At 40.7% G+C, this 144,179-nt stretch overlaps 2 protein-coding genes, 1 long non-coding RNA gene and 1 other non-coding gene across 6 annotated transcripts; 2 read left to right on the forward strand and 2 right to left on the reverse strand.

The window, feature by feature from the left end:
* Positions 1-1,679: 1,679 nt before the first annotated feature.
* On the reverse strand, positions 1,680-1,751 carry TRNAE-UUC (transfer RNA glutamic acid (anticodon UUC)). Its single transcript has one exon. It is a non-coding gene; the product is annotated as a tRNA-Glu (tRNA).
* Positions 1,752-24,305: 22,554 nt separating this feature from the next.
* Positions 24,306-73,448, reverse strand: NUFIP1 (nuclear FMR1 interacting protein 1). Its single transcript, XM_032150809.2, has 10 exons — positions 73,001-73,448; positions 66,061-66,131; positions 64,365-64,463; positions 63,531-63,593; positions 62,827-62,903; positions 49,558-49,650; positions 43,073-43,266; positions 33,687-33,803; positions 27,722-27,954; positions 24,306-25,594 (listed from the first exon to the last, which is right to left on the reverse strand). Exons 1-10 carry the CDS (start codon positions 73,410-73,412, stop codon positions 25,478-25,480), a joined length of 1,476 nt encoding a protein of 491 aa, XP_032006700.1. The 5' UTR covers positions 73,413-73,448; the 3' UTR covers positions 24,306-25,477.
* A 79-nt stretch (positions 73,449-73,527) lies between these two features.
* Positions 73,528-118,998, forward strand: GPALPP1 (GPALPP motifs containing 1). 3 transcript variants are annotated; one of them, XR_009213248.1, is made up of 9 exons: positions 73,528-73,719; positions 89,348-89,480; positions 91,239-91,343; positions 93,831-93,915; positions 100,013-100,144; positions 100,493-100,657; positions 105,179-105,277; positions 112,230-112,332; positions 112,558-112,647. XR_009213248.1 is itself a non-coding variant. In XM_058437854.1 (9 exons), the coding sequence occupies exons 1-8, from the start codon at positions 73,632-73,634 to the stop codon at positions 112,774-112,776; spliced, it is 1,026 nt and encodes a 341-aa protein (XP_058293837.1). In that variant the 5' UTR covers positions 73,528-73,631; the 3' UTR covers positions 118,611-118,998. The 3 variants fall into 3 exon arrangements, 2 of the variants coding, with proteins under 2 accessions (XP_058293837.1, XP_032006702.1); XM_058437854.1 differs by lacking the exon at positions 112,230-112,332 and adding an exon at positions 118,611-118,998 and having other exon boundaries at positions 112,558-112,776; XM_032150811.2 differs by lacking the exon at positions 112,230-112,332 and adding an exon at positions 114,031-117,867 and having other exon boundaries at positions 112,558-112,776.
* An 8,870-nt stretch (positions 118,999-127,868) lies between these two features.
* Positions 127,869-134,548, forward strand: LOC131383304 (uncharacterized). Its single transcript, XR_009213249.1, has 3 exons — positions 127,869-127,954; positions 132,712-132,883; positions 134,006-134,548. It is a non-coding gene; the product is annotated as an uncharacterized LOC131383304 (long non-coding RNA).
* The last annotated feature ends 9,631 nt before the right edge of the window (positions 134,549-144,179 follow it).

The following is a 144,179-nucleotide window of genomic DNA, read 5'->3' on the forward strand; positions in this document are numbered from 1 at the left end:
CGGCATCAGCTACCCTCCCTGGCCTTGCCCCTTAGGCTCAGGAGCTGTGAGAGCTGCATTACCCCTTCTTGTTTCCCTAAACCCTAAGAAAAACTTAAATAATCCTTGATTAAGCACTCTGCTAAGAATATATCATGAGTTTCCTACAGGGCCCCTGACTGATACAGGGATAATAATATCATCTGAGAGTAAAATAATCTAAAATAATAATCAAAAAATAAAAATAGGCCCGGTGCGGTGGCTCACACCTGTAATCCCAGCACTTTGGGAAGCCGAGGTGTGTGGACCACCTGAGGTCAGGAGTTCTAGACCAGCCTCACCAACATGGGGAAACCCCATCTCTATTAAAAATACAAAATTAGTTGGGCATGGTGGTGGGCCCCTGTAACCACAGCTACTTGGGAGGCTGAGGCAGCAGAATCGCTGGAATCCGGGAGGCAGAGGTTGCAGTGAGCCGAGATCGTGCCATTGCACTCCAGCCTGGGGGACAAGAGCGAGATCATGCCTGTAATCCCAGCACTTTGGGAGGCCGAGGTGGGTGGATCATGAGGTCAGGAGATCGAGACCATCCTGGCTAACACGGTGAAACCCCGTCTCTACTAAAAAATACAAGAAATTAGCCGGGCGCGGTGGCGGGCGTCTGTAGTCCCAGCTACTCGGGAGGCTGAGGCAGGAGAATGGCGTGAACCCTGGAGGGGGAGCTTGCAGTGAACCGAGATCGCACCACTGCACTGCAACCTGTGCGACAGAGTGAGACTCCGTCTCAAAAAAAAAAAAATACATATCTATATAGTCTTTATTTTAGTCTTTAAATATAGTCTTCATTTTAGATAATCTCATCTAATAACAAAGGGATGCATTTATTTGCATAACAATTGGAAATTGTCACACGTCAATACTAAGACTTCTAATCTAGCGTATCACAAATTCTTAAAGTTTTTTTAAAACACAATGTGTCAAATAAATATATCAAGAGGAAAATGTGTTGGTTTTGTTTTGTTTTGTTTTATTCTGTTTTGTTTTGTTTTATTTTGCCATCGGCTGGAGCCTCAGTATTTGTTATAACCTAATTTTCTTCCCCACCTTCCAAACTGGTTTAGTTAGCTTTCTGCGTCACAAACACAACAGATTGTACATTGAACTATCCTGCCTTTAATAATATGTATTTTCGAGAAATCTTGTTGTCCTAGAATGACTTTAGGTAACTTAAAAGCCCTGCAATGCCTCCCTCCCTCTCCCAGCATCCTCCTCTGTAACAACAAAAAACCGTATAATGTTCTAAAATTGCATCTTTCCTTTTTCTTTCAAAAAAGAGCACTCTTTTGGTCATTTGCTCACCTTCACAGTACAAGGAGAAAATACTGGAGAAAAACCAGCGAGTGTATTTCGGCACGCGACCGCTTGGTTCCCCGCTTTCCTTCACCTCAGACCTAACCTCTCATTTCAAAAGCTGACTTCACTCTGTTGCCAGATACGTCCCTTCCGCCGCCTGCCGCAGGTGGCTGGGGTCTAAGTACGCCTGACCCTCACAAACCCGCTCCAGGGGTAGCTCCTTGGTTCCCTTCAGCCCCTATGGGTCCCGCATGCTTTGAAATGGAATTACAGTTTTGGCTAAAAACATGCCTTTTCCGAGTTAGGAAGAATCTAAATTGACTAAATGCCAGTCTAAAATCTTGGCGTTCCCACACCGGGAGTCGAACCCGGGCCGCCTGGGTGAAAACCAGGAATCCTAACCGCTAGACCATGTGGGAGACGACGAAAGTAAAGCCAAGCCTAGACAAATTGAGTCTTCTCGGTCGGCTTCCGCCCGCTCCATCGCGTTCATCTGCAGACGTCAAACCTGCTCCTGCGCCTGCGCGGAGTCTGCAGCCCTTTAAATTATTCAGGTTCGCATTCTACTGTTTCTCTCCTTGCAGGCGCCCTTGAATCTTTCTTCAATCTACACTCGCGTCTTTCGTGAGCTCATCCAGTCTCCTGGTGCTAGGTACCATGTCGACACCAATGTAGACACTAGACTGGATGAGTCATTGTTCACAATTCCTCACAAAAGCTCCTGCAAAGTCCAAAAGAACTGGGGTTTGAATGTTAGAGGCTGGTGAAGAAGCGAGGACCGCGGGGCGTCGTAACACCGCGCAGTGGAGGCCACGCTGCACTGGCCGGTGTCCGCCGACAGGGTGTGTGCCACAGACACGCAGTGCCTTGCCCGAATTCTGCTCCCCTCAGCGCTGGTCCAGGCTGGCCACAGGCACCACCCCGTCCCTGAAAGTGGATCTTTTCCTCTGAAAAAACAGGAATGAGGACTGCCCGGAAGCCTGGAACATTCCAGGTTCTGATGACCCAGCGGCTAAAGGCAGGATTTGTGTCACCGAAAGCAGCCAGTGGCGGTCTGTAAATGTAGCTTAGAAAAGTGGAGAAAGTCTCTTACTGCAGGCGTTCATGATAGATGGAAACTCCGTGTAGTTTCCAAGGCCCTTCTCGATTTGAAGCATTTCAAGGGAGCGGTTGATGCCTTAGCAGTCTACTGTTTGAATTAGGGAAATGCAAAGAGTCCGCCATTGGGGATAGCCGGCAGAGGGGAGCTGTGGCTCTGGTGTCCTCAGTCGCTTAAGCTACACATAAGTTGTGTTTACTAGCAGAAACTGTGTTAATGGAAGTCTGGGGACAAATTGTGGAAGTTTCAAAGAGTTCAACTAGCAGAGGACACTTTGAAGCCCATTTAAAAGCTAAGATCACTCCTCACTCCCCTAACTGCCGCAGGGACTTAGAAGGTCCTCCTTCTCCCTCTGAGGCTAAGGTTCATCTGTGACATTCATCTTCAACAGAGGAGGGGCGAGAATAGACTGGAAATAGAAATTGTTCTGCCTTGCACTCATTACCACGATGAAGCTCTCCAACAGGGAATGAATGTAACCCAACATAATTAAAAGTGAATATGGGCCGGCCGCGGTGGCTCACGCCTGTAATCCCAACACTTTGAGAGGCTGAGGAGAGTGGCTCACATCTGAGGTCAGGAGTTCGAGACCAGCCTGGCCAATATGGTGAAGCCCCCATCTCTATTAAAAATGCAAAAATTAGCTGGGTGTGATGGTGCACGCCTGTAATCTCAGCTACTTGGGAGTCCGAGGCAGGGAGAATCGCTTGAACTGGGGAGGTGGAGGTTGTAGTGAGCTGAGATCATACCACTGTACTCCAGCCTGGGCGACAGAGTAAGACTCTGTCTAAAAAAAAGAAAAAAGAAAAAAAGAATGGGAATGTGGCTCTGAAAAAAAACAGAAGCATTGACAGCAAACCTACTCTGTGTATCAGACACATTCAAATGTGTTTATTTAATCCTCATAGTGTACCTATGAGGTAGGTCTTACCCACATTTTAGTTGGTTCTTCCTGTGCTATCTTTGAACAGAGTACGGAGTTTCTTAATCAGACAGCTGCTTTCCTTTTGAGGATATTTGCTTTGGAACACCAAAGAAAACTCTCCAAAACAAACGCCCTCAACTACAGAATACCTGACATCTGTGGTTCTCAATTTGAGGGCTCAGATTTCATAAATACTTTTCAGTTTTATATTTCCCTTTGATGATAATTCTTTTTAAAAAAGACATCTTACCGGTTTTCAAGATCTAATTTCTCACAGTAACCCATCCATTGGACGGGCACCATCCTTAGGATGTAACCAAAATGTGAATTTACTTTTGCTTTCTCACGATCCCTAAACTGAAATTTGTTCCATTTTTCTCTTTACCAGTGGATGAAAACTCAAGCAGTAGCAGAAAGCCCTATGGTCACTTTATTTTTATTGTTTATTTTGAGACAGGGTCTCACTCAGTGACCCAGGCTGGAGTGCAGTGGCTTGATCTCATCTTACTGCATGCAGCCTTGACTTCCCAAGCTCAAGTGATCCTCCCATCTCAGCCTCCCAAGTAGCTGGGACTGCTGGTGGCACTCACCACCAAGCCCAGCTAATTCTTGTCTTTTTTGTAGAGACAGGGCTCCACCACGTTGTCAAGGCTGGTATCGAACTCCTGGGCTCAGAAGGCCCACTTTAGCCTCCCAAAGTGCTGGGAGCCTGTGGCCACTTTAAGTAATAAAACACAATCCAGCACAATACACTGTTTAACAGCTCAGTCCTCATTCTCAAATAGTTCACCCCAGCCCAACTTGGGCATGATTTCCAGCTCGAAGTGGTGGTTTGCTGGAGCAGGCTCCTACTGCCTCACAGGAGCCCATGGTGGGCTTCTCTTCCTAACTCTGTGTTCCGTGACATCGCATTGGTAGCCTGAGATGGCCACACTGGGAGTATTTACCCCATGGAAACAGGTAAATGCTACAAGGCAGGGCTTTTTCCTTGAAAAGCCAGTGTGCTGGTCAAAAAATAGCGATGTGCTGGTTAAATGTCACACCAGGTGTGATCCACTGCTTTCTTTCTTTGGCCTTCTGCCTTTCGAGGCTCTGGGGTCCTCCAAGATAGGAGTGTGGGGTAGGGAAGGAAAAGGGGCACAGGGCCGGGTGTGGTGGCTCACGCCTGTAATCCAAGCACTTTGGGAGGCCGAGGCGGGTGGATCACCCGAGATCAGCAGTTCAAGACCAGCCTGGCCAACATGGTGAAACGCTGTCTCTACTAAAAATACAAAATTTATCCGGGCACAGTGGCAGGTGCCTGTAATCCCAGCTACTTGGGAGGCTGAGGCAGGATAATTGAACTGGGGAGGCGGAGGTTGCAGTGAGCCGAGATCGTGCCACTGCACTCCAGCCTGGGCAACAGAGTAAGACCTTGTCTAAAAAAAAAAGTGGGGGTGGGGCACAGAAGTTCCTATTCAACTGACATTGTCCAATGTCAGCTTCCAGCTCTCTGGGCCTAAACTTGTTTTAGGGCTGACTCCTTTTCTCAGTGGTACTCCATGGGTTTTCTCAAAGGCTTCCCTGGGCCTCTTGGACAGGGCCTCACAGAAGGGGATAGCAGTGTTTGCCCAGTGTAGGCCTCAGATCACTGGTATTAGGATCGTCAGTGGCTTTGTTCACCTGCAGATTCCCAGCCCCACCCACCCAGGACTTACAAATGAGAATCTGAATTTTCACAAGGACTTCCCCTCCAAATGATTCTGATGCCAGTAGAGTTTGAGAAACACTGAACCACACGACAATAAATCCCCTTCAGTCGCTAAAAGCCCATGATCCCTGAAGCACAGTTTCTGTCATTTCCTGTTCCTGCTCAAAAGCGTGGAAAAATGGCATCTCGTTGCTTGTTGAGTAAAATCTAAATTCTCTGGGCAAGCTTTCCAGGGTCTCCATAATCCAGCCCTGACATAGCCTGCTAATACTATCCCGCCGCGGCCCTCTTCAGAGGGGCCACATTCCAGATCACTCCACCTGCTCTGTCCTTCCCGTTCCTTTGTTCCACCTTGCTCCACACCACCCTCCCACTCTTCTTTCCAAGCCTGACCTCAATCCCAAGGCCAGCTCAGCCTTTGAAGTCACCTCAGGTCCTCTTGTTCACAAGGCACTGCCTCCCGCTTCCTCTGAATCCCAAAGCACAGACCTTTAAAAAATGGTGATATAATCTTACGTCTTGCCACCCTTATTATTTCAGTTATTTAATGGGAAAGTCCATGAATAAAAATCAGATTTTGTAATCCCCCTGGGAACTCAGTCCTGCACTCAATCATTCTGTCACATAGTCCTTCCTTTTATCTAACTTAAATACTTCCTGCTGTACTTCTATATGAAAGCTGCCACCTTTTAACCACCAGCGGGAACAAAATGTTTCTGGGAGGAGGAAAAAAAAAAACATGAATTTTTGAAGTTTGGCCAGACCAGTAAGTGAGCTGCATTTCTTTAGTTCCACACACACACAAAAAAGCCTTCTTGTTGACACAAGAAACAGTTATTCCTGTTCCCATGCATCTAGGTCTGATTTTCACTGGGCAACTGTCCCATTTTATCCACCATTTGATACTGGAAAAAAGCCCCAAACACAATGTACTTGCCAGGCATCTCCATTAGCCAAAGCAATCTGGGGTGTGATTCAGGCTTGTGTTTGCCAGTCATTTAGGAGTTAGAATGGTTTCCACTTTAGTAGGCCCAGGAGTCATCCTTTATAAGGCCATCACAAATAAGCGCCAATTAAATTCCACTCTCCCAAGAACAGCTCTGGCCAGCACAAACTCATCCTATGGCATAAGGTTAACCTCAAAGCTCTCTTGAGTAACAGCACCTGCCCCTGCTGACCAGTGTGAATTAATCTTCATGGCCTAACACTAGGTTCAGTTTCTAAAATAGGGTTTGATCTCAGGAGGCCACTGGAATGACAGAGCTTCCTCGAGGGCTTGTTTAGATCATAGAATTCTGCCCCTTCCCTCTGTGCCAAATCTAGCAACTCCTACTTGTTCTATGACTCAGGACAAACATCCTTGAACTCTCAGTGCTGGGTGAGGTGCTCATTCTGGATTATCATTAGGCTGGATGGAGTTCCCTGTTTCCCTCCCTGTGGTAGACAGTAAGCTCCCTCATGGCGGAGTCTAGGTCTTACTCTGTTGTATTCCCAGCTTCCAGCACAGTGCTTGGCACACATAATGACTTAATGAATCAGCATTTTAATATAGTAACAATTCTCACAGTGGCGCAATGAGATAGGTACCAATAGTCTTCCCATTTTACAAATTAGAAAACAGAAACATAGGAGATTAAGTAAGTTACAGAAGCAGGATTCAAATTCAGGCATTTCATCTGGGCACAATTAATTAATCTTTTTTTAATATATATTTTGTTTAATGTGAGACTTCCTGCACCAACTTAATGAGTCTCTTAAAATATCTTGGTTTCTTTGGGGATCCTCCTATAAAAGTAACTTTTTCCCTTAAATCAGCGTATAACAAGAGAGGACTATTCCTCAGCTAGGTGAAAGTATCTCCACAGCATCTTTCTTTACACATCATCAGCACTCATGCATGTTTGCATGATTGATCGCTTGCTTCATTCATTCATCCAATAATGAATCAATCCATCTCAGAGAAATAGTCTTGGTTTCTACCTAGCACCTAAGTGGCAAAGCAAACTAATTGAGAGTCTCAGAAGGCCATAATTTTAACATTTAAGTAACAACAACATAGAACAAGAAACTACATCCCTGTCTCCTAATATCGCTGGCACACACTCTCTTTCTTCCCCTACCTTCCCTTCACCTAATCTGATAGCACAAGACAGGAAGAGCTTTACCAGCCCATCATCATACTCACCCTCATTAGTGTGCTCCTACCAGGGCTCGACCTGGGATGACACGTGCTTTTCTTGTTTTTCTTCAAGAATGCACTTAGGAATTGTGAGTCCAAGCACTTCATGGCCTGGCATCTGGAAAACTTGCCCACCATTGTAGTTTCTTGTTTCATGTTGCAGTTGCTCAAATATTGAAATTATGGCCTGCTGAGACCCTCAGTTAATTTGCTTTGCTCCTTAGGTGCTAGGTAGAAATCAAGTTGGACCTTGTATTGGAGGTTAAAGGTATTTCTGGTTCATTTCTGGACTTCTCAGCAGTAGTTCAGAGTGGAGTGAGCTTTCTAAACTCATTTTCTTCTTTCCTCGTGAGATGATCTATCTCAATAATCTTCAACAGGTCCATGGCCAGGGATTATGCCAAGTTTAATGTTCATCATGACACCCGATATATATTTGACAGTGGTTGATATAAAAACAATAGCTATGACATATAGGATTCACTATGTGCCAGATAATTCTAAACACTTTAATAATTAACAATTTAATTCTCACACTGACCCAATGAGATAGGTACCAATATTATTCCCATTTTACAGATTAGAAAACTGAAACATAAGGAGGTTAAGTAACTTGCCCAAAGTCTGACAACTTATAAATAGTAGATGCGGGATTCAAACCCAGGCATTTCATCTCTGGAGTCTTAATGTATCTTCATATACCTTAACAAATCTACCCCTACTATTATAAGCATATTGCATAAAACAGGGCACTGTCATAAATAATCATAATGATAATGCCTTCAGCAACAATGGCAGCATACATTCTGAAGCCTGATGGCATCTTCAAAGGAGAATGAGGAAGAGGTTATGGGCTCTTCTTAAACCAATAAAAATAAACATTTTGTGATCTAAGACTTCATAGATGCTAACATTGGAATGGAGAAGATGTCTGTCCCTGGTCCCTTCTTCCCTCCTCATCTATCCATTTTCAGAAATATCACCTCATTTATGGCTGTTCAAAAATAAACTAATGTTTCTCTCTCTCAACCCAGTCTAGAGATAGAAATCTCATCATTTCCTCCTGCAACCTCTGCTCAGAAAGAGCTTCACTATTGTTCACTGATTGGTTAATTGATTGATTCATGCAATCAACAAACCAGGCTGGAAGATTCATGAGGCATAAAACATCCTATCCCTCTAAAGCTGCAACCTTCTTGGCATCTACACATGGGCAATTAATGAGGACCTCAGGATTCATATAGCTAAAGCTGAGCTCCTGAGAGTCCATCCCCAACCCCACTCCCCAACCAGCTCCCTCTGCATCTTCTCCATCCCAGTTAATAGCAGCTTTATTCTCCCTGTTGCTCCAAGCCAGAACCCTGGAATCACCCTTGATTCCACTCTCTCTCAGCCTACCTCCAACCCCTCAGAAAATCCTATTGGCTCCATCATGAAAATAGACCCAGAATTGGATCCCTTCTCCCATTCCCCGGTCTGAGCCACCATCGTCTCTCACCTGGGTTAGACTGTGCACCACCTTCCCACCTCTGCAGCCTGTTCTCAACAAGGCAAGCAGAAGGAATCTTAAATCAGCTCATGCCACTTTTCAAAATCCTCCAGTGGCTTTCCATCTCACTCAGAATAAAAACCAAAATCCTGACTATAATCTACAAGGTCCTGCGTGACAACCACCCCACCCATTCATTCTCCTCCCTCCCCATGCACCGAGGCTCCGCTTGCCATTCTTCTAATCCTCTAGATACGTCCTCACCTCAAGGCCTTTGCACCTGTGTGGGGAGGAAAGCGCTTTCCAGCCACCTGCATAGCTTGCTCCCTCACCTTCCCCAGGTCCTTTACAAATTATCTTCTCAGTGAGATCTTCTCTGTTTACCCTATCTGAAGCTTCAGCAAATGTCCTGCAGTTTTCCTGCTTTTCACTTTCTCACTAGCGTATACTGATATTTGACATATTGTGTGTGTGCTACATTTATCTTGCTTGTTGTCTGTCTTTTCTACCATGGCACAAACATTTTTGCTGTTTCATTCACTACTATATCCCCTGCCTGGAACAAAACTTGAAATTTAGTAGACATTCAATAAATATTTGTTGAACAAATGAATGAATGAGGACAGTAACACAGATGACAGCATTCAAGGTTATGCTGAGCGATAATGACCACCATGAGAATTAAGAAGCATTAATTCTTAATTCTCTCCATAAGAATTAAGATCACTTCTGGTGAGGGCAGTCACAGAAATGTCAAAAAGAAGGTAGGACTCTAGGTGGTGGACAGAACCTAGCATGCGGGATGTAACATGAGCATAACTCAGAAGCAGATTTGGAGAGGGGCCGTTCATTAGAACATGTAGTTAATTTCCGAGCAGTTGATAGACAGTTCCCTACCATGAGAAACTGTTGAACAATAATATCTTTCTTTGGAGTTCTTCTGAGGATAATAATTTTATAAAGGGGACTGGGATGTACTACTGAGTACAGATTAAGTCAGCTGCTGATTACTGGCGCAAGAGGACCTGAATCTCCTCTTAGCAATCCTTTAAAATTAAAAGGCTATTCAGACTACATCAGAACAGCACTGTCTTCCATTTCCTGTTCTGTTAAAGTTCAGGGTCTTTCTAGTCTACCTACAAGTAAACGTTTAATAAACAGCATTTCCTAGTAATCTTGCAAACACCCATCTGCATTGCTGTTCATCTTTTCCCCTATTTCCCTGGACAAAACGTTGAGCAATGAACAGTGCTTGTCAAAGTAGAAGCAGAAATGCAAGAGAGAAGCTATGCAGCAGATGAATCAGAACCACCAGCAGCAATATTCCTATGGAAATAAACAAAGACAACTAAATGAGAAAAGTTAAAAGTGGTTTATTCAGAACTTGCCATAGCAAGGGAGCCAGCCACCATCGCTTGTGTTTTGGTGAGACTCCAAGGCAGGCAGAGGAGCTGGAATGCTTTAAAGTGAGAAACAGGGAAGGTTTCAGGTGTGCCCTGATTGGAGGCTGTCTGCATGGGGGCAGGCTAACTAGAATAGGAACATCTTATGGGATTGGTTAGTGGGGGCATATCTGGCTTTCTCTGGTTGGTCCTAAATTAAAAGTAAGAACAAAAATTAGAGGCTGGGCACGGTGGCTCACGCCCTGTAATCCCAGCACTTTGGGAGGCCGAGGCGAGCAGATCATTTGAGGCCAGGAGTTCAAAACCAGCTTGGCCAACATGACGAAACCCCATCTCTACTAAAAATTTAAATAGCTGGGCGCAGTGGCGCATGCCTATACTTCCAGCTACTCAGGAGGCTGAGGCACAAGAATCGCTTGAACGTGGGAGGCGTAGGCTGCAGTGAGCCGAGATTGTGCCACTGCACTCCAGCCTGGGCGACAGAGCAAGACACTATATATCAGGCCGGGCGCGGTGGCTCACGCCTGTAATCCCAGCACTTTATGAGGCTGAGGCCGGGGGATTAACTGAGGTCGGGTGTTTGAGACCAGTCTGACCAATATGGTGAAACCCCGTCTCTACTAAAAATACAAAAATTAGCCTGGCTGTGGTGGCGCGTGCCTGTAGTCCCAGCTATTCAGGAGGCTGAGGCAGGAGAATCGCTTGAACCTGGGAGGCAGAGGTTGCAGTGAACTGAGATCGCGCCACTGCACTCCAGCCTGGGTGACGGAGGGAGACCTTGTCTCAAAAAAAAAGGACCCTATTTCAAAAAATTAAAGGAGCTGTAAGTTATTAATCAAGTCCTGGGGCTTCTTACTACAGAAGGTAGTGTTTCGCTTCCTGGATTGTTCTAGAGATAGCAGCGTGACTTCCTCCAAGTCTGACTTATAGCAGGCTGGTTTCCTGGGCTGTTTATTATGGAGACGGGGCTGTTTCCTGGGCAGGTTGCTGCAGGTTGCGGGCCAGAGCTCCATTTTTACATGTGGTCCAGCCATTGCCCATCTGTGTACACAGTCTCTCATTTCCAAGAGGGTCAGCAGTCTCCCTGCAGCTTCAAAACTCCTCTGCATGACAAGATATAATTCAGCGTCCCCTCACTTCTTCCTTCCACTTACCAGTCCGCGCCCCTCTCCTAAGGCCCAACAATGCTTAATCTTCCCTTTGTTTTTTCCTCACTGTAGCATCTCTCCTACCTCACCTATTTGAGCAAGATATCTCTTTTATATTTAAAATCCTTTTGAAAATCACCTTCAGCCGGGTGCAGTGGCTCACACCTGTAATCCCAGCACTTTGGGAGGCCAAGGTGGGCGGATCACCTGAGGTCTGCAGTTTGAGACCAGCCTGGCTAACATGGTGAAATCCCGTCTCTACCAAAAATACAAAATTGGTCGGGCGTGGTGGCGGGCGCCTGTAATCCCAGCTACAAGGGAGGCTGAGGCAGGAGAATCGCTTGAACCCTGGGAGGCGGAGGTTGCAGTAAGCCAGATCACGCCACTGCACTCCAGCCTGGGCGACAGAGCAAGACTCTATCTCAAAAAAAAGAAAGAAGGAAAGAAAATCACCTTCGTGCAGTCTCCGATACCAGCCCCCTCCCAAAAAACTCCGGTTCCCCTTTTCTTTCTAGAGTGTTTATGGGTCCATTATTTATTTACAGGTACACATACTTATCACGGGGTATTAACATAAGTAACAGTGGCTATGTTTGTTTCCCAAGACTGCTCAGAGCCTGGGATAGTACCAGAGGTGTGCTTAGTAAATGGTTCTGAAGGATAAAAGACAGAGCTATGCCTTGGAAAAACCGAGAGCAATGCCAGTCAACCAGACAGAAGAGTTTCACATCATCTGCTTGACCCTGGGTGATAGCTTTTCTCCTCAGACCTTCTTTTATTTTAAATTCAGAAACACACAAGAGGCATTTCAGAACCGTGTGCATCCTCTACATTTGGAAAAACAGTTTCCTAGCTCTGTTTGAGGAGTGGTAAAATTATATATAACACCCGATATTATATGCATATAAATATTAAATAACATTTAATGGTTATCATAGGTGAGAATTTAATTAAATCAGTATCTGGATCTGTAAATGAAATCCAGGTACTGATTTAATTAAATTTTCACCTATGATAGCTATTAAACTAAAGCCACATGGCAATAACAAGAATGAAATCAGCCTTCCACATTTACAATCGTAACTACAAAATAAATTGAGTAAGTATAATAAAGACGAACATAACAGCATCGCAATATGACAATGCCCTTTACCTAGATTCAGATTGGCTCCTGAAACACCTTGGATCATCCACCAGGAAAGCTTGATGTGGCCTGAGCTTCTGTCCAATACTCAGTACCAGCACTATAATAAGTTCTATTCAATTAAAATAAATATATGGCCGGGCATGGTGGCTCACGTCTGTAATCCCAGCACTTTGGGAGGCCAAGGCAGGCAGATAACCTGAGTTCAGGAATTCAAGACCAGCCTGGCCAACATGGCAAAACCCCACCTCTACTAAAAATACAAAAATTAGCCAGGCATGGTGGCGCATGCCTGTAATCCCAGCTACTGGGGAGGCTGAGGCAGGAGTATCACCTGAACCCAGGAAGTGGAGGTTGCAGTGAGCCGAGATGGTGCCACTGCACTCCAGCGTGGGTGACAAGAGTGAAACTCTATCTCAAAAAATAAAAAATTTTTTTAAAAAGTAAAATAAATAAATTTTTAAACCAACCATTATAAAGCTTTCAAATACATACATGGTCAAAATCAGTTCACAGGTATTTTAAAACTGCAACAATACATGCACTACTGCTCTTTTTTAAGATATTCACCCAGTTTATCTGGGTTCAAATTCCAGATTCCAAAAGAAGGGTCAGGAGGGTCATTATGTGTAAACACCGAATCTAAAGAGTGTAAAACTATCCTGTTAAACACCGAATCTAAAGAGTGTAAAACTATCCTGTTAATTTTATAAGTTCTGGCCGGGCACAGTGGCTCACACTTGTAATCCCAGCACTTTGGGAGGCCAAGGCAGGCGGATCACGAGGTCAGGAGTTCGAGACCAGCTGGCCAACACAGTGAAACCCCGTCTCTACTAAAAATACAAAAATTAGCTGGGTGTGGTGGCAGGCACCTGTAATCCCAGCTAATTGGGAGGCTCAGGCAGGAGAATCGCTTGAATCCAGGAGGTGGAGGTTGCAGTGAGCCGAGATCAGGCCACTGCACTCCAGCCTGGGTGACAGAGCTAGACTCCATCTCAAACAAATCAGAAAACAAAGCAAAACAACAACAAAAACATTTGTAAGTTCTGAGTGTTTACGCTCTGTAATCTTGATCTCCTCTGAAATTCTCTGTTGAGGACAGAAACCCATCATCTGCCTGGAACTCAGCCAATGGCCAGAAAGGATACAAATAATAAATACCACTTCTCATTTGCATCCTGCTTTATAGTTTACAAATCAGTTCATGTGAAAGTCATGTGGGCCACAAATGGTGGGTGAGGCATAATCAAACATCTGCTGAGTTCTTTCTCTTACAATATGGCAGTCATTATCAGGGTGGGGGACAGACACAGGAATTTGCGCAGTTCTCTGCAAAGCCCATAAAATTGTATGCAATCCTAAAAAGTAGCCAGTGGGGCCTTCTTCCCTGCAGCATATGAACATGTTTCTTTCTGCCTCCTTCCAGCATGCTCTACAAAATAGTCCCGGTAATCGCCCATGTTACCAAGTCAGCTGTCCATGGCTGCTCCCTTCCCCGACCTAAAGAAAGATTCAAGTTCAAGTTAATGCTGGAGACCCCTAGGCAACTGCCCAACTCCCTCCCAGGCCATTCCCTCCTCCCACTTTCTAACCTGTAGTCAAACAGCCTTTTAAAATCCTGTGCTGATTATCTTTTATCCTTTGGGGTACTGGGACTGGGACCCTGCAGCCCAGGCTTCTTTTGGCAACTGGCTGTCTCTGTTTGGCTCTGCCAGGAGGGGTACTAGAGGAAGGGAGCTGTTGGCTTCCTGTTCCTAAGAGTGACCATGATCACAACACCTCATCCCAGCAGCAGCAGTTGCTTCCAGTTTTTCCAACATTTCCAGAATCAGCCTCGCTACCTCCTCCCCATCTCTCTCTGCTCAGACACACCAGCACCTACTGGCTGGCATCCCCTCCTCAGCATGAGGCATCGGGGCCAGCCAAGCGGGACCTTCCTAGCCCAGAGGGCTGAGTCCTCACCCTGCAGGGCCCTGCTCCAAGCCCCTAAGTTTCAAAAAATCTTTTTTCTGACTTTTGTTCACCCAGCCCCCAGGGTGATTGCTGTTTCCTATTCTTCTTTTTTTTTTTTTTTTTTTTTTTGAGACAGAGTCTCACACTGTCACTCTGGCTGAAGTACAGCGGCATGATCTCAGCTCACTGTAACCTCTGCCTCCCCGGTTCTAGTGATTCTCCTGCCTCAGCCTCCCAAGTAGCTGGGATTACAGGCGTGCACCACCAGGCCCAGCTAAATTTTGTATTTCTAGTAGAGACGGGGTTTCACCTTGCTGGCCAAGCTGGTCTCGAACTCCTGGGCTCAAGTGATCTACCCGCCTCCACCCCGCAAAGTGCTGGGATTACAGGTGTGAGCCACTGCACCGCACCCAGCCTGTTTCCTATTATTCTTACCTCTGTGATACCTGAGTATCCCCACTTTGCCTTTCTCTTCCCTAATACCTGGCTAACAATCCTTTCTATAAGTTATCTGTTGAAATTCCTGTCGTGGTTTCTGTCTCCTGACTGGACTCAGACCAATACAAGTCCCTTATAGGAACTCTTTCCATCTGCCTTCTTATGAACAATTAAGAACACAGCTGTTGTTGCAATTTCCCAGGAGGTCTTTATCTTTATTAATTCTTGTTCCAGGGGCTGGTCCTCAACTTGTTAGGCTCAGAAATTGGCTGTGTCAGCAAAAAACAAAAGGAAATCTGTCCCTCATGTCACTGTCATGAGGAGAGAGGCATCTGGGCCAGCATGACCACAATTAGCCTGCCACAATTTCATGGATGCTGGAAGGCACAAAACCCCTGAGTCAGAGACAAAGGGCTTTCTATTCATGGCCTTAGCAGTAGCCAGAGTGTCAGTATTTGTACTGGTTCCTCAAGCCCCAATTGCCACATGACACCGTGAAGAGGACTAGGTGACATCTGCATATGCAGTGGATCAAGTTACATAGGGAGCCCTGCTCTTAGGAAACTCATATATTTTATAATAGGCAGTAAGCCTGCCTGTCCTGTGCTCCATAGAGAGCCATCATGTCTCTTTTCCAAGGCTGTGTGCTACACAAACATCCTTGAAAAGATAGTCCAGCACAAAGGAAGCGTGAGGGACCCTTGGAGAACTATCTCCCAACACTCATCTAGAGCTTGCAAGTAAACATGGACTTGCAGTGAGGGTAATTAGTTGGATAATTCAATTGGTTTCCATAGCAAAGATCTATCTACAGGAACTAGAGTAATTGAGTCTTTGGGTCAGGATCCCCCCGATCCTTTCTTATTTAGTGCCATTGTGACTCTATGAATCTAGATTTTTTTTTTTTATTTACAGCATATCAACTCCTCCCAATTTTTTTTTTTTTTTTTTTTTGAGACAGTCTTGCACTTTTGCCTAGGCTGGAGTGCAGTGGCGCGATCTTGGCTCACTGTAACCTCTACCTCCCAGGTTCAAGTGATTCTCCTGGCCTAGCCTCCCCAGGAGCTGAGATTACAAGTGTGCACCACCACACCTGGCTAACTTTTGTATTTTTAGTAGAGACGCGGTTTTACCACGTTGGCCAGGCTAGTCTCAAACTCCTGACCTCAGGTGATCTGCCCACCCCTCGGCTTCCCAAAGTGCTGGGATTACAGGCATGAGCCACCACGCCCTAATCCCTTTCTTATTGACATAGATATGGTTTGGATATTTAAGTATTGTTAGTCAAGCCTTGTTCTAGCCAGTAACTAAACTACCCTGTCTCTATAAAGTGTGTGCGTTTTCTGCACATTACCAATTATGAGATTTAGAGGGCAGTCCTATTTGCAATTCGTTGGAAACTACCTTACTATCTATCCTTTGGCACCACCTATCCCCAATTCCATAAAAAGACTTAGTTTAAAAATAAAATTGCTTTCTGCTGTTTTTCCTTAATATAAAACTAAAAAAATTTACTTTTATCTATAGATTATATCTTTACAACACACATTGTGGTTTTTAGAATCTCAGGGAAAAAATCCTATCTTAAATGTTAGTAGACTAAGATTCTTGACCTCCTAAATCAGTGTCAAATGTGAGATCATAGCTGATGCCTGGCCTATGTAGTCAGAACTCAATAAATAGTAGTCGTACTGTCAGGACTCTGGAAAATAAGAGAAATGAATCTGAGCAAAAAATAGGAAATTATAAGAATAGCAGTATCTTCTAGAAACACGCAGGCAGAAATGCAGCCAAGTTTGGAATACCTACCCTGCCCTTGCCACTCTGTTTGTACAGTGTGACCCCATTCATTGCTGCTTATTCAGCTACTATGTGCCAGGCACAGTGCCTGAGGCCGGAACACAATAGGAACACAAACAGATACGGTTTTTTACATTGTAAAGCACAGAGGTTACAGTCTAGTGGAGAGAGACAAATCAAATTATCACGCAAGGAAATAAAAAACTGCCACTGTGGTAACTGCTGAGATAGGCAAGTACATGGTGCTGAGTGTGTATAAAAGGAGGACCTGACCCACTGAGGGAGGTCAGCAAAGGCTTCCTGAGGAAGCGATGACCAAGCAGAGACTCAAGTTTAAGCAAGCAATAAGACAATAGGGAAACCGGAAGAGCTTTCCAGACTTAGAGAAGAGCAAACACCTCCTGGCAGGCGGAAGCACACTGAGGAAGCATGGCTGGCGCTCAGGAAGATGAGGAAACCTGCCAGATCAGAGTAAAACCAAGGTCACAGAACGAGGATTTTGCTCACAGCCGCACAACTTCTGGGATACTTTCCTTATGCTACCACCTTCCTAGTCAACAGACATCATTTTCTTTCCTCTCCAAACCTTCCCCTGGGACAGAGGTCCATCAGTTAATGCTCATTCCAGAGTAAAAAAGAAATCACTAAGTAGAACATGAAAAGGAAATGCAAAAACTTGAGCCACAAAAACTGGAGACCTCGCTATGGAATTTTTCTTTATTGAGTGTGCGCAGGAGTCTTGGGGATGGTCTATGTCAGTGATATTCAAAGTGTGGTCCCAGGACCAGCCACATCAGCATCTCCTAAACACTTATTAGAAAAGCAAATTCACAGGCCCCACTCAAAACCTGTGAATCAGAAATATGGGAGGTGGGGCTCAGCAATCTGAATTTTAACAAGCAAAAAGCCCCACAAAAAGGGCTCCTGTTGCACAGACAATAGTCTAAATCAGTGCTTCCCAAACCTGTCTGATCATCTGAAGCAACTGGGAGCTTGTTAAAATATTCCTGGGCCACACCCCAATACTTACAAAAATTGAAATCTCAGGGCAAGGCTTGGGAATCTATATTGAGATGATCATCCTGGTTTGAGAACCACTGGTCTATATCAAAGTAACACATCGTCTGACACAGTGAGAAATTAATTTCAAGTGTCATTTGTCCTTGCCAAGTAATTAAGGGTAGTAAGTACCTCAGGCTCTGCCAGTCCAACTCAGTACATTATTTGATTGATATCTTCCATCTCCTTAGCTCTTCCCAATTTTAAAACAATATAAGACACTTCCAATTTTGACATTTATTGAGAAATTTATCCTTGTCTCTCAGTCTCATATCATCACAGCCACCACAAACTGTATGAGACTTAATAAGTGCTTACCAAATTCAAGCATTATGCTTTTAGCTGCAGTCTAAAAATCTGTTCTGGAAAATGTCTGTTTCAAAATATCAAAAAGAAAATCATCCAGCCTTGTAATACAAATAGGCACCCGATTCAGAACTTTTTCTTTTCTCTGCCTCTGCGAGGAAATGGATTTTCTACTATTGTGACTCAGTATTTTTTATTTATTTATTTATGAGACAGAGTCTCACTCTGTTGCCCAGGCTGGAGTGCAGTGGTATGATCTCAGCTCACTGCAACCTCTACCTCCTAGGTTCAAGTGATTCTCATGCCTCAGCCTCCGGAGTAGCTGGAATTACAGGTGCCTGCCACCATGCCCGGCTAATTTTTGTATTTTTAGTGGAGATGGGTTTTCACCATCACTGACCTCAAGTGATCCACCCAGCTTGGCTTCCCAAAGTGCTGGGATTACAGGCGTGAGCCACCACACCCAGCCTCAGCACTGTTTTAAATAAACATACAAATAAATATGGGATGAACTAAGACAACATTATGTTTACAAACAAAAAACCTTCCAGAGCTGAAAGAACAGATAATATCACAGATTCATTTTCAAGTATCAGCATTTTCAAGAATTTTCCCATATGCTGAAATTTATGCAGCTGATCTACAAATAATATTGACTGGTCTCTTAGAGGTAATTTTACATTTCTCGAAAGCTCTTAAGCAAGACAATGATACGTGACTCACTTCCCACAAGATTTAAGAAGGCCACAGCCCTGGTAAAGAAATGAAAAAAAAAAAAAATGAGTAGTCACCTTAACATGTAAAAAGTGTCTAATTATTGGTTAGGATAGTTTCAGAAAGTTTAGTGGTTACAGGCAGCAACCTTTGAGTACATAAAATCAGAATTTATGAAGTGGCTGCCGCTATGACTCTAATAAAACAAGGAAGCAATTTAATAGTTTTAAGAAAATGGAAAAGAGCACAGGAAGGAAGAAAAGGTAGGCTTGAGTAAATTACTCTGCCCCTGAAGATAGAAAAAAAAAAAAAACCACTAACTGTAAAATTGAATAATAATAATGAACTGTTTGCTGTGGTATCTGGTATTATCATGTTCAAAGGAAAAAAACCCTACAAAACCTAGAAGGCATTATCAAGAAGATAGTCCATGTTACGTGTAAAAGTAAGGGGATTAGAGCAAAAACAAACAAAAAAAGTTGAAGGTCCTCTTCTCTACTTCTATAAAATAGAGAATTTAAAAGAAAAACCTGACAGATCCCTATCTCATACCATATGGAAAACAGATTAAAGACTGATATGTAGTTTCACAAAAGTAATAGAAAAAAATATGTATTTGGGGATGACACAAAGCCCCAAAGCCAAGGTAATAGATCCAACCTCTGCAAAAGTTAAAATACTAGCAAGAAATTGAAATATTTATCAAAAGATTGAGATCTATAATAAAGTATTTGTACAAATCAAGAATAAAAGGCAAAACAACAGGAAAATAAAGAAAGGATAAGAACAGACAAGTCACAGAATACAAGGGCCAAAAATATACATATTTGAAAAAATGCATGGCTTCACTAGTGTCAGGGAAATGCAAGAAAAAAAGGCATTCTCACCTGACAGAGTAACATTACCATATTTGCTGTTGTGGGATGTTCTTGACTCTCAGTAAGGTCATCTAAATGTAACCTGTGTTGCATTTGCAAAGTCCAACGCTGAGATCCCTGCACTACTGTTCTGGACTGGGGGCTGCTGACTGACTGGATCAGTCCTCAGGGTAGAGGGTGCTCCAGAAGGAAAGGCACAACTCCCCAACCAAAAGCCATGTGGGGTATGAAAAAGGAGGCCTGGACACTACCTGGTCCTTTTTCCAGTCTCACACTCTCCTGAAGCACCTGAATGATAAGCCCCAGCTGAACTCTGAGGAAAATTTAAATTTTTTTTTCGAAATTAGGATACATCTTACACACTGGCCCATTTCACGCATTGGCAAAACTAGTAAAAAGATTTGTAATACATTGGTAAGAACATGGGTAAAAAGAAATTCTCATGTACTAGTCAAATAATAATTTTCAGAAAGTAAAAAACATAACAAAGTAAGCACAGGTCAAAAAACTGATTAAATTTATTACCAAAGGACCCCGCAAGATGACAAAAGAGAATGTCACACAAGAATGCTGGAATAAGATCTCATAGTTAAATGCTAATGTGGTTAATGTTCTACAAGGCTAAAAAACTGTAACCTTTTTTTTTTTTTTTGGATTGCAAAAATTTATTAAAATTGGAGACATTGTTTTAATCTTCTTGTGCCATGAGACTCCATCAGGCGGTCTACAAAGACCATTGGGAGGCTGAGGATCACTTGGGCCCAGAAGTTTGAGGCTGTAGTAAGCTTCAAAGGCCACTGCACTCCAGCTTGGGTGAGGCAAGACCCTTTCAAGCAGTAAGCTGCATGCTTGCTTGTTGTGGTCAATTAAAAACCCTAGTTTAGGATAACAGGTCTGCCTGTTTGAAGATGAAAAATAATACCCATTTAAAATTTGCCCTACTAGATTTCCTTCTCAGTCACATTTTAACTTTTAAACAGCGAATCACTCCCATCTACAGATTAAGGTGTATATGCCACCAAAACCTTTTGCCACCTTAAAAATTTCCTTAAAAGTTTAAACTAACCTGCATTTCTTCAAGCATGAATTCTGAGTCCTGAAATTAAGGGACAATACACCGTAAGACAACTTGCATACAATTAGGAGTAATCCAAAATCTCCAAACATTATAGAATGGCTATATTCCCCTTTCCAGGGCATAAACTAGAATGTTAACCTCTTTTCTATCACAGAAAAATAACATACCACTCTACCAGATCATCGTTTGAGGCTTATCAAACGATGTACAAGTTAACATCTAGCTCTAGAGTCTGGGCCTTAACAACAGTAAATCATAGTCACAATATGTCAATTACCCATTAGGTGAATTTGTTTGACAATGCTCTAGTACACTGTTTCTCAAACTTTTTTGTTGTTGTTAATTTTTTTTTGAGACAGTCTCACTCTGTCACCCAGGCTAGAGTGCAGTGGCACAATCTTAGCTCATTGAAACCTCTGCCTCCTGGGTTCAAGTGGTTCTCATACCTCAGCCTCTGGCATAGCTGGGATTACAGGCATGCACCATGCCCAGCTAATTTTTATATTTTTAGTAAAGACAGGTTTCGCCATTAGATTGTACATGAATCTAAGTGCAGCATTAGATTCTCATAAGAGTGCAAACCCTACTATGAACTGTACATGTGAGAAATCTAGGTGTGCTCCTTATGAGAATCTAATGCCTGATGATCTGAGGTTAAACAGTTTCATCCCAAAACCATCCCCCTGCCATGTGCATGGAAAAATTGTCTTCTATGAAACTGGTCCCTGCTGCCAAAGAGGTTGGGGATCACTGCTCTATATCTTCAGCCAGTTAACAAGCTCCTTCTCAGTCAAGGTTAAATGCAGAAAGACAGCTTATACAAATGCAGGGAAAACATACACCAACTACCAAGAGGGAATCCCTCTTTCCTAGCTAAGAGGGAACATTTAAGGACAAAAGATAGCACACAGAGCCAATGATAATCAAAGGGGAAAACAAGGAACAGAAAATGTGAAAATTCTGATTGATCTCCTCCGAGATGTAAGGGTACTACACGTACGAAACAAGAATTAGAGGATGGGCGTGATGGCTCACGTCTGTAATCCCAGACTTTGAGAAGCCGAGGCAGGTGGATTACCTGAGGTCGGGAGTTTGAGACCAGCCTGGCCAATATGGTGAAACACCATCTCTACTAAAAATACAAAAATTAGCCAGACGTGGTGGTGTGCACTTGTAACCAGCTACTCTGGAGGCTGAGGCAGAAGAATTGCTTGAACCCGGGAGGTGGAGGTTGCAGTGAGCCAAGATACTGCCACTGCACTCCAGCCTAGGTGACAGGGCAAGACCCTGTCTCAAAAAAAAAGGGGGGAGCTGGCCATGGTGGTTCACATCTGTAATCCCAGCACCGAGGCGAGCAGATCACCTGAGGTCAGGAGTTCGAGACCAGCCTAACCAACAGGGAGAAACCCCGTCTCTACTAAATATACAAAATTAGTCAGGCATGGTGGTGCATGCCTGTAATCCCAGCTACTCAGGAGGCTGAGGCAGGAGAATCGCTTGAACCCAGGAGGCAGAGGTTGTGGTGACCCGAGATTGCACCATTGCACTCCAGCCTGGGCAACAAGAGTGCAACTCTGTCTCAAAAAAGAAAAAAAGAAAGAAAAAGAAAAGAAAAAAGAATTAGAAAGAGACAGCAATCTTTAATACGTAAATACAAATTACTAGCAAGGCGAGGTGGCTCACACCTGTAATCCCAGCACTTTGGGAGGCCAAGGCAGGAAGATCACTTGGGGCCAGGAATTCGAGACCAGCCTGGGTAACATAGTGAGACTCCATCTCTACAAAAAATTAAAATTTAAATTTAAAAAGTAGCCAGGCTAATAGTAGTGTGCATGCTTATGGTCCCAGCTAATCAGGAGGCTGAAGTGGGAGGATCACTGGAGCACCAGAGTTTGAGATTACAGTGAGCTATGGTCATGCCACTGCACTCCAGCCTGGGTAACAGAGTGAGACCCTGTCTCTAAAAAATAAAGAATTACTAAATTTAAAATGAAATAGAAGAGCTGAATAATAAGGTAATGGATATGTTCAAAGAGTGAATTAGTGGTCAGAATAAATAGATCAAGACAAAATACAGAAGTATAGTGAAGAGGGTAAGTTAATAGGTCTGACATCCACCTAAGAAAAATAATTTTAAAAATCTTATTTAAAATTGCCTTTTAGTACAAGAATGGTACAATGACTCAGATGAAAGGACTGTGGGGTAAGCAGCATGAATGACAAATGTCCCAGGGATCTAGACACAAATTGGTGAAATTTTAGGACTCCAGGCATAAAAAGAAAACCCCAAAAGTTTTTCATGAGGAAAAAATAGGTTACTTATCAATAAATAAAGAGAGGTAATCAGATTGGTGTGACTTTAATCAGCAATACTGGATAATAGTAAATGATTGTGTTATAGCTTCAAAATTCCAAAGGAAAATGATTTTGAGTCTAAACCATAACTCACTTTAAAAAATTTTAAATTGAAGATTCAACATTTAATTACTTGAAGATATGCAGCAGCACACCAGAAAACTAATCCTAGGATGCAAGTGAAAGCAATCAGAAGAAAACAGTAAAACTCATAGTGGCCTAATAACTATTTACACATACACACCAAGATCCTAGAGATTAATCTAAAACTAAAATCGTATCTGATTACATCACCAAAAGAGGCTGAGGTGGAGAAGTGAAACAATGCTAAGGTTACTGACTTAATTGGGAAATGGAAGATACGGCTACTAATTAACACTAAACTTAAAGAAAAAAGGTAATCACTAAAGAAATAGCAATAGGTTTAACTACTTCCAAACCACTGGAGGAAAAACAAGGAGAAAAAAAATAACAAGCCAGTAAGATGACAAAATAAAAACAAGAAAGCATGATATATAGAAAATACAAAGACAGCCAGGAATAGTCCAAATGTTTTAATAATCTCAATTAATATAAATGTATTAAATTTCCCAGAGCTGGTTTGATTAAGGAAAATAGAAGTCAATTATGGAGGATATGAGAAAAAGTAAAGTATTTCAGTTATAAAAGGCACAACTCACCAATAGTCATGTAATGCTTACATTTCAGAAATTGATTAAATGAACAATAAGATAGGCATGTAGAAGGCAGAAAGTCTGAACAATTAACAAGCTAAATCCAAAAAAACCTGTAACCAACACAGGCAAAGCACCCCTCTACCCACCCAAAACTCATAGAATATTTACAAATATTGACCATATAATTCCATAAAGTAGAAACCATACAGGCTATATCTCCTTAGAAATTTTAAATACACTTGGAATCTGAAATACCCATTAAAAATAAACAATAGTCACTATAGCTAAAGACTGTCAGACATACAGCCAAGGGAGTACTCAGGAGTATTTTCAGTCCTAAATACATTTATTATCAGGAAACATGAAAAATGGAAAATAAAACTGTTTATATAATACACCTTAAGGCAGTGTGGGGATCAACAACATCCCTGGAGATATGGTCATCAATGAAAGTAGTCCAGGAGTCCGTAAATTCATTTATTAACCATAAGCCTATAAAATGTGTATGCTAACTAGTAATAAAAGTACAAACTGTGTTATATTTTAGAATATCAACTCAGTTGTAACACTAGTTACTTCATCCTGATGAGTTGGTTGGGAATCACATCTTTGAATATATCAAAATTAAACTGAGTTCCTTGAAGTCAGACATGGCCTTATTTATTTGTATACCTTTAATATAGGCACAATAGAGGTACAAAGAGTAAGCACTCAACAGTGTTAATATGAATTGAATTAGTTAATGTATGAGGCAGATAATTTCCCAAAATATGGGGCTCACTGGAGGAGTAGGGTGAAACAGAATAAACAGATCTGTATGGTGGGTACAAGGCTGGAAAACACTGGCTAAACATGAATCTTCATCTCAGGTCTGTGACGTCACTAGGGTCACATGCCAGGTGTTCCAAGATTCTCGAGAGGATTTTACCAACATGGAGGAGCTATCAGCTTTCTTACCCTTCTTCCTTGACAGCAAGATTCATGAACTTCAATAATCACAATGTTAGGAAAAATTAATCTTCAACTATAACAGACTAATTTTTTTAAAATTTAGTCCCTTTTAGCTGTATGTCAAAAGGGCAGACCAATAGCTACAGCTAGTACAATGACTAGAACACAAGCTCAAATTCCCTGGTATTACAGAAGACAAAAAGATCTCAGTAGCTTTCACTTACTTTACAATTTTTAAAAAGCTTCAATTAAGTACTTCAATTGTATCTAAACATAAACAGAGGCCCCATCTGTATTAATATTTTAAACATTCAATATTTGAGCTATGTAAGTCATGCTAGTAGGTGAATTTAAACATGTCTTAAGGAATATTTACATTTCGAAACCTTCTGATTGCATTAATTTGATCTGGTTTATTTTTAAAATATTCCCCCTTGCTACAGAACATCTTCCTTTTCTGCATTAAAAACAAAATGGCTGTATTTCTCTGCCCAACTTTGCTTAGCTGAATCAATCCTTTTAAAAGCTTTCTTCTTTACTGCTAAACCTATCTTCAATTCTTAACTGACACATCAGTCATTCTTACATAAGAACAATACATTAAAATAAATACAAAGAAAAAATTCTCCCAGCAAATACTAGATTCAATCCCAACAATACAGACACAGTCTTAAAAATCAGTTATGTATTTATTTGCATAGAACCAAAGGAAAGACTTAAAATTCCAACATACATCCTATGAGGCTTACAATTTAATTACAAATCCAGTTTTGAGGGAAAAAAGGTTTTGATTTTCCTCTACTAACGAGGATGATACTGTTTCACATGCTTCAGTTATGTATGCTGAAACACCAGACACCTATACATCTTTACTTTTTGCAGAATTAGTATCCAGTCCAAAAAAGTCTTTTTTGATGATGTATCGAACACACTGCAAAATCACATTTCTTTCATGTCGAATGTCCGGAGCTAGAAGCTAAAACACAATTTAAAAGAAGATGAGCTGGTAAATAAACTATATCTGAGAAATACAATCTAAAATATTGCATGTACCCTCTCCATATAAAGAAGACAGAACAATAAGAGATATGTATTATATTCACTATTTTGCTAAAAAACAATGCAAGAACATGTCCTTTTAATTTACATCAAGACTATCTAGCTATTTATTTATTTATTTATTTATTTATTTATTTATTTATTTATTTATTTATTTTGAGACGGAGTCTTGCTCTATCGCCCAGGCTGGAGTGCAGTGGCGGGATCTCGGCTCACTGCAAGCTCCACCTCCTGGGTTCACGCCATTCTCCTGCCTCAGCCTCCCGAGTAGCTGGGACTACAGGCGCCCGCCACCACACCCGGCTAATTTTTTGTATTTTTAGTAGAGACAGGGTTTCACCATGTTAGCCAGGATGGTCTCCATCTCCTGACCTCGTGATCCACCTGCCTCAGCCTCCCAAAGTGCTGGGATTACAGGCATGAGCCACCGTGCCCGGCCAAGACTATCTAGCTTTTTAAACAGTACTAACGCTTATATTTGGAGTCCTCTCTAAGAGTATCTAGCATAGAACAGGAAAATAGGTTTAAACATCTGCAATTCTTTTTTTTTTTTTTTTTTTGGAGACGGAGTTCCACTCTTGTTGCCTAGGCTGGAGTGCAATCGTGCAATCTCAGCTCACCGCAACCTCTGCCTCCCGGGTTCAAGCAATTATCCTGCCTCAGCCTCCCGAGTAGCTGGGATTACAGGTGTGTGCCACTATGCCCGGCTAAAAAGTCTGCAATTCTTTAACCCAAATTCATAAGCAGTCTAGAAATTGATAAGTACATCTATTTACATGTAACAATGAAAATAGCAGTAAAAAATTCCAACATTCCTTGACTTTTATAACTTTCCATTTTTGTGCTTATTGTAATTAAAAGAAAGCTAAAAATCCCTGGTATTTAGAACATGCACATAATCAAGGAATCACATGTAGTTTGCCAAAAAGGAATTTATTTTATTTTCTGATGTTATTGATAGAGTTCAGACACATCATACAGAAACTTTCAGTGGAAAGCTCACTTAATTTACCAATTATAAGGTAACTTTTTAAAATGTAATTTACTATATATACAAAATGGAGCGTATTATTTCAGATCCATTTTAATAGGAAGCAACTGTGCTACATGTGGTAACTCAAGAGTGTAGCCACTGAACACTTTAGCTACAAAATAAGTACTTAACTTGTAAGTCAAAACCAAACAGACTTTTCATAGAATGTCAACAGTTTTATAACTCCACTAAAAAATGTAAAATACTTTTATCGCTTAGACATGAAAATCTTTGATCTTCGAACAGCTTCATGTCCACTACTGAGAACTCGAACATGCATTGCTTCCTCTTTATAATTTGAAGGCAGCTATTAGATTTTTGAGCACATAATGCTGAGAATAAAGCCACGAATGCACAGAATAAACACAAATAAATAAAGGTATACAAAGAAAAAAAATTAGCATGGTAGTGCATGCCCATAGTCCCAGCTACTTGGGAGGCTGGGGCAGCAGGATCACTTGAGCCCAGGAATTCGAGGTAGTAGTGAGCTATGATCACGCCACTACACTCCAGCTCGGGTGACAAAGCAAGACCTCAACTCTAAAAAAAAAAAAAAAAAAAAAAAAGTGGAGGAGGGAGGGAAGGAAGACAATCCCAGAAGATAACAAATGAGAATTGTCAGAAAACCTTAGGCCTTGCCTTTTTGTTATGGTGTGGTTCCCAATAGACATTTGTACTAAAAATCTTTTTTTCCCTTCAGCTTGCCTTTGTACTTTTAGCTGTGCTTTCACTGGAAACTTAAAAGAAAGTCAATAAACCTCAATAGATATTTCCTTACCAACTAGTGAAACCTAAATTTATTTTAAGTGGTTGTAAAAATTACATTATTCCACATTCACTGAATATACCAGCTATATGCCAAATGTAGCTGCAGAATTAAGATACAAAGTCTCCAAGGTCAATGTGTCTCTGGTAACCTTAAAACACACACACACACACACACACACCCCTGTGGCTCTATCTTTATGACGTGAGAACACAAAGATTAGAACCTAAAGAAAAATAATTTACCATTTCCAAGAGATATGGATGGTGTGTTCTTGGTTCGAATAACGTTTGATAGTTGTGATAATCTTTTTTCCTCTTAGGGTTTGTCTTTTTAAAACTTTTCTTTCGGTTCTCACTCTTGGCTTCTGAAAAATTTCTAACAGTTGCTTTAACATCTTGACTTGGACTCTTAGGAGCACTGCTATCAAGAACCTGGTTTTCTGCCAAAACGTCTGCTTCAGTCTTGATGGGAGTTTCTGAGAGTGATGAAAAACAAACACAAAAATAAACAAAACAAAACAAAACAAAACAGGTAGACCTTTCAAAAGCAACCAACAAATCCATAATAATCCTCCTAGCCATAATATTGTTCACTTAATAATTTAAAACTATGAAAGATTTTTGCAAGGCATTTATAATGTATTCTAGTATTTTTCAAATTGGAAGCTGTAACTACCAAAAATTAGGAGACTACCATGAAGAGCTACAGAAAGTGATCTCTCTGAAGGAAATAATGCCAGATGGAAACTTGGATCTATACAATGGAAGGATAAGTGCTGGAAAAAGTAAATATGTGAATAAATATAAAAGACTTTTTTTTCCTCACTGGAAAAATTTTAAAACTAAAGCAAAAATATTAAGTGTATGTGGAATTTATAACATCTATAGAAATAAAATCTATGACAACAATAGTAAAAAGGAAGGCAGAAGGAATATGTAAGTAGTGTACACTGTAAAATTCTTAAATTACATGTGAAGTAGATAATATCATTTGAAAGTACACTATGAAAAGTTAAGCTGCATACTATAAACTGCAGACCAACTCCTAAAAAGTAAAACACAGAAGTTACAAAGATGAAAGAAGATACCAAGCATATACCAATTGCATGAACGCTGGAAAGGCTGTATTAATGTCAGACAAAAAAGACTTCAGAACAGTGAGCATCACCAGGGATAAAGAGGAACAGTTCATAATGCTAAAGGGGTCAATTCGTCAACAAGACAAAGAATAACACCTAAGAACAGATTTTCAATATGCATTGCAGCAAAAACTGATGGAACTGAGAAGTAGACAAATCCATTATTATGATTGAATACTTGAACATTCCAATCTCAGTAATTAAAGAAAAATTGGACAGAAAATTCATAGGGATACAGAATACCGCTAACAATTAACTCAAATTGACAAAGAACACCTGACCTAATATATTTTCTTGACAAGTTCATATGAACATTCACCTTGTGTTGGGCCATAAAATAAGTATCAATAAATTGAAGAAATTGAAAGTATAGAGGTATGTTTTCTGACTGTAACAGAATTAAACTAAAATCATTAACAGAAAACTAGCTAGAAAATCCCCAAATATTTAGAAACTAAACAACACACTTCTAAATAAACCATGAGTTAAAGAACAAATCATAAGATTAGGAAATATTTTGAAATAAATAAAAATGAAAACATAATGTATCATATTTGTGGACTACAGCTAAAGCAGTTCATGAAGGTACATTTATGGCTTTCAATGCTTAAATTAGAAATGAGAAAAGTCTAAAATCAATTATCTAAGCTTCTACTGTAATGTGGTAGGGTCTGAGGAAAGAGGAAATACTAAAAAGTGAAAATCAGTGGATTAGAGTGAAAATCAATGACAACAGAAAAAAACCAACAAAGCCAGAAGTTGGTTCTTTGAAAAGATTAATAAAATTAATAAATGCACCAAGACTTTTTGAGAAAAAGAGAAAAAAAATCAATTAACAACTTGAGAAATAAAAGAGGACATCATTATAGATCCTACAGATATCACAGGAAATATTATGAACTATATACCAATAAATTAACAACTTAGGTGAAGCAAATTCTTTTGAAAAACACAAATCATCAAAACCCACTCAAGAAGAAATAGGAAAATATGAATAGTTCTGGACCTATTAAGGAAATTTAATTCATAATTTAAAACTTTCCCAAAAACAAAATGCCAGGTCCAGATGGCTTCACTACTGAATTTTACAAACAAGAAACAAGAAGAAAAACTGGCAGGAATCCTACACAAACCCTTAAAAAAAAGGAGGAAATAGATCCCTACTCATACCAAATCTATTACAATAAAAGAAAACCATAGACCAATATCCCTCATGAACATGTATGCAAAACTCCTTAATAAAATATTAGATCAAATCCATCAATGTATTAAAAGGGTAATAGACCATGACCAAGTAGATTTTATCCTGGGAATACAGGCTGGTTTGACATTTGAAAATCAATTGACGTTTCACCATTATTAACAGAATAAAGGAGAAAAACCATATGAACAGTTGAAAATTCACAAATTTTAAGCTCAGAATCTTCACCTCTCCCCACTCCCCAATGGTTATACTATTTACTTACTATGAATCAGTGTGATATGATATAAAGAATTCTATTCTAGAAGTTGGGAGACAGGGTTCCATTGCCTAGACAAGAGTGGCAAAACCCATAATACTCAAACATTACATAGGACTGAATGTAGAAATTATATTTGAAAAGAAGTATAGGGACAAGTGTTAAAAGCAGACTCTGGTGCCAGACTGTTAGGTTCAAATCCTGGTTCCATCATTTACTAGCTGTGTGATCTTTGGGCAAGCTACTTATCTCTACCTAAATCTCTTCATCTATAAAATAGAGATGATAAATAAGAAAAACCAGGACACTATTTTCTATTATTTCCTTCCCCTCAAGTATCGATCACTCAATTCAGGAACACAAAGTCAAATGAATCAGAACTTATAATTGTCAATTTTCTGCTAAGAAATGAGGACGGGGACTAACATTTATATTTTTCTCTTTCTTGAGATTTACAACATTTCCCAGCTAAGTATCATATATTAATGTAATGTTCACCAATTAAAATTTAAATATAGCTCATTCAGTTCTATCAAACATTTAACACCCTTTTTGGTTTGTGGCCTTCTGAAATAGTCTTTAATTTGGAAATCTCCCCATCATAGCTAAATCAGTTTGAGGAAACATAATTTTGGGGAGTTGTAAAACTGCTTAAATTCTAATAGAGTTAAAAAAAAAATGCTAAAATGCTAACATGCAGAATAGCTATTAAACCAACCCATTTGGAAGTATTTCTTATTAAATTTGTATCCTAGTGATTCTTACAGACCCTGATGTGAATATTACCTCTTCCTTTGCTTCAGTCTTACTTGAGGGACCCTTTCCTTGTTTAAATATCTTTCCAGAAAAATGCTATCCATGTTTAAGATTCCAAACACTTTCATGCAAATTCTTAAGTCAAGACAGATCTTAATTATGAAGACACAATTGTTAAACTCTGTTAGGAAGAAACAGATTGTTCCTATATGCTTAGAATCCAGGTAAATAAGCAGCCTTCTAGATACTATTTCATGGTTAAAAGACCACTTTGTTTCCTTGGTTTATTTATTTAAAACTCCCTATGTGTCAATATCCCGTCCTAGAGCCCAGAATTAATACTGAAAGCTAGAAATTTGCTAGTGACCTGGATGGCTTAATAAAGCTGAATTCAAACTATATAAAATAATTCTTAAGACAGGAATGTGAAGCAAGGGTTTTTTCCTTAAAGCAGGACATTTTAACAATTGGTCAAATATATTCATACAAAATCATATATATAGTTTAACAGATAATATCCTTTGTTATCTATAAAAGAAAAATCTAGGCATTACTGTGCAGGATGACAGTAAATGCCAAAGAGAGAAAGACTATAATGGAAGGCAATGAAAGTTGGTTTCTTTGGACTTTTAAGTCTCTAAACCTATATGTCAGGTCTGCTACATACCAGTTTGCCAACCTTATTCCTTTTTTTTTTTTTTTTGAGATGGAGTTTCACTCTGTCACTCAGGCTGGAGCGCAGTGGTGCGATCTTGGCTCACTGCAACCTCCGCCTTCTGGGTTCAAGCAATTCTCCTGCCTCAGCCTCCCGAGTAGCTGGGATTACAGGCGCACACCACCACGCCAGGCTAATTTTTGTATTTTTAGTAGAGATGGGGTTTCATCATTTGACCAGACTGATCTTGAACTCCTGACCTCAGGTGATCCACCTGCCTCGGCCTCCCAAAGTGCTGAGACTGCAGGCATAAGCCACTGTGCCCAACCAAGCTTATCCTTTCTATGCTTAAGGTTCTATAAAATAAAGAGGTGATCTCAAAGATCCCTTCCAGTTTCCTTTCTTCCAATTTAAAATGATGGCAGTCTCAAAATTAAGACATGAGTATAAAAATACTGTTCCATCTTAAGAAACACAGAAGCAAGCATTAGTCTCGCCTGTTTTTATGGGATTCTGTAATTCTGGTAATAGTTTTCTTTGCTATCACCTGTTAAGAATACAACTGATAAGTAGGAAACGTAGTATGTGTTTAAAGAATAACTCCATCTTCATACCAATGTATGAGAAACAAGAGCACAAAAAAATGCTGTTTTTCTTAAAATTAAAATGAGGCAACCATCTGTTAAGGAATACTCAGATAAAGCCAAAGTAGCTTATATTTCAAAATTCAAGTAGCTATTAAGAAGCTACCATAGTAAGCCATGGCCTACTTAAAAAAGAAAAAACTTCCCATGTTACAGATACATATAAACATCATTTTTCATATTAAAGCCTAACGGCTCCTTATTCAACATCTTCCAAATACATAAACATTGATTATCTCTAGCCTAGTCAACATTAAAAGTGCTGCCATCTCCATCAAACTACATTTCCTTTTTTTTTTTTTTTTGAGCCGGAGTCTCACTGTCACCCAGGCTGGAGTACAGTGGCACAATCTCACCTCACTGCAACCTCTGCCTCCTGGGTTCAAGCAATTCTCCTGCCTCAGCCTCCTGGGTCCTGGGACTACAGGCACGCGCTGCCATGCCCGGCTAACTTTTGTATTTTTTCTAGAGATGGGGTTTCACCATGTTGGCCAGGCTGGTCTCGAACTCCTGACCTCAGGTGATCCACCCTCCTCAGCCTCCCAAAGTGTTGGGATTACAGGCGAGAGCCACCATGCCCGGCCCATCCAATTACATTTGAATCTTCTCTTCATTCTATATGAACACTTTTAGACCTGTATTCTTATCCTCAGTACAGCTCCTACTTTGATTACACATCTTGTCCTGAGACATACACATGAATTCTCTCACGGCCGGTAAAGTCTAAATAAAATGACCACACAGAGCCAGATATCCACAATAGTGGAACATAGATTTATTCATTAAACATATGCTGGATTATTGATATAAGCCTTGGATTAAAAACTGCTACACTGCATCAGATCAAGAGCCTACTCACGGCTCCTTCAGTAGCCCTGAAAGAGATGCTGAAGGAAATTAAACTGGTTTATCACAATTAAATTTCACAATGAAGCCTCACATGTTACCATCTGTAACATCTTCTTTAAAGGTAAGACATGTATCCTGAACATTACTGACTTCTCAGAAAGACTCTTGAAAAGATTCAATTTCTTCCGACCTTTAAAATGCACAAGCTAATGAAGACACAAGTATAAGGTTGCTGTGTTTTCCAAATGAGATAATTTATGTAAATATGCTCTAGGAAGAACAATGCCCTATATGCATTAAAAAAATTGTATCACACTTTTTGTCATAAAGGATCTCTCTCCATCTACCAAAGATGCTATAAACACGTTATAACAAGGGTTCTTGAGAGCAGAGAGAAAAAAATGAATTTTCTTTTTGCCATTTCTTTTAGAATTTTCTTCAATTCTGTTAGTGGGTATTTTCTCTTTTCCTTCCTATTCTTTCATTATATTGTATTTTTTGCTTTTTTATTCCCAGAGTAGCAACACATTTCTTTATTACTCCAGAGTTCCTTTAACCCATGTTAACTTTACTTCTGATTCAAATGGAAAAGGAATTTGAAAACCAAATAAAGAATGCACATCCTGAATGTTATTAATGCGCAGCATGCACCAAAGGCAAAAAGCAACAAAACAAAACCCTTTAACAACACACACCATGACTTACCTTCTGGCTCACTCTCTGACCCTGAAAGACTGCCATAGCTACTCATTAGTGAGCATAGGGCTGGTGTCACTTCCTTGGGTATCACAGAACGTTGTGGTTTCTCCTCCTTATCAGACTCTGAAGGGAAAAGAAGTCAGATTCAAAACATCTACCACCATAAAAAAGCTGACCATCCCCCACTCCCTCATTTGTTAGTGAAAATTAAGTAATTTCTGATCATTTCCTTAATTTTTCCAAAAAACTAATTCTAGGGGGCCAGAAACACTTCCCCTTGGTTTACACATCTTCATGGGCCAAGAAACCATTTGCCCCAGAGAAGACAGTGGGGGAAAAGGAAGCTATATAGAGCTCAGTTACTTAGCATGCTTCACAGGTTATACAATCTGAGTATACTCTAAATTAACTTAATTACATAGTCTTTGCTGTTCATTTACAGGTAGTAGGAAGGCCCAAACTTTATTTAACTTCACTGGATTGGGATCACTGCCTCTGAAAATTAGATTTAGAAATAAATGAAGTATTAAAATACCTATGCTTTTAACTGTTTTTAAGATTGTTTTTTGGGATCCAAATAGTATTCAAAGCATTCTATAGGCTTAGTCAAACAGTAATGCTGAAATTAATCCACCCAAAGTTTTTTTAGAGACAGAGTCTTGCTCTGTCACACAGGCTGGAGTACAGTGGCATAATCTCGGCTCACCATAACCTCTGCCTGCCAGGCCCAAGCAATTATCTTACCTCAGCCTCCTGAGTAGCTGAGATCACAGGCGTGTGCCACTATGCCCAGCTAATTTTTTGTATTTTTAGTAGAGATGGGGTTTCACCATGTTGGCCAGGCTGGTCTCAAACTCCTGGCCTCAAGTTGATCAGCTTGCCTTGGCCTCCCAAAGTGCTGGGATTACAGGTGTGAGCCACTGTGACCAGCCCACCCAAAGTTTTTATTATTTAAAACTTCTAAGTACTTAAATAAACAAGGCAACCATGAGAATTTACCAAGCATAATACTAAAGTGCCTGCCAAATGTAAAGTGTCTGATCCAGGCCCAGCAAGCCTAGTTGTAGCCCCAGGACACCACCTATTACATTTCTTTTTGGCAGCTCTAACAATCTATTAACTCTATTCTAGACAACCAATAAAAATAAGGCCTCATTGAAGACAATAAGTAATTTGTCTATTTAATTAACCAACTCAACCCAAAACCAATATAACATGTTTCAAGACTAAGCATTTAATGTTCACCAAGCCAGTCTAGGGGAAACCAAACCATGCCAGTAGTAAATGGGAATATTTTTCTATGTGAATGTTCAACTGCCACCTTCTGCTGGATGAAGCTAAATCCTCTCTCCTCACTACACACCATCACACCTATAAAAGTACTCCTTGTCAATTTTAAGCTAAATTACCTTTTCTCCTTGATTAATAAAGGGAAAGGAAAGTATGAAGTTTATGTGAATTAGTAGTAGATTAAGCAGAAATCCACCACAGTGTTAGTATGGAGACTTTCCATTCATTGGTTGAATGATGAAAGACCAAACTGTAGCATTTATTTCCAAGACTCAAAGAGAGGTAACAAAAAGTACAGTAATAGTTGAATATTATGCTCTTCAAAAGCATGATCTGACCTAATCCTTATGAGGTATGTGATGAGTGATGAAACAAACATCCAGAGAATTTGAGTAACTTTTCCTTAAGATAACTATAAATCAGTTGGGTCAAATTTAAAGCCTGGCTATCTGACTCCAAATCCAAATTGTTATCAGTGAGATAGACAAATAAAGCCTTCTTAAAATGAAGCCATCCTATCAAAGTGTTTTTACGGTCCACAATAATGCTAATAATGTCTCCCACCTATAGCTCCATTTCTTTCCTCCCTTTTATAGTAAAACTCCAAACAGTTACTTGATATGCAATCATACCTTGGAGATATTGTGGATTTGGTTCCAGACCACTGCAATCAAGTGAATATGGCAATAAAGCAAGTCACACAAATTTTCTGGTTTCTCAGGGCATATAAAAGTTATGTTTATACTACACCGTGGCATATGAAGTGTGCAATAGCATTATGTCTTTAAAAATGTACCTTAATTTAAAAATATTTCATTGCTAAAAAATGCTAAAACTCATCTGAGACTTCAGGAGGTTGTGATATTTTTGCTGATGGAGGGTATCATTGTCTTGATGTTGCTGGCTGCTGACTGATCAGGGTTGTGGTCGCTAAAGGCTGGGGTGACTGTGGCAGTCTCTCTGCCTTGACTGCTATTCCCTTAGGTATCAGCCCCGCATTTCATTCAGATGTCTTAATGTCACCTTATCAGAGATGCCTTTACTGATCACTTCAGATAAAAGCGCATATCCCCTTTTCTGACCACCATTCTCTATTATTTTACTCAGCTTCAATCATCTTTATAATTCTGTTTTTTTGTTTTTGTTTTTGTTTGAGACAGAGTTTCACTCTGCTGCCCAGGCTGGAGTGCAGTGCATTCTACCTTCTGAGTTCAAGCGATTCTCCCCTTAGCCTCCTGAGTAGCTGGAATTATAGGCACTTGCCACCACACCAGGCTAATTTTTGTATTTTTAGTAGAGACGGAGTTTCACCATGTTGGCCAGGCTGGTCTCGAACTCCTTACCTCAAGTGATCTGCCCACCTTGGCCTCCCAAACTGCTGGGATTACAGGCGTGAGCCACTATGCCCAGCTCCCACATTTTCTGTATTACTTTTATAATCAGAAAATAACAGAAAAAAATAAAAACAAAGGGAAATTGACTCTGGAAAACTGTATTCTTCACAATCCAATTCATGAAGCAGAGCGCAAGGCTTTAATGTCCTTTCCCTCCTCCCTTCTTTTTTAAACTTTGTATTTTGAAACAATTTTGGATTTATACAAATGTTGCAAAGATAGTACAGAGTCTCCATATATCCTTCATCCAGCTTCCCTAATGTTACCATCTGACATAACCAAAGTACTTTATGATAGCTAAGAAGTTAACACTGGTACCACACTAGTATTTAAATTACAGACTGTAATGTAATTTCACCAGCTTTTCCACTAACATCCTTTTTTCTGTTCCAGGATACAATCTGCAATACTACATTGCATTCGGTTGTCATGACTCCTTAATCTTCTCTAAATCTGTGACAGTTTCTCAGTCTTTCCTTGTTTTTCATGAACTTGATACTTTGAAGATTATTGTCAGGTATTTTTAGAATGTCCCTCAGTTTGGGTCTGTCTGACATTTTTGAAGATTAGACTGAGGCTATGGATTTTGGGGAGGAATACCACAGAGATGTGCCCTTCTCATCACAACCCAGGTCCATGATATCAGTAGGACTTATTACTGGTAATGTTGACCTTGACCACTTGATGGTCTGCCTGCTTTCTCTACCACAAAGTTACTATTTTTCTCTTTCATTATTCTATTTCTTGAAATGAGTTACTAAGTTTAGCTCACACTCCAGGGAAGAAGAATTAAGCTTCAACTCAAGTAAGGAATATCAAAGAATTTTGGACATACGTTAAAACCATGGTAATTAATAATTATTGTAATTAATAAATATTTTGGGGGCAGATATTTTGAGGCTATAACAAATATTGTTTCATTTTAACAATTCACCACTAATTTTACCATTCATCAGTGGATCTTGCCCAAAACAATGATTACTGTGGTGCTCTAATGCTGACTTGCTGTTTCTCTCATTTCTTCTACGTTTAATAATTAGAATTATTTTGTAAGAAAGACCTGTCCCTCCTCCCCCACATTTATTTATTTATTTATTTAGGCACTCGTATCAGTATAGACTCATGGGTGTTTATTCTATTCTGAGGGTTATAATTTATTATTATTTATTTTGTGGCACCAATTGTTCCAACTTTGGCCCTTGGGAACTCTTTCTAGTATCCTTCTGACATACCCACATCTTCACATTTTTTGAGCATTTTCTTACTTTCTGGTGCTATGAGATGCTCTAGGTTCAGCTTATATTTTCCCTGTTCCAACCCCAGAATCAGCCATTTCTCCAACAGGCTCTAGTTCCTTTACCTGGAGAACAGTATTTGGAAACCACAATTAGAGTGCTAGGTGTACTTGCTCCTAGGAGTGTCAAAGCTCACTATACTTGACTTACCTAAAGGGTAAGTTACAAATTCACACAAATAAACAACTCTTTCCCTATTTTTTCTTCTCCACTCAGTTAAATGTTTAAGGGACAAACCACATGTAATAACACTTTGAAAAATACTGTCCTTTTGGCACTCTCAGAACATCTCCTACAGTAACTTTTCATCTGAAAGAAAGAAAGAAAGAAAGAAAGAAAGAAAGAAAGAAAGAAAGAAAGAAAGAAAGAAAGAAAGAAAAGTCCCTGGGATCTACCTAGTAGTTCTAATGCAGGCATTTTTAGCACCTATCAGTAAAGACTATGCTGAAGGCATTGTACTGGCTGACAAAATAATACTCAAGAAACTTCATTTTATAAAAACAGCTAAAACATCTTTCTAAACTGAAAATACCGGTATAGAGATAGCAGCAATTGATCCGATAAAACCAGACTTTAGCATTTTTATAAAATACGAGCTCAAACAATTTCTCTTACCATTAAAACATTAGCAACACTTTTCTTAGGGTAAATCTCACCTCTCTCTCTCGTATATACACATCTTGTTCCCACCATCCCCCCCCAAAAAAATCTAATGCAATGATCTAAAAATTATCCTTAGACTATGAGTTTCTGGAAGGCAGGGAGACTCCTTTGAAATCCTCGGCATTATAGTGAATTACAGTGCTGGGTAAGCCAAACGCAGGACCTTATAAATCCCCACTGAAAGGAAAGTAGCAAAATAACATTGCCCTTTGAATGTCTTGTCCACTCTAAACACCAGCTGTAAAAGCTTCCTATCTGGTTTCTTTCTGTAACTTGTTTCTGTACTTACTTATCCGTACCCCCCACCCACCAACCCCCATCCCACAATTTCCTATTGCCTTTATGGAGCAAAGTACAATTATATGCTCTAGCCCAAGATTTGTAATTAAGTATTCTTTAAAAAATGCAATATATTTTCAAAGTTACCCTCAAAAATAGGGACTTTGCTTTATAGTCTCCAACTCTCAAAGAAGACAGTTACCAATGGGTATCCATGACACCTGATGTGCTGGGCCAGCTTATTTTCTTATTTTAATGCCTACCTTTAAAACAACCTAGGTTAATGTGAGTGCATAGTTAGACTTACGTCCCAGTGTTCTATGACAATAGCTATATTTCAACAAATGACTAATAAATTGGGTTGCCTTTGTCTTGTGGATGCTGAGGCACTTCAGTCACAGATGCTCAATGCCACCTTACTGACCCACTTTCTTCCTAGCTGAGACAACTGACTTACTGTTTAAAACTACAAGCTAGGAAAGCCATAAACTTGTTGCATATATATTTAAACAATGGCAACAAAATGAACTGGATGCTAACTAATGAGATACCAAAATAAACAAAGAAAAAACAATCCTTAAGTTAGGCCAGTCAGCAGAATACACAAGGAAATAAAAAAATATGCTAGTAAGGAAATCTAATGACAGACAATAAGCCACACTCAAAACTGATAAATTGGGAGACTTCTTTAAATAAAAGGCTTTCCCATCAAAACAACATCAATTCTCAATTCAAAGTAGCTGCACAATTACTGAGAGTACATATGGCACCAAATACAATAAAGAAAAGGTGAACTCAGGCAATGATTTTCCAAGCATGACCTGAAAGTTATGAAGATCCTCTAGAACTTGAGTCTTGTTTAAAATGTGAGTGCTGATGTCTGGATTAAGTTCTGAGCCAGAAAAAGGCAAAAAAATGGAAGCAATAGGGAGAACTTTATTATTAAAGTGAGCTTAGTGCTGAAAAGTATCAACTGCCATATGAGAACAGTGGGTTATGTTATCACAATGCTGGCTGCTAGCCTGCCACTGACAACTTGAATAACCAGATTTTAAGGTTGGCTGGCTCTTGCCCAAGGTAAGAGAAGCTGCCTCCAAACAAGTGGAAAACATATATTGGAGAGTGGAGAATATTTAGGGCAGGGGTGTCCAATCTTTTGGCCTCCCTGGGCCACATTGGAAGAATTGTCTTGGGCCACACATAAAATACACTAAGAACAGCTAATGAGCTTAAAAAAAAAAATCACACAAAAGAATCTCATATTTTAAGAAAGTTTACAAATTTTTGTTGGGCTGCATTCAAAGCCATCCTTGGCTGCATGCGGCCCGTGGGCCATAGTTTTGGACAAGCCTGACTTAGGACATATGAAAACAGGGGGATAGATTGTCTGTAGCTATACCTGCAGTGAAAAGTTAAAGAACCTATGGCCTAAATCAACGGTCCCCAGCCTTTCTGGCACGAGGGACCAGTTTTGTGGAAGACAATTTTTCCAAGGACAGAGGGTAGGGGGTGGATTGGAGATGGTTTCGGGATGATTCAGCACATTACATTTACTGTGTACTTTATATTACTATTACATTGTAATATATAAAATAATTGTACAATGCACCATAATGTAGAATCAGTGGGAGCCCTGAGCTTGTTTTCCTGCAACTAGACAGTCCCATCTTGGGATGATGGGAGACAGTGACAGATAATCAGGCATTAGATTCTCATAACGAGCACACAACCTAAATCCCTCACGTACACAGTTCACAATAGGATTCATGCTCCTATGAGAATCTAATGCTGCTGCTGATCTGACAGGAGGCGGAGCTCACAGTTAGTAAGGCAGGCAATAGGCAATGGGTGTAAATACAGATGAAGCCATGCTTGCTCGCTGCTCCCCGCCTCCCCATCCCCGCTCCCCACTGGGGTTCCTAAGAGGCTAAGGAACTGTACCAGGTACCAGTCTGTGGCCCAGGGGTTAAGAACTCCTGGTCTAAAACAGATTTGGAAAATGTCAAAGTCCAGAGGAAATCCCAGGTAAAGGATAAGGTGAATTTAAATGACAGCTTTCCTACAAACTTAAGCTACCATAATTTGATCATTAGGCATTGTGATTTCCTTGGTTATAATACAATATTATAAAAATCAATAAATTTTTAAATATTCAAAATTATAAATTTGTAGTTTATATGGGTAATTTTTATATTCAAGATATATGTTCTCATCTTTGACACTCGAAACAGGCATGTTCCCATCCTTGACCCTCGTTATAGGTAAGGGTTTCAACATTTAAACCAAAACAAAATTATTTGAGATTTCTCTTTTTTTTTTTTTTTTTTTTTTTTTGAGACCGAGTTTTGCTCTTGTTGCCCAGGCTGGAGAGCAATGGTGCGATCTCAGCTCACTGCAACCTCCACCTCGTGAGTTCAAGCGATTCTCCTGCCTCAGCCTCCCGAGTAGCTGGGATTACAGGCATGCGCCATCACAGCCGGCTAATTTTTGTATTTTTAGTAGAGACGGGGTTTCATCATGTTGGCCAGGTTGGTCTTGAACTCCTGACTTCAGTTGATCCACCTGCCTCAGCTTCCCAAAGTGCTGCAATTACAGGCATGACCCACCGTGCCCAGCCTGAGATCTCTCTTTCAACTGCTCCTCAGAATCCAACTGAATTATTTCTACCAATAAGGATGACAGGATTTACCACTGTTTCTCATGTCTAAGGCATCTACTGAGGACTAAGACAAGCTTAAATAGAAGCAAGATACAATCATCTTTTAGTTGGTGTTTTACCAGATTAGTATATACTGAAATACTTTTTTTTTTTTAAAAAAAGGGAAAACAGAATTAACCATCTACCAAAGCTAAGTTAACAAAATGAAGAACAACAAAGACTATCCAATATCAGTCTTAGAGTCCTTCAAGTGTTCATTTAGAAAATTGCACAAAGTAAAAGAATTACATAATTTTCAAATTAGTAACTTACTGATTATAATGGTAGTCTTCACATTTGTGTTTTAAGTGTTTTAATGACATAAAAGCTTATATTTAAGTACAGATGGTCTTTTGTCATCAAGGCCACACATCGTGAGCTCTCTCTAAAATTTTTTGAAAGAAAACAAGCAAACAAAAAATCAGTGCCGAAGAGTAAACTCAGCACTGGCTCAAAACATCATCTGCCTTTTTCTTGCTCTCTCTCACGTCTCAACTATCCTAGATTCAAACAATATTTTTTTACACAAATTCAGACTTCATATTTAGAGGATGTGTAGTGTACTGGCGGAGTGAGACTCATATGTCCAAATTCTCATTCTGCCACTAATGAGCAGAATGACTAAGATAAACTATTAGGTTGATGCAAAAGTAACTGCATTTTTTACTATTACTTTCAATGGCATAAACATACTTAGTCTCTATGTTCCTCATTTCTAAAATGGAAACAGTAACGGTATATGTGTAAAAGGCTGTCATAAGAAGACTTCATCTATATAAAGCATATAGAGCTCAGTAAGTGCCTTATTCAATGTGTTGATATTAATTTATCATCATTAATGTTATTAAATTTTATCTTCTACTTAGCCTAATGTTCCCTTATGCAATGATCTTTTTCCATCCTAATTCAGTCAACGAATTAGTTATCCTCTCTTTTCTTGCCATTCATAAGTTCAAAAACTTGCCATGTGATTATTATAGAAGCCAACATCATCCAAGCTAAACAGCCTACAATCAAATCTACAATGTCACTAATGTCAGTTCATTCACTAATAATCTTTGGGTATTCCTTTGCAGTACAAAGCATATGCAATTAGATAAAGCCTCACAATGTTACTGGAGAAAAAGGTAGTAAAAATATTTACATATACATCTTATTTTTCAGGAAGAGAAATGGAGTTTCAAAGGCTAAATGATATCTGTATGTGACAGCAGCATTTTAACGCTTTTATTTTTCAACTAATAAGCAAGTTAACTTGCCCTATACGTTTTAGAGGAAATTCAAGAACAAATATATATAAATATAATCTATGCTCTGAAGAAGACAGTACTAATCAAACATAATGAATTAGTATCTTCTGCCCAGAGATCATGCTCATGCTCAGTAGCATAAAGTATACTGACTTCCATTAGAATTGCTGCTGTATAGGTAAAGGGAAAATCCACATATTTGGGCAAATTTGAATGTACAGCATTAATACATTCAAAACAATCTTAAGAAATTTCTAAGATTACATCATACTAATGAAAATTATCCAGCAAATATAGCCTTTCTCCTATAGCCTCCCTGCCCCATGTACCCACCCAAGACTCAGAAAAGATGTTCTGAAATGGCGTTTTAAACAAGATGCTCCTATTAAAAACAAACACAAAAGCATCATTCTGCATTGTTCTACATTCGATATTCAACTTTCCACAAACAAGGCTGTGAATACTCAACTTCAGCATCAGTGTCTATACACTTACAAATACGTTACTTTCCTGTTTAGCTTACCAGAATCACTGTTTATCAAAACACCAAGAGGATCTGCATTTGCCTCAGGTCGACCTTCTGGCTTCAAATCACACAAGTGATTGCCTGATCCAGTGACTGCTCTCTGTCTAGAATTGTCGTTTTTCCATTTGTGATTCTTGCCAGGACTTCTGATCTTTGCCATTTGTGAATGTCTGGACATCCCCTTCATCTTGCTGGAGTAAGAAAATTGCAATTTTTAATATAAAAGGCACGGACCTTCCAAGAAAATTTTGAAAAAGACTACTAGATACAAAAGAAACCTAGTTGTAAAATCGATCACTTGTAGCCTAGTACATTAAAGAGACCAAAATAAAAGAAATGCCAGTGACTTTCAAGGACAGGGAAGCCTATGATAGAACTTTAGAAGGACAGCACCCCACAATATACCACACCTTATTGATTCTATGCTGCAAATTTCTACCCATATTGTTATCCCTCTGAAATTGGGCTGCGTCGTATTATCATTAAAGGCCAATTTAACTGGCAGCATTATTTCATTCTTCTATTGTACATGAAAGTTTCTTTTATCTTTTCTTTTTTTTTTTTTGAGACAGAGTCTTGCTCTGTCGCCAGGCTGGAGTGCAGTGGCGTGATCTTGGCTCACTGCAACCTCCACCTCCCAGGTTCAAGTGATTTTCCTGCCTTAGCTTCCCAAGTAGCTGGGATTACAGGCACGTGCCACCACACCCAGCTAATTTTTGTATTTTTAGTAGAGACAAGATTTCACCATGTTGGCCAGGATGATCTCGATCTTCTGACCTCGTGATCTGCCCACCTTGGCCTCACAAAGTGCTGGGGTTACAGGTGTGAGCCACCGCGCCCAGCTGAAAGTGTTTCTTAGAGTTTATAAAGTATGTTCACTCTTGTCTACTCATTTTATTTTCTTTTGAGACGGAATCTCACTCTGTCGCCCAGGCTGGAGTGCAACGGCATGATCTTGGCTCACTGCAACTTCCACCTCCTGGGTTCAAGCAATTCTCCTGCCTCGGCCTCCCGAGTAGCTGGGATTACAGGCACCCACCATCAGCCTGGCTAATTTTTGTATTTTTGTAGAGACAAGGTTTCACCATGTTGGCCAGGATGGTCTCAAACTCCTGACCTCAGGTGATCCACCCACCTCAGCCTCCCACAGTGCCGGGATTACAGGCGTGAGCCACTACACCTGGCCTTGTCCACTCATTTTTGAGGAGTTAAATTTTCTGAAGCATTTACAAATATGACTTGTTGGACCTTCATGAACCCTCTGAAATAGGTAAGACAGGTACTATTTTCTCTGCTTTATAGGCCTATCACAACACATCAGCCTATTGCAATTTCAGAGCCAGCTCAAATCAAGTGCCCTCTCAACAGCTACAACCACTTTTAGAAAGAAAGCAAGTATTGGCCGGGTGCGGTGGCTCACGCCTTTAATTTCAGCACTTTGGGAGGCCAAGGTGGGTGGATCACTTGAGCTCAGGAGTTCGAAACCACCCTGGGCAACCTCGTCTCTACTAAAATACAAAAAATAAGCTGGGCGTGGTAGCAGGCGCCTGCAGTCCCACCTCCTCGGGAGGCTGAAGCACAAGAATTGCTTAAACTCGGGAGGTGGAAGTCACAGTGAGCCGAGATTGTGCCACTGTACTCCAGCCCGGGCAAAGTAAGACTCTGTCTCCAGAAAAAAAAAAAAAAAAGAAAGCACGTATTTATGTGAGCATCTTCTAATTCAAACTGTGTGTGTGTGTGTGTGTGTGTGTGTGTGTGCGGGGGCAGGGAAGACAGTTAAAAAAAAGTTCCTTCATAGTAGACAATAACACAAGGTATTCATTGGTGGGACTGAGTTTTCGCAAAGATAGGCTTTTGACAGTTTGCTATTTATTAGGCAAAATTCATTTTTCATTGATAATTGAGGATGCAGTAAATAATTAGAAATCTGCATCTAAATCTCAACTTTGTCACTTATAGGCTGTGTCTGTGGTACAAATATTTGTATGCCTAAGCCTATTTACTCCTTTAAATAGAATGGGAATTATAGGGACATAGAATTAAGATAATATAAATACAGTACTTCACAGAACAAGATAACACATTAAGCCCTTAATAAATGGTAGTTTACTATCATAACATTTTTGAAATAATTTGTTAAATCAACATGTTTAATTTATATATCTGCAATCCAGAGATTTTTAATCCCTTTAGGGTCATAACAACCCTTGGAGAATCTCATTACAAAAATTAATATATATGTATAGTCCAAATTTTGCAGAAAGCCATGGACCAATCTCCAATGTCCATCCACAGATGTTAGGCTAAGAACCTAACAGTGTCACTGCAAAGAAAACAGGTCTAGTTTCTGCCTCCGGCCCACTGGCCCCATAAGGATAATGAAGAGATGCCACTTTCTTTGAGCTCCCATTCACAGGTGCCTTCCCTGTATCTTTTCTCTTATAGCATCTGACCACAGCTAGCTTCCGAATGATCATCATTAAGGTATTCACTAATAAGTAATGAGTTAAGAAGATCCTTCACTAATGACATCCATAAGACTTAATTGAGAAAGCAGTATATCTGTTATTTGCACTCTATTTCACCTTCAAGGGAGCAGTTCTGTTATACCACGACTTGACAATCATTTGAAAAGAAAAGTTTATTTAATCAACCATCTAAAAATAGTTACAAAGGCATAATGTAAACAAAAATGTAGATATACATAAAATGGAGATTAATAAAAAAAGATTCCATCCAAAAGAAGGCAAGAAAGGAAGAACAAATTAAAAACCCAACTATATTAGGAATTACATTAAATGTAAATGAACTAAGCACTAGTTAAAAGGCAAAGATTTTCAGTTTGGATTACTAAGAAGACAAAATTACATAATATATAGGAGATACACTTTAAATATAGAGACACAAAAAGTTTAAAAGGAATAGGTTGTTGAAAACACAATCCTTTCTCCACTGCATTATATTGCCAGATTTATCATAAGTTAGGTGATTGTTTCTCAGTGGACCTGTTTGTGGGCTCTATTCTGCTCTATTTATCTATTTATCCTTGGACAACACCACACTATCTTCATTACGCTAGCTTTCTTAGTTGTTGTTCTAGGTCCTTTGTATTTTCATATGCAATCATGCGCCACATAATGACATTTTGATCAACAATGGACCACATATATGACAGTAGTCCTATAAGATTATAGCAGAGCTAAATAATTCCCAGTAATGTCATAACATCATAAAGTAAAAAATTACTTAAAACAATTTAGTGTAGCCTATGTGTACAATGTTTATAATATCTACAGTAGTGTATAGTAGCGTCCTGGGCCTTCACATTCACTCACCACTCACTCACTGACTCACCCAAGGCAACTTCCAGTCCTGCACGTTCTATTCATGGCAAGTGTCCCATTCAGGTATACCATTTTTTGCCTTTAATGGTGCATTTTAATGAAACTTTTCTATATTTAGATACACAAATACTTAGCATTGTGTTACAACTGGATACAGTAACACATAGTATGGGGATGTAGCCTAAGAGCAATAGGCTTTACTGCACAGCCTAGGTGTGTGGTAGGCTGTATTATCTAAGTTTGTTTAAGTATACTCTATGATGTTCATAACGACAAAATTGCCTAACCCGTTTCTCAGAATGTATCCCTGTCATTAAGTGATACACTGTAATTTTAAAGCTTATCAATCTCCCCATCCCTCCTCCACCGAAAACAACAACAACAACAACAAAAAAACTTCCTGGAATTTTGACTGTAATTAATTGGATTTGGGAGAGAATTAAGATAATTATATTGTTCTCCAGTCCATGAATATTATATATTGCTCCATTTATACAGGCCTTGAATTTTTCTGAGCAATGTTTTGTAGTTTTGAGCATAGAATCTTGCAAATCTTTTGTTAGGTTTATTACTAGGCATTTGATGCTATTCTAAATGGTATCTTTTAAATTTTCACTTTTTAATTGTTTGTTGCTACTTTATAGAAATAGAGTTGATTTTAAAAATATTGATCTTACATGTATTTGGCAACCTTGCTAAATTCATTTATAAAAGTGGTAACACTGGACATCCTTATCTTGCTTCTAATCTTAGGGGAGGTGAGGGAGTGATCACTACTACACCATTAAGTATGATGTGGCTACAGAGTATTGATAGATATTACTCTTTATTAGAGTAAAGAAATCATTTTCTATTACTAGTTTGCTGATACGTCTTTTTTATGAACAGGTGGTACATTTTATCAAACTGTTTTCCTTACTCATTAAGTTAATAGCATTTTCCTCCTTCACCGTGTTAATGTGATAAATAAACATGCTCCTGGAATAAATCCCATTTAGTCATGATGTTATATCCTTTTAACATATTGCCAGATTTGATTTGCTAACATTTTGTATAGGATTTTTGTCTCTCTGCTCAAGAGTTGTGTTTGTTTCAAAATTTTCACTTTACATATTTTAAAGCTATGTTCTAGACACATACAGATTTAGAATTGGTATGTCTTCTTGTTGCACTGACTCTTTTAACATTACAAAATATTCCTATTTATCCCTAATAACACATCTTGCTTTAACATCTATTTGGTCTGGCATTAATATTGTTATACCAGGTTACTTTGGTTGGGGTTTGCATGGTATAACAATTAGTGCTGGATCAACTGTAATTCATATGTGAAAAAATTTTAAAGGTCCTTAAACCCTACACTATGTACAATAATTAATTCTAGACATATACCAGAAAGGCAAAGCAATAAATCTTCTAAAAGAAAACATAAATAAATAGTTTTATGATCTCCAAATAAGCAAAACTTTTTTTTAAGGCAGAACACACACAGCACTGACCATAAAAATAAAAGACTAATAAGTCAGACTTCATGAAAATTGAAATTTTTATTTATAAAAGATACCATTAAGAACTTCTGTTTCTGGCCAAAATAAAGTAACAGGGACTGAATTTATCCTCCTACCTGAAATAACCAAAAAACTAGCCAAAATGAATAAACAACAGTCTCTATGACACAGGGCATCAAGCAACAAGAGCAGTGAGCCCTGAAAGACAGAAAATAAATGAATAGTGAACCCTGCAACTGCCCTTGCTTACAGCCTTAAAGAGTTTCCAGACTGCAGAGAAGAGGAATCCAGATGGGACCTGGTAGAATCCCTGAATTGAGGAACTGGAGTTGAGACACCAGAGAGAGCAAGACACCTAGAGCTTCAGGACGTACCTGAGAGGAAAAAACTACAGAGAGAGAGAGAACTCTAGAGATTTGCACAGGATTTACCCTGGACTATTTAACAGAAGACTGATTGGCATGTATTTGTCAGGAAACAACCCAAGATTGGGAAAAAAAAACCACCCAAAAGGATCAGAGTTATCAGCACCTCATCTTCACTCGGAGTCATAACTAGGGCCTGTTTGTACCTCATATTTCATAGGGCATGGGGTAAGATACCCAGTAAGATCTTACATCAGTAGTGAGTAGTTAGTTTCAGACTAAACACTGCTCTGGTTTCATCTAACAAATCTTAAAAGCAAGATCCAGAAGGATCAAACTGTTTCTAAGTAACTCAGGTATGTTCCCAGAAAAAAGTTCAAGAACATTTATAGAAACACAAAAATATACAGCACCTGGTGTGGTTTGGCTGTGTCCCCACCCAAATCTCATCTTGAATTGTAACTCCCACAATCCCACATGTCATGGGAGGAACCAGGTGGGAGGTGACTGAAATATGGGAATGGGTCTTTCCTGAGCTGTTCTTGTGATAGTGAGTGAATGAGTCTCATGAGATCTGATGGGTTTTAAAAAGGGGAGTTTCCCTGCACAAGCTCTCCTCTCTCTGCCTGCTGCCATCCATAGAAGATATGACTTGCCCCTCCTTGCCTTCCTCCACAATTGTGAGGCTTCCCCAGCCACGTGGAACTGTTAAGTCCAGTTAAACCTCTTTCTTTTGTAAATTGCCCAGTCTCAGGTATGTCTTTATCAGCACCATGAAAATGGACTAATACAGCACCCAATAATGTAAAATTTCCAGTGTCAAGTATCCAATCAAAAATTACCAGGCATGGGGCCAGGTGTGGTAATCCCATCACTTTGGGAGGCCAAGGTGGGCAGATCACGAGGTCAAGAGATCGAGACTATCCTGGCCAACATGGTGAAACCCCATCTCCACTAAAAATACAAAAATTAGCTGGGCATGGTGGCACACGCCTGTAGTCCCAGCTACTCGGAAGGCTAAGGCAGGAGAATGGCGCAAACCCAGGAGGTGGAGCTTGCAATGAGCTGAGATGGCGCCACTGCACTCCAACCTGGGCAACAGAGCGAGACTCCGTCTCAAAAAAATAAATAAATAAAAATAAAAATAAATAAATTTATCTTTTTAAGTAAATAAGTTACAAAAGCAAAGATTTCAGAATTGAGTACATAAGGGTTTTAAGATTTTTTGTGCTCCTTTTCATTATTCATAAGCATAAGGAACTTACCCATATTGTGTTGTTGTCAATACTGCTCCTCTCTTTTCCTTTTCAAGTTTTAACTTCTTCTTCCTTTCAATATTGGCCAGAGTTGGATAGTTTCTAGAAAATAATAAAAGTTAATTATAATAGGGCTTTTAGAGTACAACTTTAAATAAGCAATCAAGCAATTGCTGAATTTAGCAACTTTCTTTAACAACTAACACAGCAAATTATAAACCTTTAACTGCTTCTACAATTTTTTAAGAGGGAAAAAAGTACTTATAACAATGTTACTCAAAGTGTGGACCACCTGCTGATCCACAAACTTTGCCAGCAGTCTGCAATTAGATAAGTGTACACTGGAATTTAAATCAAATATATCATACAATGTGCTCAAACTGATCTAATTCATCTATATGGCATGTACCTATAAATACTGTAAAAAAAAAATTTGTAAGTCTATTCAATTTATTCTAGGCATTACCTTTTATTTCTTTCTTATTTATTTATTTATTTTTGAGTCAGAGTCTCGCTCTGTCACCCAGGCTGGAGTGCAATGGCATGATCTCAGCTCACTGCAACCTCGGCCTCCCGGGTTCAAGCAATTCTCCTGCCTCAGCCTCCCAGGTTCAAGCAATTCTCCTGCCTCAGCCTCCCAAGTAGCTGGGATTACAGACACCTGCCATCACGCCCGGCTAATTTTTGTATTTTTTGTAGAGATGGGGTTTCACCATGTTGGCCAAACTGGTCTTGAACTCCTGACCTCAGGTGATCCACCCGCCTCAGCCTCCCCAAATGCTGGGATTACAGGCGTGAACCATCATGCCTGGCCAAGTCTATTCAATTTCTTATGCAAATACATGCTAAGTATATCGAAGTTACCAAGATGAGGAGGAGACAGCTCTCAAAAAATATACACGGTGGCTCACGCCTGTAATCCCAGCATTTTGGGAGGCTGAGGTGGGCAGATCATTAGAGGTCAGGAGTTCAAGACCAGCTTGACCTGCGTAGTGAAATACCATCTCTACTAAAATACAAAAATTAGCCAAGTGTGGTGGCAGGCGCCTGTAATCTCAGCTACTTGGGAGGCTGAGGCAGGAGAATCTCTTGAAACCAGGAGGTGGAGGTTGCAGTGACCTGAGATCATGCCACTGCACTCCAGTCTGGGTGACAGAGCAAGACTCCCAATCAATCAATCAATCAATCAATCAATCAATCAATAAATATAAAAAATATACTGTCTACCAGGAGGATAAGAAAAGCACACAAATAGTGATAACATAAGACAAAAGTACCCAAGAGGGTATAAAGATTGGGGGGTGGGGGTGGAATGGAAAGACTATATCTAATTGGAAAAATCCATAAAGAAAAGAAATGAAAGAAATTGGTCTTAAATGGTAACAGAAATCAGAGTGTGTCAAGTAGGCCAAACAATGCAAACAAACCAAGACTTCAGAAAGTGAAAGAGGCCAGGTGTGGTGGCTCACGCCTGCAATCCCAGCACTTTGGGAGGTCAGGAGTTCGAGACCAGCCTGGCCAAAACAGTGAAACCCCATCCTATTAAAAATACAAAAAATTAGCTGGGCGTGGTGGCGGATGCCTGTAATCCCAGCTACTCAGGAGGCTGAGACAGGAGAATTGCTCGAACCCAGGAGGTGGAGGTTGCAGTGAGCTGAGATCGCGCCACTGCACTCCAGCCTGGGCGACAGAGAAAGACTCTGTCTCACAAAAAAAAAAAAAAAAAAAATGAAAGAGTTATCTGGAGAATGACAAGTAGTTAATATGGTATGAAACACAGTTATAGGCAATCAGACTGGAAAGGGAGACTCAGGCCAAAATGTGTCTTGAATACCAAACTAGAAAGTTTATATTTTAATTCAGCAGGTGATAGAGAGCCACAGAAAGTTATAAACAGGGAGAGATACGTACAAAGCAGTGATTAAGATGAAATCTGACAGAAGTGTGCAAGATGAATTGCTTTCTTTGTTTCTCTGCACAGCTGTGTGGAGATGCAGACACCAAACTTTCAGGATGAGGGTAATAGATCCTAGGAGTATAAAAAACACAGAAGGAAGGGAACACAGCTCTCTACTACCCCGTCTGGCTGCTGATCAGAGTAAGTTTGGAGAAACATCAACCAGTGTGTTCTGCCATTGCTTCTAGGACACTTCTCTACCTTCTGCCTTTTTTTTAACATTTGCGTTACTGACTTGAATAGCACAGACAATATATAAAGCCTATGGGTGGGCCATACTGAAAGACAGGAATGGAAATGACACTGGGTGAATGGTTAAGTAATCAGAGAAAAACGCAATGAATTTCAATGAGGACAGTGTGAAGCAATATATACCCAGTCAAGAAAAATAGACTCCATAAAAAAAAAGATGATTAATGTACAGACTATAAATAAACATAAAAGGAAAAGATCAAGGTCATAGGAGACAAAAATCTGACAGTCAGCCAGCAATACATGACTACACTTTTAGAAAGCAAACATAATCTAAGGTTATATGAAGTAGACTCTGGCACTTGCACGAGTGTGAAATCTTCCTCCAGGATACTCAAAAGCAGTCAGATACTCTTAGGGCACTGTGTCCAGTTCTGTACTTCTAAACTAAAGGAACACTGAGAAAAAAAAAAAAAAGACTTGGAAGGGATTCAGAAGAGACTCAAAGATGATTAATAGGATGAAAAATAAAACCTCCAAAGAAAGATGAAAGGAACTATTTGCAGCCTTTAAAAGAAGATGAGAAGCGACAATAAAAATAGTTTTACAGAGAGGATGGTCCAGTTGTTCTCAAATTGAAGAGAATATGCAGAAGTAGAAATGAGAAAAACAGTGATGACTTTCACAGGCCTCACAGTGGTGAGACACGTAACTCACAGCTACTCAGCACCCTCTACAATTCTCAAATTTACTTATTACTTAAGTTTCTTCAACATTTTTGCAGAGTATTGCAGACTCTTACCATGTTGGGCAGTATGTTACATGATAAAATTTGGCACTACAGTGTACTACGTACCAGAGAGCAGATGCTACGTAACTCCTTTTCATTGGTAAAGAATTTAAACTTGTTATAGCAAGTGGATTTTAGGTAAGATATAAGAAAGAGTTCCCTAAGTGAATCACCAAAGATATGATGTGTAGAAACTCCTTTGATGGAAGCCTTTCAAAACAGCTAATTTTCTCTTTCGGGCAGACTGCAGTATCATGTTCCTAAAGGTAAGGAAACTTGTCTTCCTAAAATTAAGTATCACGTTCCTAAAAGTAAGATTAGAGTTTTAACAGGTTGTAAGATTTTATTTTTCTTGGTGCTGAAATCAGTAAAATCCTCTTCCAAAATTTTTACATTCTTATTTACACAGAATCCAGATATTTAAAACTAGAGGGAAAAACGGTTGCTAGAAAGCAAATTATCCCAAAAGAGAAAAATCAGAAACACAAGACCTAATTACACACATAAACAACAGTAGGAAGCCCCACTCCACCAACATGAAGCTGAGATAAATGAATAACGAAAAAAAAGGAGTTCTGATGAAGGAGTTCAGGTTCCTAAAGTACAAGAAATAACAAATCCAAAGACTATTGAAAAAAATATAAATTATGTCTTACATTGCAGTTACATACATGTAAAGCTTAGTCCAATATCTCCTGTTAGAGAATGGATAATATGAAGTTATAAAGACCGTGACAAGGGAAATTTTCACAGTTGGTTTTTCTATATTTTTATCTACTAAAATCATTTTCTACCTGTACTTCTATCTTTCCTCAGTTCACTAAGAGGAAATGGTCCTGAAACTATGCTCTTTTCCTTCCTCTCTTCTTTCATTTTTTACCTCTTCTTCACCTTCCGCATTGCCTATACCTTATGCCTCCAGTGACAATCTTTAAGCACTACAGAGCCAACACATGGGCAAACTGTGCTGACCACTATCTTAGTACAGACCATTCTGGTCACATTATTCTCTCCAATTTTTTTCCTTATGCTCAAATCACAACCCATATATTGGCTTTTCCCCTCTGCCTGTTCTATAAAACAGTTACTCTTCCCACTGTCATTGAACCACAGCTGCTTCCACACAAGCTACACTATTGTACTTTTATTTCTTTCTGAACATCAAAAAGATATAGCATTCTCTAGGAGCAGATCTCCTGTGTTGGAATTCTGCATGAACCAGGGAAACAAAAGGATTTCCTCAAAGCCACAGTAAGCGTTGAAATAAATTGTAAAACTACTCCACCTAGTGGACTCCCAGTCTGCTGTGAAAAATGTTCCACTGTTTCTATAATAAAAGCAAGGTTTTGGAAACAAACGTCTACCACTCATTTTCCCTAAAGCCAAATCATACAGCATTGGTACTGCATAGGACAGGAATTACGAAAAAATCATTTTTTTTGGTGGCTTTTTGGGGGAGGTAGGGGAAAGGTTATTAGTGGAAAGCCTTAAAAGTTATTAAATTAAATACACTTGGTACCTCTGAGTCTGACTAACCTGAAAAATACAGAGATGTAGAAGACAAAGATGTACTTTTGTCAAAGATAAGGAAGCCATATGCCAATCAAACCTTCAGTTTTCTTTAAGCTTTAAAATTCTTATTCTGTGAAATCTTTCACAAGTTTTCCTAGTAGAGCAACTAAAGACCTTATTTTTCCTGCACATCAAAGAATATAGTGGCTTCATCAGAAAGAATGTAGCTATCACACAAAGATTAAATTCATGAAATAAGGACCATTCTGTCACACCAATGTGGAACTTACTCTTTTTAGGAGTTCAAGTAATATTTTTTAAAAATTGAGAATGACAGGAATGTAGAAAGTAAGTATATTTTTGTAACAGGTTTTTTTTGTTTGTTGTTTTTTTATTGAGACAGTCTCACTCTGTTGCCCAAGCTGGAGTACAGCGGCGCGATCTTGGCTCACTGCAACCTCTGCCTCCCGGGTTCAAGCAGTTCTCCTGCCTCAGCCTCCCAAGTATCTGGGATTACAGGTGCGTGCCATGATGCCCAGCTAATTTTTGTATTTTTAGTAGAGATAGGGTTTCGCCATGTTGGCCAGGCTGGTCTCGAACCCCTGACTCCAAGTGATCCACCCACCTTGGCCTCCCAAAGTGCTGGGATTACAGGTGTGAGCCACCGCGCCCGGCCCATAATAGGTTTTTAAAAAATTGCTAGTGGGGATAGTATTTGTGTATTTTTGAGAAATCCATCAAACAAACCAAAAGAAGAGCAGTATTTCCCATATCCTCTAATAAAATATACGTACAGAAAAAATATATATGAACTCTTCAGAATATGTTAAAGAGCAAGAACCTGAGAAACAAACTATGGAAGAACCTCAGATGAACTCAGCCAGTGCCCAAGAATTTTCACAGCACTTACTAAAAACAAAGCAACATCACAGGTACAAATAACTTCATCCAAAATTGCCATCTTCACCTCATTTCCTCATTCTCTTTAAACACCTCTAAATTTCACAAACCTATAACCTCACTTATTCCCTCAACAGATTTTGCCCATTCCTCTTCCAAGGCACTTCTGACTGCTGTCACAGCATACCTCTGGAAACCAGAGCTAAACTCTATCCCCTCAGCCCCCACCTGTCCTACATAAAAAGAGTCACCAACAAGCCTATTAAACGCTTGCTCAAGCCAATCCTTTATTCAGAAGGACAGAGCTGCTTCCAAAATTCACTTATAGTTTTGAAATTCCACTGTGCCACCAAGAACTAAAGCAAACACTGCTAATTGCCTATTCTCCCCCATTCCTTAACAATTTTGTTTCGGGCATCCATCCCATCAACTCCACTGCCACCGAAGGTGGTCAAGCAGCCCACTTCTAGCCAATGAGATCCATATAAATTATCTCCTGGTTGGAACTAAAAACAAAGCTGCTGTTTTCCCAGTGAAAAGGGGGGAAACTAGGCTACATGTACCTTTTGTCTTTTTCTCTTCTTTCTGCCTATTCTGTGGCTTAATATTTGCATATGCAAGAACATTCTGGTGACAGACAAGAGGAGAGCCACCTACTCCGGTGCAACAAGAGACAGCCTACGTCCATGGTACTGTCATGAAGCAACAGCAGCCCTGGATTTTTTTTTTTTAAACCTTGGGAAAACGACACCTCTTTGCACTAAGCCATGGTAGTAAGGTTGCCATTCCATTTCCTAGAGCATGACTAGCTAATGCAAGCACCACTGCACTCTACCATCTCCTTTTATCTGAATACTTTCCATGCTCAAATAGGCATATCTTGATTTAAAACTATCCTCCTAAACAGTTTGGCAGTTTCTCATAAAGTTAAACATATGCTTACCACATGACCAACCAATCCCACTCCTGGATATTTATCCAAGCCAAATAAAACCCTATATTCAAAACAAAACCCTACACATGAATGTTTATGAAGACTTTATATAAAGGCTAAATACTGGAAACAACACACAACTGAGAATGGATAAACAAACTGAGATACATCCATACAATGGAAAAGAGTAATACTCAGCAATAAAAAACAAACAACTGCTACATGCAACAACATGGATAACTCTCAAATGCAGACTAAAAATAAGTGAGTCAGACTAAAAATGCCACATACTGTTTGATTCCATTTATGTGATGTTTCTGCAAAAGTATGAATATAAGAACAAAAAATAAATCAGTGGTTGCCAGTGGGTGGAGCGGAGGCTGCCATCAGGGCATAAGGCAATTTTTCCAGGTGAAGAAACACCGTTCTATATCTTGATTCTGGTGGTATTTATATGACAGTATATATTTGTCAGAACTATCCACTAAAAAGGGTGAATTTCACTATATGTACAATATACATTAAGATAAATTGGGGAAGGGAGGCACATCACCTCTTATGGGAAGTCTTGAAAAACAAATTGATGCCCCTCCCCTCCAAAAACTCAAATATCCCTTGACCAGTCAGGATTATCCCTACATAGCTAAAATTAATGCTTCAGTTACTTGTGGTCTTATGGCCACCTCATGTATATTTATTCATTTCACACTACAGTGAGAACTCTAAAGGCAAGAAGTTACTTGTGTCTGTTTTTGGTGAACTCAGCCACATATAGCAAAATCTCTGTCCTTTCAAATACTGAATGTTTACCTCTAATTTGCAAACTAAACTATTGTCAAGAAGTTATTCAAAGATAAGCAAAATGTCTGTTAACATATATTGAAAGGTTGGTGAGATTTCTTGCTAACATTAGAAAATCAAACTAGTCTTCTACCAGGAACTTTATATAAATACATGCTGCCTAAGCTAGTTTTCATCTTCAAATATTAACATTCCTCAAGTTTCTGTAGCCAGTGGAAATTTTTTCCTTTAATCATTTGTTCACAAAACCACAAGGGGGCATAGTTCACACTCGTGTAGGGAAAAGCCATTAATACTTTAAAATATGGATGTATTTGGTTTGTCCCGGTGATGGTCTACCCTACGTAGTGAGAATTTAATGTTCAAAACCACAGCAGTTTAAGTACTATTAGTTACACTATAATTTCCAAGCATAATTATTAATCATATCAAAACATTTCTGCCTAATTTCTCTAAAAACAACAAAGATATAGCTCAAACATGACTTATAAATACAAGTCTCAGTAAGATTTCTCCAACCACTTACTTGTGTGCACCAAAACAGAATTATACCCATAAGAAAAATATCTTCAAGCGCCATTTACACACACTAACATTTACAAGCATTCCCTATAACTATGGCACTATGGGATAGAAGCAGCCAGGTAAAAGTTGGTTCTTACATTTCAGAGCTCACACTTAATTCAAGAATAAAAGACACATATGCAAAGAAGTTCACCAACAGGGTCATAATAAAGGATATCTGTGCTAAAGAGGCAGAAAGGAGATACCATATTCAAAGAAGGGCAAGACATTTCTCTAGGCAGATGAGAAAAAATATCCCCAAAAGTGGATGGATTTCAGATGAGCTAAGAGCAATGAGCAGAACTTTAAAGATGGAGAAGGTAAGATCTTCTAGAAGCGGCACCATGAACAAAACTAAACGGGCGAAAGTTCACAAACCCGGTATGAGATATGATAAATAACAAGTTTGACTGAGACAAAAAGCCCCTATAAGCAAATAATGTGGAAATAACCAGAAAAGACAAGTTAAACCCACATTATAGGATTCTGGTTGCCAGTTCTATGGAGTTTTATTTTCACGGGCATTTTAGCTGATTAAAAATAAAATCAGTTTAACAAACTTTTAAATTTTACACTACACAGTCATCTACATAACTAAGAGACATATGCATATTGAACATCTAACTTTGCACCACAAAACAACAAAGACAAAGAAAATACCCTAAACTTCTCTTTGGTCAAGTCAACTCCTTAAGTCAGATAGCACTGCCAAGTGTTCATTTGCAGACTACATTTCAATTGTGTGGTTTTCTTGAACAGGATGTAGCAACTGAGCCAGAGCTGGGATTTTGCCAGATGAGTGCAATGGAGGATGACAGAAGAAGGAAGCTGAGATATCGACTAGAGCAGCTGAAGTGAACTAGGCTGGGAAGGGAAGTGAAGGAAGAAGGAAGATGAAAGAAAAACAAGGTAAAGTGGATGGAAGCCTCAACTATTCCAAGCCCTGGTAGAGGTGACAGTGAGCCGGACGGATGGAAAGAGGAGTATGTCCAACTTTAGAATCCAGGATGTGGCCATGAAAGTAAGTGGCTGAAACCGCATGAAGGTGAAGGGCACTGGAAATTTATTTTGTTTTGTTTTTTTGAGACAAGGTCTCGCTCTGTTACCGAAGCCGCAGCACAGTGGCATGATCATAGCCCACTGCAACCTCAAACTCCTGGGCTCAAGGGATCTTCCTGCCTCAGTCTCCTGAGCGGCTTGGACTACAGCTGCCCACCACTGCACCTGGCTAATTTTTTATTTTTGTAGATACAGGGTATCACTTGGTTGCTCAGGCTTGGCCGTTAGAAACCTGAAAGTGAAAAGGTACTGAATGAATTCAAAATATACACAATTCCACTGCAGCATCTAACATGCCAACGGCAAGTGACAAAGGCAATCAATCCCTGGGGAGGGCGTGAGAATTGAAGACAGATGGCACAGAGCTCAAAGGAGAAGGGCCAAGGAGTAATCATCTGGAATCCTCATCAAGGAGGCCCTGTGTATGTCACAACATCAGTCACTTTTTGTTTTTGTTTTATTTGACCTTTCCATTGTAATCTGCACTGCTAACCATATCTTCCTTCTCAAAATTTTCCCCTCCACCGGCTTCCAGAGGAAGTTTTCTTCTACCTCTCTGGTTCCCACTCAGCAGGTTTGTTGGATTTTATTCTCTATTAGACCTTCAGATGTTGGAAGGGATCAAGGTTCAATATGAGGCTACCTTCTCTTTTCACTCTACCCTGTCTCTGTGGGGAATCTCTTCCATATTCCCAGTTTCATGACTCAAAAGACTATCTCCAGTCTAGTCTGGTCCAAGTCCCAGTGCTTACACAACATCTTCAAATAGATGCCTCAGGATCTCCTCAGACTCAACAATGTCCAACCCAATACCTCCAAACCCCATCCTCTTCCAGTGTTCCCCGCCTCAGTAGTAGGAACCCCCTTTCATAGAGGTGCTCAGCCTAGAAACCTGGAAGTCTCCTAAAACCTCTCTCCTCTTCAACCTCACAATCATTTAATCCCCAAACACTGCCCATTTTCACCTCCCAAATGTTCTACATCCACCTAGTTCTCTCCATCCCCACAACTGCCATCTTTGTAAAGCTTCTATTTTCTCTTACCTATACTCACAGTTCCTTAAACATGCTAACCTCTGTCTGACCACTAATCCCTGCCTCCCCTTATCTTTTCCTAGTTAGTTCTGAATTCAGCTACCCCTGCCTTTGTCATGAAACACCCTAATCTTCCAGACTAGATGAAGTCCCCTTCCTCTTATATGCTGAGCGAGGGAATAGCAGAGGATAGTGGGAGAGTGAAAGTGCTATAGACATCGTAGAAAAGAGTAAAGTTGGTTACCATTAATTTAATAGCGGTTCCACATTTCCCAGTTTAAATGATTTAATTTATACAACCACAAGATAGAAGAACCAAAGTTGGCAAATCAGGAAGTCACTTCAGACCTTCCCTATGCCCTTCAGTAAACTCAAAGCTTCAGAAATTTAACAGTTTAGTTAGATAACTTTTAAGTTGCTTTACAATCAATGCTGACTAGTAACCGCTACCATTCCCCTCCAGAGAATTAAACATTTATAAAAGGGACTGACACCAATGAGTTGAACCAACCTCTAACTGATCAAAGTCCAGGCTCAGCAGTAGGGGGAAAAAACCTAGTGTCTTAGCAGTTAGGCCATTTCCATCCCATCCAGCAGGATACAATCTTCCATACCATCGTCATCAGCTCTTTATAATGTACATATCAGAAAGGAAGTGGAGTTAACTTCTTGTTTGATTACTGCTCTATGCAAAAAATGAAGAAGAAAGAAGGAAGGAGAAGAAAGGAGGAGGAGAAGGAGGAGGAGGAGAAGGAGGAGGAGGAGGTGAAGGTGAAGGGGAGGAGGAGGAGGAGGAAGAGGAGGAAAAGGAAGAGGAAGAAGAGGAAGAAGAAAAACAACAACAAGAGGAGGAGGAAGAAGAAACAACCAACAGATAGAAAAGAAACAAGCAGAACAAACAAAACATTTTTTAAAAAGTCCAGCTACTTGGGGAGTGGTGTCATGAGGAGAAAACCTTGTATCTATAAAGAAGCTACCTACAGAAGCCAAGGAACCTCAGATACTGTGCTTCAAAATTCCTATGTCAAACTACTTCATGGTCTCAGTCCATTTTATGTTGCTATAACTGAATACATCATAAGATTGGATAATTTATAAAGAAAAGAAATTTATTTCTTACAGTTTTGGAGGCTGGGTGGGAACTCTCTGTAGAGGCCCAAGGCAGCAGAGGGGCAAGGGGGCTCAGAGGAGACAGGCAAACTGATCTTTATAATTGACTCACTCTGATGATAACAAGCCCACTCCCTTGATAATTCACTACTCCTTTAATCCATTAATCCACCAATCCATGAATGAATTAATCCATTTATGAGGGTTCTGCCTTCATGACCCAATCACCTCCCAAACGTTCCCACCTCTCGACACTGCCACACTGGGGACCAAGTTTCCAACAAATGAACTTTTGGGGGACACATTTAAACCACAGCATGGTCCACACTCCTTCAACTTCTAAGTTTGACCTTGCAATTGGGTAAGGCTCCCTTATCACTGCCAAGGTTAAGTATTCCCACACTACACTATTAAAGTACTTCAGTCAACAAATATGTATTTCTCACATACTAAATTCTAGGCACTGTGCAAAGCACAGCAAAATCAAAGATGTATGAGACCAGGGCCAACTACAATGTAATGTGACAAATGTACTATGGTTGTATAAATAAGCTATGTATTTGCAAAGGAGATAGTAAATAATGCTTTAGGGTAGTGTGTTTCAGGGACTGGCAACCAGCCAATCCACACACACCACAGTAGAAATCAACTACGTCACTAAACATGATATTTAGTTCAGCTGATATTTTTTCATTTTCTCTTATCAATAAAGGAAGTAATATACTGATTTACATTCTGGTACAAGCTCTTTTGTTATAGACTGGCACTCTGGTAGCACTGACATAGAGGAAGTGAAAAGTAAGGAGAGAGTGGTAAGTCAGGCAACCTTTAAAACAGGCCTAGAAGATAAGTAAGATTTTGCCAAAGAGATCAAAGGAAAAAGGCATTCTAATATACTCTACTACAGGTGGCCTAGATTCCTTCATTTGTTAGCCACAGATGCTCTTGAAATGCTATATTATGTCCACCAAGTCCCCGTTGACTGGTTGGACCCGACTTGTTTAAAAATTGAATTCCTCAGCTGGGTGTGGTGGCTCACGCCTGTAATCCCAGCACTTTGGGAGGCCAAGACAGGGAGATCACTTGAGGTCAGAAGTTCGAGACCAGCCTGGCCAACATGGCGAAACCCCATCTCCACTAAAAATACAAAAATTAGCCAGGTGTAGGGGTGCACGCCTGTTATCCCAGCTACTTGGGAGGCTGAGGCAGGAGAATCACTTGAACCCAGGAGGTGGAGGTTGCAGTGAGCTGAGATTGAGCCACTGCACTCCAGCCTAGTGACAGAGTGAGACCCTGTCTCAAAAAAAATTGAATTTCTCTAATTGTCCCTTCACCCTTATCCAACTCTTTCCTTTGCACACAGTATTAATATCTGATACACTTTTGTTGAATTATATTTATTCTCAGTTAGTTCTGAATCTTCGTGCTTCTGCTGGTCTCCCTCAGGATTACCTCTAAAGCCATAAAGGACAGCATCTAACTTTTTCACAGAAGAGTACATCTGGCACATCACCACTCATGACAGTGGATTTAAACTGAACCTTAAACTAAGGTGAGCCAAGTACAAATGTAACCTGCTGCTCATAAGAGTCTGAAGTATCTTTCTTGACCTTTAAGGATAGTTCTTCTTGTTTTCATCCCAGGCTCTCTTCATTTTTTAATTCCAGGAAAAGAGCAGTTGACTTTAAAAGTGCAACTGATCATTACAGTAGTTCTGCATAGTCTTCTGCTTGAGGATGAAGTGTTCTAGTCTTTTCTGAGAAGGCAGTATAACAGTGCCCTAGTGGAATTTTAAGTATATTACAGCTAAATATCAACTAAACTTTCTTCCTTAGTAAGTATAAAACCACAAGTTACATGGTAATGCTCAAATTTCTTTAATTATAGGAATGAATTCCTGATCTTCTCATTGTTAAGAACAAGCACCTGTATCTCTTATTCTTAGCACCTGTATATCTTATTTAGAGGTAAGCCTGGCATGAAAACAAGAAGAACTATCCTTAAAGATCAAGAAAGATACTTCAAACTCTTGTGAGCAACAGGTTACATTTGTACTTAGCTCACCTTAGTTTAAGGTTTCAGTTTAAATCCACTGACATGGGTGGTGATGTGCCAGATGTACTGTTCTGTGATAATACACTTCTGTATAATACACTTTTTGGTAAGAGTACCCACCCATTATTGCCGCAACCACTGAACATATAACAGGTGACATGCAGTAGCCCCCCCGGAGAGCAATTTGCTACTTAAATGAAGAGTTCTTATTAGGTCTCCCTAAAACTACATTCAATAATAGTCTTATATAATATGCCTTATGGTCCTGTTCCCTAGTTCCAACATTCTAAGGGAATTCAATGAATTTAACTACATTAATAAGCCTTGTCAGAGTAAAATAGTTATTTCACCAGTTCTGAACTCTACTCACTTCCTTCTTTCTTCCCTCCACCGTGCAATTTCCTCTGGAGTGTCTAACTTGATCTTCTTCATGCCAGGAGCATGCATCTAGGGGGAAAAAGCCTGCTGAACATCAGGAGGCAATATCATATGCTTTTGACTAATTTGGAGACTTTGTTTCTACAAGTAAACTTATGTTGGATACAATTTTAAAACTAAGTAAGCAGGTTGTATCTATCTGTATTATAACTTTTCCTTTAAAGGAAGAAGAAGAATCTATCATGTATTTAATTAGTGCTATTAATAGAGGGAAAAGGGGTAACATAATTTTGATTACAAAGTAGGTATGTCACCCATTCTCTCCAACGACATTGAACACCCAAATGAATGACTTACAAATCAAAACCTAGAGAGGCCACTAAAGATATATGAGTAGACGTGACAATCTGTAGCAGCATGGTGTAGTAAAGCAGTATACAATCTTGAGTCAAGAAACTGAGGTCCAAGAATCAATTCTCAGGCCTTGGGCAATTCATTTTTTAAAATATTTTAAATGGGGCCAATATAAACAACCATAGTTGTTTGTGAGGAAAAAGTTGAATAAATGATGTCAAAATCCTTACAAAGCACTTCATTAGTGTTACCTATTATTAGGTATATAAAGAACAGTTGTGAAGATAACAGATCAATAAAAAGAGCATGTATTTAAAAATAGGATAAAAAAACAGAACTTACATTTCTCCAATGGAACTGGACAATCTTCTCGTGTGCAGTAAAAGAGCAATCTACTTCAGGGCACTATGAGTTTTTAAAAGAAAAAAAAACCTATTTAATAAATGTTTTCCATGTTAAATTTACCCCACTATACATACACAGACATATTCTGGCTGTATTACATAGTTATCCCATCTATATAGTATTATCTCTGCATACAAAAATGACTCCAAAACAGGGCTGCCTTTAGGCAAAGGAATGACACTCTCAGAGTACATGGCACAATAATATATCTTATTTACTTCTCCATTTGAATAAAGGCATGCATCAATAAACCCGTGAAATGTTCTTAATTCCTAAAGTTGAGGGGCATTCCCAAAAACAGAAAAAGAACCTTTCAAAACCAAAGGCTTCCTTTTTAACCTTTTCAACATTTTGGTTAAAAGTTTTCTAGATAGTACCTGACAAGGTGTGGACCAGCCTTTGAGGGTGATAGGCACAGCCACATTACACAGTATGGTTTAATGGTCAAGGGCAGACTTAAAGGGGAAAGAACTCATCAAGATGCACAAGGTAACTAGAGGGGAGGACAGCCTCTTCCCAAGCAGTAGAGGTACACACATACAAAAAGCTGCCAGAGCGCCCTTTTTTCCTACCACCTTACCTCGTCCCTGAAGCAGTGGGATCCCCACTTTCAAACCCCAGGGTCACTGCCCCTATCTGTCAAGTTGTCTAACTATATTTCTATGGAAACTATAAACTTTAAAGGAAAACAAGCTTGGAATTTCTACCAAATATACAGATAGAAGAAGGCCACTTTGCTACATCAGTTTCAGGACAACTAAGAAAACCTACTTTTGTATGTTCAGACATGTGTTTGTCATACTTTTCTTGATTTTTAAAACCACGATCACAGGTATCACAAAAAAAGTGAAAAACTGGTTCCTTTCTTTTCTGCAAACAAAAACAGAGAGGAATTAGGCTTTTGGTGAAAAATCTCTAATCAATAATAAAAACATAACTATCATTCTAGTAATACACACTTTGATGTTTCCAATAACCCCATGTGGGAGAAGCTTGTGAGTATATTTCCAATGAAGAGATTACTCTATTTCTTTCTTTCATTTTGTTTTTAACAAATATATTAGTGAGGCCAGGTGCGGTGGCTCACGCTTGTAATCCCAGCACTTTGGGAGGCCGAGGCAGGCGGATCACGAGGGCAGGAGATCGAGACCACGGTGAAACCCCGTCTCTACTAAAAAATACAAAAAATTAGCCGGGCGTGGTGGCGGGCACCTGTAGTCCCAGCTACTCGGAGAGGCTGAGGCAGCAGAATGGCGTGAACCCGGGAGGCAGAGCTTGCAGTGAGCCGAGATGGCGCCACTGCACTCCAGCCTGGGCGACAGAGCAAGACTCCGTCTCAAAAAAAAAAAAAAAAAAAAAAAAAAAAAAAAATATATATATATACATATATATATATATATATTAGTGAAACCCAGGCATAATTTTAAATTTTTTTAATCCAAATAGTGCTAATATAAATTATGAGCAGATTGCAAATTGGTTATCTAATTAAGACTCAGTACAGAATATGATGAAATGATCTGAAAATAAATAGAATAAAAACAGCAGCTCATCTTTTAGAAAAAAATAACTACAGCTGACCCTTGAACAACACAGGTTTGAACTGCAAGGGTCCACTTATAAAAGGATTTTTTTCAATAAATATATTGGAAAATTTTTTTGGAGATTTGTGACAATTTGAAAAACTCACAGATAAACCATATAGCCTTAGAAATATCAAAAAAAAAAAGTTAAGTATGTCATGAAAGTATAAAATATATGTGGACATCATTCTATTTATATATTAACCGACTATTTATGTTACTGGTAAAACTTCCAGTCAACAGTAGGCCATTAGTAGTTAAGTTTTAGAGGAGTCAAAAGTTACACACAAACTTTTGACTGCACCCCTAACTGTTGCGTTGTTCAAGTATCAACTATATGGCCAGGCATGGTGGCTCACGCCTGTAATCCCAGCACTTTGGGAGGCGGAGGTGGGCAGATCACTTGAGGTCAGGAGTTCGAGACCAGCCTGGCCAACATAGTAAAACCCCAACCCTACTAAAACTACAAAAATTAGCCAGGTGTGGTGGTGCACGCCTACAGTCCCAGCTACTCTGGGAGTCTGAGGCAGGAGAACTGCTTGAACCCAGGAGGTGGAGGTTGCAGTGAGCCAAGATCGTACCACTGCACTCCAGCCTGGGCGACAGAGTGAAACTCCATCTCAAAAAAAAAATAAGATAAAATAAAAGTATCAAATATATATCTATTTTTAAAACCACAGAAAAGAAAAAAAAATTTAGGTAAATATTATTTTTGAATCCCAATTTGCTCTATTCATGTTTAACCATAAAATTCCTTTTTATAGCAAGGCTCCACTGTGTCAATAATGGAAGCAAAACACTGAAGACAGTTGTGACAGAAATGCAAAATATGAAATATTAACATAGGGAGCAAGGGGTCAAATTCAAGAACATCTTTCAAATACCTTTTTTTTCTGTTTCCTACTGGGAGGTAAGCTGAAGTCATCATACTTTCGTGGATAATAAGAATTTTTAACTAAAAAAAAAAAAAAGAGATCCATAAATGTTTGCAACAATATAATTATTTAAATTATAATTAAATTTTATCTACTCTAGCATGTTACAAATATTTCAGTAAAAACACTAGTAAACTACCCTTCTAGGAAGAATAGTAGTTCAAACAAAATAACAAAGATGAAGATTAGTCTACCAAATGACTATTTTTCAAAAAAAGAAAGACTAGTGTGATTATATGTCCACAGAAACTTTAGGCATCAAAGTGCAGAAATGGACAACCTAACCTGATGAAATTCCTGTTATTTCAAATATTAGAAATGTAACCAGTAAAATCCCCAACACTGCTCCTTCAGCATCAATTTCACACCAGGAAAACAGAACCTTGTGAAATATATCTCCTCTCAAATCCCACTGCACTTTTCCATTCTTATTACCATGCCCCAAGTCAGAAATTCTGATCTTCCACCAGATTACTCCTATATTGTCTTCCAGTTCCTAAGCCCCCTCTTCCAACAAACCTTGCATACTGACACCAAAAAAAAAAAAAAAAAATTCTCCAATCCTGTCACAACTTGGCTCAAAAATTTGCATATGGGCCAGGTGTGGTGGCTCATGCCTATAATCCTAGCACTTTGGGAGGCTGAGGCAGGAGGACTGCTCAAGGCCAGGAGTTCAGGACCCGCCTAGGTAACCTCACATGACCCCACCTCTACAAAAAAATTTAAAAATTAGCTTGGCATGATGGCATGTACCTGTAGTCCTAGCTACTGTGGAGGCTGAGGTGGGAGGATCACTTGAGCTCAGGAGTTTGAGGCTGTAGTAAGCTATGATCATGCCACTACACTCCAGCCTGGGCAACAGCACAAGACCCTGTCTCTGTCTCTTTTTTAAAAATTATTCTTTTTATAGAGATGGGGTCTCACTATGTTGCCCAGGCTGATCTCACACTCCTGGGCTCAACCGATCTGCCTGCCTCAGCCTCCCAAAGTCCTGGGACTACAGGCGTGAGCCACCATGCCCAGCTGACCCTGTCTCTTATTTATTTATTCATTTATTTTTGGCGGGGGAGATGGCGTTTCGCTCCTGTTGCCCAGCCTAGAGTGCAGTAGCACAATCTTGGCTCACTGCAACCTCTGCTTCCCAGGTTCAAGCGATTCTCCTGCCTCAGCCTCCCAAGTAGCTGGGATTACAGGCATGTGCCACCACACTCAGGTAATTTTTGTATTTTTTAGTAGAGACAGGGTTTCACCATGTTGGCCAGGCTGGTCTCGAACTCCTGACCTCAAGTGATCCACCTGCCTTGGCCTCCCAAAGTGCTGGGATTACAGGCGTGAGCCACCGCAACTGGCTCCCCCGTCTCAAAAAAAAAAAAAAAAAAAAAGTTGAGGGAGGGGCTGGCATGATGTCTATAATTCCAACACTTTGGGAGGCCAAGGCGGGCAGACCACTTGAGCCCAGGAGTTTGAGATCAACCTGAGCAGCCTGGCAAAACTCTGTCTCTACAAAAAATACAAAAATTAGCCAAGCTTGGTGGTGTGTGCCTATAGTCCCAGCTACTTGTGAGGCTGAGATGGGAGAATCACTTGAGCCCAGCAGGTTGAGGCTGCAGTGAGCCATATATGTGCCACTGCACTCCAGCCTGGGCTACAGAACAAGACCCTGTCTCAAAATGTAATAATAATAAAGGATGAGTTTGACCTTCTCTCACTCTCTCTCACCATGTGATGCCTTTCTTGATGTCACAATGCAGCAGCAAGAAGGTCCTCAACAGCCCCTTGATCTTGGACTTAACCTCCAGAACTATGAGCCAAATAAATTTCTGTTCATTATATATTACCCAGCAGGTCATACTCTGTTATGGCAGCACAATAGGGACTAAGACAGCTTCCTAGAGACCTTCCATGAGATTCTAATTTATTTTCTTACCCTACCCTTCCCCCATACCTTTCACATACTCTGCTTCAGTCATACCAGAACCCTGCAATCTCCAGAACTTGCCTTGTACTGACACCTCTTTCTCTACCTAGGAAACATCTCTTCCCAAATTCTATACATCTCCTAAGACACTTCTTCCAAAAGCTTTTCCCAATTTCCTCTACATTCTGAAATCAGCTATTATATGCCTCTATCATCAGTCACACTGTATTTTGATTCATACTTATGAACGTATCTCATCTGACTTAGCCAAGTCTGTATTATCAGCATCTGCTATACAATAAACACTAACTGTTTGGGCCAGGTGTGATGGCTCATTCCTGTATTCCCAGTGCTTTGGGAGGCCAAGGCAGGCAGATCACTTGAGGTCAGGAGCTCGAGACCAGCCTGGCCAACATGGTGAAACCCAGTCTCTACCAAAAATACAAAAAATTAGCCAGGCATGGTAGTGCGTGCCTGTAGTCCCAGCTACTCAGGAGGCTGAGGCAGAAGGATCCGTTGAACCCAGGAGGTGGAGCTTGCAGTGAGCCAAGATGGTGACACTCTGGGTGACAGAGAGAGACTCTATTTAAAAAATAGAGTCTCTGGGTGATAGAGACTCTATTTAAGAAAATAAATAAATAAAATAAAAATAAATAAAACACTAATTGTTTGGATTCAGTTTAATGCAGAATTGAATTTTATGCAAAGTTGGAGAATGGTTTTAAGTGAACAATCTTGCAGCTTGAAATATGATCTGTATGGTGTCAACACCCAAATTTGTAGCTCCAGCCACAAATCTCCCCTGAAAGTACAGACTAATAGCTAAAAGCCTATTCAATATCTCTACCTGACACAAATGTATTCCAACTTTAATTCCTCCTGGACTTCCTTCCAAATCTGCACCATCCACATTGTTACCTATCTCAGTTAATAGCAACTCCATCCTTCCAATTGTTTGGCAAAAAAATTTTAAATTATCCTTCTCTCCTCTTTATCTTGCATCCCATACATCTTGTTTTTCAGTAAATCACGCAGTCCCCACCTTTAAGGTATAAAAGCACACCTCATTTCACTGCACTTCGTTTTACACAGCTTTTTGCAAGCTAAGGGTCTGTGGCAACCCTACATCAAGCAGGTCTATCAGCACCATTTTTCCAACAACAATGTGCTGTCTCTGTGTCACATTTTGGTGATTCTCGAGATATTTCACTTTTTCATTTTTATTACATCTATTATACTGATCTGTGATCAGTGATCTTTGATGTTACTGCTGTAATTGTTTTGAGACACCATGAATCATGGCCATACGAGATGGTGAACTTTATAAATGCTGTGTATGTTCTAACTGCTCTACCAACCGGTGGTTCTCCTCTCCCTCTCCTCAGGCCTCCCTATCCTCTGAGACACAATATTCAAAAGTAGGCCAGTTAATAACCCTATCATGGCCTCTAAGTGTTCAAGCAAAAGGAAGAGTCGCATGTCTCTCATTTTAAATCGAAAGCCAGAAATGAGGCTGGGCGCGGTGGCTCATGCTTGTAATCCCAGCACTTTAGGAGGCCGAGGCGGGCGGATCACGAGGTCAGGAGATCGAGACCACAGTGAAACCCCGTCTCTACTAAAAATACAAAAAATTAGCCGAGCGTGGTGGCGGGCGCCTGTAGTCCCAGCTACTCGGAGAGGCTGAGGCAGGAGAATGGCGTGAACCCGGGAGGCGGAGCTTGCAGTGAGCCGAGATTGCGCCACTGCACTCCAGCCTGGGCGACAGAGCAAAACTCCGTCTCAAAAAAAAAAAAAAAGAAAGTCAGAAATGATTAAGCTTAGTGAGGAAGACATGTTGAAAGCTGATACAAGCCAAAAGCCAGGCCTCTTGTGCCAAACGGCTAGCCAAGTTGTGAATGCAACTACTGAGAAAGGGTCTCACTCTGTCAGCCAGGCTGGAATATAAAGGTGCAGTCATAGCTCATTGCAGCCTCAAACTCCTGGGTTCAAGGTATCCTCCTGCTCTGGCCTCCTGAAGTGCTGGGATTACAGTTGTGAGCCATCGTGTCTGGCTGAAAAGTTCTTGAAAGAAATCCACAGTGATTCATAGATAGTGATTCCTCCAATGGATCTGAGCAAAGTAGATTAAAAACCTTCTAGAAAGGAGATTTTGATTCACTATTCAAGATACCATTAAGAACATTCATGATTTATGGAAGGAGGTCAAAAGATCAACATTAACAGGAGTTTGAAAGAAGAAATTCCAACCCTCATAGATGATTTTGAGGAGTTCAAGACTTCAGTGGAGGAAGTCACCTCAGATGGAGTAGAAACAGCAAGAGAACTAGAATTAGAAGTGGAGAGGCCAGGCACAGTGGCTCATGCCTATAATCTCAGCCTCTTTGGGAGGCTGAGGCGGGTGGATCACGAGGTCAGGCAATCGAGACCATCCTGGCTAACATGGTTAAACCCCATCTCTACTAAAAATACAAAAAAATCAGCCGGGCGTGGTAGTGGGCACCTGTAGTCCCAGCTACTAGGGAGGCTGAGGGAGGAGAATGGCGTGAACCTGGGAGGCAGAGCTTGCAATGAGGCAAGATCGCGCCACTGCACTCCAGCCTGGGCAACAGAGCGAGACTGTCTCAAAAAAAAAAAGAAGTGGAGCCACAAGATGTGACTGATTTGCTGCAATCTCATGGTAAAACTTTAATGGATGAGGAGTGGCTTCTTATGGATGAGGAAAGAAAGTGCTTTTTTGAGAAGGAATCTACTCCTGGTGAAGATGCAGTGAACCCTATTGAAATGACAACAAAGGATTTATAATATTTATAATATTATATAAACTTAGTTGATAAAGTAGCCTCGACTTCCTGGGCTCAAAGAATCCTCCTGCCTCAGCCTCCCATGCATCTACGACCACAGGCATGCCACCATGCCTGGCTAATTTTATTTTTTTTGTAGTCGGGGGTCTCACTTTGTTGCCCAGGCAGGTCTCAGATTCCTGGGCTCAAGCAATCCTCTTGCTTCTGCCTCTCAAAATGCTGAGATTAGGCTGGGTGCAGTGGCTCACGCCTGTAATCCCAGCACTTTCAGAGGCCAAGGAGGGTGGATCACTTGACATTAGGAGTTCGAGATCAGCCTGGCCAACATGGTGAAACCTCGTCTCTACTAAAAATACAAAAATTAGCCAGGCGTAGTGGCGGGCACCTGTAATACCAGCTACTCGGGAGGCTGAGGCAGGAGAATCACCTCAACCTGGGAGATGGAGGTTGCAGTGAGCCAAGATCGCGCCATTGCACTCCAGCCTGAGCAACAGAGACTCTGTCTCAACAAATTAAAATAAATAAATAAATAAAGTGCCGAGATTATAGGTGTGAGCTACCCTGCTCAGCCTAAAGTATTTTTTAATCAAGGTATGTAAGTTGTTTTTTAAGACATAATGGTATTGCACACTTACTAGACTACGGTATAATGTAAAAATAACTTTTTTGCCCTATATGATCTGCAGGAAAACATAACTTCTACATGCACTGGAAAACCAAAAAAAAAAAAAATTGTGTGACTTGCTTTACTGCAGTGGTCTGTAACTGAACCCACAAGAGCTCCAAGGTATCCCTAGATCTAGAATCCGACTACTTCTCACCATCCCTTGGGCCTCGCCCTGGTCCAAGTCTCCAATATCTCTTGTTTAGAAAAGTAACTACAATAGCTTCCTAACCGGTTTCCCTTTCAGTCAGTTCCCACCAACAGACACATTAATCCTCTTAAAACACAAATCAGATCATGTCAATCCCCTGTACTACCCACCTCACAACAGTAAAAGTCAAAGTCCCACGATCTACAAAGACATACCAGGTCTTATCCTCTTCCCCCATCTTCTACAATTATACTCCAGACTCAGTTCTCTGTAGCCACACTGGTTCCCATTCTCATGTATAGCTTCTAAGCCTCAAGACCTTTGCACTTGCAGTTCCTTCTGCCTGTACCCCTGTACCCCTATTCTCCCAGTAGTATGCATGGCTGTGATCCCTCACCTCCCTGAAGTCTTCGCTCATATGTCACCTTCCTTATGACTAACAATGACATTTAAAACTGCACTACCTGGCCGGGCGCGGTGGCTCATGCCTGTAATCCCAACACTTTGGGAGGCCGAGGCGGGCGGATGCCTGAGCTCAGGAGTTCAAGATAGGCCTGGCCAAAATGGGGCAACCCCCTCTCTACTAAAAATATAAAAAATTAGCCGGGTGTGGTGGCACGGGCCTGTAGTCCCAGCTACTCGGGAGTTTGAGGCATGAGAATTGCTTGAACTCGGGAGGCAGAGGTTGCAGTGAGCCTCTCTGCAGAGACTGCATAGGCTGGAGTGAAGCAGATCGCGCTACTCTTCACTCCAGCCTGGGCGACAGAGTGACACTCTGTCTCCAAAAAAAAAGAAAAAAAGAAAACTCTGCACTACTTACCATTCTTCTTTGTTTTATCTCTCTCCACGGCACTCATAACCTTCTAATGCACAATATTTTATTTTGCTTATTGTCTGTCTTCCTACACGAGAGATATTAATATTAAGCTCCATAATATTTTTTGTATGTTCTGCTCACTGCTATATACCCAGATTCTGGTACATAGTCGGAATTCAATAAATAACTGCTAAATGGAATTAACAGGCAACAGGAAAACATTCTAGTCAGACATATTTTGAGAATAAAGGATTTACAATATTATATAAACTTAGTTGATAAAGCAGCTTCGACTTCCTGGGCTCAAAGAATCCTCCTGCCTCAGCCTCCCATGCATCTGGGACCACAGGCATGCCACCATGCCTGGCTAATTTTATTTTTTTTGTAGAGACGGGGGTCTTACTTTGTTTTGAGATACTGATGACCAGACTCCAAGAGTGCAGAGGCAGGGCAGAGTGGAGAGAGGAAACGGAGAAAGGGAAGAGGAAAGAACGGGGGAAAAAGGTAAAGGGGTTGACCACGTGGAAAAATAGCCTACCTGAAGGGTTGAAGGACTTCTGATGCCGAGGAAACCTATCAGAAGACTGTCTCCAATACCACGATGTGGAAGCATGGAAATTCCAAGGCTGGCCGCTGGGTTGAGGCTGAGAATCAAGAGGGGATTGGGCGTCGAAGGGGGGTTGCGCCCCGGGAAGAATCTGGGCGTCGAAGGGGGGCGGCGCCCCGGGGAGAGACTGGGCCTCCATGGGGGGCTGCGGCTCAGAGGAAGGCTTTGACCCGGCTGCGGGAAGCGAGGACGTAAGCGGTGGTGGCGGTGGCGTCAGCATTGCCCAGAACATCCAGCTGTCCCGCGGCGGGGCAGTGTCGCTCAGGGGCCCTACCGTGGGAGTCAGCTCGGGAGACGCACGCCACCCGGTAGGAGTCGCGAAATCACTAGTCGGCTCAGCCATACCACCTGCAGGGTCCGGAGTCTAGCACGCGACTGTGGAGCAAGCATTAGGCGTCACTTCCTTTACAGTGAACTACACGGCTCAGCCAACCACAGGCTTTACGTCATTGGTCGGCGCCGGGAAACCTGCCATTCTTCGTTGCTGATCGCGGGATTCTTTTTGGCTAGGTTTGACGTTCGTGGATAGACTTGTATCTGTGACCAGTGTCCGCCACCGCGGATGGCAAGAGACCTGATCGGACCGGCCCTGCCGCCCGGCTTCAAGGCCCGGGGAACAGCAGAGGACGAAGAGCGGGACCCGAGCCCTGGTAAGCGGCGGCGTCTCCGCTGCCCACCAGGCCCATCTACCCCCTCCCTGGCCGGGCCCTGCTAGCTGAAGAAAGTCGGAGGCCTAGGAGGGCGGAGGAGTGGGGAGTGGGCGCGGCCCGACCCAAGAGAACTTTTCTCTTCCCAAACAGTAGCAGTGGGGAGGAGGCTGGGGGACCCTCCTAGAAACCGAGCTTTGGCGTGGTTTGGCTTCGTGATGACAATACATTCTCATTTAGCCTTAGTATGAGCTGCACGCTGCCCTAACTGACTGATACCCATTCAGTCATTTACGCCGTATAGGAAAAAAACTATTTTCCCATGTTGCAAATGGGTACGCCCAAGCCCATGCCAGTGTCTAGATCATACTGCTAGATCATGGAGCGCGACTTAGAAGGAAGCGGTTCTCCTAACCTCTGTGCCATATTGCCTTCTGATTACAAGAACCTTGCAGATCCTGTTCTCTCCAGCCCCCTACCTGCCTTCCTAGCCTCTCATTCTGTTATTGCATCTGACAAACACAGCCCAATACTCAATCCAGTCTGAGTTGCTGCGCAGTTCCTTGACGCTCTAGGCTTCTGGGCTTCCTCTGGTTGCATTTCTAAACATAACTGACAAACTTCTTCCCATCCTTCAAGGCCCAACTTAAATGTCACACCAGTAAAACCTTTCCAAATTCCCCGAAGCATTGTCATGCCTTTCTTTTTGCCCTCGGGCATTTTCCTAATTACATTGCATATTTAGTACACTGTATTTGAATAATTTGTCGACACAATCTGTCTTCACCATTGCACTATGGTCTTCTACCTGAACACGCAACAGGCACTTGGCATATACGAAACAAATGCTTCTTGGATTCCGGCATGCATACCTATCTACTTTAATGTTTGTTCACATCTGTAAACTAGCACCGAGAACCCAGTTGGAGACGAGAAAGCTGAAAGAGTAACCCTGCCATTTCTGAATCTAATTTTTCTTCCTGGTCTACCCGGAGGCCATGTTTCTACTACAGGCCCCTTTCCAATCTAATTTCTGTCATAACCACTTTAAAAATTATGCTTTCCAGCCTGGCGAGGTGGCACAAGCCTGTAATCTCAGCACTTTGAGAGGCCGAGACGGGCGGATCACTTGAGGTCAGGAGTTCGAGACCAGCCTGGCCAACATGTTGAAACCCCATCTCTACTAAAAATACAAAAATTAGCCGGACGTGGTGGCGGGCGCCTGTAATCCCATCTGCTCTGGAGGCTGAGGCAGGAGAATCGCTTGAACCCCGGAGGCGGAGGTTGCAGTGAGCCGAGAGTGCCACTGCACTCCAGCCTGGGCAACGGAACGAGAGTTAGTCTCAAAAAAATAAATAAATAAAAGTAAATATTAAAAAATTATGCTTTCCTTCCTGTAGGAGATAGCTTTAAAAAAATAAAATAAGGCCAGGTGCGGTGGCTCACGCCTGTGAACCCAACGCTTTGGGAGGCCGAGGTGGGCGGATCACGAGTTTAGCAGTTCGAGACCAGCCTGGCCAACATGTTGAAACACCCATCTCTACTAGAAATACAAAAATTAGCTGGACGTGGTGGCACGCGCCTATAATCCCAGCTACTTAGGAGGCTGAGGCAGGAGAATCGCTTGAACCCAGGAGGTGGATGTTGCAATGAGCTGAGATCGTGCCATTGCACTCCAGCCTGGGCAACAGAGCAAGACTCCGTCCCAAAAAAATAAAATAAAAAATAATGATTTTATTTTAGCAAGAAAGGTTCCATTTGACCAAGGTTGAAGAAAGGTGTGGTTGACCAATTTAGCTAGTTGGGTTCTTATGTGTATGTTGTTCCTGGTTCACCAGATTCCCTGATTTTATTTTTTATTTTATTTATTTATTATTTTTTTTGAGCCGGAGTCTCACTCTGTCACTCAGGCTGGAGTGCAGTGGCGCAATCTCAGCTCACTGCAACCTCCACCTCCCGGGTTCAAGCAGTTCTCCTGCCTCAGCCTCCTAAGTAGCTGAGATTACAGGCGCATGCCACTACGCCCGACTAGTTTTGTATTTTTAGTGGAGACGGGGTTTCCCCATGTTGGCCAGGCTGATCTCCAACTCCCGACTTCAGGTGATCTGCCCACCTCAGCTTCCCAAAGTGCTGGGATGATAGGCGCGAGCCGCTGCACCCGGCCCATATTTCCTGATTTTAAACCAACGCAGGATTGCGGATAAGCAACCACCATCTTCTGCATAGATAATTCTGTTACGGTTTGCTTCCATCATTCTACCAGCTTTTATGTCAAGTACATCTTTCTTTGTCTACTCTCTTATGTTTGTTTCTTTTATGTGTTCTTCCTCCATTCCCCCCAGCACTTAAGGCTGTGCATGTGTAATGTGTATATTGCCCTCTACTTGAAGGAGTTGTATTACAACCTGCCTGGCACATAAAAGATTCTTGGGGCCGGGCGCGGTGGCTCACACCTGTAATCCCAGCACTTTGGGCGGCCGAGGCGGGCGGATCACGAGGTCGAGAGATTGAGACCATTCTGGCCAACATGGTGAAACCCTGTCTCTACTAAAAATACAAAAATTAGCCAGGCATGGTGGCACGTACCTATAGTCCCAGCTACTTGAGAGGCTGAGGCAGGAGAATTGCTTGAACCTGGGAGGCGGAGGTTGCAGTGAGCCGAGATCGCACCACTGCACTCCAGCCTGGCGACAGAGTGAGACTCCGTCTCAAAAAAAAAAAAAAAGAAAAAGAAAGATTCTTCGTATGTATTTGTTGAATGACTTCTTTTCATCAAGCACAATATCTTACACGTAGTGTGTCATTTTTAACACATAATCTCCCCTGCTGTAATTCCATTCCCTTCATAACCGCCTAGATGGCTGAACCTAAAACAGTTGCCAAAAAATCTTCATATATCATTTTTATTTCATCTATCTGGATTTTTAAGAAGTTTGCCAGTACCAATGGCCTTCACATCCACTATATCACACCATAGAAGCTGCACTTGGACCATCTTCCAGTTACTACCTGCATCACCACCCCTCCTACAACCAAAGGGTAACTGCTCTCTTGATTTATAACATCACAGATTCGTTTTGCATGTTTTCTCTTTCGTAGCTGGCTTCCTATCTTGGTACTACATTACTTTGTGAGATTCATTCATGTAGATTAGCATTATTATAGATTGTTGAAGTTCATAATCTGGTCTTTAAACAAATAGAATTATTATAGGTTGTTTTTTTACATTGCTATATAGTCATCCATTGGATTAATGTTCTGCAATTTACCCATTTTACATTGGATGGACATTTGAGTAATTTCCATTTGGAGGCTGTTATAAAACGTGCTGCTATGCATTGTAGTATATGTCTTATGGTAGATACTCCCAGCTTCCAAAGTCACCAAAGTTCTCAGCATGTATGAGAATTCTAGTTGTTCCACATTCTAATAGTTTTTTTCTTTTAAATCCGGTAGTTTGTAGCAATATCTCATGGTAGTTTTAATTTGTATTTCCCTGGTGACAAATGAAATTGACCAGCTTTTCATGTGTGATTTGACCATATGAATACATGCTGTGTTCAATCATTTGCTTATTTTTCCATTGAGTTGTTTGTCTTCATATTGATTTATAGAGTTCTTTTTATAGTCTGGATATGAGTCATTTTCCAGATAGGTGTATCAGAAATATCTTCTCTAATTCTGTGGTTGTTTTTTCACTCGTGTTGGTATGTTTTGATTAACATAAGTTTTTAATTTGAATATATTCTGACTTTTAATTTTTTTCGTTTCTTGTAGAATTTTTTGCATCCTATTTAAGCTATCTTTGCCCACCCCAAGGTTATAAAGCTGTTCTATGTTTTCTTCTAAAAGCATTATTGTTTCAGCTTTCACATTTATATTTGCAATTCATCTGGAATTAATGTTTGTGTGTGGTGTGAGATAGGGATGATAATTTTTTGCCCCTGTAAGGGTATCCTGGCACTATTTATTGAACAGACCATCCTTTCTCCACTGTCACCTTCCTTATAAATCAGGCAACCATATATATATGTCTAGTTTTTTTTCTTGTTTATTCTGGTAAAATATACACATCTGTCATATTAACCATTTGTAAGCATATAGTTCAGTGGCACTTAGGAACAGTCACATTGTTGTGCAGTCATCACCACTATCCATCTCTAGAACTATTTTCATCTTGCAAAACTGAAACCTATACCCATTAAACAATAACTCCCCATTCTCCCCTCTGACCCAGTTCCTGGTAACTACCATCTACTTTCTTTTTCTGTTAATTGGACTATTCTAGGTACTTCATTTAATGGAATCATACAGTACTTGTTCTTTGGTTACTGGCTTATTTCACTTAGCATAATTTTTTCAAGCTTCACTTATTGTAGCACGTTAGAATTTTCTTTCTAAGACTCAACAATATTCCATGTATGTATATACTGTATAGACTACATTTTGTTTATTCATCTTTTGCTGGACCCTTGGGTTGCTATGTATGCTATTGTGAATAATGCTGTTATGAACATGGGTGTACAAATAATCTCTTCAAATCCCTACTTTCATTTCTTTTGGTCGTATACCCAGAAATGGGATTGCTGGACCATGTGGTAATTCTACAACATTTTGAGAGGCCGGGCACGGTGACTCACACCTGTAATCCCAGCACTTTGGGAGGCCGAGGCAGGTGACCTCACCTGAGGTCAAGAGGTCAAGACCAGCCTGGCTAACATGGTGAAACCTCGTCTCTCCTAAAAATACAAAAATTAGCCAGGCGTGGTGATTACCCAGAGATCTTGTTAAGATGCCAACTCTGATTCAGGTGATCTGGGACCTGTAGTCCCAGCTACTGGGGAGGCTGAGGCATGAGAATCACTTGTACCTGGGAGGTAGAGGTTGCAGTGCGCCAAGATCGCGCCACTGCACTCCAGCCTGGGCGACAGAGCGAGACTCCGTCTCAAAAACAAACAAAAAAAACAATTTGAGGAACTAGCATACTGTTGTCTACAGCAGCTGCACCATTTTACATTCCCACTAGCACTGTACAAGGGTCTTAGTTTCTCCACATCCTCCCAGTGCTTGTTAATTTCTGTTTGTCTTTGTTTTATTTTTTTTTATAATAGTCATCCTAATGGGCGTGAAGTGGTATCTCATTGCTTTGATTTGCATTTCCTTAACGATTAGTGATGTTGAGCACCTTTTCATATGCTTATTGGCTTGTGCATCTAGGTTTAAGAAACTTGGGTCAGGCATGGTTGTTTATGCTTGTAATCCCAGCACTTCGGGAAGCTGAGGCAGGTATTCTTGAACCCATGAGTTCAAGACCAGCCCGGGCAACATGGCAAAACCCCATCTCTACAAAAAATACAGGTAGTGCATGCCTGTAGTCCCAGCTACTTGGGAGGCTGAGGTGGGAAGATCACATGAGCCCAGGAGTTGGAGGTTGTAGTAAGCTACGATCATGCCACTGCACTCCAGCCTGGGTGATAGAGTGAGACCATGTCTCAAAAAAAAAAAAAAGAGAGAGAGAGAAAGTAACTTGAATTTAGAGTCTAATTTCTAAAAAAAATGCTGTCTCGTGGCCGGGCGCGGTGGCTCATGCCTGTAATCCCAGCACTTTGGAAGGCCGAGGTGGGCGGATCACCTGAGGTCAGGAGTTCGAGACCAGCCTCAACATGGAGAAACCCCGTCTCTACTTAAAAAATACAAAAATTAGCCAGGTGTGGTACTGCATGCCTGTAATCCCAGCTACTCGGGAGGCTGAGGCAGGAGAATTGGATTACCTGGTCTTCTCTGTTCCTGCTGCCCACCGTGTCCCATCCTACCTTAAAGTCTTCATGTTGTTCCCTCAGGTTTGAGTGCTCCCTCCCATCCCTTAGTTTCGTTCATTTTGCTAGTTTTCAGAGCTCAGTACAAAACTTAATCTTGGGATTCAGTTTCAGGTATTATGGGCCTCCTCACGTGATAAATATAAAGTCACACAGTTTTCCAATATACGTGATTTTCTTAATAAAAGTATTCTTGAAATTATTTATTCGTGATTTTTTGTTGTTGTTGATTTAGGGTCATTGTTCAGAATATCACATCATATATATCGTTAGATAATTAGAAATGTGAGGCATTGGAGAGACAGCATTTTTTTTTTTTTTTTTTTTTGAGACGGAATTTTGCTCTTGTTGCCCAGGCTGGAGTGCAATGGCGCGATCTCGGCTCACCGCAACCTCCGCCTCGGGTTCAAGCTATTCTCCTGCCTCAGCCTCCTAAGTAGCTGGGATGCAGGCATGCACCACCACACCTGACTAATTTTGTATTTTTAGTAAAGAGGAAGTTTCTCCATGTTGGTCAGGCTGGTCTTGAACTCCCGACCTCAGGTGATCCTCCTGCCTTGGCCTCCCAAAGTGCTAGGATTACAGGCGTGAGCCACCGCACCCAGACTTAAGCCCCTATCTTTACACACACACACACACACACACACACACACACACACCCCTTCTCTTCTTTCAGTTTCTGTGATACCATACTCTCCTCATTTTTGTCTTCTCTTTGGGCAGCTCCTCTTCATCTCAAATAGTTTATCTTCGATTAAACCTTCAGGTGTTAAAGATTCTGAAAGCTGACTCCTAAGCCCTCTTTTTTTTTTTTATACTCTATTCTTTCTTTTAAGTGATGATATTCCCACCCATGGGGTGAAGGTTTTTATATAAGAACTTAGATGCTTATCTAACATCTTTGTTTAATGATTCCCAATGAGAGTTCCTATCAGAATCTTTAAAAAAGGATATGAACTTCTAAAAAAAATCTTTCAATGTTCTAGCCAGTCTCTTCTTTCCTCCCCTGACAGGATTTTAATGTATTACAAGTTCAGGAGCAAAGACTAAATTACCCCCTCAGTCCCTGGGATTGTCCCAGTTTTAGCACTAAAAATCCCACATCCCAAGAAGCCCTTCAATCCCAAGCAAACCAGCACAATTGGTCACCCTATTTCTGTCTTCTGTAGCAGTGCACCTTAAACTTGAACATGTACATGGATTACCCAGAGATTGTTAAGATGCCAACTCTGATTCAGGTGATCTGGATGAGACCTGAGATTCTGCATTTCTGACAAGCTCCCAGCTGCTGCTGGTCCTGCTGGTGCCAAGACCACAGTGTTTGTGGTGAGGGATGGGAGCACACGTGGCTTTCTCTATCTGTAGTTATTGTGCTGGATTGTTTGCTGGTTTGCCCCACTAAACCATGAGGAAAGGAACCACGTCCTAAGCCTCTGTAATCCCCAATACTGGCAGGGTACCCAGCACAAAGTGGGTACTCAGTAGATTCCTTTTAGCCGACTAGAGGACAGAGTAAAAATTCCTGGTCAGGCGCAGTGGCTCATGCCTATAATCCCAGCACTTTGGGAGGCTAAGGTGGGAGCATCACTTGAGCCCAGGACTTCAAGAACAGCCTAGGCAACATAGTAAGACCTCATCTCTACTAAAAATTTAAAAATTAGCCAGGCATGGTAGCATGCACATGCAGTCTCAACTACTCGGGGGGCTGAGGCAAGAGCATTGCTTGAGCTCAGGAGTTTGAGGTTGCAGTGAGCTGTGTGATCACACCACTGCACTCCAGCCTGAGTGTTAGAACAAGACCTTGTCTCAAAAAAAAAAAAAAATTCCTTAAGAGGGGCCCAGGATTTATGGGGGTTGAGGAAGCCAGGACCTGCATGAATGCAGCTAACCATAATCCTTTGTATGGAATCTGGAAGAAACCTAATGGCTGGCTGGGAAGGGGATTTTTTTTTTTTTTTTTTTAAACAGCGTCTCACTGTCACCCAGGCTGGAGTGCGGTGGCACAATCTCACCTCACTGCAGCCTCTGCCTCCTGATTCAAGTGATTCTCCTGCCTCAGCCTCCTGACTAGCTGAAATTACGGGGATGCATCACCATACCTGGCTAATTTTTGTATTTTTATTAGAGATGGGGTTTCACCATGTTGGCCAGACTGGTCTCGAACTCCTGGGCTCAAATGATCCATCCACCTCAGCCTCCCAAAGTGCTGGGATTACAGGCATGAGCCACTGTGCCCGGCCTCTTTTTTTTTTTTTTTTTTTTTTTTTTTCAGTTTTTAAAAATTGTGATAAAATACACATAACATGAAATGTACCATCTTAACCATATTTAAATGTACAGTTCAGTGGCATTAAATACATTCAGATGACTGAGCAACTATTACCACCATATCCACATCTCTTTTTATCTTGTAAAACAGAAACTCTGTACTCATTAAGTAATAACTCCTCATTCCCCCCTCCAGCTCCTTACAAGCACCATTCTACTTTGTCTCTATGAATTTGACTACTGTAAGTACATCATTTGAGTGGAATCATACAGTATTTGTCTTTTTTTTTTTTTTTGGACTGGCTTATTTCACTTAGCGTAATGTCCTTAAGGTTCTTCCATGTGGTAGCAGGTGTCAGGATTACCTTCAAGTGAAGACTCCTGAATCCAGTCTGTTATCTGCCCTGTGTTCCTCACACTCTCCTGTCCCAGAAAGAGATCTGACAAGCATGACCAGAGTAAAGAGGAGAGAGGGAGCACACAGGTCTGAGATGGAACAAGTTAACTTCATTTGAATACTCTGAAAATTGGCTGCTGGGAAATGTCCCCCGAAGTCATGTCATTAGAAACCCTGGGGTGCAAATATTTTCACAAGAGCAGTCCACACACTCCATATGCTGTTCTATGGAAGCTGAGTGGAGCCTTGGCCATTTTGACTCATAACTCCAGTCTCCTTATCTGCAGTGACCTTCACCTCCACTAATTTCACCTACATTTTAAGCTGGAATAGGGGGTCTACCCTACTCCAGCTCCAAAAACTCAAATTCAAATCTCATTCTCAGCAAGAACCCCTTATTCATTCATTGTTCCCACTCAAGTTACTCCCATTTCATTTGCTTTTTATTTTTGTTTTTTAACCTCATTGAGCCTTCCATCCCTAAGTACTTCTATCCCTAAGTACTTCCATCTGAGAGGAGTGCTTATATCCCTACTCCTGTCAGACTCCATGGTCCATCCATTCATCCACTCTCTTGCTGATGCTCTCAACTGCTTTATCCCATTGGGTATTCTGCCAAACCCATCTAACAAAAGCCCAGCCCTGGATCAGTCCAAGTGTTTACCCCTTGTGAGCCTACAGCCAGGCTGCCTAATGCTGCTAGAAGAAACCTCACGCCTCCACAAGCTAATGCTGCCAAAAGTTAGCCTGTTCCCTAACTGGGTCCATAGGTCTGTCCAGTAATCCTCACAGGCTTCTCCTCCCTTCTGTTCCCCAATCTGCAACCATGGCTTTTTAAAACTTTCCCTTTCTTTCTAAAACTTTTATTTTTCCGTCTACTTCATTGAATAAGTAGATGCCATCATAAGATAACTTCCTCAATTTTCTGTTACTATATCTAAAAACTTTCCTGAACCCATGCCAAGCTTTTTGTCTGCCCTTTGGTAACAATGGAAGAGGTATACTGCTTCCTTCTAAAGCTAATCCTTCCATTTTTACTCTGACTCCCTTCCCTGTCCTTAGGGCCACCTGCCCTTAGCATTTAACCAAAACATTCAAATCTTTCCCATCTTTGAAGAAAACTCTATTTCATATCCCCCTCTAGCTGCCTCTTTTTCTTTCTCACTGTCTGTGGGTCTTCCATTTTCTCCTTAACCCATTGCATTTCTGCCCTCACCAGTCCACCGAGACCCTCACAAATTCAAGGCTCCCTTTTCAGTCCTAGTCTTCCTTGACCTCACAGCAACATTTGGCCCCTCTTTCTATCCTCTCTTGGTTCCAACCATCCTGAACACCTTTCAGTTTTCTAAATGTGATGACTCTTTTGCTTTCAGGCTTTTGCAGATGCTTTTCTTTCTGCCTGGACTACTCTTCCTCCAGTCCCCACCTTCTTTGCCCAGCTAACTCAGGTCCACCCCTACATCACTGCTTCTAGGAAACATTCTTTGATGTTAACTATCTACTGCCTATAAAAGATGGGTTGGGTGCCCCTTCTTTATATTTGCATGACTTAACTATGTCATGGGGTCAGCAAACTTTTCTTGTAAAGGACCAGATAGTAAATACAGTTGACCCTGTCTGCAGGTTCTGAGTCTTCAGGTTCAACTAACTCTAGATTGCAAGTACAATGTTCAAGGGATGTGGAACCAAGCCCATAGCCACAGATTTTGGTAGCTGCAAATTGGGGAGTTGGTCCTGGAACTAATCTCCCAAGAATACTGAGGGACAACTGTACTTTTGACTTTGCAGGTCAGTAGGCAAAATCAAGATTGTTGTGAAAGTATGTGTATAACAAGGAAGCAAACTTCACAAAATTTTATTGTTGCAATCTTAAACATAATACCGTATAATTTTTTTGTAATACAGGTCTACTAATGAGAAGAATAGAATTGGTTTGGGGGAGTAACATTTCATTTCATCGGGGTTCAAGTTAGCGTTCCTAGTCATCAAAATCAGTTGTGGATGTTCATCTGTTAATGCTGATCTGTAATGAGATTTTGTGTATTATACTGAGTTCATTTTTTTGTATGCATAATTCTGTGTGATATGAAAAGGGAAATAAAGTGAAATATAAGGAAGGCATAACTCCTGTTCTCATGGAATTTATAATCTGTTTGGAAAATTATCATCGCAATAGGAGAGCCTCCTTAATGACGACAAGCATCACTGCTTTAGGAGAGATATGGAATAGTTCATTACATGTTCCCAAAATAATTTTTTGAGATTATTCATAGTTAAGAAGGATATCTATAAAAAAGTGAAGCCAGACATGTCCTTACTTTTATTAGGAGGTCTGTATTGTGGCGTATACTGACTGATACTTTTAATATTCTTCTCCTTTTTCTTTTTTTTTCTTTTTCTGTTTTGAGACAGTCTCACTCTGTCACCAGACTGGAGTGCAGTGACGTGATCTTGGCTCAAAGCAACCTCCGCCTCCCGAGTTCAAGTGATTCTCCTGCCTCAGCCTCCCGAATAGGTGGGACTACAAGCACATGCCACCACGCCCAGCCAATTTTTGTATTTTTAGTAGAGATGGGGTTTCACCATGTTGGCCAGGATGGTCTCGATCTCTTGACCTCATGATCCGCCTGCCTTGGCTTCCCAAAGTTCTGGGATTACAGGCATGAGCCACCGCGCCTGGCCTCTTTTTTCTTTTTTATATTGCCATCTCAATATTCTGTCATTTCATGATGAAATAGTTGTTTATTTTGACACAACTCAAATAGAAATCAATGGTACTATGTGCTGAATGTTACTTTTTTATACTATTTTTCCTGTGATTATTTTTAAAAGGCCAGGATTTCTTAGATGAGTTTTATCTTCATCTGCTTATTATCTTTTTAAAAAATGTATATCCCATTTGTTTCTTTAAAAATCCAAAGCAATTTTTTAGTTGTAATAGCACCAGGTGGGGTGGCCCATGCCTGTAATCCCAGTGCTTTGGGAGGCCAAGGCAGGAAGATCACTTGAGGCCAAGAGTTCAAGACCAAGCTGGACAACATAGTGAGACCCTGGTCTCAAAAAAATAAATAAAATAAATTTAAAAATTATTTGTGCATGGTGGCAAACACCTGTAGTCCTAGCCACGCAGGAGGCTGAGATGGGAGGATTGCTTGAGTCCAGGAGTTCAAGGTTACAGTGAGCCATGATCACTGCTTTCTAACTCAGGCAACAGAGCAAGACCCCATCACTAAATAAATAAATGAGTGAATGAATACATAAATAAAATGTTATGTATGTATGTTATAATACTAAGAACAGCACATATTTAGAGCATATTACACAACTAATTGCTTAAAATATATAAAAGAATAATAAAAATTTTTCTTGATACAAACCTATCCAAAATTGACCAATAGTATACAATTGATAAATTACATTGATAGCAGTCACATATAAGAAGAGAAAGAAGCAGAAGAGGAAAAAACATATCTTCCCTCTTCAATGTACTTAGAATCAAGAAGATGAAAAGAGCCAATCACTCCTATGGGGTCACACATGAGGTTAGAGGTCACATATAGTCTCTATAATTGGGGAACACTTACGTACTAAGACATTAAGTCTTTTTCAGTAAACCCTAAATAGCAGTTGGAAATAGGAATCCCATCCATGATGCTTGATGTTTTCCTCTTTTTGCTGTAATGCAGCATGCCTTAGTTATTCTTTTCTAAGGCATGTTATGAGCCTGTTCTATAGTAATGCACCAAGAGAGATAGGAAAAATTTTTTTGAAATAGGCCAACGATTCCAAAACTAGCCTTAGTTTCTCCCCTGAGCTTTACACTGTGATAATGTTTGGCTGTGTCCCCACCCAAATCTCATCTTGAATTATAGTTTCCATAATCCCTACATGTTGTGGGAGGGACCCAGTGGGAGGTAACTGAGTCATGGTGGTGGTTACCCTCATGCTGTTCTTGTGATAGTGAGTGAGTTCTCATGAGATCTGATAGTTTTATAAGGGGCTTTTCCCCCTTTCTCTCTGCACTTCTCCTTCCTCCTGCCATGTGAAAAAGGATGTGTTTGATGTGTTTGCTTCCCCTTACACCATAATTGTAAGTTTCCTGAGGCCTCCACAACCATGCTGAACTGTGGCTCAATTAAACCTCTTTCCTTTATAAATTACTCAGTCTCAGGTATTTCTTCATAGCAGCGTGAGAACGGACTTACACACCCTATACACCCTAGTATGCCCAAGTACCACTGATAGCACCACCTAAATTTTTAAGGCTGTATGAAACTTAAAATGTGAAAAATGAACTCTCAACTCTCCCCTCCCAGCCTATTTTCTTCCCAGCCTTCTCCATGTTAGAGAATAGCATTGCCATTCACCTGCCTAGCTAGTCAGGCACAAAACCTAAGACCTATCCTTGGTTCCTTTTTTTTTTTCTTCTCACCTCTAACATCCAAACCATTAGCAGTCCTCTTTGCCCTTCCATCAGAGTATGTTGCAAATCAAACCTTTTTTTTCTTTTTTTTTTTTTTTAGATGGAGTCTTGCTCTGTCGCCCAGGCTGCAGTGCAATGGCATGATCTCGGCTCACTGCAACCTCCACTGCCAGGATTCAAGCAATTCACCTGCCTCAGCCTCCCAAGTAGCTGGGATTACAGACGCACGCCACCACGCCCAGCCAATTTTGTATTTTTAGTAGAGATAGGGTTTCACCATGTTGCCCAGGCTGGTCCTGAACTCCTGACCTCGGGTGATCCACCCACCTCAGCCTCCCAAAGTGCTGGGATTACAGGCATGAGCCACCACACCTGGCCCAAACCATTTTTTATCAGCTTTCTAATTCATATCCCCTGTTGCTGATCTCTCTTGTCTGTTGTCCACAAGCAGACAGTTTTTTGTTTGTTTGTTTGTTTGGTAATTCATATCATGTCTCTCCTGACCCACAACCTCCCAATGACTGCCTGTTGTAATTAAAATCCAAACTCCTGCTGGATGTGGTGGTGCATGCCTGTAGTCCCAGGTACTCAGGAAGCTGAGGCAAGAAGATCGCTTGAGTCCAGGAGTTCTGGGCTATAGTGTGCTATGCAATCTGGCGTCCACACTAAGTTCAACATCAGTATGGTGACCTCCGGGAGTGAAGGACCACCAGATTGCCCTAAGAAGGGGTGAACCAGCCCAGGTCGGAAACAAAGCATGTGAAAACTCTCATGCTGATCAGCAGTGGGATCGCACCTGTGAATAGCCACTGCACTCCAACCTGGACAACACAGTGAGATCTTGCCTCTTAGGGAAAGGGAAAGAAAAGTCCAAACTCCTTATTGTAGCCTGTACTAGCATTTATTGAGCACTTGCTATATGCCAAAGACTTTGTTAGGTGCTTTGCATATATTAACTGATGTAATCTTCACAACAGTCCTGTGAGGTTGAAACTATTATTAACCTCATTTTACAAAGCAAGAGTGTAATAGGAAGGTTAAGTAACTTATCCAAATCACACAGCTAGTAAGTGGCCAACCTGGAATTCAAAGCACAGAGTCTGACTCCAAAGCAAGAGTCTGGCCCCTTTATACCATCCAACTTGATCTCGTCATTTTGCTTTTCTTTAGCCACACTGGCCTTTTTGTCCGTCAAGCACATCAGGCTTGCTCCCTGCATAGGAGTTTTGCACTGGCTGTTCCTCCATCCATGGCCTCTGTCATCTCATCATTTAAGTCTCCATTCAAATGTCTTTTTCTCAGAGAGATTTTTGCCTTACCGCTGTCTTTAAAATTACCCTCCCACATATACAGTATCACCTTTTTCCTATTTTCATAGCAGCATTTACACTATCTGAATTGATCTTAATTCTTTTAATGTTTGTTTCTCTAGAAGTATTTACTTAATAACTTGTTGGATGGATGGTTGCTGACTATTGAATATTGGCTAGTATAGTGGTTAAGGATATAGGCTTTGAAATCAGACTCCTGGGTTCTTATCCCAGCCCCACTATTTAGTTATATGAAGTTAGGCAAGTCACTTAACAATTCTCTGCCTCAGTTTCTTCATCTGTAAAATAGAAATAATACCTCCCTTATAGGATTGTTATCAGAATTAAATAGAATAATGTGTATGTCTCTTAAAACAATTCATAACACCTAAGAACCCAAACCATGTTATTTGTTTTTTATTTATTACACTTAAGTTTTTGTAGTAACAAATATTACTATTACTACAATATTGAATGAATGGCATACCCAGAATACTCTTCGGAAAATCATGTTTCCAGGCCCTCCTCCAGGCCAACTGGGTTAGAATATCTGAGAAAAGGGCCCATGAATCTTTTAAAAAAAAAAAAAATATATATATATATACACACACATATATATATATTAGGGAGTCTGATAAATATCCAACCTTAGGAACTATGACAGTAGCCTTTTATCGTCACTATTTAGGATCAACCTGGACAGTTGTGTCTGTGTGACATCATCATTGACATCATGACACTGCAGTGTAGTAATTTGTAATTTTGCTGAGATGTAAAGTGAGAGCAAGTCATTCTGATAAGTGGACCTAGAAGACCCTTAGCACTCTTTCTAACATCCCCATTACAGTGCAGCCTCATTCTCTTCTCTGTATCTCTGTTGGCAAGCAGTAAAACTTAGAGTGACTCTAATTTTATTTCTGCTTGGAAAATCATGTCAAAAAGAAAACTAACCAAGAAATATGGGGATGCCAGGAAAGATTTTTTTTTTTAAAGTAGTGGTTCTACCGTAAACTGTAAGAAAAAAAAAATCATGAAGCCGTTGGGGTTTTTTTGTTTGTTTGTTTTTTTGTTTTTTGTTTTTTTTTTGGCAGGTGCACCAACCAAGGCAAAAACTGCACATTATCAAGGAAATTACATGCTATTGCTATATCTATAAGTTCGGGTTTATAAATAAGTTCAGATATTAACAAAGCTTTTGTGAATCTCATGAAAGAGATTGTGTAAGACATGATTTCTGCCTTCCTAGAGCTGGAAAGACAAAACCACTGTACAAAAACAACAGCAAGTGAGATTAAAGTGAATAATAAATGACAGACAGCCAGTGCTGTTTATTTCAGAAAAGAAAGTGAAAATATCAGCTAGAAGGGTTCATTGAAACAGTAGTGGCTAGTGATGACAAACAACAAGTCTTCTTTAGTTGCAGGACCAGCTCTGCCCCCTAATTATAAAAGCAGTAATTCAGATTCATCAGACAGTGATGAAGACAGTAGTTCTTTGTACGAAGAAGGAAATCAAGAATCTGAAGAAGATGACATTGGTCCAACTGCAAGGTCAGTCATTTAATTAAATTAAATGATAGACCAAACTTCAGAGCTAGTATAAGTTGGCTGGAACAGATAGCTAGTAAAGGAATATCATATTTCCATTTATACAGCACAGGGAGAAATCATTTTGTGTGGCATTTCATCCTGAACTATACCTTTTACAAAGAAATTTATTCTAGTAGTTTGCAGCTATAGAGAGATCTGGAATTTCAATATATATATATTTTTTTCCTGAGACAGGGGCTCACTCTGGCGCACACGCTGGAGTGAAGTGGCACGATCTTGGCTCACTGCAACCTCTGCCTCCCAAGCTCAAGCGATCCTCCCACCTCAGTCTTCTGAGAAGCTGGAACCACAGGCGCCCAGGAAATTTTTGTATTTTTTGTAGATTTTTTGGTATTTTTTTGTAGAGATGGGGTTTCATCATGTTGCCCAGGCTGGTCTCAAACTCCTGGACTCAAGTGATCTGCCCGCCTCAGCCTCACAAAGTGCTGGGATTACAAGCATGAGCCACCACACCAGCCAATAAATTCTTACATAAATGATTTTTGTTAAGATGTCATTGAAGTGACAAAATAGGCTACATAAACCATAGAATTTCTTCTTAAAATTATATATGCAGTGTATGTTTTCTTTAAATAAACTAACGGTTTTCTTTTTTTTTTTTTTTTTGAGAGGAAGTCTCACTCTGTAGCCCAGACTGGAATCCGGTGGCGCGATCTCGGCTCACTGTAGCCTCTGCCTTCTAAGTTCAAATGGTTCTCCTGTCTCAGTCTCCCAAGTAGCTAGTTGGAACTACAGATGTGTGCCACCATACCTGGCTAATTTTTGGATTTTTTAGTAGAGACAGGGTTTCACCATGTTGGCCACGCTGGTCTTGAACTCCTGACCCTAAGTGATACACCCGCCTCCGCCTCCTAAGGTGCTGGGCTTACAGGCGTGAGCCGCCGTGCCCAGCTGAATGATTTTCTTCTAATCTGGCCTTACCCACTGTGGGTCTATGTAAATGAGAAGTCAAATCTTTGTTTATTATTAACAAGGTTTTCTGATTCATTTTAAATATTATCAAGTGGAAATAGCAACTTAAAACCCTTACTTAAATGAGAATAAAAGTCACAGTCATAAACTTTTTACTGAGAAACATCTGACCAATAGACTTTGAAACTTCATTGAGGGGAATCTTTAATACCACAGAAAATATAGAATAGTGATATATTACTGCTGTAAAGAAATAACCAATCTGTATTTTAGGCCAAAAATAAATTCCAGGAAAAGACTAGTTACGAACTATTGTCATAGGCCAGGTGCAGTGGCTCACGCCTGTAATCCAGCACTTTGGAAGGCCAAGGTGGGGAGATCACTTAAGGTCAGGAGTTCGAGACCAGCCTGGCCAACATGGTGAAACCCCGTCTCTACTAAAAAATACAAAAATTAGCTGGGCGTGGTGGCACTTGCCTGTAATCCCAGCTACTTGGGAGGCTGAGGCAGGAAAATTGCTTGAACCTAGGAGTGGGAGGTTCCATTGAGCCAACATCACGCCACTGCACTCCAGCCTGGGCAACAGGGCAAGACTTCCTCTCAAAAAAAAAAAAAAAAAAAAAAAACCAAAAGAACTATCATAGTATCCAGTTTTTATTTGGCAAGATTAATTTACTGCAGTGTTTATACAACTAGATTTAATGCTTTTTTAAAAAAAAATTAAAATGTGTTTTTGTGAAAAAAATTTTGACATGTATGCATAAAGTTATACTACTGTGTTTTCAGAAAACAGAGGAAAAATCAGGATGATGACAATGATGATGATGATGATGGGTTTTTTGGACCAGCCCTTCCTCCTGGATTTAAAAAGCAGGATGATTCTCCTCCAAGGTGATAATATGTAATATTTTAGGCTAGTCTTTCTTTAAATATTTTAACTAATGAATCTTTAATGAATTAAAGAATTGTCTGAAATTATGTTTTAACTGAAATATTTATATAACATTTTGAAATGGGTCATTCATCGGGAAAAGAAGTTGTTTCCTACAATAAAAATAATTATTTACATGTTTATGACACTTTCATAGTTTACAAAAAACTTCCACATCTGTTATTTGGTATTCACAAAAGTGTTTTGTGGTAAACGAGGTGGATCATCCCTCTCCCCACTTTATAAACAAACAAGGTCACACACATAGTAGCAGACCTAGAGCTAGAATCTTGATGTTCTGACTTTTAATTCAGTTGTTTTCTTAATTATTTATCAATAGAAGAAACAAATCCCCATGTGCCATATTAGACAATTGGACTAACTTCTCTGAATCTTAAATTTGTTATCTGTAAGCTAGGATAACAGCATGTACTTTACAGAATTGTGATGATTGAGGTTTCATAGTTATATACCTAGACTTTGTGTGTGTGTGTTTAATTTATATGGAGCCTGGCACAGAGTGAGTATATAGTAAATATTTATTCCTGTCTTCTTCCCAGAATTGTAAAATTTTTAAATGCCAAATATAAGATCGCACATCAAATTGTTTATAATTCATAATACTGTATACCAATATGCAAGAACAAGCAGAAAAGGCTTTTTATTTTATATTCAAAGTTTATAATCACATTTAGCAGCTCCTAACTTCCATTAACTTTAGTTGTTTTAGATATACAGGGATAGGCAATCTACAGTCCCCAAACTAAAAATGATTTGTGTATTTTTGAGAGTAGCTAAAAAAACAAAGACAGATATGCCACAGAGACCCACCTGTGGCTCTCAAAGCCTAAGAGTTACTATCTAGCCTTTTATAGAAAGTTTGCTGACCCCTAGGATGTAACATTCCTTTTAAGAAAACACATTACTTAAATGTATAGCAGTTTTTTTGAGAATATTATTTTGGCAATAATAAAATATATGTGTAAAATAAACAGCTGGCATTATATATTGGAGTTAGAAACCTTTTATAGTATCATAACATGCCATGGTTTTATTCCTTTACTATGTTTAAGATTTTATATGCCAGTAATTTTATCACCACCAATCCCCTGAGGCCAGAAAGTTAAGCTATAATTGCATTTGTAGATTGCTAAAAATTGTACTCAGAAAAATCCTATGCTGTACTCATAGCTTATAAATGATACCTAATTTTATCTTTTTAACAGTGCCAAACTTCCCTGTCTTTCATAAGCAAATTGTTCTGCTCAAAGCAGTTTCATGAATCAAGACAAGAGATTATTAAATGGTCAGGATGGGAACCTAGACTTTCTGACTGTCAGTACTGTTTTTTCCCCTGCCAGGATGCCTGTCTGTGAGGTTCTGATAGAACATGGTGCAACCTGGAAATTTTAGCTCAGGACTTCAGTGCCATCTGGGTTGGTAACACTGGCACAGTGATAACTATGGAAAAAACATTTGTACAAAAGCAAGGATGAGGAATCTTAAAAGTGTGAAAGAGAGCATTTTTTTATTTTTTATTTTTATCTGTTTAATTTTTTCCTTCATAAAGTAAGGCTGTCTCCTTTTAAGACCCAGTATTAAGGCAAGTCTCTCTTTTGAAGTGATGACAGTTGCCTCATTATGTGGCAGTAGGGCAGCTGGAAAGAAAATGCACTTTGACATCAAGTAGACCAGGGTTTAAACTCTAGCTCAGCCACTTACTAATTGTGTTAATCTTGGACATGATTTTGCTCATCTTAAAAGTGGAGTGACTTACACTGACCAGGATTGTTTTAAGGAAACAGATGCACTGCTTGAAATGTGGTTAGCACAGTACCCTTTTCCCTTTCTGTGGGTCTTAATGAACTAGCTGCATTCTTCTACAGTTCCACATCATTACTGAGGACAATGTATAGATTTTTAATACTGCCATGTTATATAGACTGCAGATTGCTGGCATTGTCTGCACATGCTATATATGTCCTTAGAAGAACTCAATTTCTACTTTGGTAGTTCTGACCATAATTATAATGCCCCTAAGGTATCTTTCATGGGATAATGAATCTCAAAACTGAAGGAAAGCCAAGGCACAAAATAAAAAAAGACCATCACAGATTTCAGTACATCAGTTTTTTTAAAACATTGCCATTTTTATTTAATATAGTTCTTTTTAGGAATCGTGCATATGCCAGTGTCACAAAGATTGAGAATTATTGGCTTAGTCTCTAATTATTGACTAACAAGTAGAAAATTCAAATGTGAAAATTAGGTTTTTAAAAGACATCTAGCAGAAAGATACTAGGTAATACTAGTAAAAATAAAGTGTTAAATAAAATTCTTATTTTCAACATTTGTCAATATTTGGCTTTATTATTTTTGTGAACTTTTATTCTGAAAACTGCTTTTTAAAGTCAGGGAGAATGATAAAAGTACATTTTATTTTTTAGGCCCATAATAGGTCCTGCATTGCCACCTGGTTTCATTAAATCTACACAGAAAAGTGACAAGGGCAGAGATGATCCAGGACAACAGGTATCATCATCCCATTTCAACTCTAAGGTTTGGAAAGTTTTCATTGAAAGAATAAGATGTATTGTAACAAACTCCAAACTTTATGCATGCAGTTACTACAACCACTGGACTCAACTGTAATGTGAGACTCAGTTATATTCAGATTAATTTAAGATTGTAACATAAGTAGATGAAATAAAAAGCTGTTCACAAACCTGAGATTCTGTTAGGAAAATAACAGGGTTGACGGGGTGTTACCTATTCATACTTCTTATCTTTCAGGTGTTAGAAAGGGGGACTTTAAGGTGTTAGAAGGATGGAACATGAAGAAAAGTTTAAGGAATGATTGTGATTTGGCCTTTAGGAGAGAAGGTTGAAGAGCTTTTTAACAATGGTCTTTACCTTGAAATTTACTTTCTCCTAACCGAGCGCTAGTACCTGTGTATAAAAAAATGCACTGGTGGGTAAGTGATTTTAGGAAAAGATAGACCAAATGACTTTGGAGTAAAGTATAAAGGCTGTTTTTCTCCTTAACAAGAGTTGAGATTTGTGGAGTACTTTATAATTTGTAATGCATTTTCCCTGTATGTGGACCTTATTTTATCTTCTCCACAGTTTCATGAAATAGATATTATCTACACCTTACAAATGCTAAAGACCAAAAAAATTGGGTACCTTATCCAAGATTACACAATGTTTACTGATCAAAGCCATGGCACAAACCCAGTTCTTATGACTTTAAATCACTGTTCAACCTGTTATACTGCAGTGCCTTCCTATATATGAATTCATATATTCCAGAGAATCCTGTTTATCTCCACTAAGAATTCAACAGTTACACTGAGGTTGTTACTCAAAGGATGTATAATGCAGTGGTTAAAATTATGAATTTCAGAGTCATTTACTTATTCTTTCAACAAATGCTCATAGAATACCCGCAGTGTGGCAGGCACATAGTCACAGAAATGAATCTGTCAACAAATTATTTCGTTCCTATCTTCATAAGACATCCAGGACTCAGCCACTTCTGCTCCCACCCTGGTCCAAGTAACCATCAAATTTCACCCCTTTTATTGGTCTTCATGCTTTATGTAGCCCTTTCTCCTCTACTACCCCTTTTCAACACAACAACTGAAGGGGTCCAAATGAAACAAAGGCAGATCAAAGTCAGATCATGTCACTAACACTCAAAACCACCAAATTACTCCTCCTCTCCCTAAGTCAAAACCAAAGTCCTTTTAGGGCCCTATACAGTCTGGCCTCCATTAGCACTCTGATTTTATCTTTTGCTTTGATGTGACCACACTGGGCTCCTTGCTGTTCCTCCTCAAGTACAGCAGGCCAGTTCCTACTCCTGAGCCTTCAGGCCTGCTGTCCAAGCTTATGCAAAATGGTCTTCTCCTGCATATCTAAGTGGCTGGCCTCCTAGACCTTCAGTTTTTTGTTGGAATATTATCTTTCCAATACAGTCATCTCTGGCCTCCAAATTAAAATATGCTAACCTCCTCTTCCCTTCTTTAATTTTCGCCATAGTATTTATTACCACCTAAGATACCATTAATTTTACTGCTTCTTTTTGTTTATTGTTGGCCTTTTTCCACTAGAATGTGGCTCCATAAGAACAGAGATATTTTTTATCTTATCACCAGTGCCTTATACATAGTAGATATTCAGAAGTATTTGTTGAATGAATGAATGAATCAAACACAGTGCCTGCCCTCATCACACTTACAAGGTAGTGGGGAATACATACATCAGTTTCTAACATTGTCAATTATTCAAAAGATGAGACAAAATATAAATGGAACCATGATGGGGGAATCTAATCTGATAATGAGAAAAAGTCTTTTTCGGCCAGGCGCAGTGGTTCATGCCTGTAATCCCACAATTTGGGAGGCCAAGGCGGGTGGATTGCTTGAGCTCAGGAGTTCAAGACCACCCGGAGCAACATAGCAAAACCGCATCTCTACCAAAAATACAAAAAAATTAGCTAGGCATGGTGGCACATGCCTGTGGTGCCAGCTACCTGGGAGCTGAGGTGGAGGATGGCTTGAGCCCAGGAGGTGGAGGTTGCAGTGAGCTGAGATCATGCCACTGCACTCCAGCCTGGGTGACAGAGCAAGACCCTGTCTCAAAAAGAAAAAAAAAAAAAAGAAAAGGTCTTTTTACCTGAGTGAATGTCTACTAACCTGAAGTTTGATGAACTGGAGCTAGCTCAGCAAAGAAGGCAAGGAACATTGTTCCAGAAAGAGCAGATGGTTTATTTGAAGGCAAAAGAGGGTGTGGAGAGGATGAAAGTTAGGGTTAAAGAAGTTCAATATGGTTAGAATGGAGAATGCAGGGAGGATGGTGAGAGAGAAGGTGAGGAAAGTAGGTAAGAGCTGTTCAAAGCTTTGCATTGAGCCTAGCTTGGGTAAGCTTAGCTTCATGATCAGTAACATGCAGGTCATTACACTTACCTCATAGGGTTGTTGTAAGGATTAAATCAGAATAGTAGTTGTATTAGTCCGTTTTCACACTGCTAATAAAGACATACCCAAGACTGAGTAATTTATAAGGAAAGAGGTTTAATTGACTCACAGTTTAGCATGGCTTGGGGGGCCTCAGGAAACCTACAATCACAGTGGAAAGGGAAGCAAACACGTCCGTCTTCACATGGCAGCACCAAGGAGAAGAATGAGTGCCCAGCGAAGGGGGAAGCCCCTGATGAAACCATCAGATCTTGTGAGAACAAACTCACTATCACAAGAACAGGATGGAGGAATCCACCCCGTGATTGAATTATCTTCACCTGGTCCCTCCCACGACACGTGGGGATTATGAGAACTGCAATTCAAGATGAGATTTGGGTGGGGACACAGCCAAACCATATCAGCAAGTATTCAACTTAAAATAGTTCTCATTATTACCATTGTTCTTATTGCCTCCACTATGGATGCCATGAGCATAACTGAAGAATTTAGGCTAAGTATGAGGACTCCTTTCTAACAAGGGCATTGAAGAAAAAATTACCAGAGGAAGGACTTCCAGCCATATGGAAGACTGAGATGACATCGTCAGGCTAGGCTTTCCCTGCCGTGAACACAAAGGAGTGCTAGGGGAAGAAATAAAATAACAACCAGTTTAAAACACAGCAAAGCTCAAAAGGAAGAAAGGAAAGTCCACACATACTAACAACATTGAGGGAATTCAAAGCCAGACACAGGTTTACGTAGCAGGGGACCACAGTCGTTTGAGAGAACCCAGTCATAAACCCTAGAGAATCTGGGAACAGGAGCCTTGGCTTCTGGCTCACTCAGCCAGAGGAAATTGAATTGAGCACCGTGCATAAAACCTGCAGCCTCAAAGTTCTGCTCTGTCTGTAAAAGGAGGACAAGGGGACTAGAGGACTAGAGAAATGTAACCCACTGTCCCTAGGAAGGTGGCAAGGAAATTTGCTTCTGCCTAGAGCCTTGTCATTCTATCTGTAACCTAATTTCAAATGGTTCTGAAAAAAAGTGTGTTTGTGTCTATCTCATGGGGAGAGGGACAGAAAACAAACCAAAAAAAATGAATGTGTTAAAATGTAATGTGCCACTCAGTTGGTCAATCTGAGTGAGGACATAACTGGTGTTTATTGCACTCATCTTAGCACTTTTATATAGGTTCAAAATTTTTCAAAATAAAAAATTGGGGAAAAAAATTTTCAAAGGAGTAGCATAATTCACACTTGGAATTTTGTCCTAACCTACCTAGTTAGCAAATGAGTAGCTTACATCATTTCCTAGGTGGTACACATTCTACATTCCCTAGCTTCTTTTGGTAGAAGGCGAGGGTCAGGCTGGGACAGAGATTACACTGTAGGTCCATATGTGAGGTATTCTTGCTCTGATTGTTTGCCTTATAATTTCCCTTTAATTGAACCTTTTTCAAAAGACCTTTCTTTTTCAGTTTTGAGATTTTCGTTTCTCAAAGATGGGCTTTTCTTAGCCTCATTCCCGGCATATACCCCCAAATTAAGACATACACAATAATACTGATGGTTGACCTTTCTTGAGCACTTACCACAAGCCAGACACTGCAACAGCAGCATAAACTTAACTTAATCCAAACAACAATCCAGGGAGGTAGTGTATCAGCTGAATGCCTTCAGCTACAAATAACAGAAAATCCAACTCAAAATGGAACTTTATCTTAACCTACTTAGTTAGCAAATGGATTAATTTGCTTGGTGATGTATGTTCTGTATTCTCAAAATAAGGAAAATATGTTTCATACATAATAAGAGGTCAAGAGGTAAGATCATCCCAGGCTTGATTAATTCATTCGCCTCATGATACCATCAAAGGCTTCAGTTTTTCTACCTTCCTGCTCTATAAGAGAATTAACAGTATGTTAATCCTGGCTTCATCGTACCAAGCAGCCTGCCAAAGTTCTAAGACTTAGGCTGACTGCCTTCATCATTCAAGAAGCCTGCCAAAGTTCTCAGACTTGCAAGCAGTTGGCAGTGTCCAGACACAGAAGAGGAATGAATGGTCCTTTCCCTGTGCCTCTTTTGTAGAGAAAGGAAAACCTCTACCGGTTTCCTACAGACCTTTTGTGTTTATATTTCACAAGAATTGTGTCATGTGTCCATGCCTAAACCAGTCAGCTGAGCAAGAAGAATAAGACCGAAGTGACTACTTTGTAATATTTTGTAAACATGTCCATACAATAGTTACTACTTTTTTTTAGTGACTGGCCTAGAATGACCAATATTTTTCCCCAGGTGTTAAAGAAGGCCCCAGTTCCCTAAGAAGGGTGTGGCTTTAAAGAGGATAAAGAAAATGCAGGCTTCTCTTGGCAATAGAGTAGTTATTGGTAGAAGCTGTTATAATTCCCATGTCAAAGACAGGAAAACCAGGGCTTAGAAAGGTTAAATAACATGCCTGAAGTCACAGGGCTAGTACAATGGCAAATGAGGCCTTCAACAAAGTCAGCCCAAAGTATAAACCAGTAGGGTACCTAGTTTCTGTTGTAATTCTGGATAAAATGTGCACCATTTTTTTTATTAAAAGAAATAACTCATCCAGGACACCAAAATAATTTAATACCCATAGATAGGAATTGGGCATATTATTCTGTTTCTGATTTTCAGTTTAGTGTGTTTGGCCTAATTTTCTGTTTGCTTCTCCATCCCCGCTTTCATTTGCCCCTGAACATAAGTGATACTTATTTCTAAAAAATTGCAGGCATCATCCTACCAGGACATGCTGAAATTCTACCTTTATTAAACCATCTCTTATTAAGATGGAAGTGAGACTATCATTAGCATATTCCACTAATACTGTATTGGTACCATGACTCTTAGAGTTTGTGTTTTATTTTGTTTTCATGTCTCATAGTTTTAAAATTTCATTATAGCTTTTACATCTGAACATTTTGCATCACCAAATATTTATATCTGTAGGGGGTTATAAATACATTTAACGTAATGTCTGTAACATCAGAAAGCTTACTATTGTAGATATAAGCTAGAAACACTTAAAGCTAAATCACTAACAGTTGAGATAAAATAATAGAGAGGCCGCTGTTGTATACATAGAAAAAATATACTGGCCTTGATCTTGGAATATTTGATTCTTAGATAATAGTTTTATTACACTCTAAGCCTAAGTTTCCTCCAAAAAAAAAGAAATCAGAAATAGTGCCATTTTACAGTTTTGTTACAAGGATCAAATGAGGTGTATGACAAAATCCGTAGTTATTAAGAGTGTGTTTGTGTGTGTGTGTGTGTGTGTGTGTGTGTGTGTGTATATCAGAGTAAGCCACAGGATAGTATATAATTGTCTAATTATTGTACTATGTTGAGAAGAGCTCTAAGTCCACGTCCTTCAGGAAGAGAGTGAGGTCTGTCATGGACACAGGAAGAGAGGTAGGAGGTGGGAGAGAGTCTGCATACCATGGATTTGTCATCTGTGCTAGGCACTTGAGGAAGGTGAGGAAAAAGTCCTCGTGGTTCAGTGATGAGCCAGCAATGCATTGTTTACTTTTTTAGTTTTTAAGGATAATAAGTTTCAGTTAAATGCAGGTAATTTAGAATTATTTTTATAACCTGTAGCTCTGCTCTTGGTTTAAAAGTAATGTCTTGTTTTAAAAGGAAACGGACAGCAGTGAAGATGAGGATATTATTGGACCAATGCCTGCAAAAGGATCAGTTAACTATAATGTAACGACAGAGTTTGAAAAAAGGGCCCAGAGAATGAAAGAAAAACTGACCAAAGGAGATGATGTAAGTTTAAAAACACTTTAAGAAATACACTAAATAGATTAAAAATCTAAATTTTAGAAATAAATGCTAAACTATATAACTTTTAATATGTTTTGTTTTTATGTATAACATTTTTCTTAATTTAGGAGTTAGAACCCAGAAACTCTAAACGAAAAATAACAAATTGGATGAAAGTCTTTGTAACGTATATGACAAATATATGTGACAAAAACATCAATCCTTTATATTAGAGTTTGTTGAGTAACTTTAAAACTTCAATTGCATGACACAGTTGCTTATACATATATATGTACTCATCTTATACACGATATATACTTTCCATGCTGCGTTATTTTTTTTCTCTTAAAGGATTCATCTAAACCCATTGTAAGAGAGTCATGGATGACTGAACTTCCTCCAGAAATGAAAGACTTTGGTCTTGGGCCAAGGACTTTTAAGAGAAGAGCTGATGACACATCTGGAGATCGATCAATCTGGACAGATACTCCAGCTGATAGGGAAAGGAAAGCTAAGGTGAGAGGTTTTATTTGTTTGTTCATGTATTTCTGTTCATGTTGGCTGGATTTTGAAAAGATATAATGCAAAATTATTTAAGGGTACTATTTTTTTAAATTATGATTCCAAAAGGATAATGCAGATTTTCCTCTGGAGGAAGAGTATGAGGAAGGAAAGTGACACCAGTTGCTTGCTGTTTACGTACTATTTCCCAATAAACGGTCTCATTTAAACCTCAAGAAAACTCTGAGACATAGGTATGATGACCTTATTTTATAGATGGAGAAACTATCCTCTATGAGGTCAATGTTTCTAGGGTCACAAAGCTAGTAAGTGATGAAAAACAATTTCCTTTTAGACCTTTCTAGCTCCAGATTCCCTGGTCTTTTTATACCATACTATCTTTATGAACATGTATCTTTTAAAATATTTTAGAAAAAAAAAACAAAGCTGCAGATTAACCTAGCAAATTAAATGGTGCCTAGAGAATCTCTCTCAAAATGACCATATCTCAGGTGCACAAAGCTTCATGTTACTGTCAAGATAGACAAGAACCACTGTCATTAATACATTAAGTTATCCAGCCAGCCGCAGTGGCTCACGCCTGTAATCCCAGCACTTTCCGAGGCCAAGGCAGGGCGGATCACCTGAAGTCAGGAGTTCGAGACCAGCCTGGCCAACATGGTGAAACCCTGTCTCTACTAAAAATAAAAAAATTAGCCGGGCACGGTGGCATGAGCCTATAATCCCAGCTACTTGGGAAGCTGAGGCAGGAGAATCGCTCGAACCCAGGAGGCGGAGGTTGCAGTGAGCCAAGATTGCGCCGCTGCACTCCAGCCTGGGCAACAGAGCGAGACCCCATCTCAAAAAAAAACAAAAAAAACAAAAATCTGTATGCATAAAATACATTATTTTTAATTTTCTCTTCTTGAATCTTTTTCTGTTTATTACAAAATATTTCATTGTATATTAGGAATTAAACCAGTATCCCCAGTACTACTCCTTCAATTTAATCCACCTGTGGGTTTTTGGTTTTTTCTTTTTGTTTTTTTTTGTGTTTGTTTGGTTGTTTGTTTTTTAAGAGACAAGGTCTCTCTGTCACCCAGGTTGGACTGCAGTGGCACAATCATAGCTCACTGCAGCCTCAAAGGATCAACCCTCCTGGGCTCAGGTGATCCTCCTGCCTTAGCCTCCTGAGGAGGTGAGACTACAGGCACACAACTAATTTTTTTTATCTTTTATTTTTGTAGAGACAAGGCCTTGCTATGTTGTCCAGGCTAGTCTCAAACTCCTGGGCTCAAGCAATCCTCCCAAAGTGCTGGGATTACAGGCATGAGCCGCTGTGCGCAGCCTCTCTCTAAAGGTTTTAATTTCTGTAAGACATCCCATTCAATTCTCAAATGCTTGACTAATTGTCACCTTATGATTATAAATTCATCCGTTCTGACTAAAGCAGTTCCACACTTAGTTCATTCCACTAGCTCTGCTTCTATTACTCATAAGTACCTAGAATTGTCAGGATTTCTGTTTTCAATCTGTAATGATCAATTTTCCTGTTTTGTTAGGAATTGTATTTGGTTGCAGGTGATAGAAAGAGTCAAGAGCTCCTTAAGGACTTTCCATTTTAGTGGAGAATTGCCTGTGAAATAAACAGTGGTACCCTTAAAGTGTGGAGGGCATGTTTCAGTCTCCACACTTGAGCACCCTGCCTGCATATTGGGCAACATTATACATAATTTCTTTTTTGTCCTAAGATTAAAGAGAATCTGAGAGTTATAATAGGAAGGTGAGGTGAACCAACACACATAGGGGCAGGAGAGGCCGCAAAGGATGTGGATCCAAGAGAGCCACAAAAACCTTGAAAGGGTGATGTTGGAATGCCTATTGTTTCTTAGCTGGTTTTGAAATAATAATTATTTATTGGAGTTTTTATAATTTAGCCTTTAAGATTATCTCCAAAAATTCAATTAATTCCCTTGCTTACATGCCTTTTTATTTGTGTCCATATTTATTTGTTCTTTTTTATATCCTGTTTCTCATTGTAGATGAATAGATGTCTAGCTTACAGCCAGATATGTAAGGAGTCTTCCTTGGAGGAAAATATCATGGAATAATGGAACACATGGAAAGCAGGCTATATTGTTTGAACTTAAGAGATTTTAATCCCTATGACTGAGTTCTTTAGACTTGGTCATTCTTTGCTGTGCTGAAATGTTTTGTTTAGTATTTACAGTGGACTCATAAAGGGATTAATAAGTCTTAAATTTTATATAATACTACATTACAGAATATAGTACCACAGACATATATTTATGTCACAAACTATATAGTGTCACAGAGCTATTCATTTTCTGTTGTCTTTGATCCTGTGTAAAGTTCATGACTAATTTTTATAACAGATCTTAGCCATATTTCCTTCTTGATAGGTTCCCTCCACTCCATCCTACTTCTTATATTTGATTTTCCAGCATACCTCTCATACCTCTACTGTTCTCACATTAATTTAGCCAATATGGCCTAAAAGAAGATTGCTCTTGTCTGGGAGCGGTGGCTCACGCCTGTAATCCTAACACTTTGGGAGGCTGAGGTGGGCAGATCACAACGTCAGGAGATCAAGACCATCCTGGCTAACATGGTGAAACCCTGTCTCTACTAAAAATACAAAAAATGAGCCAGGCATGGTGGCGGGTGCTGGTAGTCGCAGCTACTCGGGAGGCTGAGACAGGAGAATGGCGTGAACCCAGGAGGCAGAGCTTGCAGTGAGCCGAGATTGTGCCACTGCACTCCAGCCTAGGTGACAGAGCAAGACTCTGTCTAAAAAAAAAAAAAAGAAGAAGATTGCTCTTTAGAAAGTAATGAAAACGTTTTACATACATTAATTGAATGAGATCAGTTACGTCCTCACTTTCCAGTCTTGACGATATCTACTACCTCTTAATATTAAATGGTTAGGTTTTTATCTCCATTGTACCATAACATCACTTTTCTTTTTTCATAAGTAAAACATCTATTTTCTGGGAAAATGTAGAAATGAGCTATTTCTATGTTTTTAACTTACTTTATTAAATACAGTGTTGTTTTAGTCCATGAGGCCTCCTAAGCAAATAAAAACAATATAAGAATATGCTTAGAGACCAGTGGTTTTCAGTAGTTTTTATATGGGCCTTCCCCTTTCCTGTTTGGGAGCATATGCTCTAGAGTATTACTGTAATATTTTTTCAAATTAAAATGTGTTAGACTAGGCACTTCGTGTGTGTGTGTGTGTGTGTGTGTGTGTGTGTGTGTGTGTGTGTGTGCTAATATAAATGATAGTTTTGTTTCAAATTCCAGTTGTTTCTTGCTGGATATATATATATATATATATTTTTTTTTTTTTTTTTGAGACAGAATCTTGCTCTGTTGCCCAGGCTGGAGTGCAGTGGCACCATCTCAGCTCAGTGCAACCTTTGCCTTCCAGGTTCAAGCAATTCTTGTGCCTCAGCCTCCTGAATAGCTGGGACCACAGACACTCACCACCACGCCCAGCTAATTTTTTGTATTTTAGTAGAGACAGGGTTTCGCCATGTTGCCCAGGGTGGTCTCGAACTCCTGAACTCAGGCAATCTGCCTGCCTCTGTCTCCCAAAGTGCTAGGATTGCAGGCGTGAGCTACCACGCCCGGCCTCTTGCTGCTATATTTTGTATATTGATCTTGTATCCTGCAACTTTGCTATACTTGCTTAGTAGTTCCAGGAGTTTTTTTGGTAAATTCTCTGGAGTTTGCTATGCAGTCCACAGTTTGCTACACAGTGCTAGGATCTGTGAATAAACACAATTTTTCTTTTTTTTTTCAAAATGTACACCTTTTATTTCCTTTTCTTTGTTTTTTTTTCCCCCTCCAGGGTGATTTTATTATTCTTGAAAACAGTAATGTAGGATATCTTTTTAAGCCTTATTTTCACTTCTACATCTCACCACCGTTAGTCAAACATACTGAGTTCAATAAATAGGTTGATTGAGTGGGGTGGGGTTTTTTTTTTCCTTGTTTTCAAGAAAATCATAGACTAGAGCAGTAACTGATCCCTTATCAAGTATGTTAATATTTTGATTTTTTTTTTTTTTTTTTTTTTTTGACCAAGTCTCAGTCTGTCTCCCAGGCTGGGGTGCAGTGGAACAATTTCAGCTCACTGCAACCTCTGCCTACCAGATTCAAGCGATTCTCCTGCCTTAGCCTCCCCAGTAGCTGGGATTACAGGCGCCCGCCACCATGCCTGGCTAACTTTTATATTTTTAGTAGCAATGAGGTTTCACCATGTTGTCCAGGCTGGTCTCAAACTCCTCACCTCAGGTGATTCACCCACTTTGGCCTCCCAAAGTGCTAGGATTACAGGCGTGAGTCACTATACCCGGCCAAGTATGTTAATATTTCTAATCAGAAGGGATTTCACAAACCTGGCTTAGTTGTGTCTCTTGTTACTTAATCTAAGTAAAAATAATATTTATTTTTTGTTTTATCTTAATTTTATGATTCAGTAATGTGTTATCTGTGTTCATTCCTTAGGAAACACAAGAAGCAAGGAAGTCATCCAGTAAGAAAGATGAAGAACATATATTATCAGGAAGAGATAAGAGACTGGCTGAGCAGGTATCTTCATACAATGTAAGTAAGAAAATAAGATATATAGAGCCAGGTGTGATGGCTCTTGCCTGTAATCCCAGCTACTTGGGAGGCTGAGGCAGGAGGATCACTTGAGGCTAAGAGTTCAAGGCCAGCTTGGGCAACGTAGCAAGACCTTGTTTCTAAAAACAATTTTTTTTAATTAGCCAACTGAGTTGGGAGGATCACTTGAAGGCCTCCCTGCCTAATGTCTCAAAAAAAAAAAAAAAAGAAGCCAGAAACAAAATATATAGCCTTTTTTCCCCTATCTTTTAGTTCTCTGTTTATTTTTTTCTCTTTTACTTATTTCTCTTTCTTTTATATGCCTACCTCTTTACCATGCACTTTTTATACATCTATCCTGAGATAAACTATGTTGCATATGTATATATTTTTTTATAAAATTCTTGTTTTTCATGAATATTTCTAATTCACATTTTATGTATTAAATTAGCAGAAATCTAATTATTAGAGATAGGTAACACTTGATGAGAGAAAGCAAGACCCCTACACACTCATGGAGATCTTCCATTTATAAATGTTTAAATTATAAACAGATTGGAATGTTGGATGTAAATATTTAAATATGGGAGAAAAAATGTTTTTTGAATGTAGTTCAACCTAAATTTATAAACTAAACAGTCAGTATTCATTTGGCATATTATTTAGTTATCTTCTGTCTTAAAAAAAAAATGGTAAATGTTGGATGGTGCCTGCCCAAAAAGAAAAAATGATAAATGTCCCTGCTCAAAGAATAAATGTAAATTATTGAACCCATTGGTCCCTGAAAGGTGTTTAGGAAAATTATTTTCTGTTCCCAGTGTATTAAAGAAAATTCCATAAGCTCTAAAATATAGTTAGCTTGATTTATTTTATATATGTTGACCAGTACCACAGTGAAGCATGCTTAAAACATTTTGGGAAATTGACCAAAAACTTAGCCACTTGAAGTATTTATGAAAACTGACCAGCTCAGAAGTCAAATATCAACAAAATCGAAGGAATTACTATCATTCAACCCAAATTATCTGACCACAAAGAATTGAAGTTTGGATTCAGAATAACTTAAAAACTCACTATGGCCAGTTGTAGTGGCCCATGTCTATAATCCCAGCACTTTGGGATGCTGAGGCAGACAGATAGGTTGAGTCAAGCCATGGCTGTGCCACCACACTCCAATCTGGATGGCAGAGCGAAACCTTGTCTCAAAAAAAAGACAAAAAAAAAAAAAAAACTGGAAATCAGAAAAACTCAAAATTTAAACTTTGCATCAAAGAAAAAATGATAATGGAAGTTAGAAAAATGTAGACCTGAATGACAAAAATACAACATATCACAATGTGTGGGATGCCATATGAAGCGGTATTTAGAGGGAAAATTTAGAGCTATAATGAGTTATGTAAGAAAAGACCAATGGCTGAAGATAAATAAGCTAAGCCTTTTTCCAAACTGGCATTTCTTATCAAACTAAACAGACACGTACCCTGCTATTTTCCTCCTGGGTATTTAACTAAGACAAATGAAAACATATGCACACGAAGAGTTGAACATGTTATTCTTAATAGCCTCAAAAGAACTTATCCAAGAATGTTCATAGATGCTTTATTCATAATAGTTAAATATTGTAAGCAGCTCAAATGTTGATCAGTAAGAGAAAGAAAACCAAACTGTGGTATAAATGAAACTACTCACCAATAAAAAGGAACACATTACAAATAAATACAACATAGATGAATCTCATAGTCATACTGAGTGAAAGAAATCTTAACACAAGCAAGTACATACTTCTTATTATGTTTATATGGAGCTGTACAGTAAGCAAAATGCATCTATGGTGGGAAAAAAATCAGAATGCTAATAGTCGGAATAGGGGTATGGAATTTAACTAGGAAACAGCATATGCCTGAAGTGGCAGAAAGGTTCCAGATCTTGATTGGAGTTTTTATCATATGTATATTTATCTTAAATATATATATATATATATAAAATATTGAACTCAATTATATAAAATATTGAACTCAATTGCATGCTTAGGTATTTAGGGGGACATGTAGTGATGTTTACAGTTTACTTTAAAATGCATCCAAAAAATTAGGGTTCTAATCTGAACCCTGAAAGCTGAAATTCCAGATACTTTCTATTCAAAATATTAATATAGTCTTAAAACTAAGCCATTCTAGAAACCTTAGCATTTGATAAATTGAGCAGTCTTTAAAATACTTTAATGAAGACAAAAACCAATCAAGTAGAAGTTTGACAGTTTTCAAAAGCTGTTACAAACCCATCTTATTCAAAAATGAATTGCTCTTGGCCAACCATGGTGGCTCACACATGTAATCCTAGCACTTTGGGGGAAACTGAGACGGGAGGATCTTCTGAGGCCAAGAGATAGAGACCAGCCTGGGTAGTATAGCAAGACCCCATCTCTACCAAAATAAAAAGGTGAAAAATTAGCCAGGTGTGGTGGCACACACTCAAAGTCCCAGCTACTTGGGAGGCTGAGGTTGGAAGATCACTTGAGCCTAGGAGTTTGAGGTTACAGTGAGCTATGACCACACCACTGCACTCCACTGCAGGGTCTACACAGAGCAAGACCTGTCTCTAAAAAACTTTTTTTTAATAAATAAAAAATGCTCTAAATATTGTATATTGTTAGCAAATGCAAACATTTGTGTTAAATGATTAAATGTGGAAGTCAGCAAATTAGTCATTTAGCAGATTAATCTCTTACATCAGCTGGCTTTCAGCTTTTCATTTTCAGTGAATTAACTGCTTCTAGGTGTTATTTATTATTTTATTATATTTTATCACTAGTCTGGTCCTGTGTGTCACAATGTGCAAATTATCCTAAATCAGACCAACAGTAGTACACCTGAAACAACTGATATAAAAGTTTATTTCTTTTATCATCATGAATTTGAGCACTTGAATTGTTTGGATTGATTGTATAATAATAGTCCAGTGATTTAATGTATTCCTCTGTCTCTATTGATGTTTAATTTACTAATATAAGGAATCAGTACATTGAAACCTGACATCTTTATTTCTCCATTTTTGTTTGCTTTTTGTTACCTTACATACAATTTTGCTCATCATTATAAATCATTTTCCTCAGTAGTGGCTTTAGGTAAAGTAGTAAGATCCCTACAACTCCATTCTTTCTCACATCTCCACACATCTGCTCAAACTTTGTTCTCTGTTTTCTCCAGGTCTTTGTTATATATTTAGGCCTTCCCCTTCCAACTCTTGTTAGCCTGTCAACCTTCATCATTACTACCTCACTAAGGAGTTATTATCTCGCTAGCAAGGAAAGATGTGAAAGCAAGGGAAGGGAGGAGAAATGTGGAGAAATGGAGCTAAAAGATCAAGTTTTGATAGTGTAGCTTTTTTACATTTATACATACATATAATGCTACATATATGGTTTTCCATCCTAAAATTCACCTTACTACACTCCTTTGTATTGGCATCCTATCTCCTATTAATACCAAACTACTAGAAAGAATGATCCACAAGTAGGTTCCACATCCTGTGGATCACCTCTATCAGAACTTGGGTGATAAAAGCAAGGTTTCTGAGACCCACAGTTGGCAGTTTTGATTAACTAAATTTATGATAGGACAGGCAATCTATATTTCTTTTCAACCCATCAGTGCCGGAGACCAGCAGTCTTCAAGTGTTTTTGCTTGGTATCCCCTAAAACTCTGTGTGTGTGTGTGTGTGTGTGTGTGTCTGTGTGTGTGTGTGTCTGTGTGTGTTTTGAGACTGAGTCTTGCTCTGCTCCATTGTGTGTGTGTGTGTGTGTGTGTATTTTGAGACTGAGTCTTGCTCTGCTCCATTGCCCAGGCTGGAGTGCAGTGGCGCGATCTCGGCTTACTGCAGTCACCACCTCCTGGGTTTAAGTGATTCTCCACCTCAGACTCCCGAATAGCTGGGACTACAGGCACATGCCACCATACTAGCTAATTTTTGTATTTTTAGTAGAGATGGGGTTTCACTATGTTAGTCAGGCTGGTCTTGAACTCCTGACCTCAGGTCATCTGCCCGCCTTGGCCTTCCAAAGTGCTGGGATTACAGGTGTGAGCCACGGCACCTGGCCCTAAAACTGTGTATTTTTAAATTTGACATCAAAAATTTTTCATCATAAGGGCTGGGCATGGTGGCTTATGCCTGTAATCCCAGTATTTTGGGAGGCCGAGGCGGGCAGATCATGAGGTCAGGAGTTCAAGACCAGCCTGGCCAACATGGTGAAACCCCCTCTCTACTAAAAATACAAAAATTAGCTGGGCGTGGTGGCGGGCACCTGTCATCCCAGCTACTCAGGAGGCTGAGGCAAGACAATCACTTGAACTCAGGAGGCTTGCAGTGAACCGAGATCCCGCCATTGCCCTCCAGCCTGGTGACAGAGCAAGACTCTGTAAAAAGTAAAATGTAAATTTAATTTACTCTTTTAGTGAAAGGCTTTTTTTCTAGTTAGTTCCTGGTCTTTGGATGAATGTTACTTATTGCAAGAATAAGACAGGTTTCATACAATGTATACTACTTGGTTGACTGGTACACTGAAACTTCAGACTTCACCACTGTACAATTCATCCATGTAACCAGAAACCACTTGTACCCCTAAAGCTATTGAAATAAAAATAGAAAGAAAAAAAAATTAAGACAGATTTTACCATCAATTGTGTTTTTTTATACTTCTAAGAGTTAAGAAACCAGTTTTTTATAAAGAAGTAAATGAGAATGAACCCATTTTGTTATAGCGATGTCATTCGGTTCTTTGAACAATTTGAGTTATTCTCTTAAACCTCATATTGATCTATTTACAAAAACTATTATTAATAGCCTCTTAACTGTCAAGTCATTAGGATCTCCTTTGATTTTTTTTCCACATTGATCCTGTTAATAAGTTTTCTCATTCTTTCCAAGTCTGTATAATGAGAATAACAACATTTAATTTACAGAGATGTTGTGAGGATATAGTAAATGCTCAATATATCTAACATTTAGCATTTATTCATTGTTTCTTATATAGCCAACACTGTACTAAATCCTTTGTATTCATTAGATCATTTAACTCCTCCCTCCCTCCCTCAAATATTTAGAAATTATTATTATGACTACTACCATTTTACAGCTGGGGAAATGAGACTTAAATTACTTGCCCATTGTTACCAGTGTTGAAAGCAGCAGGACCATCATTGCAATGCAGATTTTTCTGAATTTGGAATTTAGGTTTTATTTCTCCATGCTCCATGTATTATCTTTTTTTTTTTTTTTTTTTTTTTTTGAGTTTTGCTCTTGTTGCCCAGGCTAGAGTGCAATGGCACGATCTCGGCTTACCACAACCTCCACCTCCCTGGTTCAGGCGATTCTCCTGCCTCAGCCTCCAAGTATCTGGGTTTACAGGCATTCGCCACCATGCCTGGCTAATTTTGTATTTTTAGTAGAGACGGGGTTTCTCCGTGTTGGTCAGGCTGATCTCGAACTCCCGACCTCAGGTGATCCACCCACCTCGGCCTCCCAAAGTGCTGGGATTACAGGCGTGAGCCACAGCGCCCAGCCTTGATTACCTATTTTTTCTTAGCAATATTTGAGAATTTTTTTTTTTTTACCTCCTTCAATTTTGTTGAACATAAAGAATTGGAAAGCACTTGATTTGCTAATCAGTTTGTTTCTAAAGACTTTATCAATATTTATAAAATACTTAAGAAGTACTTTGCTTAACCCAGTATATTGAGCAGAAATAGGAAAATGTGAATAGTGTCAACTTAAATACATATTTACTAATGTATCTTTTGGACATTCTGCTAAAACCTTATGGCTCCAGACTGAGTTCAGTTAATTTATGAGACATGTCTGTCACATAATCTAATTGACAGTCATTTCTGGTTGTCAGATCAGCCAGACCAGACTTACTTTCTGATTCACTTTTTCCATTCAAATAAATGTGTTAATGACCATTCATATGACACTTTGAATTCTGATCTAGGTGCCATTTTACCTTCTGGATAAAATAAGATACTGTCACTTTCAGCATTTTTTACTAGTGCCTTGTTATTTTGCTTTTACTGAGCTTTCTTCAGTCCTTCCCCCTCAAGTACATTCTTTGGCAGTAGGAGGGGCCTGGAAGAGATATGGTTGTTAAGCAAAAATTGTCTTTTCTTCCATTACCCACTCTTCAATATATCTGAATTCAGAACATTTCAATAAAAGGTAAAATACCCGTTTCTAAAGGACACTACACTCTTAGGAGAAATGTGTTTCAGACCCAGAAGGACACAGAACCCTCCTGTGTTTACAGTTTCTTGATTAAAGAAAGTTTCAATCATACCGGTATTTTAGATTTTTTGTCTCATACCCTGAAGACTTTTGCTTTCCTAAACAATATTCTATAGTCTCCTTTGTTAAGTGAGAAAGGGCTATAATGAAAGGGATGGCATCTTCACAAGACGTAGTCTAGGCCAAATCAATTGTAAGAAAGACTACATGAAGAAGTGGAGAATCATGGAAAAATAACCTTAAAATTACCCATGCCTTCATACTCCATAGACTCGACTCTATGTAGCCCCCAGGGATATGTATACCCCAGATTGAAGGCTGCTGGTCTGTACTACCTGCATCTCCTTTTCCATCTCCTTCCCTGCTCCTTCCATCCAGGACTGTTCTATCCTTTACCTTAGTCAATACTCAGTGGTCAGTAATCAATCCCTAGTTCATTAAATCAATTGTTTTTGCTCAGACCTTGTCTTGCTAGATACATCTGAAAATGTGAACACCTACCCTAGCTAAGAAGAAAAAAAAATGAGAGAATTAAGGGAAAAAGAGAAAGACAGAAAACTGAAAGGAACAAAAATTATCCGAGCTTATGGAACATGCCAAAATACGCTGCACAGGCCTTGAATTTTGCCACATCCGTGTTCTTACTACTTTTCTTTTACCTTTGTTTTTGCTTCAGCCTGACAGTGCCTTGCCTTCCTATCCATCCATTTAGCCTTCAAAGACCAGCACATCTATGAAGTGACAATATGATTGCTCTTTCTTTCACACCCCTGTTCTTGGTTTGTACTCTGATGTTTAGTATTTAAATAACCATAATGATTTTCATTACATATTTTCTTTATAAATGCTGTCTTGGATTTGGAAAAAAAAAAAAACTATTGGGGTTTCTAAATAGCCCTCCTTAATGTGCACCATTACTATCTAATTATTCCGTTTCATGGTCATATTCTGTCAATAATCTATACAAACTATAGTTTTTATTTCTGCTCTCCTGCTCTCTCTAGGAATCAAAAAGATCAGAATCTCTTATGGACATACATCATAAAAAGTTAAAGAGTAAGGCTGCTGAAGACAAAAATAAGCCTCAAGAGAGAATACCATTTGACCGTGATAAAGATCTCAAGGTTAATCGGTTTGATGAAGCTCAGAAAAAAGCCCTAATAAAAAAATCTAGAGAACTAAACACGAGATTTTCACATGGCAAAGGCAATATGTTTTTATAAGTAAGTATATTTCAGTGAGGTATATTTTAATACTGATCAATGTGAACTTTTCTAAATACTCTGTTGTCTTTAATAATTGTGCTGAAATCTATTTCCTTTTATAATAGATTAAAAATTATATATTTTTTATAAGTAAACAGTGATTTTTGAAAAGTCAGCCTTGTGGGATGAAAAATATGGCTTACTGGAAAAATCCCTCATAATAACCTAATAGGGCATTGCTATTAAAAATGCTAAAATAAAAATTCAGCTTATGAGAAATGGCAAAGGAGGGTGTGGTTTGATACTTGAGTAAATATGCATGCTTTATTAAAGATGAAGAAAGGCTTGCTGGTAGTTTGTATGTTAAACAAAATCCCAACTAGGAAATGTTTGTTGCTTAGAAAGGTCCCCTATAAGTTAAGGTTCAAAACTATTCCAATATTCACCCATAGCCCAATCTGACAAGGGTTCAGAATGGTGATTAAGAAATTACATAAAGCTGGGTGCAGTGGCTCACGCCTGTGATCCCAACACTTTGGGAAGCCAATGTGAGAGGATCACTTGAGCCCAATAGTTTGCAACCAGCCTGCTTAAGATGGTGAGACCCCATATCTACAAAAAACTAGCCAGGTGCAGTGGAGCACACCTATAGTCCCAGCTACTCAGCAGGCTGAGGTGGGAGGATCCCTTGAGCCCAGGAATTCGAGGCAGCAGTGAGCTGTGATTGTGCCATTGCACTCCAGCCTGGACAACAAAGTGAGACCTCGTCTCTTTAAAAAAAAAAAAAAAAAAAAAAAAAAAAAAGAGGCCAGTGGCTCACACCTGTAATCCTAGCACTTTGGGAGGCTGAGGCGGGTGGATCACCTGAGGTTGGGAGTTCGAGACCAGCCTGAACAACATGGTGAAACCCCATCTCTACTAAATATATATATATATAAAAAATTAGCCAGGTGTGGTGGCACGCGCCTGTAATCCCGGCTACTTGGGAGTCTGAGGCAGGAGAATTGCTTGAGCCCGGGAGGCGGAGGTTACAGTGAGCCGAGATCCTGCTACTGCACTGTAGCCTAGGTGACAAGATTGAGAGACTCTGTCTCAAAAAAGAAAGAAAAAGAGAAGAAAAGAAATTACATAAAAGCCGAGGTTGCTTCTTAAAATCTTTATGATTTTTAATTGTATGAAACCTATATCAATATTCAAATGTGATTTTTGAGGAAAATATAGTTAAATTTAGAAATTTTTCCAACTTACTGAGTTTTCTTATTCTTACCTCAGGGGGATTTCCCTGTGAAATGAAGAAAAGTTGAAGAATACTCTTTGTCCATCTTTATTTCTTTGTTTTTGGCTTCTTAAGATTAGAGATTACTTTAATCTTAACAAACATACAAATTTACCTTGTTCTGTGTGTCCTTTTAAGGTCATGTGGAAACATAAAACGAATGTTTTTTATGTAGAACAGAATATTCTATGTGCCTTTAGCTTCTGTGGAAGTATGGGGAATTATGGGCTTTTCTTCAAATAATTATTTTAAGAGGCTTCCATTCCCCCTGATTTTTGTGGTGTCTCACAAGTACCCTCTAAGGTCTGGTCAGGACTGACCACCAAATCTCTACCACAGCCTGGACCTCCTCGTGAAATATACCTAACCTGCCCTAGAGTCAGTGTGTCAAGTCCTTCCTGTAAATCCATGACTTTGAAATTTGTTGTTTTTTCCCTTTAAACTGCAGCCAGTGAATACAAATTTACTTGAAAATAGAGGGTATGGGGTTTTGCCTGTTTTGTAATCGGTTTGCTTGTTTTAGCACTCAGGGCTTTTTATTTGTTATTTAATTTTTTTAATTGTTGTAAGTCAGAAAGATCTCTGGGTTATCTCATGTGCTAAGGAAAAACTATTTTGGTTTTTCCAACTTCAATAGTTAGTATTTCTAGGGGAGGCAATCAGGATAAGATATGCCATTAACTATTAGCAGTTAAGTCTGTAAGACTCAATCTCTATGATCTCAACCAAAGCTTTCTGAGTCCTGGAACTTTGCTTTGGGACAACTTTACTTTACTCATTTAAATACTGTACTTAACAGTTTGTAGCTAATTTACGGGGTCATGTCTTTTTTTTAGCTAATTTACGGGAGTCATATCAATCATGAATAGCCTTTTTAAAAACTTTAATAATCCCTGAAGACAAAAATGGAAATGGAAAATTTATAGTCATAACCCCTCCAACTGGGAGTATTATAAGTTTGTAGGCCGGGCGCGGTGGCTCACGCCTGTAATCTCAGCACTTTGGGAGGCCGAGGCGGGTGGATCACGAGGTCAGGAGATCGAGACCATCCTGGCTAACACAGTGAAACCCCGTCTCTACTAAAAATACAAAAAATTAGCCGGGTGAGGTGGTGGGCGCCTGTAGTCCCAGCTACTCGGGAGGCTGAGGCAGGAGAATGGCATGAACCCCCGGGGGGCGGAGCCTGCAGTGAGCCGAGATTGCGCCACTGCACTCCAGCCTGGGCGACAGCGAGACTCTGTCTCAAAATAAATAAATAAATAAATAAGTTTGTAATGCTTTAAGCACTGCCTCTTAAGATGATAAATTTATAAGATGAGAAATTCTATTTAAACTGTTAAACTATTGTTAAATAAATGCCAATTCTATAAGTTGTATTTTCTTGCAGATTAATCCCAATTGTTCCACTAGTATTCTAGTTTTGATGAGACACAAATTTTTGTTGTTGTTTATTTTTGTTTTTTTGAGAGATGGAATCTTGCTTTGTCACCCAGGCTGGAGTAGAGTGGCGTGATCTCGGCTTACTGCAACCTCCACCTCCTGGGTTCAAGCGATTCTCCTGCTTCAGTGTCCCAAGTAGCTGGGACTACAGGCATGCACCACCACGCTCAGCTAATTTTTGTATTTTTTAGTAGAGATAGGGTTTCACTATATATTGTTCCAGGCTGGTTTTGAACTCCAGACCTCAGGTAATCTACCTGCCTCGGCCTCCCAAAGTGCTGGGATTACAGGCATGAGCCACCACGCCTGGCCAAGACACAAATTTTTAATGGAAAAAGATTCTGATTCCCAGTTCATGTAAGCTTTATGAAAACTGAGTATACTGTTTATATGATAGTATAAATTATTCTTCGTCTAATAATAGCAGTACAATATATTTTTTCCATAGCGTCAGTGTAAACCATAGCAAACTAAAGGAGCATTGCTATTAAAAAGATGAATTAGTTGGGCGCAGTGGCTCACACCTATAATCCCAGTGCTTTGGGAGGCCGAGGTGGGTGGATCACCTGAGGTCAGGAGTTCAAGACCAGCCTGACCAACATGGTGAAATCCTGTCTCTATTAAAAATATAAAAATTAGTCGGGCCTGGTGGCGGGTGCCTGTAATCCCAGCTACTCAGGAGGCTGAAGCAGGAGAATCGCTTGAACCTGGGAGGCGGAGGTTGCAGTGAGCCAAGATCACACCATTGCACTCCAGCCTGGGCAACAAGAGTGAAACTCCATCTCTAAAGAAATAAATAAATAAATAAATAGATGAATTATTCTTCTAAGCAAATTGAAAAAGCTTCTTGTGTACTCAAAATTGAACAGAGCTACCTTTTGACTAAAAATGTCATTTTTAATGAGCAGTATTTTCTGAACACAAAATTTTGTACAAGAGTGTCTCCATTGCATTAATTTAATTTTGTTATAATTTTTTCCCAATGAAAGGAAAAAGTATTTTCTAGCTCCTCTTCCTTATGTAAATTCTTAACATATATTTTTGAGAAATTTGTATTTTTTAAAGTAACATTGTTATCTTTGGATACTTACTTTACTTTGTTTTCCTCATTTAAAGAGAATAGGGATATTTCTGTATTATATATTTACTGTTTCATCCCTCACCTTTGGGGTGACCATGACCTTGGCATGAAGGAGAGAAACCTCTGCTTTCCGCCTAATGCTTCCAGGAGCTACTACCTTACTGGCCTTGGAGCTAATGCTCTTTTATGCCAACCTGAGGATAATTTTAACAAAATGTAAGGCCAGTTTCAGAGGTTGTTTTGCCCCACAGAGAGACTAATCCCAATACAAGAATATTGACAACAAAAGGACAAAGTAGTTATTGCACAGGATGGAAAGGTGTCTTTATTTCATCCCCTCCCCACTTCCAAAGATGCAAAAGGCCTAACTGAATCAAGTCTCCTTTCCATCTGGCAGGAGACATTTTAATAAGGACTTTTTAATTTCCTACATTTCTTGGCCAAGTGTCATAGGAATGTGGCCTCTTTTGAAATTTAAAAATGAAGAAGAAAAAAAGAGCAACACTAAGTTCATATAATGGAGCAGATACTTTTAATGTTCTAACCATTGAATGCGCCATTTAAGTTTGTTATACTCGAAATTATATGATTTTTGTCCAGCTCTCTAAATTGTCATCTCCAATAGATTTAGGTGCTTCAAATAGTAACCACATTACTGGTAAGTAAATGGTGGGGTTATTGGGTTTAGCAAGTGGGGAAGTAAGGAGAGGTGAACAAAACACGAGAGATGGTGGCTACACCCCTAGTAAGACTGCCTTACCAGATAAATGAAATCCTTGGCCAGGCTCAATGGCTCACCCCTGTAATCCCAGCACTTTGGGAGGCTGAGGCAGGCAGATCGTGAGGTCAGGAGATCTAGACCGAGACCATCCTGGCTAACACGGTGAAACCCTATCTCTACTAAAAAAATACACAAAATTAGCCGGGCGTGGTGGCGGGCGCCTGTAGTCCCAGCTACTCGGGAGGCTGAGGCAGGAGAATGGCGTGAACCTGGGAGGCGGAGCTTGCAGTGAGCCGAGATGGTGCCATTGCACTCCAGCCTGGGCAACAGAGCGAGACTCCGTCTAAAAAAAAAAATCCTTTTTGTATTAGGCACAACATAGTAAATTAAGTCTTGCTCAAAAAAAAGAAAAAAGAAAAGCCCTGATCTAAGAGTTTTTAATCTTGTTTAGATATAGCAACCACTTGACATTTAATTTATCATCTTAACATTGAATGATTCTTTGTTTTGTTTTTTGTTTTTGAGATGGAGTCTCACTCTTGCTGCCCAGGCTGGAGTGCAGTGGTATGATCTCGGCTCGCTGCAACCTCCACCTCCCGGGTTCAAGCGATTCTTCTGCCTCAGCCTCCCGAGTAGCTGGGACTACAGGTGCCTGCCACCGTGCCCAGCTAATTTTTGTATTTTTAGTAGAGACGGGGTTTCACCATGTTAGTCAGGCTGGTCTCGAACCCCTGACCTCAGGTGATCCACCCACCTCGGCCTCCCAAAGTGCTGGGATTACAGGCATGAGCCACCGCGCCTGGCCTGAATGATTCTTTGAATTAACGATTTATTTAGAAGTGAAGTTGAGATTGGCCAGGTGCGGTGGCTCACACCTGTAATTCTAGCACTTTGGGAGGCTGAGGCAGGTGGATTGCCTGAGCTCAGGAGTTCGAGACCAGCCTGGGCAACACAGTGAAACCCTGTCTCTACTAAAATACAAAAAATTGGCTGGGCATGGCGGCGTGCGCATGTAGTCCCAGCTACTCGGGAGGCTGAGGCAGAAGAATTGCTTGAACCCAGGAGGCAGAGGTTGCAGTGAGCCGAGATCGCGCCACTGCACTCCAGCCTGGGCGACAGAGCGAGACTCCATCGCCAAAAAAAAAAAAAAGTGAGGTTGAGATTTGCATGGTACCAAGGCTTACATGCTTTAGAATAGATCAGTGGTTATTGTATAAATAATTTTATCCTAAAACATTATGACATTTTTTGTTTCTTATTGAGGGTAGATAATGTTAATATTAAACTACTAATAGGAGGCCCTTATCACTTCTCTTTTCATTTTTTCCATGCAGTAATAGGTATTATTAGAAAAAAGTTATTTGTTGAGTTACACCTAAGAGGAAGAAGTAACATGATGGAAAGTGGTTGGAGATAGCACCCAATTAACATCGACAGCCAAGTCTTCTATTTCAGAATATTGATTTATTTTGCTTTGGCTTTTGATGCCATCGTGAGATTTAAGTCTGCAGTTTCAAAAGCTCATGCTACTTAGAAGAGGTGATTTTTGCAGCTTAAAAAATTGCTCGTGACTGCAGTATGTACACAGTTAAAAAGCTGTTCACTGCCCCTTTCAACCTTTTCATTTTGAGCTTTACTAAGAGAATGTTTTTAGGAACAGAATTCCTAAAGTGTAATTTTTTTATGTATAAATAAAGTTTTATCTATATCTGAGAAGTTGTAGTATTTATTTTTGTTTTAACATTATTAGCTTTTCTGAAGCAGGCAGTATTGGTAAGGAGAATATTCTGTAAAGGTTTATTCCAGCCAACCAGATCATTATAGGCTATTGTAAAAAACAACAACAACTTTAACTCCAACTCGCTTGCCAGGTTTTCATTATCCTAATATCACTATACAGATATTATCTGTTTATTTAGAAACACAGACAAACTGGAAATGCTCTTGAGAGCACTGTGACACTGGGTTATAACCACGATTCTGTTATTCTTCATATCACAGGACCTGTAACAGTGGGTAAGTTTTATCTGGATTGTTTGAGTATGAGTTTCTTTGGTTTGGTTTGGTCTCTCTACCTCCCAAATTGAAAGTGACCAAAAGAGATGCTTTGCAACATCAAAGCTAAGCATTGAATGATAGGAATCTGAACATGTAGGGTCAAAAAGAGAGCCTTTGCTTTCTCAGATCATTTCCCTATAATAAGTATTTCTTGAGGAACTTATATGTTTGTTCATTTATTCAATAAACATTTATTAAATGCCTCAGTGTATGCTAGGTGCTAAGAACACAATGGTGAACCAGACAGGCATAGTCTTCCTCCCTGGGAGAAGATTCTGTGCTGGTCCCTTATAGGGTATTCACAGATAAATAAAGCAGATTCCTTGATTTGTGATTTTATATTCTAGTGGGAGAGCAGAAAAAGATCTGAGTAAAAAAGATCAAGTAATTGCACATTGTTGATAGGTGTTAGAAAACAGGGTAGTGAGAGACTAGAACAAGTAGTTGAGGATGGGAATTCTATCTAGTTAGGGTGATAAGAAGTCTCTGAAGATGTGTCATTTAAGCTGAAACCTAAAAAAATGAAAAGCTAGCAGTGTGAAAATTGACTGATCACATATGCAAATGCCCTGAAGCTTTAGTTCTTTGGTGACAAGCTGGATAGCAGTATGTCTAAAGTGACGTTCTGCCAGTTTAACCAACCAGTGAAAAGAAAGCTGCTCTTTCCCAGTAGTTCCTGCCAAAGTCCAAGAACTGATGCTGATTGGCCTACCTTTGGTCACTTGTTCACCCTAAATCAATCACATGGACAGGAGATAAAACACCCAATAGCCCAGGCTAGTTCCTGTCTCCACCCATGGAGCCAAAGGGTGGGTTAAACTCTGTCTAAACAACCTAGAACAAAGACTTGGCAGGGTAGTTCCCTAAAAGAAAGTGGAAATGTTATCATTGGAAACAAAGATTACACATACTATAAAGGCAAAAACATCTGATGCTATGGCTCCGTCTCACCTTTGATTCCCATTAGTTTTCTAATGAGAATACCGACATCGTGTTTATCAAATTGAGGTCTCACCCACCTAACCTGTCCATTCATCTCAGGTCTACCAATGTTAGCACCTGGCCATTGTGAACCCCCTTTTCATTAGATATCTGCTAGTCCTGTCTCATGGTTATGAATTTTCATGTGCAGAGGGGATGGGGCACATGCATACATCAACATGCTTCAGAGATGACTCAGCCAGGGTGGGTTAGCCAGTAAGATGGCATTGTTTCTAAAATGCCTGCTCCTCCCTCCTGATTTGCTTCCATCACATCCTCTGACATCAAGAAGTACATTTAGCACAAACAAGGTAGATGAGAAATGAGCTGTCACAGTTTATTCACCACATTCTGCTGCAATTTATAAATCACAGTACAATTCAAAATGATTTATTTAGCCTTTCCATCTAAAAAAGAAGAAGAAAGGGAAATGAAAAAAAATATGAAGGATTACCAGCTCCAACCCAATCAATAGCAAGGAAGCCTGCCCGACTCTGCCAATTAATCGTGTCTCTTGGATATGAGATGTCCAATGACAGGAGGCTTGGAGAGAGGTTAGCCATAGTTGAAACCAGATTCACCCCCGAGGGGCCTAGAGTTAGCAGCTCCCAGCTAACCATTATCATTGGTTGAGGGCACTGCTAGGCCACTGCATTCCTCAGCTTGCTCTGCAGTTCTCTAGCCTCTGTGCACCGTAATGGTTCCCTAAAGGAAACTGGAGGTACTGTTACCAAAAGAAGATAATGTATTCTGGGTAGGCAAAAACATAAAGAGGAAGAAAGAAACTACAATCAGTAAAAAGCCAGACATAGAGTAGTTCGAAAAGGAATTCTTAAAGCATTGTAGAGAGGTAGCTATTTCATAAATGGTTGTTTATAATTAGCAATCAGATATGATGCTATAATCCTGCTGGCCTCCCATACATGGCCATTAGATAACTTGTAAATATATTATTCTAAAGAGAATAGAAGGACAAGCATGGTGGCTCCCACCTGTAATCCCAGCACTTTGGGAGACAGAGGCGGGGGGACCACTTGAGGTCAGGAGTCCAAGACCAGCCTGGCCAACATGGCAAAACCCCATCTCTACCAAAAATACAAAAATTAGCCAAACATGGTAACACGTGCCTGTAGTCCCAGCTACTCAGGAGGCTGAGGTAGGAGGATCACTTGAACCCAGGAGGCGGAGGTTGCAGTGAGCCAAGATCACGCCACTGCACTCCAGCCTGGGTGGCAGAGCAAGACTCTGTCTCAAAAAAAAAAAAGGCGAAGGTTTTTTTTTTCTTACATAGGTAAATATTCCTAAATGAGCTTTGTTTATACTGCCTAGTAAGCAGTTGAACTTCAGTATGAACAATGACATTAATTTAGGCATTTAATAATACAAATTATACCTATTAGAGTGTGAGCTTTGAGTTCTCAGTAATAATGCAAAAAAAAGGGGGGGGGGGTTGGGTAGCTATAGCCAAAAAAAAAGCTAGTAGAATATTGGATAATAGAAGAGAGAAAAGAAATACAAAAGAAAAAAAAATGTGCTACACTTGGACAAACCTATGGTGGATCTACCTAAAAAACTGTTTCTTGGCCAGATGCAGTGGCTCATGCCTGTAATCCCAGCACTTTGGGAGGCCAAGGCGGGTAGATCGCCTGAAGTCAGGAGTTTGAGACCAGTCTAGCCAACATGGTGAAACCCTCATCTCTACTAAAATACAAAATTAGCTGGGCATGGTGGCTTACGCCTGTAATCCCAGCTACTCAGGAGGCTGAGGCATGAGAATCACTTGAACCCAGGAGGTAGAGGTTGCAGTGAGCTGAGATCGTTGTCATTGCACTCCAGCCTGGGCAACAGAATGAGACTCCGTCTCAAAAAACAAAAACAAAAACCTGTTTCTTATTCTAGTTTTGATACCTCAAGAAAAAACATGGTAAGAAAAGAAGATCTAGAGAAGAACAACTAAATTGATTAGTAGTTCTTGTCTACAGATATTTATCGAGCTTCCACAATGTGTGAGACTGGTCTGGAGATAAATATAAAAGACACGGTCCTCAGCTTCACAGTCTAATGGGAGAGACAGAGACACAGAAATAGCTCTAATTATGCAATGTGGTGAGCAGAGAACAGAGATATGCGAAGGACACTGATTGAGGTCACAGAGGGGAGGCACTAGGAATGGCTAGGGATGAGCTGAAAACAGACAGAACGAGAGAGGAATACAAAGTGTCCTGTGGGTGTTGTTGCTGCTGTTGTTATGGTACATTTAGGAGTGAGAGAAGCCAGTTTGAAAAGAAGAAGCAATGGAAGGGAAGAGCTGGAGTAACTAAGAGAGAAAACAGATCCGACGGGAAGGCTAGAGTTACGGGATGATGTATAGTGGGTTGGCCCAGAATAAACAGGGAGAGGGGCCCAACCCCCTCCAAACCCAGAGAAGAGCAGATAAAGATGGTTATGGGCAGTGATAAACTTGGAGGTAGAGGGCCATAAAGTTAACGGAGATCAGACCTGGTATATTCAATTTGTTGGAGCAGAGGTTTTTAACCTTTCAGGATGTTGAGAATCTGATGAAAACTACAGTTGTTTTTCTCTCAAAAAGGCACATTAGGCCAGGAGCCATGGCTCACGCTTATAATCCCAGCACTTTGGGAGGCCAAGACAGGAGGATCACTTGAGCCTGGGAGTTCGAGACCAGCCTGGGCAATATGGTGAGCCCTCGTCTGTACAAAAAAATAAAATAAAATAAAACTAGCTGAGGGTGGCAGCGCATGCCTGTGGTCCCAGGTACTTGGGAAGCTGAGGTGAAAGGATCACTTGAGACCCAGAACCAGAGGCTGCAGTGAGCCAAGATCATGCTACTGCACTCCAGCCTGGACAACAGAGCAAGATCCTGTCTCAAAAAAAAAAGAACATTACCCAACTTTTAACATATAATTTCAGTTTCTCAACCTGCTGAATCCCAACCACAGACACCAGGCGGAGAGCCTGCATTCTACCCAGGTAAGACACGTCATTTGCTGATAGTAAGGAATTGGGGGGACGGGGGTGCTTAAAGGTTTGGAATAAACACTGCAGCCCAAGTGAGAGGGACCAAAACAAAGACAAGCAGACGACAGAGCTAAAGTTCCTGGCCTGGGTTAGAAACTGTAGTGGGACATGTCTGTCAGCACAACTGTGCCAAGGTGAATTGCAGCATTGATCCAGGCTGGGAACTTAAGAGAGTAGAATGCCCATTAGGAACATTGAAGTGATTAACATGAATTCCAGAGCAGGTAGGGAAGCAGCCCAGGAGGGGACTGACAAACTGGGAGAGACGGCTTTGTGAGCTGGAAGGGATGCTACCTCACATTATACCAAAAACTCCTGGAAAAATGCAGAGCTCCTACCTCCTCCCTTGCTGAGGTAGGCACACCCGTCAGCTCTTTGGATCTGTCACTAATTGTCATAACCCATCTTCCCTTCATGGTCCCATCTGGGTCTCCTCTGCACCTCTCCCTGACCACTTGCTCTTCTCCCTCCACATACAAACATGCTCAAGGCTTTCCCACATTCAAAAACAAAACAACAGAAACAATGAAACTTCCTTCAAGGACAAGGTTAGATGGAATTAAAGCTCATCTGCTGGCCAGGCACAATGGCTCATGCCTGTAATCCCAGTACTTTGGGAGGCAGAGGCAGGTGGATCACCTAAGGTCAGGAGTTCAAGACCAGCCTGACCAACATGGTGAAACACCATCTCTACTAAAAATACAAAATTAGCCGGGCATGGTGGTGGGTGCAACTATTCAGGAGGCTGGGCACGAGAATCACTTGAATCCAGGAGGCGGAGGTTGCAGTGAGCCAAGATCATGCCATTGCACTCTAGTCTGGGCAAAAAGAGCAAAACTCTACCCAAAAACAAACAAATAAACAGAAAACTCATCTGCCATAGCAAATTCTGAAACAGACATATATATAAAGATAGCATTTCAAATCAGCGGGAAAAAAAATAGGTTACTCAATAAATGGTGTTGAGACTACTGGGTAGACATGTGGGGGAAAAAAATACATTAGATCTCTGTAAATCAAAATAAGCTCCAGATAGATTAAACCTTTCTTTTCCCTGGGGCAGAGTCTCCCTGTTTCCCAGGCTGGAGTGCAGTGGCACCATATCAACTCACTGCAACCTCCACCTCCCGGGTTCAAGCAATTCTCCTGCTTCAGCCTCCCCAGCAGCTGGAATCACAGGCACACACCACCACACCTGGCTAATGTTTGTATTTTTAGTAGGGACAGAGTTTCACCATGTTGGCCCAGGCTGGTCTCGAACTCCTGACCTCAAGTGATCCACCTGCATTGGCCTCCCAAAGTGCTGGGTTTACAGGGGGAGCCATCGCAACTGTATCATATATATATGATACAAAATAAAAGTCTTTTTGGTAATGTTGAAATTGGCAAGAACTTTCTAAGAATAACATAACATCCAGAAGCCCTAAAATAAAACATCGATAGGCTGGGCAGGGAGGCTCGCGCTTGTAATCCCAGCACTTTGGGAGGCCAAGGTAGGTGGATCACCTGAGGTCAGGAGTTCGAGACCAGCCTGACCAACATGGAGAAACCCTGTCTTTTAAAAATACAAAATTAGCAGGGCATGGTGGCGCATGCCTGTAATACCAGCTACTCAGGAGGCTGAGGCAGGAGAATCGCTTGAACCCAGGAGGCAGAGGTTGCAGTGAGCCAAGATCCCGCCATTGCACTCCAGCCTGGGCAACAAGAGCAAAACTCCGTCTCAAAAAATAAAAATAAATTTAAAAATAAAACATTGATAAATTGGTATATATTAAAGAAAAATTCTGCATAGAAAGCATAATCAAAAGACATGAATATTTGCAACTCACATCACAGACAAAAGCCTAAGTTCTTAGCATTTAAACAGCTGATAAAAATAAGAAAATAAAAAAGAACCAGCAAGCTAATAGATAAGTGGGCAAAGAATCTGAACACGATTCACAGAAGCAGGTGTGGGAAATTGGCTCTCTCATGCATTGCTGGTCAAATATAAATTGGTGTGGCTTTTTTGTTTTTTTTCTTTTTTAGATGGAGTCTTGCTCTGTCTCCCTACAGTGGTGCGATCTCGGCTCACCACAACCTCTGCCTCCCAGGTTCAAGCAATTCTCCTGTCTCAGCCGCCTGAGTAGCTGGGACTACAGCACGCGCCACCGCACCCAGCTAATTTTGTATTTTTAGTAGAGACTAAAATACCACCACACACCACCACACCTGGCTAATGTTTGTATTTTTAGTAGGGACAGAGTTTCACCATGTTGGCCCAGGCTGGTCTTGAACTCCTGACTTCGTGATCTGTCCATCTTGGCCTTCCAAAGTGCTAGGATTACAGGCGTGAGCCACCACACCCGGTGGCGTGGCCTTTTAAAGCCCATTAAAAGGGGCCTGGTTAAATACATTGTTACCTCCATTCTACCTCTACTCTACACTGCTATTTGAAAGAATGAGTCAGTTCTATATATCCATCTCCAAGATATAATAAGAATACTGAAGTGTAGAATCATGTGTTACCAAAAAAAAAAAAGTAAGGAGGGCCTACTCGGTGCTCTCTCCACTTGGATGATCCACGAGCACTTCAAACACACACAGCAGGACCAAAGGAGAATTCAATAATTTGCTTTAAATCAAAATCTGCCTATAGAAGCAAAGAATATCTCTGGCAGAAGGCGCAAGAAAACAGTAAGTGTAGCTGTCATGTTCCAACCTCTTCCCCTAATATTCCCTCTTTCTATGAATCAGAAGCACAGACAACGAAGTCGCCCAATCCAGGGCTGGAGAGTCATTCTGGAACTTGGTTATGAATGTAATGCCGTAGAAACAAATCTGTAAAATTCAAATTTGATGACATTACTCACCTACTTAAAGTCATTCATTTCTGCCACCCTCCTCACACCGCTTCCCTCCCTCCCCCTGCCCAGTGCAGGGCCTGTTTCTGCAAGGAGGTGCCTACCATCTCTGCTCTGGATGCTTGCAAATGTCCCGAAGAGGCTTTCGTATGTGGTCTAATACTGATAGCTGCTTCTCAGGTTTTTCCACCAGCACTGCCTGTGTACCTGCTTCTGCCTGAAGAGCTGTTTGGAAGGTAGCAAGCATATGAACCTAAATGAAGACAGGAATGACTACATGTTATTCTCTGGTTTATTTTGATGACAAAGTCCCCCTACTGATAAAACATTGCATTATTTCATCTTTCAACCTTGAAGGACAGAATCCTTGAACACCCAGCTCAAAAATGTTCTCTAGCGCCGGGCGCGGTGGCTCACGCCTGTAATCCTAACACTTTGGGAGGCCGAGGCGGGCAGATCACGAGGTCAGGAGATCGAGACCATCCTGGCTAACACGGTGAAACCCCGACTCTACTAAAAATACAAAAAAATAGCCAGGCGTGCTGGCGGGCGCGCGCCTGTAGTCCCAACTATTAGGGAGGCTGAGGCAGGAGAATGGCGTGAACCCAGGAGGCGGAGCTTGCAGTGAGCCGAGATCGCGCGACTGCACTCCGGGCGACAGAGCGAGACTCCATCTCCAAAAAAAAAAAAAAAAAAAAAAAAAGTCCTCTAGCTCGATAGCTTACACAGCTTTCCCAGCCAGTAGGTCACCCCACTGTCATTCTTCCATTAGCTCTTGGGACTGTTACGAGCTGTTTACTTGTTTTGCAACGGATTATGAAATGTGTGAAGGCAATATCCTATCTTTTCTATTAGTATTATTTCTAGGGCCTAGCTGAAATATAATAGATACTCAGTGAACTTTGTAGGAGGGAGGGAGGGATGGATACATCAAAAGAAATGGAGAAAGATTTCTTAAATCCTAACAGTACAAACTTGAGTTCTTTTCCAGGTGAGGTAGACCTGGAAATGATAGAGATTCCACAAGGAGGCACTAGAGTTCCACCTGTCTCCCTCCGCCGAGAAAAGCCGGCGCCAACTAAGTCTTGCTCCGGCTGGTACTTTGCAGCAGATGCCTGCTTTAGCCGAGTAAGCCAAGAAAGATGATTTGAATGAGGACTGAGGGAGGAATGAGTGCAGGGAGGCCACAACACTGTTATGGTAAAGAAATGATCATTTTAAAGGGAATTCAATAGAGAGCCCCCCACCCCCCACCGCTGCACAACATCCTACTCCTAGCGCTGGGAGCCACATATCCAAACAATAGGTATTGTTTTCTCAGCCCAGTTTTTCCGCCTCCTCTAATTAAGCAAAACACTAAGGCTCATAAAATATTGGGTTATCATTCTAGCTCCACAGTATTTCCCAATTGAGTGCTCTTTTCCTTATTCCATGATAGATCACAGCTGTCACAAATCTTACCATTTCCTCCTTGGTAACCTCCCAAGAGGTCACTGAAACTTTCATCCTGGACCTCTGAACCCTAGATTTCTGTGTAGGCTGACAAGAAAGAAAAAAAAAATCCTTTTAAATTTCAAATATATATCAAACTCCTATGAGAGACCTGGAAATGTAACCATGGAAACCAGAGCATGAGTGTAACCATGGAGACCCATTGAAACTGGCTGGGCCATTACCATCTAGAAGCTGGTGGGGCTGTGGCAATTAGAAGGACTGTTAGCCCTAGTTAATATGGTCAAGTGATGTCGATTGTTTAGGTGAATGTTTTACAGACATTTAAGTAATTTCTGGGTACTGCCAATGCTTTCAAATGTTCAAGAGAAGGCCTTTTCGTAGGGCTTCCTATGTTAGACTAATTTCTGAAGGATCCTCCACATCTTTCTCCCCAGCCCTCTTACCACACCTCCAGAGTCATGACTTAATCAGTCATTCATTCAGCAGACACATGCCAATTACCTTGTAATCACCTTGGTGTGCTGGGCACTGCTGGATCCCATCATATACATTACATAATATGGTGTATATACAGATATGTGCATTATCTGTATATATCCCAGTTCATATACATTGTCTGTCCTAGCAGCTTTAATGCCCAGGCAAATCTTGAATAAAAGGGTCCATTTGTCAAAAGGCTTCTTTACCAGAATCTGTCAGAATTTGGGTTTGTGCTTTCAGTAAGTGAGATGAGAACTAGATTTCTTTCATTTTGAAGGATATGTTCATTATTCCAATGTCATAGAAGTCCTTCACAAAGTCAGACCATTCTCTCCATCCCATTTCTTTTCTTCTTTCCCTGTGTGCATTACAACCCCATCACTCCTCCCACAACCACAGGTTCAAAGGCCTTGATGACAGTTTGTCGGGGGAGCTGCTTTGTTGTGTGTTTTGAACACCAGTGTGGTGAAAAGGTAGAGTGCAGTGTCAAATCACCTGTGCCTGCCACTTACCTGTGTGTCACCCTAGACAAGCTATTAAACCTTCCTAAGCCTCAAGTTTCCTCATCTACAGAGGGGAAATAAAACCAATCTCTTTAGGTTATTCAGTGACAACTTCACACAACTGTGAAACTTTAGACTGCTACCAAGTTTTATCTTCTGGTTTTATCTTTACTTCCCAATATCACTCAGCGTCTTTCATGTTCTTAGCCCTTTCTCCTATTTTACTCAACAGGTAGTCTAAATGTTTACAACTTCCAACAATGCATTCAAAACTAGCTGAGTATAGTGGCTCATGTGTGTAATCCCAGCAGTTTGGGGGTCAAGGTGGGAGGATCACTTGAGCCTGGGAATTTGAGGACGGCCTGAGTGAGACCTAGTGAGAACCCATCTCTACAAAACAAATTTTAAAATTAGCTGAGTGTGCCTGTAACCCCAGCTACTGAGGAGGCTGAGGTGGGAGGAGCACTTGAGCCTGGGAGGTGGAGGTTGCAGTGAGCCAAGACTGCACCCCTACACTCCAGCCTGGGTGACAGAGTGAGATCTTATCTCAAAACAACAACAAACAAACAAACAAACAACCATCTGTCTCAGCAGAAAATGATGGAGACAATGATGACAACCGCAGTTGTTATATGAGGCTTATATGAGGCTTATTATATACCAGACACTGTTCTAAGCACTTTACATATTTTAACTCATTTAATTCTTAAGACAATCCATTGAGGATTATTGTCATCTCCATTATACAGATGAGAAAACTGAGGCACAAGGTGTTTAGGGAAATTTCCCAAGGTCATAAGCTACAGAATGGCAGAAAAAGCATTTGAACCCTAGTAGTGCCTCCAAAGTCAGCCCTTTCAGCCACTGTTCAATAGTCAGGCTTTCTCCAGTGATAATGTTCACTGTGAATAAAGAGTCCAGTGGATATGAATGAACTCCCTCAGATGTCTCCTGTTCAACGCCAACATCTGCCTGCACTAACCCGCATCTTCATCAGCCCCTAGTCCATGTTTGAGAAGAAAAAACCAGCCTTCCTCTAATCCTCCCACCCCAATTTCAAGTTCCTTGCTCCCCCAGTTACCCCTTTGTTTCTGATCCCCAATCCTTCCTCTCACGTGGCACTTTCCTCTCAGTATGTCAGCAGGTGCAAGCCCATCCTGCCTTATATATTTTTTCCCCATTCTTGAACTTGGCTGAAATGTCCTACCTTACTTTTTTATTTTATTTATTTTATTTATTTATTAATTTATTTATTTTGAGACAGAGTCTCACTCTGTCGCTCAGGCTGGAGTGCAGCTCACTGCAACTTCTGCTTCCCGGGTTCCAGCGATTCTCATGCCTCAACCTCCCCCAGGTAGCTAGGATTACAGGCACCCACCGCCACAACTGGCTAATTTTTGTATTTTTAGTAGAGACAGGGTTTCACCGTGTGGCGCAGGCTGGTCTCGAACACCTGACCTCAAGTGACCTACCCACCTCGGCCTCCCAAAGTGCTGGGATTACAGGCATGAGCCACCGCGCCCAGGCCCTATCTTACTTTTTTCAGCACCACTTGAGTCTCTCTGCTTGTTATCCTCTCTCCTCTCCACAGCCAAGTTCCTGGCTCGAGTTGTCTATGCTTGTCTCCACCCCTTCATCTCCCATGGGTGCTGCACCCTCTGAGGTCTGGCTTCCTCACTTTACTGCAGTTGCTGTCCCGGTGGCCCCCAAGGTTGCTAAAATAAACGGCTTTTTATTTATTTGTTTAATTTTTTTTTTTTTTTTTTTTTGGAGACGGAGTCTTGCTCTGTCACCCAGGCTGGAGTGCAGTGGCGCGATCTCAGCTCACTGCAAGCTCCGCCTCCCGGGTTCATGATAAATGGCTTTTTAAAAGTCTCAGTCCCACTCCTCTCTGCAGCATTTAACTCTATTGATCACTTTCTCCCCTTTAAAACCTTCGCCTCCCTTGGCCTGACCTTCTTCTGTGCTTCCACTCCGGATTTTCCTTCTCTGTCTCCTTTACTGGCTCCTCCCTCATGGCCTATTCGTTACTTTGGGGTATGCTTCTGGACCCTTAACCTGCTCTTCCTCTCTCTGAGCACTGTCAGTATCATGTCTGTGTCTTCAACTAAGCCTCCATTCTGAATTCACATCAATGGATAAAAATGGCAATTGACTATCTCAGCTGCATGATCTGTGGACTCCCCATCTTCAACTCAACACTGCATCCACCCAGAAGCCCAAGTCACAATATCTGAAGTCATTCTCCAGTCCTTCGTCCCTCTGACAGGCATCTCCATGACCCCTCATGTGTAGCTTTCTGTTCCATGTCCTGACCCCTCCACCACTGCCTTAGTCATCTTTTCTCTCCTAAAACATTAAAATCACTTCACCGGTCTCCCTTCTCCTTAAGCCTCAACCGTAAGGATACCAGTGAGGTCTCTCTAATATGCATCTCACTCCATTCCACAAAACCAAAAGATCCCTAATGCCAACATAATGAAACCAATTCCTTTGCATATGACCTGACTCCCATCTCTCTCTCCAGCCTCACCAGCTGTCTGGCCACCTCCCTAACCCCTGCCTTTCTCGCACTGCGGCTACAGTACTGGGCCAGATGGAATGGCCCCAAGCATGTCTCTCACACCTCCCCACTTGGCACATCCATTCCTTCTTTCTGGAACATTTCCCTAGGGTGTTCATCTGGCAGACTCCTCCCCCGTATTCTCTACTTCCTCTTTGCCACGGTCCATTCCCTCACAGGCCTGGCTTTCCTTGTGCCTTTTACATACTCTCATCCAACAATTCTCTGCTTGCACTATAATTGTTGGACTCATCTATTTTCCTTCTTAGACTTACTAGTTCTTCAAGGACAAGTACTACTTATTTGTTGTCCTTGTATTTTTTGTCCCATCAGTGCCCCACAAAATTTCTTGACAACAGTAGACATTTACTAAATATTAGATATTAATATTGTTATCAAGGAGACAGCAGAGAAACTGCCTTGGCAGCTAACACTTTCCATCATCATCACCACCATCAACATCAGAAAGCACACACCAAATGCCTCTGTAACCTGACCATGTCGTAACTTAGATCAAGTTAGTAGAGATAGTATCCCCACATGTGTGATGTACACTCATTGGTATACAGACCTCATCAATGCACAGACAGGTGAGTGGTTACACTAGATGACTTCTTTTTTTTTTTTTTTTGAGGCAGAGTCTCACTCTGTCGCCCAGGCTGGAATGCAGTGGCGTGATCTCTGCTCACTGCAACCTCTACCTCCCGGATTCAAGCAATTCTGCCTCAGCCTCCCGAGTAGCTGGGATTACAGGTGCACGCTGCCACACCCAGGTAATTTTTGTGTTTTTAGGAGAGATGAGTTTTCACCTGGTGGCCAGGCTGGTCTCAAACTCCTGATCTCAGGTGATCCACCCGCCTCGGCCTCCCAAAGTGCTGGGATTACAGACGTGAGCCACCGCGCCTGGCTAGTACTAGATGATTTCTAAGGTCTCTTCAAAGTCACATCCTGTGAATGGAGGCATTAAACCAAGACATCCAATTAAATCAACCACCATGTGCACACTTATGACGCACAAGCTATTGCACTAAATGCTGTAATAAATGGATAGGAATGAACACTTACCAGTATTTAGATCAAAGACGAATACAATTAAAGGCCATTTCAATATGAGACTGGGTAGGTAAATAGGAGAAGACAAAGGAGGGTACTCATTCAATTAGCTCAGCTGACATTTGTCAGGGCCCAGCTCTTTGCTGGGTCAATGTCGGAAGCTGGGTGGAACAATGAAAACCATGTGGTCTCTGTCCTTTATGTGCTCCTGGCCCAGCAAGGCAGACAGCCACACAGCCTTCAAACGCAAAGGGCAGGGAAAGAGGGCTGCAATTAATTCTGTCTGGAAAGAGAAGGCAGGTCTTAAGAAATTTCTCAGTCGTGACATTTGGTCTGGCTCTTGAGGGTCTAATGGGTTTTTTCAAGTGTAGAAGAGAGAGTTCCACAGCGAGGGAACAGAATGAAAAGGAGGACATAGCCTCCAACGCTGAGGCTCCTTGGAAACCATTGATTTTCCCAGGTCACAAGCAGCGGCAGCTGAGCCACTACCCTGAACTCCACATGAGAACATCGGCTTCGTGAGCCCCACAGGCGACATGTGCAGGGTCTGGAGAATGATGGCTGGGGCACAAGATGTAGGTTCGGAAGTGGAGAAAGCAGGGTCACCAAGGTTAATACAGGTCATTATTCAGGTATGCAGAAAGAAAACTATTTTTTTCTTTTCTTTCTTTTTTTTTTTTTTTTTTTTTTTGAGACAGGGTCTTGCTCTGTCACCTAGGCTGGAGTGCAGTGTTTTGATCATAGCTCACTGCAGCCTCAAACTCCTGGGCTTAATCAGTCCTCCCACCTCAGCCTCCCAAACAGCTGGACCACAGGCATGTACCACCACACCCAGCTAATTAGTTTTAAATTTTTGGTAAAGACAGAGGTCTCATTATGTGACATAGGTTGGTCTTGAACTCCTGGCCTCAAGAGATCCTCCCACTTCACCCTCCCAAAGTATTGAGATTACAGGCATGGGCCACAGAAGTGACCAAATATTTAATACAATAATTTGGCCATCCATGTAGGTCACCTACGTCTGTGTGTGTGTCTTATGCCCTCTGCTTCTCTCCCTAAGGGAGCATGGAAGATTATGGTTTTTATAACCTCATGATGGCCAAAAAGAGTTGGGGACCTCAAGAACATAGGCAGCATCTCTTTCCTCCAGGGTGCTCCTGGCAGGGCTGGCATTTGAGGCTGAAAGTCCATGGCTATCCTAGTCTAACTTAGCTTGACCTGGCCCAGGGGTGCTGCCTGGACTATGAACACTTACTGGGCCCCCTAACACAGTGAAGTCTGTCTGTGTTTCTCACTCAACCCTGGCTTGAGTGCTGTTCACTGCACAGTTCTTTGCTGTGGAACTACTTCTCCTCCACCATGTCAAACTCCTCAGCTAAACTCTAGATTTTATCTGTAACATACTGGCATCAAGGGAGGCTTTAAACAACTAACTCTCAGAGACTCTCCAAGATGAAATGGGTGCACCTAGGAGTCGTTCGAAATACTTAAAAGCCAGTAAGGTACAAGCACCGCACAATCAGCATGGAAACTGGTCCTTATGAATCAAAACTGGCTGCAACCTCCCCAAGTGGCTCTGTGAGTGCAGAATGGTACAGGGGCATCCTGCAAGAAGGCCCCTATCCTCCCCGATTTACTGTATACTACCTGCTCTCCAGGCACATTTCTGCCCACTCTGTTCTCCCATCTCACTCCTCTTGTTCTCTCCACAGTTCCTCACACCTCAAAAGGCTTTTATTTCATTTATTGCTCAGTTTTTAGGTGCAAGGAACAGAACCGACGCTGCTGGACTTAAGGAGCAAAGGAATTTATCAGAAGGATATTGGATGGCTTGCAGGAACCTGAGAGGCCCAGAGCCAGGCACAGGAACAATTGCCCACAAGAAAGCCTTAGAAACACTTCTGTGCTGGACCCCACAGGTTTCACCACTGACAACACGGGCTGAATAATGCGGCTACAGTCATTGCCGTCATCCACTCTGCACCACACCTGCTTCTTCCAAACCCCTGATTTCTCATCAATCAGGGTTAGGGAAGATGTCCCTGACTGGCATGTGCCTTCAGTTGTGCTCAAGAAGCTGGAAAAGCAAGATCTGACACTTTCTGATTCTCTAGTGGGAATGGGTTCTGCTCAAATAGAGAAAGGGGCTTTCAAGGTTTGCCTGTCTGTGTGACTAGCACACTCTACTCTTCCCTCCTGGTTTATTTTCCCACTATAGATAGAGTGGTACTTATCTAGCTGTCCTAGCCTTAAGGGGTGGGAATGCCAGGTTTACAAATAAAAATACAGGTCGGGCACAGCGGCTCACGTCTGTAATCCCAGCACTTTGGGAGGCCAAGGCAGGCAGGTTGCTTGAGCTCAGGAGTTCGAGACCAACCTGGCCGACGTGGTGAAACCCCATCTCCACTAAAAACACAAAAAATTAGCCAGGCATGGTGGCACACACCTGTGGTCCCAGCTACTTGGGAGGCTAAGGCACGAGAATTGCTTGAACCCAGGAAATGGAAGCTGCAGTGAGCTGAGATCGCGCCACTGCACTCCAGCCTGGGCGACAGAGTGAGACTCCCTATCAAAAATAAATAAATAAATACAAGATGCCCAGTTATATTTAAATAAACAGCAAATTTTTTAGTGTAATTATGTTCCATGCAATATTTGGAACATATTTATTCTAACAAATTATTCATTGTTTATCTAAAATTCACATTTAACTGGGCATTCTGCATCTTCTCTGGCAGCTCGCCTTAGGAATATCTTCTCTACGCTGCACTGCCCTTTCCTAAACTGAGCCAGGCCCCGGTTTCTGGGTGTGATAAAGATGCTGAAGTGCAAAATCCACCTTCAAGATGAAAGCCAGCTGCCTGATCCTGGTTTTGAGTGCCAAAAATTTGAAATTACCCAGTCTTTCTCTCGGCTTTCCTCCCATAACAGATGTGCATCTTCTCCAATCAGACAGACGCCTGGAGCCAGCTAAAGTACAGGTTGTGTCCTTGGGAAAGCGAAGGAGAAGCATATTAAAATTTAAAAAAAGATTACCCAGTTGCAATAACTAAAAGTGGAGTAAGTGGTGCAGAAAGATTTCATGAATTTTTATACTGGGCTCTCTCAAATTCCAGTACTTCAAGTTTCCTGTGACTCACACTTTACAGGGCTTTAATAGGAGGTGAAGCTATAAAGTAATGAAACTGATTTTCATGTGTTACCACACATACATGGAGATGAGTCAACAACTACTTTTGCTCTCACCTCCCACGTCCCAGGGTGGATCCATTACTCAATTGCCGATCTGTTTCTTTAATTCAAAAAGGCAAATGATTTTCAAAGCCACTGCATTTCAATATATTATAGACAAGATGCTAAGACTGTTTCCTAAGCTTTCTTAAAATTATAAATAACACAAACGAGGCGCACAACTTTGCCAAATTCTTCTAAAGCAACCCACACAAAGACTTTACTCATTTACCCAAGTCTTAGACAAGGAATAATTAGACCTTCTCAAACCAATGTCAGCTTTCTCTGGGCTGCCAGACAAACCACCGTGGGATGTTTCCAAGCCACAGAAAACAAATGGTATCTGTGAGAGCTGGTGCTCATGTTGGAATATCTTTCACTAGCCAGGCTCCATTCCTTGGGAAGAAACCCCATCTATGCTTCTCCTTAAATTAAGCCTTTTTTCAATTCCTCAAACATGCCTTGTCCTTCCCATTTTGGGGCCTTTGTGCAGTGTTCCTCCGTCTGGAACCCTCTTCTTTGCTTCATCCAGTGACCTCTGTCAGATCTCCGCTCAAAATCATTTCCTCTGGAAAAAGTCAGTTCCCTAAACCTCCTCACCCCAACCCCTGTGGCTGGATCAGGGCTCCCTGTTATATGCTTTCAGAGTTCATGCTGCCACTCCTTCTTAGGCTTATAAGGCTATTGTTGTGTGATTTGGGGATTAAGGCCAACTCCTGTCTTACTCAGTCATGGAAGTTTTGGCTGGGTGGCTGCTTGTCCGAAACCCCATCTCCCAGCCTTCCTTGCAGCTAGGTGTGGCCTTGTGACTGGAATCTGGCCAATGACATGCATTCGACTTCTGAGTGTAGCACTCAGAAGGAAAGGAGGGGAGCCTCCTCTTTTCTGTTTCTCCCTTCAACAGCCTGAAGGGAAATGTAATGGTGAACTGATAAGGGACAGGAGAGCAGAGGGACAAACGGAGCCTGGGTGTCCATCACCATCGAGCCACCAGACTAGCTCCACTCACTATCTGGATTGGGAACCTGAGAACTGCACGACTTTCCTGGTTTGGTGGTGGTGGTGGTGGTGGTGGTGGTGGTGGTGGTGGTGGTGGTGGTTGTTGTTGTTTGGAGACGGAGTCTCTGTCGCCCAGGCTGGAGTGCAGTGGTGTGTTCTCAGCTCACTGCAACCTCTGCCTCCCAGGTTCAAGCGATTCTCCTGCCTCAGCCTCCCAAGTAGCTGGGATTACAGGCACGTGCCACCATGCGGGACTAAGTTTTGTTTTTTGTTTTGTTTTTCGAAACAGAGTTTCTCATCACCCAGGCTGGAGTGCAGTGATGCGATCTCGGCTCACTGCAACCTCCACTTCCTGAGTACAAGTGATTCTCCTGCCTCAGCCTCCCGAGTAGCTGGGATTACAGGTGCCTGCCACCATACAGGCTAATTTTTCATATTTTTAGTAGAGACAGGTTTTTACCATGTTGGCCAGGTTGGTCTCGAACTCCTGACCTCAGGCAATCCACCCACCTCGGCCTCCCAAAATGCTGGGATTACAGGCGTGAGCCACCGCACCCAGCCTAAGTTTTGTATTTTTAGTAGAGATAGGGTTTTGCCATGTTTGCTAGGCTGCTCTCAAACTCCTGGCCTCAAGTGATCCACCTGCCTCAGCATCCCAAAATGCTGGGATTACAGGCGTGGGCCACCATGCCTGGCCATGACTTTCCTGTTTAAGCCACTGTACTGAGTCTCATGAAAGTAGCCTATATCTAGCAAATGCAGATTGGAACCCAGAGCCACTTGATCTCAGAATCCAAGCTCTGAACGACCACCACATGATGTTTTCCACACATGGGCCTCTTCTCTATTATACATGTTACATATGCATCTTACATTTCACAGATCATATAGCAGACCACTTTGAAGAACGTGGGGCTCACTTCCTGGATCTGTACTAGATCCCAGAGTGAATATGGTGCCCTCCAACTCATGCAATTCTCCTGCCTCAGCCTCCCAAGTAGCTGGGATTACAGGCATGCACCACCACACCTGGCTAATTTTTTGTACTTTTAGTAGAGACAGGGTTTCACCATGTCGGCCAGGCTGGTCTTGAACTCCTAACCTCAAGTGATTCACCCACCCTGACCTTCCAAAGTGCTGGGATTACAGGTATGAGCCACCGTACCCAGCCACGTTGTATGTTTGCCATACTTTTTCCTTCTCACTCAATTTCCATCTATGTTTTTACCCCTGAGAGTCTCTGATAAGGTCCTCAGGACCACCTTTGTTTCTATTATTATTAATAAGTAACTTGGTTCCCAGCATGCCCTCACCCCTGCCCCATCACATTCAGGAGAAAGGAAAGCTGACCATGATGGAGAGTTCTGACCTTTCTTGGAGGCCAGCATCACTCAACGCTGTTCCACCCCACTGCTATAAGTTTGGTGGAACCAAAGCTAAAGAGAAGCCTCCTGATATCAGGAAGCAAGTAGTTAGCCTTTTCTGCATAACTTATTTTTTTTTCTGTTTCACATATAATTTTATTTGTTTTTTGTTTTGTTTTGTTTTGTTTTTTGGGACAGAATCTCACTCTGTCGCCCAGGCTGGAGAGCAGTGGCACGATCCCGGCTCACTGCAACCTCCAGCTCCCGGGTTCAAGCAATTCTCCTGCCTCAGCCGCCCAAGTAGCTGGGACTACAGGCATGCACCACCATGCCCGGCTAATTTTTGTATTTTTAGTGGAGATGGGGTTTTGCCATGTTGGCCAGGCTGGTATCAAACTCCTGACCTTAAGTGATCCACTTGCTTCGGCCTCCCAAAGTGCTGGGATTACAGGCGTGAGCCACCGTGCCTGGCCACGTATAATTTTACATAGATGTACATCACTGGCTATTTGGGCGCAATGCTTCCTCTTTTTTTTTTCTGCTTGATTTCCCCCTTCTCTTCTTCTTCTCCTTTCTCCCCTCCAGAACCAGTCATTGCTCCACTAACACACACAAGCCAGATCACCAACCAAGTATGCACACTCCTGTATTTTTCTCCATGCTTACAAAATCTTGTGTAGAAATTGGGAGTTTGGACATTTTCTTCTTCATAAAAGTGAGAACGTGGCTGGGTACGGTGGCTCACACCTGTAATCCCAGCACTTTGGAAGGTCGAGGTGGGTGAATCACTTGAGGTTAGGAGTTCAAGACCAGCCTGGCCGACATGGTGAAACCCTGTCTCTACTAAAAGTACAAAAAATTAGCCGGGTGTGGTGGTGCATGCCTGTAATCCCAGCTACTTTGAAGGCTGAGGCAGGAGAATTGCATGAACCCAGAAGGCGGAGGTTGCAGTGAGCAAAGTTTGTGCCACTGCACTCCATCCTGGGCATCCGAGTGAGACTCCATTAAAAAAAAAAAAAAGTGAGAACATATCATGTACACTTTTCTGCATCTTCCTTTTCTCATTCAACTATACCTCATGGACATCTGTTTAAATCCATTGGTTTAGATTTATTTCATTATTTTTAATGGCTGATTAATAATTCATTATATTGATATGCCATAAATTATTCAGCCATGGGCTTTGTTTTGTGCTTTTTGTCACAACAAATAATGCTGCAATGGCATCCACGTGAACTAGTGGTTTTCTCTCTGTGGAATAGATTCCCAGGCATGAGCTTGCTGGGTCAAAAGCCATAAGAATGTTTAATTTTAATCAACATTGTCTTCAATTGCAGTGGCTTGATTCCTTCACATCATCCTTTTTTTCTCCCTAGCTTCCTACAGTTCTCCATTTGCCCCTCTTCCCTGCTACATCCTTTCTTGCTTCTATTTTCTGTAATTAAATTAAAAGGCTGAAATGTTTTATTTTAGGTCAATCTTATAGGCTAAAATGTAAAACATTTGTGCTACTATATAAAAATGCAATAAATATTATATAATAAAGAAATCCCCACTGTTTTAAAAGGCTTAAAGAAAGAAGCCCTCTTCTGCCTGAGACCAAGTAATCAATAATGTGACTACAGGTTTGTAATATGATACCTATTTTTCCTCTCTTTCGTAGTTAATCCAAAGATACGTTCACAAATTCTCAAACTCTATGGTAACTGAATATTATCAGTAGCAAATTATGCAGCCCCCTGCCAAAGTTTCCTAGGTAATTAATTATATGAGATATTGCTTTTCTGGAGCATCCTCTGCCCCCAAACCCCACTCCTAGGACGATTTATTCATTTGGCAAATATCTATAGAGCTATTGCTATGTGCTAGGCATTGTACTAGATGTGGGGCACATACCAGGGAATAAGATGGACAAGATCCCATTCTCACAGAATGCCTAGTAGAAGGAAAAAATAGTGAACAACAAATTACGCATGCTTTTGGATAATATTATTTTAGTTGGGGTAAAATGCACATAAAATGCACCATCTTAATCATTTGTAGATGTACAGTTCAGTGGTATTAAGCACATTCACAGTGTTGTACAACCATTACCACCATCCATCCACAGAGCTCTTTTCATCTAGCAAAACTGAAACTCTGTACCCATTAAATGATAACTGACCGCCCTCTCCCTCCACCTGCTAGTAACCACCAGTCTTTCCCATCCCTATGAAACTGACTACTCTAGGTACCTCATACAAGTGGAGTCACAGTATTTGTCTTTTTGTGCTATGTCACTTAGCATAATGTCCTCAAAGTTTATTCATGTTGTACTGTGTGTCACAATAGCTTTCCTCCAGAAGGCTGAATAAAATCCCATTGTAGGCATACACTGTATTTTATTTATCCATTCAACTGTTAATGGACACTTGGGTCACCTCCACTTTTTGGATAATATTTTAAAGCTATTTTTGGCCAGGCACGGTGGATCACTCCTGTAATCCCAGCACTTTGAGAGGCTGAGGTGGGCGGATCGCTTGAGTGCAGGAGTTTGAGACCAGCGGGGCAACATATGGAGACCCCATCTCTACAAAAAATAACAACAAAAAGAAATTAGCTGGCCCAGTCTCTACAAAAAATACAAAAAAAAAAAAAAGGATGTAAGGGCAATCTGGCTGCAACATCTGTCACCCCACTGATCACCAGGGTTGATTCGGCTAATCTGGCTGGCTAGGAGGGTGTCCCCTTCCTCCCTCACCGCTCCATGTGTGTCCCTCCGGAAGCTGTGTGCTCAAAGGGGCGACCATCCCCAACAGAGGAGGACTGGTCTTCGGTCAAGGGCATGTGAGCAGCTGCACTCCCCTGCTAGAACCTCCATTCAAGCTCTCAAAAAATACGGGAAAAAAATTAGCTGCTTGGGAGGCTGAGGTGGGAACCTGAGCCCAGAGAGGTCGAGTGAGCCATGATTGTGTCACTGCACTCCAGCCTGGGAAACAGTGAGACCTTGTCTCAAAAGAAAAAGAGATATTTTAAAAATTTTTTAAAAGAAGTTTAAGTTTCCACACTAGACTTATAAAGCCAGTAAACACTGGCAAATTATTCCTCTCATATAACTTTAACTACACATTCCCAGACAGAGTAAATATATATTTGACCTACTATTTTTAAAATATTAACCATTGTTTTTTCTCTCCAGCTATTTCCTTCCTCTCCCTGTGTTCTCCCCATTTAAATAGTGAGGCTGGCCAGACAGTGGCTCACACCTGTAATCACAGCAATTTGGGAAGCCGAGGCAGGAAGATCACTGGAGGCCAGGAGTTTGCGACCAGCCTGGGCCACATAGCGCGACTCTCATCTCTTACCAAAAAAAAAGCTTGAGCAACATGGTGAAACCCTGTCTCTACAGAAAATACAAAAAATTAGCTAGACATAGTGGCATACGCCTGTGGTCCTGTCTACTAGGTAGACTGAGGTGGGAGGATCGCTGGAACCTGGGAGGTAGAGGTCACAGTGAGCCAACATCATGCCACTGCACTCCAGCCTATGCCACAGAGCGAGAGCCTGTCTCCAAAATAAATAAATAAATAAATAAATAAATAAATAAATAAATAAATAAAGGCCGTGTTCACTGCTCAGAGGAGGTGTTAGCAGCAAAAAGCCTTTTCCAAGGGTCTCTCTGGCCGTGGCGTCTAACAGCCTAGGTACTTACGTAGAACCATATAGGACTTTAGATTATCTTAACAGACAGCTTTATAGACAGGTAACACTGAAGATAAGGGGGGCACCCCCAACACTTTCCTCTCTTCTCCTCTTCACCCCAACTATAGAGGCTTAGTCCTATGTAACTATAGAAACTTTTGGGGTTCGGCGCTGTGGCTCATCCTGTAATCACAGCACTTTGGGAGGCTGAGGTGGGCAAATCCCTCAAGGTCAGGAGTTCAAAACCAGCCTGGCCAACATGGTGAAACCCCATTTCTACTAAAAATACAAAAGTTATCTGGCTGTGGTGGCATGCACCTGTAATCCCAGCTACTTGGGAGGCTGAGGTGAGAATCGCTTGAACCCAGGAGGCGGAGGTTGCAGTGAGCAGAGATCATGCCACTGAACTCTAGCCTGGCCTACAGAGTGAGACTGTGTCTCAGAAAAAAAAAAGCCCTTTGGGACTCCCAAATTGACTGAAATTATGATTCTATCACCATGGTTGAATGAGATCTTTTTTGAGATGGAGTCTCGCTCTCTCACCCAGGCTGGAGTGCAGTGGCATGATCTCAGCTCACTGCAAGCTCTGCCTCCTGGGTTCACGCCATTCTCCTGCCTCAGCCTCCCGAGTAGCTGGGACTACGGGTGCCCGCCACCACGCCTGGCTAATTTTTTGTATTTTTAGCAGAGATGAGCTCTCTCCGTGTTAGCCAGGATGATCTTGATCTCCTGACCTCGTGATCTGACTCAGCCTCCCAAAGTGCTGGAATTACAGGTGTGAGCCACCACGCCCGGCCGAATGGGATCTTAAAATATAAATTAAGTTATATTTCTTGCTCACCTGAGGTGAACTGAAACCCCTACTCCTATATGCAGCTAATGAGTCTATTATAATGGTATTAGGCTCTGTGAAAGAAGGACTGGGGTTCCTGAGAGCCTATAATGGGCTCTGATCTTGTTGGGAGAAAAGGTGGCAGCAGGCGATTGGGTTAGGCTTCCCTGAATTTGAGCTCAGATCTCAAGGATGAATATGAAGTTACTTGACAAAGGATGTGGTCCAAGCAGTTGTATCTCGTCTCCAGTGCTTTTAGCGCCAACATTCTTGTGTCCTTTCCCCCCACCAAAAACATTCCCGCCATTACTTTGTTACCAGGAAAACTTGTCCAGCCACATTCCCTTTCAATAGCCTTAGTTTCTCAATTCTTAGATGCCCAAAGTGTCTTATGGATGTTATCATTTTACATGGAAAATTTTCTTTCTTATTTGTTATTTATTTTATTCTTTTATTTATTTATTTTGAGTCAGGATCTCGCTCTGTCACCCAGGCTGGAGTGCAGTGGCGCTTCTCGGCTCACTGCAGCCTCGACCTCCCAAGGCTCAAACGATCCTCTCACCTCAGCCTCTCAAGTAGCTGGGACCACAGGTGCACACAACTACACCTGGATAAGTTTTTGTATTTTTTGTAACGATGAGGTCTCACATTGTTGCCTAGGCTGGTCTCGAACCCCTGGACTCAAGTGATTCTCCAGCCTCAGCCTCCATAAGTGCTGGGATTACAGGCATGAGTCACCGTGCCTAGCCTATATTGAGAATTCTCTAGATGTTTTAAGATGCCATCTTGATTTTTGCAGCATATCTGTGACACATCTAAACATTTTCATACAACTCAGCCATATCAGCTCACATATTTTCCCCTCATAGTATTCATATGGAACCATAATACTCCACCTATCGCCATACAAATCTACCATGTTGAGTAGCAAATGAAGGAAAAATATTTTCCCACATCATTAATTACTCCACTTTTAAGCAAATACTTTTCCTCTTTGGCTTTAAAACAGCTATTATGACTGCCAGCTGGGATTCCCAGGAGGTTTAAGAGCATTAATCACCAGAATATGCTTTGTTCTTTTTTAAGGAAAATAAGACTAAATTAAGCTGGGCATGATGGCTCATGCCTGTAATCTGAGAGACTGAGGAGGCTGATGTGGGAGGATCGCTTGAGGCCAGGAGTTCAATACCAGCCTGGGCAGCATAGTGAGACCCCCCCATCTAAAAGACTAAATTAAAGACACACTCAGATATTTTTCCCCTGGTTAGAAAAGGCACAAAATTTGGTGATTAACTTCGTAATACCCACTAGTGATTTTTTCAGTTACTATAATTTTAGTTATTCTTAATTAAATATCAGCAAATTAAAATTTAACTATTTAACCTAAATCTATTAATATTTTCTGAGCTCCAAACTCCCAAATCCAATTGCCTTCTGACTTTATTTATTTATTTATTTATTTATTTATTTATTTATTTATTTTGAGACGGAGTCTCACTCTTGTTGCCCAGGCTGGAGTGCAGTGGCGCAATCTCAATTCACTGCAACCTCTGCCTTCCGGGTTCAAGCGATTCTCCTGCCTCAGCCTCCTGAGTAGCTGGGATTACAGGTGCCAGCCACCATGCCCGGCTAATGTTTGTAGTTTTAGCAGAGATGGGGTTTCACCATGTTGGCCAGGCTGATCTCCAACTCCTGACCTCAGGCAATCCGCCCACCTCGGCCTCCCAAAGTGTGAGCCACTACACCTGGCCACCTTCTGACATCTTTTAAATTTCTCATGGGCATCTCAAGGTAATTATGTCCAAAACTGAATTCTTGATC

The sequence above is a fragment of the Hylobates moloch genome, unplaced genomic scaffold (assembly GCF_009828535.3).
Source record: "Hylobates moloch isolate HMO894 unplaced genomic scaffold, HMol_V3 SCAFFOLD_4, whole genome shotgun sequence".
NCBI classification, from domain to species: domain Eukaryota; kingdom Metazoa; phylum Chordata; class Mammalia; order Primates; family Hylobatidae; genus Hylobates; species Hylobates moloch.

Coding starts and splice junctions, on each gene's coding strand:
- NUFIP1 (XM_032150809.2), bottom strand. CDS start 73,412: ATGGCTGAGCCGACTAGTGATTTCGCGACTCCTACCGGGTGGCGTGCG. Junction 63,594..64,364: donor ACATGTCTGAACATACAAAA/GTAGGTTTTCTT, acceptor AAAAACTCATAG/TGCCCTGAAGTAGATTGCTC. Junction 33,804..43,072: donor TTTGATAAACAGTGATTCTG/GTAAGCTAAACA, acceptor TTTTCCCTTCAG/AGTCTGATAAGGAGGAGAAA.
- GPALPP1 (XM_058437854.1), top strand. CDS start 73,632: ATGGCAAGAGACCTGATCGGACCGGCCCTGCCGCCCGGCTTCAAGGCC. Junction 93,916..100,012: donor GAGATGATCCAGGACAACAG/GTATCATCATCC, acceptor TTGTTTTAAAAG/GAAACGGACAGCAGTGAAGA. Junction 105,278..112,557: donor AGCAGGTATCTTCATACAAT/GTAAGTAAGAAA, acceptor TGCTCTCTCTAG/GAATCAAAAAGATCAGAATC.